Source organism: Ipomoea nil, unplaced genomic scaffold (assembly GCF_001879475.1).
Source record: "Ipomoea nil cultivar Tokyo-kokei standard unplaced genomic scaffold, Asagao_1.1 scaffold1043, whole genome shotgun sequence".
Classification (NCBI taxonomy): Eukaryota; Viridiplantae; Streptophyta; class Magnoliopsida; order Solanales; family Convolvulaceae; genus Ipomoea; species Ipomoea nil.
In genome coordinates this window covers 13,568,073-13,672,279 of record NW_017617471.1, presented here as the reverse complement: position 1 = coordinate 13,672,279, position 104,207 = coordinate 13,568,073, and the positions used below count along the sequence as shown (strand labels likewise).

The window sequence follows — 104,207 nt, the reverse complement described above, 5'->3', positions numbered from 1 at the left end:
AATAAGGTGTCACATTGTGTATTTTTCTTGGATATTCGAACATACAATCGGCTTATAAATGCCTCGATTTTGTATCAAATCGGGTCTATTTGTCGAGGCATGTTCACTTTGTCCCTAATGTGTTTCCTTCTAGAGAGTTGCAGGTTAAGTTTAATGTGTTAACGGAGTTCCAGCCTTTCTGCCTACCACAACTTCTATTCAAGTCACCTTTGTCTTCCACAGGGTCGGCGCCTAGAGATGCATCCTGCTCGTCTGCGTTGTCCACTCATGTTGTGTCTTCATCCGCGTCTCGACTGCCGGATCGTACTACACCGCAGTCTGCCTCATCTGCGCAGACCAGGAGAAATAGTCCAGCGGCTTCCCGAAGTCCCTCGTTAGCTTCATCACAAACCAACCGTGTTTCGTTGCCTCCTCCATGCCGTTCGTCTCCCACTGTTACTGCCGACGTCCAACCACCCAGTCAGCCCATGCCTTCACAACCTATCACCACCTCCGATACTTTTCAACCACAAGATGCGTTGCGTCGCTCCACTAGACTACGTCGTCCTAACCCCAGGTACTCTGATTATGTTATCAATCTAACCACAGCCCATCCCTTGCCTCTCACTTTAGAACCTTCTACCGTCGCTCAGGCTTTGAAAGATGCTCTGTGGAAGAAAGCCATAGACGAGGAGTTTGACGCTCTGCACCATAACAAAACATGGCGTCTTGTTCCTCGCGGAGTCGGGGTCCCGATTAGCTGTAAATGGGTTTACTGTATCAAGCGTAAACCTGATGGCTCAATTGTTCGGTACAAGGCACGCCTTATTGCAAAAGGCTTCCTACATGCTACTGGCCGGGATTACTTTGAGACCTATAGTTTGGTTATGAAATCAGTCACTATCAGATTGGTTCTGAGTATCGCATTGAGTAACCACTGGGGTTTGCACCAATTGGACATCAATAACGCGTTTCTGCATGACACGTTACATGAGGAGGTCTATATGAAACAGCCTCCAGGTTATGTTGATCCTCTGTATCTAAACCATGTTTGCAGGTTAACAAAGGCTCTATACGGCCTTAAACAGACCCCGAGAGCCTAGTACCAGGAGCTCTCGTTGTTCTTGCAACGTTGTGGGTTCATTAAGTCACAGGCTGATGCTTCACTTTTTGTTTATTCATCCTATGGTATAATTGTCTATTTTTTAGTATACGTAGATGATATTTTGTTGAAAGGAAATAATACTGCCTAGCTTGATCGTTTTGTGCGAACCTTGTCAGCACAGTTTGCTCTTAAGGACCTTGGTACCTTACACCATTTTCTGGGTGTGGAGATCATCCCTACCGGTGATGGTGTTTTCTTGTCACAGAGACAGTATATTACTGGTATACTGACGCAGTTCAAGATAGATGGTGCAAAGAATGTTTCAACACCGTTGGCTGCTTCAAAGAAGCTAGTGTCGCTGCAATCATCTGATACTACGACTGATGCTACTCTATTCCGCCGCTTACTCGGTCTCATGCGGTATTTGGTGATCACACAACCGGATGTGGCATTTGTGGTCAATAAGCTCTCGCAGTTCATGCATGCACCCTCGGATTTGCATTGGCAAGCTGCTAAATGTTTGCTGCGTTATCTCAAAGGAACAGTTTGCCATGGGGTGTTCCTGCGCGTAGGTCAGCCTCTTTCGTTGCGGGTGTATACGGATTCAGATTGGGGAGGTTGTACCACCGCAGGCTGTTCTACTACTGCGTATCTGGTGTATTTGGGCAATAATCTAATTTCCTGGAAGTCTACGCGCCAGAAGTCTGTCTCACGGTCGTCTACGGAAGCTGAATATCGGGCTTTGGCGAATGCAGCAGCTGAGATTCTCTAGGTTAAAAATATGTTGCAAGAATTAAAATTGGGGCTAGTTGAGCCTCCGGTACTGTTTTGTGACAACCTAAGCGCCACATATGTTTGTAAGAATCCCGTGTTTCATTCCCGAATGAGACATCTAGCCTTGGACTAATTTTTTGTTCGTGATTTGATTACTAGTACACTGATTGTGCAACATATTCCTTCCTTTACTCAGCTAGCTAATCGTCTCACCAAGCCACTTGGATGTCACTTGTTTCTTCACTTTCGGTCCAAGATTGGTGTCTCCAACGGATCCTCAATCTTGCGGGGGGCGTGTTAAGCATATGAGTGGTTGAGGTTATTTTGTATTGTTTAAGTCATTCTAAATACATTCATGTTGACTAGTTATTAGTTGTAACTTCCTTTACTTCTTCTCTGTTGTATAGTATTTGTACTCTGATTAATTCTCTTAATAAACACAGTTCATACCCTCACAGTTTGGTCCTTACTTGAAATATTCATGATGAAAGTCACAGTTATCCAAGAGAGCACGGATCTGAACACATACAAACTGAGTGATCTGATAGGAAATCTCCCAACATATGAGCTAGAGATGTTTGGGAAACCTAGTATCAAAGGAGTAACCTTCAAAACAAGACAATAACCATATTCAGATATTGAGATCAAAGACATAGATGAATTAATAGCCCATGCCAAAATCCTCAATATAATTGATGAAAAATTCAACAAGTTCAAGAACAAGAATGAAAGTTTTTCAAATAACAAAGGAAACCACTCAAATGGACAAAATTAATCCATAGAGGTCAAAAGAAATGGAAACACAAGCCTAGAAGGTGCAGTGCTATGAATGCAAAGGATATTGATATATTCAGGTTGAATGTCCAACGTATTTAAAGAGGAAGAATAAAACCTATGTGACAACCTTAAGTGATTACTCAAATAGTGAAAAAGAAAATACCAACACAAACTTTGTAGCATCAATATGTGATATATAACAAAGAGTTGTTCAACAAACTGTTATCTATTGTATTTGCTAATTCGATAACTTAATTGAGTGCTAATTCTTAACACTTTGTGTGACAAACCAAACATCAATATACCATATATGAAATCATGATCAATCCTTCCTTTCCCTTGGTGGTACTTCACTTCCCACCTATCTTAGGAGTGATTATCACAATTCAGAACACAATAAGATGAGAGCTTCAAGCTAAGCCCTAATTTGGCTTTTGCCTTAATATGTGCCCTATTTTAATTTGTTGGACACTAATCTGTAGATGAAAAAGCTGGTTACTCGATCCATCTCGATCAGCACTCTCCAGCTTCTGTTTTCTCTGCATTATTCTCCTTCAATTTGTTGTTATCTTCTACATTAATCACCTGCAACTCATTCTTCTTTACCCACAGCACAGTGTAGAGTCCCACCACAATCAGGATTGATCCCACCACTCTGCAATCCAATACAAAACTTAAAGCATCTTTTTCTTTCTTGAGGTCATACAAATTAAAAGAAGAGATTTATATGGATCGGATCATCTTTCCAAAAGTTAATGGAATCTTCAACATGAGTGCAATCCAAAAACATGAATTTTCTGGGCAATTAAGTTGGTTAGATAGGTAACTTAGTAATTACAAAGTTATAAATTTGACTTTGAGCGCGTGCAGCTTATTTGCATTCTTGGTTTGAGCAGGTCAGCTATGGACAAATTAGACTATTTACCTTCTTGTGGTCATTTTTCAGCTAGAGTCATAAGATGGAGTTTAGCTAGTGCACACTCTTAAGCAATGTTGCAAAAATCGCGCCTAGGCGCCGCCGCGAGGAACGGCCTCCTCCGCGGCCGGCCGGCCGGCTAGGCGGTCTAGGCGGCCGCCTAACCGGCCGGTTCGGCGTTTTTTTTTTTTTTTTTTTTTTTTTTTTTTTTTTTTTGAAAATGTCGGAAAAGTTTCGGAAGGCATAACTTTTGACTCGGTTGTTCGATTTGGACAATTTTTTTTTTCAAATCGCGTATTTTTTCGAGATCTATGCCGAAGGCGGTTTGGTCCACTAATTTCTCAAAAAAAATGCTTCTTTAGCTCTTAATTTTAGTTTTTTTATGTATTTAGATGGTTTAAACAATCTTTTGAACACTTTTACAACCACTTCCGTAAATAATTTTTAAGAAATAACTATAGAAACCTTATGTTTTATTACTAAATTTTAAATTTTAAATTTTATTTTTAATTAAAAAAAAAATAAAAATAAAATAAAAAATCGGCGCCTAGGGGACGCCTAGCGTGTTTTGCAACATTGCTCTTAAGTAGTGGTTAGGGGTTTCCATCATCACCAAAAAAAAAAAAAAAAAAAAAAAAGGAGGAATTTCTAAGTTAAATTAAAGTTGTTATAATATTATTTCGTATGTATAGTATGTTTGCATCGCAATTTAGTTGGTTCTTGGGTGATAGATTGTGAGATATATAAGATTAAACTTTGATAGTTGCAGTGTGGGTGGATTCCTTGCGAGGGAAGAAATTTTACTTTTTTGGGACAAAAAATTCTGAAAAGCTAATATGATTGATAATTTTACATGTACTTACGTGCCGGTATATATTTTTTCGCGAAGAAAAGCCCAGCTTAAAATGGCAGTAAGGACAAACAACAAAGGGGTGAACACAGCAACATATAAAGGGCCTTTCCTCTCTATACACCAAGAAATGAGGCAGATTCGAAGGGCAGAATTCACAAGTCCCTAACAATCAGACAACAAATATTCAGCCAATAAGGAATAAAGTAAGGTGCATTTACTAACTTCAAAAAATGTTCATCTATTTGAAGAAATGGAAAACAGAGAATATGAAAAATGAATTTAAAAAAAAATATTGAGTTAATACTTAATTTAGTCATTTACTATAGTAATTTTTTTTTTTCCAGTTTAGTTCTAACGACTTTTTGTGCTTATTAATTAAGTTCTCGACTTTAATAGTTTTACCCAATCGAGTTCTCGACTATTAGAATCAAAGACTAAATTGAAAAAAAAAAAAAAAAAAAACACTATAGTTGAGGAATAAATTAAATAAAATTACTCTAGTTGAAGACTAACTTAGTTAAAATCACTATATATAGTCGATGACTGAATTGAGTAGAGATAAAATTATCAAGTTATTTTAATAAATGACTCAATTAGTAAAAATCATCAAAGTCTGAGATTTAAATATTTAATTAAACACAAAACATCATTTAAAACTAAATTAGATAGGGAGTATGAAGTAGTTAATCTTACATTGTAAGTGGTGGAGACAGCTCTGATGGGAGTCAAAGTCCAATCAGAAACGCTATGATCAACGCACAACGCAATTATCATACACTCAAATACTGCCAGGAAACATGCTAAAGCTGTGCTAGAGTATGGAGCTCCATAATGCTTACTCAACCTTGCCTAATGTAAAAAATAAATAAATTAAAAACACCAAAAGGATTAATAGAAGTAAAAGCATAAAGGAAATGTAATTGAGTTAGTCTTTTTTCGTTAACTATTTTTTTGGGGTTTCAAATGTTTTTTTTTTTTTTTTTTGAAAACGGGTTTCAAATGTTTAATTAACCTAGAATCCCAAGATTTCGCAATCTTAATGTAAATTATTATTGGGGCTCATTATTTGTTTTGGGTGTATCTAGTATTTCCACTCTTCTGACACATTGATTAATCCCTTCGCTGTATTGTAGGGCACCTCTTTTGAGTGCCTAAAGCCAATAATCAAACATTGACCTTTAATTAAGGATGGATAAGTCTCCTCTACTCAACCGCACCCCAGGTTATTAGGGCTCATGATATATATTAAAATATATCTTTCATCTCAACAAAAATTAGAGTAATTTCAATTTTAGTTCCTAATTAGTGTGACATTTTCACATTTAATTTTATCATTTTTTACCACATTGCATTTTTATTTTATTTTTTAAGGGATAAATAGTACTTTTTCCCCTGAGTTATATACTTATAGCACTTAAATATTTAAAATAAATATTTCATTTATTTTTCTTTTCTAACAAATTATGACCACAATTTGGTTCAAACCAAACAGAAACTATAGCAACCAAATCGAAATATTCCAATTACAATTTAGAATCGAAACCCGATATTTAGAGTTTATTAAAATCGCGAACCAGAACGGCCGGTTCATGTTTCGAACTGAAAAATAAAATACATTTATTGTTAAATTTAGACTATTTTAAAATAAAAAAAATTAAAATAAAGACGGTTCAAAATTGCAAACCGGATTCGGAACCGTTGGTTCACGGTTCAGGATCCAATTTTTTTATTCATAATTTTAATAAACTGAAATGCAAATATTGGGTTCTAGATCTAAATCATAACCGAAAACTTTTAATTCGATTGGTATAGTGTCCGGTTCAGTTCGAACCGAACCGTGGTCATCCCTACGTATACGCAATAATTTGTTGGAGAAGAAAAATAAATATAATGTTTACTTTAAGAGTAGAAATATCAATTTAATATATCGGAAGGGAATTGTCGATTTTAAAATAATTAAGTGGCTAATATATTTGCATTCAAAAAAAAAAAAGTGGCTAATATATTTACTTGAATAATTTAAAAAGAAAAAATATTATACGTATATAACTCAAGGAAAAATGTCCTTTTTAAATTGTTATGCGATTTAGTTATGCCATTTATTTTTACTTTTGCCAAATTCAAACTTCGAGTAAGACTGAATTTGGCAAAAAAGTTGAATTCGAGGATCCAACGTGGTCAAATTAAAAATGATAAAAAGATTTCAATAGTCGTTGGAAACTAAAATTGAAATTAATGCATTCAAAATATAAACTATTTTTTTTGGGGGAGAGTGGGGCCAGCTATCCTAGTGACTACTAAGCAATAGCAGCTAAGCTTTTCACAATCATTGAAATTAATGCCCTCAAAATATAAACTATTGATAAGAGTTAATTCCAACAATGATCCTCTGACTATATTAATTTTTCAAAATTAGTTCTCGACTTTAATCTGGACATTTTACGTCCCTTGACTTTTAATTTTCTTCCAATTGAGGTCCTTTCATATGATTACGGTAAATTAAACTTTAAATGAAATGGTAAAGTAGTCATTTCATCTGCCTAATGTATAACTCTTCGTATTTCTTCCTTGTATACGCGACTTCAGACATCAAATTCACTTAATTGCTTAATCTGTAAGAGCATCTCCAACGGACGCCAAATCTCAACTCTAAAACACCATCGCAGCAAATTTCTGTCTCCAATGTGGGTTTGCATCGCGCTATAATGCCAAAGAAAATGGCGTTGATGAACAGTGCAGCGCTATATTTGGCGCAGCACTGTTCATCTGCGCCAAATGAAAATGGAGGATGAAAATAACATTTTTGCCCTTGCTTCTTTTTATAATTCTAAATGTATCCTTTATTTGTTTTATATGTAATTTGTTTTTATTTCGTTAAATACTTATATTTAAACTTTGTATTATTAAATAAAAATTATACCATTTTAAAGATCTCATTGAGACGATCGAAACAAGACTAATATTGAATATATATTAATTAAAATTTCAAATACGTTAAATATAACTAGAACATAATATTGTAGAATTAATTAAATTTTCAAAAATATTGTTAAATTCAATTTTTTAAAATAATTAATGTTATAAAAAAATTAATATTAATAAAAATTATTATTTACATTACAAATTATATTTTATATTAAACTAATTAAGTTTGAACTAAATTATATTAAACTAACTAAATTCGAACTAATAATTGAAAAATAAAATTATTTTAGTGTAAAAGTTTGATGTTTTGGTGTTTTGATGTAAATGGGTTGAAGATGAATAAAATTTGGTGTGAGAATATGCTGATAATATTCTTTCTGATGTGACATTTGCTGAAAAAATTTGGTGTTTTGGAGTTGAATAGGTTGGAGATGCTCTAATGGAATTTTGTTATTCGAGTGGATTTAGGGATTAAGTAATTAAGTGAATCTGATGTCCGAAGTCGCGCATACAAGGAAAAAATACGAAGAATTATACATTAGGCAGATCAAATGACTACTTTACCCTTTTATTTAAAGTCCACTTTACCGTAATCTGACGAAAGGACATCAATTGGAAATAAATTGAAAGTCAAAGGACGTAAAATGTTCAGATTAAAGTCGAGGACTAATTTTGAAAAATTAATATAGTCAGAGAACCATTACTGGAATTAACTCCTATTGATAACTAATGAGGGTGTACATAATATTGTTTTATAAGTTTATTAATATATTTTTTAGAACTTTTTATCTGTGACACTATATAAATTGAACGTTTTGTCTAAGTTAAAATTTAAATTGTTGGTGAGAATATACACACTTTTATTTGTGAAAACTACGTAAAAGTTTAAGGACTAATGTGGAAAAAAAAAAAAAAAAAAAAAAAAAAAAAAAAAAAAAAGAACAAAAAGAAAAAAAGCAGTACCTGAAGTGTTTAACAAATTAAAGGGAAATAATAGGTTGAACTTACTTGGGTAATTAGGAAGGCAGTATATGCACAACAGCTGAGAATGACCATAATAGGTCCCAAAATCACATTGCCATGGCTGCTAGAACTATTCTTGTTCACTGTATTTTTTGCATATTTCCAGTGAATGGTTGACTGGCCGATGACCACGGGTCCCCGATACAACGTTAGCAACATCGCCCCACCAATGCATGGGGAAAAGACAAAAATATGCGGTCAACAAGGAAAAATTCCCAAAATGTGTCGTATTTTTTTTTGGGACAAAAATATGCAAAACTCCATTCGTAGTTGCGTTTTTGATGTATTTCGTATTTTTCTTGTATTCGTAGAAAACGCAAGAGGCAGTTGCGTTTACGTATTTGTATATGTAAAACGCAAGAGGCAGTTGCGTTTACGTATTTGTATATGTAAAACGCAATAGGCTCTTGCGTTTTTGCGGCAATACCGTATCCCACAATACGCAACTATGTTTTGCGTTTTACGTATTATACGTAAAACGCAAAACCAAGTTGCGTTTTTGTGAAGTATTTGTACTCCTCGTCGCGTACGGCGGTAAAAAGAGAACCACGCTACAACTGGATTCATTCCCGTTTCGGAAATGTGGATCAGAGAAATAGACAACGAAAAGCATACCTTTGAAAAATAATACTCTGTAATAATAATGATAAGAATGCAGCAGATAACAGCGATGAAGAAAAAGTGAGGACAACTCACAGAAGACTTGGAGATAATATTCTATCGCGAATTGAAGTTTTCTTCCTTCACCTGCGGAATTCTTTTCCTTTCCTTTTTCTTTGGTTCTGACTTCTGCGAGTCAAGCGAAGAACGCATACGAAATTTGGGTCTTGCGTTTTACGGCGGTAAAAAAAACGCATTTGGGTCTTGCGTTTTACGTATTCACAGGTACAATACGTAAAACGCAAGACCCAAATGCGTTTTAGCGTATTCCCTACGTATTTTGAAAACGCAACTGGTGGTTGCGTTTTCTGTATTTAACAAAAAAAAAAAAAAAAAAACGGATGAAATACGTTCAAAAACGCAACTCTCAATAGAGTTTTGCATATTTCTGTCAAAAAAAAAGTCATTACATATTTTGGCTAATTCCCAAGCTTTTCTACACATTCTAGTCTTTTTCCCACCAATGCATATTAGGGTCCCCAAAACCTTTGCTTGTCCGACCTTCGTTCTTAGACCCATGCATATTTTGGCTAATTTTTTTTTAATATTTTTATATAATAATAATTTACAAATAATACTAAGCAGCTAAGCTAATTAACACCCACATATATGATATATTGATATGTATACACAAATAACATACATACATATTATATATATATATATATATATATATATATATATATATATGATACACATATATAATTAACGTACATTCATATAAATATTTAATTAAAATATAATTTATAATTAAATTAATTGTTATATGATAATTTTAATAAAATGATAATTAAAAATAGGAAAAAGATATGATAGATGTAGGTGTATGGTAAGATTGGTGGATATATTAAATACTAACGGTGTTATAACGGTGTAAGGGTGATTTTGTCCAATACAAATGAAATGTACAACAATTAAAACAAAATGTATATATTTATTAGCATATAAAAAAGGGACAAAAATCAAGGACATAACTTGTATTGACACATATTAGCATATATATATTGTATAAATTTTCTACGATTACGTACTGATGGAACTAAATGACCCATGCTCTAAACGGATCTAGCATGAAATGTAGGGGTAAAATGGTAAAGAGGGATAATCGTAATAATATTAAGTGGATAAATGTAAGAGCATTATATTACAAGAAGATTGTAAGGGTAGAACATGATTACTTTGTAATGATTTAGGACATGATGTTTGTAGGAAAATGAGCTGAGACATGATTTGTAATAACTAAACAATGTCAATATACAAGGAAATCTTAAGTGATTTAGCTAATTTCATGGTTCATGGTGAACCAGAGTATGAGGTAATGGCCCGTATGGCTGGCGGGCCACAAGGTCGGCCTGAATCCAACTGCCCCTGCCCCGGTGATGGGCTCCGAGGATAAAACGGTGATCGCCTGGGGTTGGGCGCACGGATTTAGGACTTGGGTTTTAGGTCCCTACATTCGGGTCAAATCACCCGACTCGATTAGTCTCATTCGGGACTCTCGGTCCGAGTCGTCCAGTCAGAATCCTTCACCTCGAGCCGTCAAGTTTTCTATTTTGAGTTCGAGCATTCTTGGTCCCATTCCTATTTTTAAAAAGAATAAGGTTTAAATTGGCCACTGAACGTAATTTGAAAATGTAATTAGGTCACTGAACGAAAAAAAAAGTGCAATTAGGCCACTGAACACTCCAAAAATGTGCAATTTCACCTGATAGCAGGTTACCCTCAATTTTAGCAGGTTATCTGCTTACGTGGCAGCTGAGTTGGCATTTTTAATAAATTTTAATAAATTTTTAATAAATTTTAATAATAACTTTTTATTAAAAAAAAATTTAAAAAATAAAAACGACTTTATTTTATTTTTTATTTAATTTTTTCCAATTTTTTATAAAATTTATTATTAAAATTAATTATTAAAAATTATTTAAAAATTATTAAAAATGCCAACTAATCTGTCACGTAAGCAGGTAACCTGCTAAAATTGATGGTAACCTGCTATCCGGTAAAATTGCATACGTTTGGAGAGTTCAATGGCCTAATTGCACATTTTTTGAGTGTTCAATTGCCTAATTGCACTTTTTTTTCATTCAGTGACCTAATTACATTTTCAGGTTACGTTCAGTGACCAATTTGAACCTTATTCCTTTAAAAATTTAAACCACTTATCCCTATATCCTCATTCTTAAATTATTTTCAATAATATCTCCATCACATACTATATTCCTTAAAGTTACCTGAAGACGAGGGCAGCAATAAATGTGATTGCGGGTATTAAGTTTCCCAAAGCAGATGCAACAGTGGGAGTGGAATTGTTTAGGCCTACAAAGAAAGAGATTTGTTCCCCTGTAAGCCTGGCAACAAAATATGGGTAAATTATTATATGAACCAAAACTACATTTTTAATATATTAAAAGTATATTATTAACGTATTGAATGTACATTATATAAAATAGTGTAGTTTTAGTACTCAAATAATGTACTTTTTCTTAATACAATGTATATTTTTAATATACTAAAAGTATATTATTTATATACTCAATGTACATTATTTGACTGTATAATTCACACAGCTGTGTAGATGGTTCACACAATAATGATTACAAATTACGTGTCATACGACGTTGGAATCGCCAAAACAATGAAGCGCAAAGTATATTTAAGTTAACTAGGTATACTCTCAAATTATATTTTCACACTTTTCCTTTCTAATATGGCAAATAAAGATATATTATTTGCGAAACATGAGTTCGCGCAAAAGTGTTCACATAAAAATTTGAGAGTAAGAGTAAGAGTAGAAGTAGATAGTTGAAAATGAGAGTCTACATAATATTTTTCATTATATTTGCTACTTGTCTTTCAAAAATTTGACATTGTATTATTTGGTTGAATACTTTAATCTTTTTATTACACGTTGATAAGATCTCTAACATCATGTTTAGTTTACAGAATGGATTTTGAAGTAATAGGAATGCTATTCCATTAGGAATGAAATAGGCAATGAATAGAATATGAATTGTATTCTATTGTTTGGTTAACTAAACGAATAGACTCTAGGAATTATATTACCGTGTTTGGTTTGTTTAAGGAATAGAAATGAAATATGTTTTAAAAGACATAAATACCATTTTAATAATAATAATAATAATAATAATAATATTCATATTCATATTATAATCTAATTACATAGAGTTTATATCCACAACGTATAGACTATTTATTAAAATCTAGTCTCATATATATAAATAAATAATAAATAAATAGAAAAAATCATATAAAAAAATTAAACACCATATACATCCACCATAGAAATAAATATCTTGTGAGCTTCTGCAATTATTAGAAGAAGATAAGTTTGGGGTCTCTGTGTGGCGCCAAGTAGAAGGATAGTTTTTGTTTTTATGGGTGTTCCCATTCCTTTTGATTAAAAAAAATCTTGTTGGGATAAAGAAGTGTTGTGAAGGGAAAAAATAAGTCTAATGAAATTTTAGATTTAATGGGGTAAAATAAGAAATAACAACTTTAGGTTATTCTTGAGAATTTAGGAATAGCCTAATATGACGGGGCTCCCCAGCTGAAATCTCTATTCCCCTTACAAGGGGAATTTTCCTTTACAAGGGGGATAGCTCATTCCCGGAAATAATATTCCTAAGAACTAAAAGAGCATTACCAAATAACAGAATATGCCTGTTCCTAAAAATATTATTACATTTCATGATTATTCTGGGAACCAAATGTGCTGTTAATGATTATGAGTCATATTAGAAGGCAATTTTACAGGGATAAAAAAGTACTCCGTATTTTTTTGTCTAAATATATTATGTTGATGCTAATTTTTTATTAAAAAAAAAACGATTTAAACATACCCAAAAAACGAGGCCAAAAGTATCTGGAAAAATATCTTGGGTGTCATTTTAGGCCTTGATTTCCTGCAATATAATAAGTGTTGATTATTCATCTGGCAAAAGAACTTACCATAAAGTATTATTAATAAAAGAGGTCACTGATCATTATTGAGTATATATTCTTAAAATATAATGGAAGTGCTCAAGTGCTATATCATTGATTATATTAATATTACTTCTTTAATCAACAATAATTTCAGAAAAAAAAATGTTATTTATTATCCCTATATTGTCACTCACAAACTTGTACAAGTTTTAGGGAAAATGGCACTTTTTCCCCCTTAGTTATATACATATAGCACTTTTCCCCCCTGAATTTTTCAAGTGGTTCTTTTTCCCCCTGAAATGTTAGATGGACATATTTACCCTTAAAATAAATATTTCATTTATTTTTCTTCTCCAACAAATTATGACCACGATTCGGTTCAAACTGAACAGACACTATAACAACTAAACTGAAATATTCCAATTACAATTTAGAATCAAAACTTGATATTTAGAGTTTATTAAAATCGCGAACCGGAATGGCCGGTTCATGTTCCGAACTGAAAAAAATAAATTACATTTATTGTTGAATTTAGAGTATTTTAAAATAAAAATAAAATGTTAAAATAAAGACGATTCAAAATCGCCAACCGGATCCGGAACCGCCGGTTCACGGTTCAGAATCCAATTTTTTTTATTCGTAATTTTAATAAATTGAAATCTAAATATTGGATTCTGGATCTGAATCATAACCGGAAATTTTCAATTCGATTGTTATAGGGTCCGGTTCAGTTCGAATCGAACCGTGGTCATCCCTACGTATAAGCAATAATTTGTTAAAGAATAAAAATAAATAAAATGTTTACTTTAAGGGTAGGAATGTCAATTTAATATATTAGGGGGGAAAATTACCACTTTTAGAATAATTGAGGGGGTTAATGTGCTTACATAAACAACTCAGGGGAAAAAAGTGCTATAAATATATAACTCAGGGGGAAAAAGTGCCATTTTCCCCAAGTTTTAATAGGTTTATTTTTTTTTATTTTTTTTTATTTTAAATTTTAATCAATTAAAACTTGCCACATCAAGTGATAAGTTTGTAGGTGGCCTGGTAATGTATGGGTATCTAGCCTGATTTTTTCAAAAAATTACTTTTGGTTAAAGCAAGAACGTACATAAGTTTAGGCAAACATAATATTCTGTTTTAGGTACACAGCATATATATTAATAATTTTAGACTTAATTTCATTTTTTGTTTTAGATTTATAGGTGACAGTTAATTTTAGTCTTTTTTTTTTATTAGAACATCTTTATTTTTGTTCTAGTATTAGGCGGCATGATCATTTTTAGTCCTCCATTAGCAAAATCGTTGAAATGTCGTTAAATACAAAGACATCTCAATCTTTTTTTTTTTTAATACAAAATAGGTTGAACCGTTATATTTTTTTATATTTATTTTTTGAAAAAAAAAACATAATTAAAGACCGAAATGTCCTTGTATTTAATGATATTTAAACTGTTTTGTTGATAAAAGATAAAAAAAAATGATTATGCTACAATAGTACTATGACCAAAAGTGGATGTTCTGATAAAAAATGACTTAAGGATGGACTGTCACCTATAAATCTAGGACCGAAAATAGAATTAACTCATAATTTTAATACAGAAATCATAACTTATTTTACATAATAGCAATATAACATTAATATAACACAAGAATTAACGGGGCGTTTGGTTGAAGGGAATTTAAATTCCCTTCCCACTTAATTCCAATTGTCACAAAATTCCCTTGTTTGGTTGAAAGGAATTGCAATTCCATGAAATTGCAATTCCTCCATTTTCATGGAATTAAAATCCCATGTCCCCCATGTAATTTTAATTCTTGGGATTTTAGGAAGAAAAAAAGATAGTGATGAGTCAAAATTACCCCTCCCTTTTTAACTTAAAATTAATGCCTAACAAAAACAATGGACATTTTTGGCTTTATACTACTTATTCCCTTTCAATTCCCATGTATACCAAACATTGGAATTAAAATTCCCAGTAATTCTATTCCTGTAAACCAAACACTGGAATTTAAATTTCCATTTTATTCCCAGTAATTCATCCCCCATGGAATTGCAATTCCTTTCCTACGTAATTCTCCCTCTCCAACCAAACGCTGTGAAACCATTTCACTTAACATAAATATATAATATGTAATACTTTGTAACGTAAATAACTAAATATAATACTTTTATAATTTAACAAATATTATATTTAATACTATAAAATTAGAACATTTAGATTAGTAATGTGAGATTAGTTATAGTAATTGTAAGATTTTTCAGACTCAATATATAGGACAGAATAAATAAAAAAAATAAAAACAAAAGAAAAGAATAAAAAAAAGTAAAATTAAGGCATTCCTTGAGCTCACTGACACATCTAAGCGAAAAAAAAAAAAAAAAAAAAAAAAGTTATGATTGAAACATTGTCTAAACAAACACCCCAAAAACCAACTTCCCCAATGATGTTTAAACGTTGTAAACGGGTGCGTGAGTGGTTCATTTATAGTAATTTGTGAGTATAAATGAGTTTCCAAAAACTTTTTACACTATATATTTACAAAATACATATATGCATCTATACTTATTTAAAGTTATATATATTCTAATTAAACTCAAATATCACGATGTTTGAGTCTAGTGGAATTTGAGTTTTTAAAAAAATGAGGTTGGCTAAAACTTTTGAACTTCAAACTTTATTTCGAGTTTTTTTTTTTTTTTTTTTCAGACCATGAGGTGTTTTGAGTAGATCCTAACTGTACGAGGCATCTTTAAGTTCGTACCATATTCAGATTAATCCTTGTTCGCATCGAGACAACCCAATTACTGGGCAAAATACTGACCAGATTAGATAATTTGAGTATGTATAATATCCATACACTCGACTGACTTATTTATAACCATATGTTAATTTTCTTAAATACTTCCTACTAAATCATTAAGCTAAACCTGCAACCATATGCTTATTTCTAGATGGTATATATTAGTGGAGAAAATAGTTTATACAATAAAAATATATATGTAGGATGATATTATACCTCTCCAAGAAATAAGCCAAGGGAGCAAGGGCAATGGTGGCAAACATTTGCTGGTAAGCTATGTGGATGAAGGGATTCATGCCGGCGCCCATCACCGCCGTCGCTACGATGTTCACTCCGGCATATCCTAGCTGAACTATCACCATAACAAACAAAGGCAACAAATCACTGCACCCCATTATATATATTATGAATTGGAAGAATATATAGTATAGCTTTGGTTTTAATTAGGCTTTATATGTTGTAGTATGCAACAGATAGATATATATTTAAGGAAGTGAAGTGATAAGTTGTTTGGAGGGATGGTGTGGTATATATAAATGGCGAATTGGATCAAAAGGTTGTGTATACTGTATAGTGATTGCTGACAAGAAATTGGGAAGATGATGAATCTTTTCTCAATACCTATAATCATACAGAGAAGACGGCAGTAATTTTATGTCTGCCGCAGGGATATTTATGTCATTCTTGAATTTTACGTCACTTAACATGCATATAACATTTCTTTAAAAACTAATATGTATATATGTAATGGACAAAAGTAAGTGCCCAACATCATTACTTAATCTTCTTTTTTTTTTTTTTTTTTTTTTTTTTTTTTTTTTTTTTTTTTTTTTTAAAGCAAACGCAAAAGCATAGATTACTGAATCAAAGAAGAGGGATAGAGTCCTAGCTAGTACATCGAGCCAGCCTGTGCAGCTGAAGCTAGAGTGTGAGCATGTAAATTAGTCGATCTAGGCACTAAACTAATAGAGCAATAATTAAATAAATCCATAAAGGACGATCAATAACCAAACCAACATATAAGTAGATGGAATCTTGACGAGTGGACAAATTATAGTGCGAAGCTCTGAGCAATTGGTGAAGAGACTAACAGATAATGAACCCCGGTCCTTTAGCCACGATAGGACCTCCTTGCAAGCCATGGACTCGGCCATAAGAGGCGAAAGACAGCCTGGTAGACGTCCACTGCATGCCGCCGCCCTGAGCCAACAAGACAGCGCCATACGTCGCCTCCCCGGTAGCTGGACGATATCCTGCATCGAAGAAGCAACTCGGTTGGGCAGTAACGTGATGAGCGCAAGAGCTGCAACAGATGAAGCCTGCTGGACGTGGACCTGCCTCCATGCGAGTAAAGCTAAGCATGCCATCGACCACGTCTTTTTCGGCAGCGGTAAACAAGCATCCCATATAGCTACATTTCTTGCTTTCCAAACGAAATATAGAACTGCTACAATCATACCAATATGATCCTCCGACATAGTGCTCATAAAAGATGTAAACCACGAGGAGAAATCTAGACCATCAAAAGTGGGGAGTGGGATGGAAGATTATATTCATGCCATACAAGCTTTGAATAGTCACACAAAAGAAATGCATGCATAATACTTTCATGACTTAGACCATATATAGGATATTTTGGGTCTACATCTACCCTCCTTATAATCAGATTGTTGATAGTGGGAAGGATATCACATAAAGCTCTCCAAAGAAAGGTCTTCCATTTGGGGGGAAGGGGGAGACTTTAGTTTTCCAGAAGGAAACCCATCTATCAAAGTGTCCAGGAGTATTCTCATATTCTCCAACAATGTGTCGGTAGCCACTCTTTAATAGAGTAACATCCCTTAGGGTCCTTATGCCAAAACCATGAATCTTCATAATCCGGGCTTATGGGAATTCTGGAGATCCTAGCCACATCCTCAGGGATAAAAATATCTGCTAAATTATCGGGGTCTTAGCCGTTGGTGTCCTGATCAATTATACCTGAAACCACTGCACCATTTAATTCATTAGGCATAAGGGTCTGAACCAATGGATTAGGCTCATTAGGCAACCAAGGGTCACCCCAAATTAAAGTTGTCCTGCCATTACCGATTCTTCTTCTAACCCCACTACAAATTAGATCATGGGCGGCCATAACACTACACCAACAATAACTCGGGCAACTCCCCATAGTAGCATTAATGAAAGAAGCTCTTGGGAAATAACGAGTCTTATAAACTCTGGCTGCCAGAGAGTTAGGATTAGTTAGAAAATGTCATGCCTGCTTCCCTAACATGGCTAAATTGAAAGCACGAAGATCCTTAAAACCCAAACCACCATACCTCTTAGGGACACACAAACGATCCTAAGATTTTCAATGGATTTCCCTTTTAGTGCTGGACCCCCACCAATATCAATTCACAACTCTCTCAATTCACATACAAACTCACTCAGGAAGCAAAAAAAACGCTTATAGAAAAAGTAGGCATAGATTGAGCCGCACTTTTCAAGAGAACTTCTTTACCTGTCAAAGACAATAACTTTTTATTCCATGAGTCAATCCGCTGCTTAATCTTATCCTCTATAAACGAAAAAATAGCCATCTTATTCATTCTCACAAAGGATGGCAAACCCAAATACTTCCCAAAATTGGGAGCACAGGACACGCCAAGCACCCCTCCAACCGCCTCCCTATCCACTTATTTTTACTTAAAAAAACACTAGATTTGTTAAAATTAACCGCCTGAACTGACAACTCCTCATAAGTAGCAGTAAGACACTACTTGATAACACTTGCTTCCAGGGCATTAGCTTTAAAGAACAGGAGGCTATCATCTGTAAAAAATAAATGTGAAATCGGTGGGGCTCATCGAGCCACCCTACATCCATGTATAGATCCTTCCAACTGGTCTTTCTGCAACAACAAAGAGAGTCCCTCAGCACAAATGATAAACAAACACGGGGAAAGAGGGTCACCCCGCCCGAGCCCACGCGTAGGGGTAACGTGGCCACCTGCTGCACCATTAACCTGAATATTATATTAAACTGTAGTGACACAAAGAATTTTTTGTTCCACCCGTTTATCTGCAAATCCCAAGGCTAGCAACATTCTCCGTAAAAACGGCCACTCCATTAAATCGTAAGCCTTAACCATATCCAACTTTAGGGCTCCCCAACCAACTACACCGCACTGCTTCCTGTTTAGGTAATGACCCACCTCAGCTGCTACAAGAATAATATCAGTGATAAGCCTACTCAGGATGAACACACTTTGGGACTCAGAAATTAGTTCCCCACGGAGTGGCTTCATTCTATTTGCTATCATCTTTGTCATTACCTTATAAACAACATTGCACAAAGCTATGGGTTGTAGATCTGCCACAGTCTCAGGGTTACTCTTCTTAGGGATGAGGACTACATTAGTATCATTAAGACCCACAAGGAAGGAACCAAAATCCAAACAATTTATCACAAAATCAGAAACATCCCCCTGACTACATCCTAAAAATACTGGTAAAACCCCTGATTCATTCCATCCAGTCTAGGCGCTTTATCATGTAACATTCAAAAAACAGTAGATTTAACCTCATCATACTCAAACGGACGAAGGAGAGCATTATTTTGGTTAGAGGTGACTGTAGGGGTTACAGAATTAAAGAAGGGATCTACACACAGATTATTGGAACAGAAAATACCATTAAAATAATTCAAGATAACAGACTTCATAACATCCCCTTCTACCCAATCACCAGCATCATTCTTTAATCTAGAAAATGACATTTTTCTTTTTACGAGCAGAGGCATACCTGTGAAAGAACTTTGTATTCGCATCAGCTCCCCTGAGCCAATGTTGCTTAGCGCGTTGCCTCCAAAAAGCATTATCCAAGCCCCTCCAACTAACACAATTGGGCCTCCAGACGTTGGTACTCAGCTAGAGAGACCGGGTCCCTACAATCCCTAAGAGCAAGCTGATTATTGTGAATATTCTTTATCCGCTCCCCAAATTTATGAAAATGGTCCCCTCCCCACCGCATCAGACGATTTCCACAATAATGCAGACAACTCAACAGACCACCTTCCCTTCTTTCTTGCCATGCCTCCTCCACCACACCCCTACATCACTCATCTAACAGCCAAGCCATCTTAAAACGGAATCGGCTTGGTCCCCTAGGACCACTCGTACTCACATTATCCACATCAAGGAAAAGGGCCATATGATCAAAAGACCGAGTCAATAAGTTCTCCACAGTAGCACCTCCCCGATTAGTACACCAATCCACACTCGCGAGCACCTTATCCAACCTCTCCTCCAACCAATCCACTATACCCCTTCCCCTCTCCCAGGTAAACGGTACCTTTCATTGCCAGCTCGACCAACCCACAAGCCTCAACAGTCTCCCCAAAACCGCGAAGGAGACCATCTGGATGAGAATTTCCACCCCTCTTCTCATGTTGAAAAAGGAGATCGTTGAAATCTCCCAAGACAACCCAAGGGAGCGTTGATCTATTAGCTAGAGTCTTGAGCAAGTCCCAAGATTCCCTCCTCCTACTCCTCTCAGGGAACCCGTAAAAGCAAGTCATACGCCACTCAGTAGTACCCTTACTTACCACAACATCCACATGATTCTTAGAAAAATTTAGAAGCCTAGCCGTGTTATTCTTTCTCCAAAACAAAGCCAAACCACCACTCAACCCAACATTATCAACAAAGAAAAGACCTTCGAAACCAAGCTTGACACAGATGCGCTCCGTGTGTATCCGTCCCACCTTGGTTTCCATAAAAAAAATGAACTCGGGTTTCTTACGGGACACCAAGTCCACTATTTCTCAAACTGTGGGTGGATTGCCCAAGCCAAGATAGTTCCAACTTAACGTACTCATGAGGACGAGCGGGCCTGTGCACCAGAACCCGCCGAGTACAAGTTTTTTGAAGCGTCTGTCATCATAATTTCACTGCTGCTCAAACCCCCTCTCCTACCTCCGCCTCCCGAACCCTCCCGGCGGCGTTTTGAAACTGCCACAATAGCACCCTCGCCAACCATATTGCTGCTCGACACCAGAAGGTCCAACGCCAGCTGCTGACTCACCCGAACCTCCCCCAACGTCCCCTCATCGACTTGTAGTTGCCCTTCCTTCGGAATCAACTAGTGATCCCTCACCGCCCTAGGTCCACGACTCATGCCAGCCCAGAGATCATCCCCATACGGATACTGTTCAACCGGTAAAGACGAGTCACATGCCTTCAGACAAAACTTGTACGAGTGCCCCAACAAGCCGCATAAAAAACATAAAGTGTGTAATCTTTCATACTTGAAAGACACCCAACAACTCGTCTTGTCCCATTTTACCAATTTCATGCGACGTTTTAACGGCTTAGCAACCGGAATTGAGACCCTGATACGGAAAAAAGTTTTTCTGGGTGCCCCTACAAACCTATCATCACTCCAGACAAACGTCCCCATAAAATTTCCAACCTTCTCCAGGATCGGCCCCGATGTGTAACCCAACGACAAGCCATGAAGTTGCACCCACATGTCTACCGAATCCAACACCACCTCCTTGGGGCGGAACCCTACCTCCACTTGCCTACAAACCAGAGTATTATTTTCAAAAGCCCAAGGACCCTGCTCCAAGACTCGTTGCATGTCTGACTTGTGGTAGAAGACAAACAAGAACAGTTTTGGTTGGATCTCAGATATCTGGACGCCCTTGATCGGTTTCCATACGAACTCCATAACCTGGCTTATAAGTTCCACCTTCACAAGCTTCGGAGTCAAGAAACGACCTACCACCATCCAAGTCTCCTCCCCGTTGCCGTCGACCACCCCAACACCGTCCCTCACCGGCTCAAAACCCACCTCTTCCTCTTCCGAAACTAGGTCGGCCCATCTTGCCGTCAGCCCCGCCACTTCCTCCGTAGACGCTGTGTTCGCCATGCAGAGAGGACTGGATGAACAGAACTCACACAACTGCAAAACAGCGTAGAAAACCGGCCAGAAACACCGAGAAAAGACAATGGAACGCTGGGAATTGCCTAGGAAACCCTAGGAGAGAAGTTAAATCCTAGACTTGCTAGAGAGAGATTTTTTTTATTTTTTTTTTTTTGATGATGATTTTGCAATATGTTAATTGACGGTGATTTTGTTTACATCATTACTTAATCTTAAAATTATAATTATATTAAAATAATTCAAAAATTAGTAAATAAATATATAATACAAACCACTAATTTATATTATATTAAAATAATCAATTCTTAACTCAATTTTTAAGTTTATATATATATATATATATATATATATATATATATATATATATATATATATCACTATTACAAATAACACTTTTAACGTCGGTTTTTTTGACATATTTAACGTCGGTTTTCTTCCGACACCGATTTGTAGACATAATAAACAATACAAAATATGTATGTATGCATGTATGTATGTATGTATGTATAATAAAGACTAGTTTTTTCTATGCGTCATGAGCAAAAATAGATGCCCAATAATAATACTCAATATTAAAATTTTAGTTATATAGATTTTTTTTTAGATAATAGTGTATAACTTTTTAAATAATACTATAGAGATGGACTGTCTAAACGAAAACCTCGACTCTTGATCTCTCTTACGCTGGCTGTGTCATTGATAATTGTCATAGGTTGGCTAGACACTTTGAAGCAGTGTCCTACCACTTTATACGTATAGTAGATCAACGAATGTGCTAGCCTACACTTTGGCTCTGGCGACAGATTCACAACCTGATCCCCTTTCTTTGCATTTTACCATTACTGCCTATATTCAACACTTGTTTAATTTCTTACTATTTAATATAGCATTTCCGGTTATTAAATAAATAATATATTAAAAAAAAACACACACACACACAAAGGTGTTAAGTTGAGAAAGGGATCTACACTACATAGGAACACTTCTTTATTGTTTCTCAAAAAAAAAAAAAAAAAAAAAAAAAAAAAAAAAAAAGCACTTCTTTATTCAGGAACAAGACATAAGAATCAAAGGAAGATAACTCCCAAGGTGGATTATCTAGGCAGGGCACACCAAACAAGAAGCAAAGCTTTAAGGCTATCACCATCTCACATAGTCCAATTCTATTTCAAATGTATCTTTGGCTAATGTGATTGCCAATTATTGTACCCTATTATTGTTGTTATTACACCAGCATTATCATATTACTATATATTAATTTGCGTGATTATACATTTGTCACTTTTCATTATTGGTGGTATTATTTATCGCTAACAAACAGGCGAAAGAAAGAAAGTAACTTAGCAGGGCCCATTTTCTTTTTTTTTTCTTTGAAAAATATTTGGTGTATTCTTATTTTACACTCTTAATTTTATTTATTTTTTTGAATACTCTCAACTTAATAATCAATTTTTGTTTGTCATCTTAGGGAGTAGAATTTAGGGATATGCATATTAGAACCTTAAGAGTTAATACTATTTCCACAGACGCTCGAATCAATGACCTTTCATATGGGAAAGTCACTTCGTGTCACTAGATCACAAGGTCATTGGCATCTAACATAAATTATTTATATATACATATTCTTAGAAAAAGCAATTTTAAGCATTAAAAAAAGTACTAGACTCAATTTGTTTTTCATCATGAGATAAGATCATAAAATACCCTTGCTGGGTAATGTTACATGCATGCATGTTCTAATAATGTATTTTTAGGAGTATCCATCAGGCATGTTCAAACAAGTCAAATTTATAGAGTCTTAACTTAATCAACTTTTGGATTAATAAATAATAAATAAAAACTAACCCACAAAAAATATATGACCAAATTCATCGATTTTACACAACTTCGGATTCAGTCGAATTGATAGGATTCGGATATAACCATATTCGATAAAGTATATTATTTCGGGTAAGGTTGAATGTGACCAGGAAGCCAATTGAAGGTGGAATGATATGATTGAAAAGTTAATTGAAAGTGAATGATGTGACCAGGAAGCTAACTAAAGGTTTGACCACACAAGGTCGGAAAGCTCCGGTTTAAGTGGTATATGTAGAGGAGGAAAAAGTCTCCTCCTCATCTTTTAAAGCAGTTTATATAGATGGAGATGGGGAACAAGTTCCAAGCTCTTTTGCATGTTCTCGACATGGCACAAGCATCTTGGGTGAACAAGCGGTGGTCTTGCACTTTACGTTTGGCCAAATAAATCTGACCGGTCACGTGAATAAAGTGTGATTGGCCTTCACATGATTAGGTTAAGCTTATTTAAAGGCTAAGAGCATCCACAATGGTTGAGGAGAATTGGGGGATAATGTAAGAGTGATTAGGAGAGAGAATGTGGGAAGGGGAGGAAAAAAAAAACAAAAAAATCAAAATCAAAAATTAAAAAAAAAAATAAAAAAACAAAAGGGTCAGGCGCGCCGACCCTCGGGCACGGGCGCGGGCTGCTGTGCGCGTCCTTTTTCTTTTCTTTCTTTTTCTGCCATTATCTCCAATTTTGCAGAGGTATTCTTCCCCAAATAAATCTTCCCTACATTAGCTTTGAACTTGAACAAGAAGATTTTATCTGACATGCTCCCCACATTATCCACTTAGTGTGGATGCTCTAATGATCGGTTAAGGCCACTATTCCCTATTAGTTAAGCTCGGGAAAGATTTGTCGATGGGAGATTAAGCCATATGGCTAATTTAGAAGCTTTCCTGACAACATTTGTAGTTGGGAACTTACGAGTTTCTCCTTAATTGCGATTGGAAAATAATACACAAATGATTATATTGGTGCATTCACCGAGCGGAATATTAGTATAACAAGGTTATATTATATTATTTTTTCTAATAATAATGAGACTAGAATGTCTACATATACCGAGACTAGGAGGTCTACTAATAATTCGACTGGGTCTATTGATAATTCGACCGTTAAGTAGACATACACTCTCAAGGTTGGAAAATATACTTGCGAGATCGAGAGACTAGGAAGTGCACTTACAAGGTCGGGAAGTACACTTACGAGATCGAAAAAAATAGTAGCGAGGTTGGAAAATGCACTTATGAGCTCCATATGACAAGTTGGTTATACCCTATAACCCTATCATAAGCCCCCTTCCTACTCCCCATGGTGTGAGGATCGTCAGCTCAAGGGAGTATATTAGACAACATGATACCTTCCCGAGCCCCTTCACTTTTGTTTGCGATCGGGAAGTAGCATGATCAGATCAAATTTTATCGATAAAGAGATCAAATTGTACCAATCAAGAGACAAGATTTTATCATGATCAAGAGATCGAATTTTTACCACAATCAAGAGATCAAATTAACTGTGATCCAAAGATCAAATTTTACCGATCAAGATATTTGATTTTTACCACGAACGAGAGATCGAATTAACTATGATGTAGAGATCAAATTTTACCGATCAAGAGATCGGACTTTTACCACAATCAATAGATCGAATTAACTATGATCTAGAGATCAAATTTTATCGATCAAGAGATCGAACTTTTACTGTTGGTCCCAGTGGGAGGGGTTATACGTCTAGAGGGAAGGGGGATGAATAGACTTGTATACATTTTTAAAATTTCTTTACTATTCGAGTGATTATAATGAAGAGTGAACTTATTTTAATGAACCTTTTGTAAAAGAGTTTTGCAGCGGAAAAATATTAACCCCTTTTTATTTATTTTGCACGTTAGTTTGGTCTTGTTGAAATGTTAGTTTTGGTTATGTGTTGGAATGTAAGTGCGCAATTGTAGAGAGACAGAGGGAGAGAGAGAGTGTGAGTGTGTGTATGAGTGATTTTTATAGTGGTTAGGCTATCAACCAACCTACTCCACTTTACCTAAAACTCATTATATTGCACTAAACCCCTTAGTATAATAGAGGCCACTTAAGCCTTGAACACAGAGTTGGCCTTAAGCGTCTAGGTTTTTTCACAAGTCACCACTTGTTACTCGGTCTCTTTCTACTTCTACTGAGTAGAGATACACAATTTATCAACAAAAGAATGTTGATGCTCCAACACATAGACTTGGATCTTGAATGATGTCTTCTCGTTACCAAAGTCTTGAGCTTGATCTACAAATTTTTAACTCTAATCTCTCTATCACTGGTCACTTGATTTCTAGCACTTGTAAGCTTTTTTGCACTTGTATATTTTTACTTGAAAGACCAACACTTTCTTCAAACTTGATTGAAGGTATTTATAAGACAATTTGAAATATATCCATTGGAGGGAGATGAATTTCAAACGTCCTTTAACCAATGTGTATTGACTAGTGGATACCTCGAAAGGTCACTTTATATTGGATTTTCCAACCTTTTAATGTGCCTTTGCCTGCTCTACACCTTTTGTCTAGGCTTATTAAAGAAAATCTACCCTTGTAATGTGTACTTAGGACTATTTTTGCCTTCATTTTACATAAAGTTTTTGACTTCTTAAGGTTTCGAACTGTTTGCTCAGAGGATGTCTCGAACAGTTTCTTCAAATGGTCAACTCTGACCTTTCAAGTTACCACTTCAAGCCTTAAACTTTTCTTGACCTTTCGTTCGAATAGTTGTCCTTACTATTTGACATTTTACTACTTGGTAAGGTTGACCCTTCCATTCTTCGCCCATTACTATTTGATGGATATCCAATCAGCACCATCAGTTTATAAATACCATCTTATGGCCCATGATTTTACTATTTAAAATTTATCTGAGACTAATCGGTCAATCATTATTGTGTGGACCATATTTTGTCTACTGTAAAATAATGTATATTCAGTATAAAAATAATGTACATTCAGTACAAAAATAATGTACATTGTATTCATGGGATGTACATTATTTTTGTTCCGAGTGTACATTATATTGTATAATGTATATTCAGTACAAAAATAATGTACATTTAGTATATTAAAATGTACTTTTTATTATGATCCACATAACATTGTGTGAACCACGGCCCACACAATAATTTGCCCAATCGTTATGCTATGGACCCTTGTCCAGCATGCATGCTGGACACGGGTTATCTTCTTCTTCTTCTTTTTTTTTTTTTTTTTTTTTTTTTTTTTTTTTGTTGTAATTTCAGACCGCTTCGTTATAGGAGTATATGTTCATAATTTTATTACTATATGTTCATAATTGTAAGTTCATAATGTCAGAGCTCTATGTTCATAATTCCATAACTGTACATTTATACTTCCATAACTGTACATTCATAATTCCGTAACTGTACATTCATAATTCAATAACTGTAACTTCATAATTTTCGAAGCTCTATGTTCATAATTTTATCACTATATGTTCATATTGTAAGTTCATAATGTCAGAGCTCTGTGTTCATAATTTCATAACTGTACATTCATAATTGCATAACTGTACATTCATAATTCCGTAACTGTACATTCATAATGCAATAACTGTAAAATCATAATTTTCAAAGCTCGATGTTCACAATTTTAGAGCTCTATGTTCATAATTTTATCACTATATGTTCATAATTGTAAGTTCATAATGTCAGAGCTCTGTGTTCATAATTTTATAACTTACATTCATAATTCCAAAACTGTACATTCATAATTCAATATATAATTGTACATTCATAATCCGATAACTGTACATTCATAATGACACAAACGAATAACGCCGTTAACGGCATTAACGACGATACAAAATAAAAAAAAAAAAAAAAATTCTAACTGAAATGACGCATTTTCCCTGAAAACGACGTCATTTTGGACTCGTGTCCACTGCATAATTTGCGATAATTTGCCCTAATCGGGTATCATCATTTTATAAATACCAAATTTTCTATGCCCAATTGATTAATACCAAATTTCCTAAGCCCAATTGATGTAAACTCCCCTAAGTTCAATAATATTTTTTGAGCCTAAAATTATTTTTAGCTCATTTTTTAGCATAATACTTAAAATTAGAATTTTACCCTAGTCACAAACCCTAAGTATATATATATATATATATATATATATATATATATATATATATATATATATATATATATTGTACAAGGTTTAGTATAAGTAAAAGAAAACAACTATAATGTTAACAAAATATAAGTTAACCTAGATGGCAAAGAATGTGTCTTTACTTAAAAGAAGGTCAAGGGTTTGATTCTTTCTTATCACTTGAATGTATATTTTATGGCCACTATTTGAATAACAATGGCGTCAAAACAGTTAACATTTCAAAATATATGTATATATTTTTATATCAATAATAAGATGAATTTTATGTGTTTTCTATTAATAATAAGATGTGTTTTCTATTAGAATTATTTTATCAAATTAATTATGTTTTATATTTTGTTATAAATATATTTTTTTTTATTTTGAGTTCATATCTAACAATATTTATGGCTAACTTCAGATATGTATTTTCTATTCGTAATAAGATGTGTAATTTATAATGTGTTTTCTATTAGAATTATTATGTTTCATAATTTGTTATAAATATTTTTTTATTATTTTGCGTTCATATCTAACAATATTTATGACTAACTTCTTAATTGTTTCATCTTTTTAAGGCTATTCTTTTTGTTTTAAATGTTTCACCCCCACTGAACAAAATTTCTCGATCCGCCACTATATATAAGTTAAGTAAATGTTGATTTATATGATTAGTTTCACAATAAATGTTTAGTTTGTCCAATCTGATTTTACAAATATTGTTGGATGAGTTCTTTTATATATATATATATATATATATATATATATATATATATATATAATGTAACATTTCAAAGTTACATTTCCAATGCAGCATACTCTTCATAATAGATTTTTTAACACACTAATTTTAATAACATGAGTCATTGCTACGGAGTATTATTTTCAATTATGTCTCTTTACGCGATTTTTTGATATTTACAACAGATCGCATAATTGTACATAATTGCATCCCAGACGCAAGGTTGCAAACTAACTCAAATTCATAAAGCAATAAATCCAGCTGGGGATCCCAAAATTCAGCTCCAATAATATATTCATGTAACAGTTCAGCAGCTTTGGGCTCTATTTGGCAGAGCTTATTTGGAAACTTATAGCTTATTTTAAGCTACTAATAAGCTATAAGCTCTATTTGGTAATGTTTTCAAAATAAGCTCCTAACTTTCTAACTTTTTTTCTATCTTTTTCTTATTATTTTTAAAAAATGACATAATTTACCCTTTCCAATTAAAACCCTTTTATCTTCTCCTTTATCTACAACTTTCACCGCAAATATTATTATTATTATTATTATTATTATTATTATTATTATTATTATTATTATTATTATTATTATTATTATTATTATTATTATTATTATTATTATTATTATTATTATTATTAGATTTTCAACAATATTGCTACTTCATTATGAGATGCTAGATTATGATTATGCTAATAGTTTTATTTCAAAATGTTAATTTTTTTTTAAAGACAAAATGTTAAATTTTAATATGCAAACAAACTAATTTAAATTTTATGGAGATGTCCTTTTTAGTCTTTTTACATTTATTAGCTTATCAAAAAAATTATTTTTACCAAATACTTTCAATCATAGCAACTAGCTTAATAACTCTTCAGTTATCAACTTCGAACTTATAGCTTTTCAGCTTTCAGCTCCTAACGGATAGGTTTGCTAAACAGAGCCTTGATTCAAGAAACCTTCTTTGAATTAATCCCAAATAAGTCTTAAGAAACCAAATATATATACCTCCGCCATGCAGAGAAGTACACATGCAATGCAATTTCTCCTTACTCTAAATTTAAAACTGAATTAAATAATAATATATAAAAGCATATCAATTTCCCACAGTTGAATAAATGAGACACCAACCTATCAGGCACGATCAACCACGGGAAAACCACGGCCAGGCCATCATAGTGCGGTGGCAGAAATCATGGCCATCTTCAACACTCAACGTCATCGAGATGGGGAAGATCACCGTCCAAAGCCAACTTCGCTAATGCTTCAGTAAAGAAAAAAGCTAGTAACACAATCTATGGTCAACCCCAATTAAACCAGTCATCCACCATTATTCCATTAACGACCAGGAAACGTCACAGTAGCATTAGGTAATATTAAAAATAATGAGGATAATTAGGAAATTACTTGAACATTGTACAATAGAAAGAACCCACAGTACAGTCTATTATAACACAATATTATACCAGTTTGTTTTAGTTCACGTTAAAGACCTAACATTATTTGTTCTTATAATCTTATTATATATATATACTAGTTTATTTACGTGCATTGCGCAAATAAGACGATGCCCAATCATTATTTTTAAATAAGTATTTTAAAGTATATCAATGCAATATTATATAGGAGATGTTCATGCATAGGTAATTGAATGTTGAATTTGTTTATTTAAATCGTTATTCAAAGTATATAAATGCAAGATAATATATGAGAGAATTATTATAATTGTCACTAAAATAAATGTTTGCAATTTTGTAATAATGCTAGTCTAAAAGCGATAGTCTAAATAAATACTACTTTTGGTTTAAATTTTTCTAAGTCTTCTTAATTCTCTTTTGGATACCATTGTCATTGTCTTCATCTTCAGTCTTTTTCTTTTATTGGTAGTGTGTCATGTGCAATTGAGTTACTAGTGGTAGCATAGAGAACATCATAATGTAATGAGATTATGGTGTATGAACTATGAAGTTTTAGATTTGCATTGTTGTGTATACTCATGATATCTTAGTTGTACTATGAACTTTTTATCTTACAAGCACTTATTGATATTTGGTAGCGATAAATTTTTCCCTACATGTTTCATGTGTTGTGAGGTAATATAACTATTGAATTATATCTCTTTTTAATTTTTTTATAATGAATAATTTTTTTGAATAAAGGCATTATAGACATCTAATTCTAAATTAATTAAATGCATATGTATTATTTTTTGTTGTAACTACCAATTTATTATTTAATTTAATAAGAGTAATATTGTAGGAACCGTTGGTAGAAAACAAATAATAATCAAATAAAAAATTGACTATTATTTTCTGGAAAGAAGGGAAGAAAATTTGAAGAAAATTGGCTAGTGTTTGGTGTTGGGTTTTTGCAAGAGTCAAGTGTGCACTCTTTCCTTAAAACCTTATTTGCCACCTCCCGTAGATGCTAGGAGCGTTGTGGCCTAGGCTTCCCAAGATAAAACTTGCTATGATCCAATGTTTGAGCATTCAAACAAAGGATCCGGCGAGCAAGACAATGGCTATGAACACAGTATGGCTTAAAGAAAGACATTCGTGCCCCCAGGTGCCGGCGCACACGAGCTCGGGCTTGAATCAAGCCTTTTTCAATCTCTGCTAGTTGGAATTTTCATGTGTTGTGAGGTAATATAACTATTGAATTATATCTCTTTTTAATTTTTTTATAATGAATAATTTTTTTGAATAAAGGCATTATAGACATCTAATTCTAAATTAATTAAATGCATATGTATTATTTTTTGTTGTAACTACCAATTTATTATTTAATTTAATAAGAGTAATATTGTAGGAACCGTTGGTAGAAAACAAATAATAATCAAATAAAAAATTGACTATTATTTTCTGGAAAGAAGGGAAGAAAATTTGAAGAAAATTGGCTAGTGTTTGGTGTTGGGTTTTTGCAAGAGTCAAGTGTGCACTCTTTCCTTAAAACCTTATTTGCCACCTCCCGTAGATGCTAGGAGCGTTGTGGCCTAGGCTTCCCAAGATAAAACTTGCTATGATCCAATGTTTGAGCATTCAAACAAAGGATCCGGCGAGCAAGACAATGGCTATGAACACAGTATGGCTTAAAGAAAGACATTCGTGCCCCCAGGTGCCGGCGCACACGAGCTCGGGCTTGAATCAAGCCTTTTTCAATCTCTGCTAGTTGGAATTTTCATGTGTTGTGAGGTAATATAACTATTGAATTATATCTCTTTTTAATTTTTTTATAATGAATAATTTTTTTGAATAAAGGCATTATAGACATCTAATTCTAAATTAATTAAATGCATATGTATTATTTTTTGTTGTAACTACCAATTTATTATTTAATTTAATAAGAGTAATATTGTAGGAACCGTTGGTAGAAAACAAATAATAATCAAATAAAAAATTGACTATTATTTTCTGGAAAGAAGGGAAGAAAATTTGAAGAAAATTGGCTAGTGTTTGGTGTTGGGTTTTTGCAAGAGTCAAGTGTGCACTCTTTCCTTAAAACCTTATTTGCCACCTCCCGTAGATGCTAGGAGCGTTGTGGCCTAGGCTTCCCAAGATAAAACTTGCTATGATCCAATGTTTGAGCATTCAAACAAAGGATCCGGCGAGCAAGACAATGGCTATGAACACAGTATGGCTTAAAGAAAGACATTCGTGCCCCCAGGTGCCGGCGCACACGAGCTCGGGCTTGAATCAAGCCTTTTTCAATCTCTGCTAGTTGGAATTTTCATGTGTTGTGAGGTAATATAACTATTGAATTATATCTCTTTTTAATTTTTTTATAATGAATAATTTTTTTGAATAAAGGCATTATAGACATCTAATTCTAAATTAATTAAATGCATATGTATTATTTTTTGTTGTAACTACCAATTTATTATTTAATTTAATAAGAGTAATATTGTAGGAACCGTTGGTAGAAAACAAATAATAATCAAATAAAAAATTGACTATTATTTTCTGGAAAGAAGGGAAGAAAATTTGAAGAAAATTGGCTAGTGTTTGGTGTTGGGTTTTTGCAAGAGTCAAGTGTGCACTCTTTCCTTAAAACCTTATTTGCCACCTCCCGTAGATGCTAGGAGCGTTGTGGCCTAGGCTTCCCAAGATAAAACTTGCTATGATCCAATGTTTGAGCATTCAAACAAAGGATCCGGCGAGCAAGACAATGGCTATGAACACAGTATGGCTTAAAGAAAGACATTCGTGCCCCCAGGTGCCGGCGCACACGAGCTCGGGCTTGAATCAAGCCTTTTTCAATCTCTGCTAGTTGGAATTTTCATGTGTTGTGAGGTAATATAACTATTGAATTATATCTCTTTTTAATTTTTTTATAATGAATAATTTTTTTGAATAAAGGCATTATAGACATCTAATTCTAAATTAATTAAATGCATATGTATTATTTTTTGTTGTAACTACCAATTTATTATTTAATTTAATAAGAGTAATATTGTAGGAACCGTTGGTAGAAAACAAATAATAATCAAATAAAAAATTGACTATTATTTTCTGGAAAGAAGGGAAGAAAATTTGAAGAAAATTGGCTAGTGTTTGGTGTTGGGTTTTTGCAAGAGTCAAGTGTGCACTCTTTCCTTAAAACCTTATTTGCCACCTCCCGTAGATGCTAGGAGCGTTGTGGCCTAGGCTTCCCAAGATAAAACCTCCCGTAGATGCTAGGAGCGTTGTGGCCTAGGCTTCCCAAGATAAAACTTGCTATGATCCAATGTTTGAGCATTCAAACAAAGGATCCGGCGAGCAAGACAATGGCTATGAACACAGTATGGCTTAAAGAAAGACATTCGTGCCCCCAGGTGCCGGCGCACACGAGCTCGGGCTTGAATCAAGCCTTTTTCAATCTCTGAAAGTTGGAATTTGATTTGCACCCCCCCCCCCCCCCCGCGCGAGAGAGCCTCTATGCTATACAATTCTACAAGCTTCAAAAGAGCTCTTGTATATAAGGGGGGAAAATCTTCATTCCAAAGCAATGTGGGACAAAAGCTCACTTTTTCCCTTCATTTTCCAACTCAAATGGGTCTACTTTGAGAATCAGTATCTCATTCACCCATTATCCGTTTTGAGCGTACAATATATCGATCTCTTCGTCTCACTACGAAGAATCCGAATCCACTTTGACCCGACCCAAATCGGAAGTGGACCCCACTGATAATTGTACCACAAAATAGCCACTTAACATGCCATTTTATGCCATTTTAAGCTATTTTTTCCAACAATAAAGCGGTGTACATACTTTTCATCCCCAACATTGAAGTCATTGATTTTTTAATTTTCATTCGTTGTTGAGACAAATTATTTTGGGAGTTTGTCAATGACAATTGCTAGAATTGCTGTCAATAGAGAATGATAATAAATAATTCGAAATTTATGATTACAATATATATTGTTATAATAATATAGTCAAAATTGACTTACAAATTTTTTTTTTTTGAAGTTTTCATACATTGATAAAATTTAGAGAATGATGTGTAAACTTGTTCAATTTGAGCCAAAGGGATGTAATATTGTCAATTCTATGGAAAATGGTCCTATCGTTTTAGAGTACATGTGTAATTGTATTTATGATCAACAACTTTGTAATTAGGTCGCGCAGGTCTGACAATGATGTAAGAACAAGTTTGTTTGATAAAAAAATAATAATATAATATTTGTAAAGTAATGTATAATTGTACCATTATAAAAATACATACAAAAAATATTAATAACAATCATTATAATAATGCAAAAGCATAATTGAAATATTGAGTTTTGTTCTAAATAATCAAAAGAAGATTAATTAAACGAAAAAAAATCTTAACCTAAATTTGTTTTTTTTTTTTTTTTTAAGAAAATGCAAGAAAATGATTTTCAAAGTTCATGATTTATAATCTTTGAATGCTTTGTATTTACTCGGACTAATTATTTGACAAAAGTTTATGTTAAATTTTATATTGTATTTATTTTTTTAATACTCCATATATTTTAACATATTCCTAATATATGTTTAACAATTATGCCAACTCTGATTGGGATGTGGTTCGAGCCTAAGACCTTTTTTTATAGAAACTAATGAGTAAGTTAAGAATAATAAATAGTTAACGGAATATTCCGTTAGTAAAGTTTATATTAACAGAATCCATAATTATTTAAGAGAAGGAAATAATATAATATAGGGTAAATAAAAAAATGATTAAAAGAAATACTAAAACTAAAATAATATGAACCATTCATTTTAAGAAATAATTACACCAACATTTTTTTTTTCCAATTAAAGTCTAACATTATTGACTCTTATTGCCCGCCAATGCACTTTTAGGATTGATTCTCTTCTTGAATTCTAATCATAATCATGGAGGCAAAGTTCTTTCCTTAAATTTTAGGAGTAGCCACAAAATTTGTGGCTACTCCTAAAATTTGAGGAAAGAACTTTCCCTCCATGACTATGATTAGAATTGAAAAAGATAATGAATCCTATAAGTGCTGCGCAGCATTGCAGTACTTTCCAGGAATACTCTCTCGTTACGGTATATTTCTGAGTTGTATGTATATCAGTATCACGGTATCACCCAGCGTTATTAACCCAGAAAACGCGAAAAATCATCCGCTCCCATATATATTCAGGAATTCCTAGCCATGGAAACTGAGGGTATAATCAACCTATCTACTTCTAGTGTTTCTGAAATTGATCCAAGTGCACCACTATCTGGTGTCAAAAGACGAAGAACAACTCTGGGAAAGCCTTTCGCTGTGTCTTTTTGGATGGATGATGATCTACCAAGGAAGAAAAAGAATAAGGGCTCCACCCCATTTGATCCAAACACTGTCCCTCTTTATGACCGTGGTGGATTCTCATTTACTTTGAGTTCAACAGATAATTTGGAAGTAGTTAATAATGCTTCTCGTTGCTTCAATTGTGGTTCCTATAGCCACTCGCTCAAGGATTGCCCCAAGCCCCGTGACAATGTTGCTGTCAATATTGCAAGGAAGAAACAGCACAAATCGAAACGACATAAAAGTAATGCAGCTAATCCTAGCCGGTATTATCAAAAGGGAAAGTATGATGGTTTAAAGCCCGGTGTTCTTGATCCCGAAACCCGAAAACTTTTGAACCTTGGGGAGCTTGATCCACCTCCATGGCTTCACAGAATGCGGAAAATAGGATACCCACCACGCTATCTAGATGAGGAGGATCTGCCCTCAGGAATCACGATATATGGTGATGATGAAATTAAGGAAGAAATTGAGGAAGGGGAAATTGTTGAGGCAATGAGCATTGAATTTCCAGATATGGCAGAAGGGCCCTCAAGTATTACAGCTTCAACAGCTCATTCTTTAGTGTCAAATAATGATGAAATTGAGGAAGGGGAAATTGTTGAGGCAATGAGCATTGTTGAATTTCCAGATATTACAGCTTCAACAACTCATTCTTACAGCACCAGAAATAAGTCAAATAACCATACTGTATATAGAGGCCATTATCTTGAAGGCAAATGCCCTCCACGCTCGCAATTTGGCCCTGCGATCATCCCATTGACTTATAGATACAGGGATTATGACTCCATTAACGCTCCAATGGAGGGTTTGGGAAGATCATTGCTGGACAGATTTAGAAGAAGCCCAGTAGTAGACAACCGTGCTTTCTACCAAACTTGCTTTAATAACATTAAGTTGAATAACTTTCTTCTTTTGCTACCATAAATTGCTTCGATTAAACATATTTATGATTTCGAGTGTAGAGTTTTGTCCTTCAAGTGCATATTTTTATGCCTTCAAATGCATATTTTTGTACCTTTAAGTGCGCAATTATGGACAAGTGTTTATTATATGTTTTGTCTTCTTTTCAATAATCTGTAACTAAATTTTTAATGGAATTTGTGAGATTTAAAAACAATTTGCATGGGTAATTGCTTCAATAATACTTAAGTTGAGTAACTTCCATTTTGATACTATAAATTGCTTCGATTGCACATCTTTGTGCTATCGAGTGCAGAATTTTGGCCTTCAAGTGCACATTTTCCTGCCTTCAAGTGCTGTTTTTTGTGTTTTCAAGTGCACAATTTTTGTCCATTCCAAGTTTTTTTAAGAAGAGTAAATCTTGATGAATTTAATGGCTGAGATTTGTGCGCATTTATCACTTGGGGAGTCTTTCGCAACTAACCCCTATATATATATATATATATATATATATATATATATATATATATATATATATATATATATATATATATATATATATATATATATAAGGGTTCAGGTGCGGGTATAGGCTTTCGCGCTTGTGCAATTGACGCACCTTAAGTACACAAACCACACACCTAATGCACACAAACAAAGCACTTTAAGAACACAAATCACGCACTTTAAGCACACAACAATGCACATTAAAAATACAAACCACGCACCTAAAGTTTTAAAATAGCTCACCTTAAGTTTCACACAATTGACGCACCTTTAACATACAAATCACGCACCTTGAGAAAGAAAACAACGTACTTAAAAAGAAAATCACGCACCTTAAATTTCAACAACTACACATTAAACACAAAACTCACACACCTTAAGAACAAAAATCATGCACCTTAAGCATAAAAACCACGCACCTTAAATTTCAACAAATACTCACATTAAGCACACAATCCACGCACCTTAAGCACAAAAAACACACATCTTAATCACAAAACATATGCACCTTAAGCACAAAAACCATGCACCTTAAATTTGATCTAGATGCAAAAATTATCAAATTACAACCACGTTTTTTTTGTTTTTGTTTTTATTTTTTTTTTTTGATAATTCTGAACGTTGACTTAAGTAAGATCAATGACTCAGATAAGCTCAATGAACGCTCACATATTAGACCTTTTTTTTTTTTAAAATACTATTGACTTTCTTACAAGGTAGTATATATTCTATATTTTTTCTAATTATTACAGCCCAAAGCACCACAGTAATTTGATCTTATAATTTTCTCTCAAAAAAAGCCAAGGTACCAATTGCTTGACATATTCGACCAAGGATCGGTAATCCCTATTCAACTTTTCCTGTCGCATTTAAATTAATTTGAATGACAAAAAAAATTTGAAATCAATTCATGAATTAATATCTTGTTATCAACAAATCATAACCTCATTATTCTTATCCATTAGAATTACAATTCTTTATTTTTCTATTTGAGCTTATTTCATTTTTATCTAAGATTTATAAGTGACAGTCTACTTTAAACTAATTTTTATCAGAACATTCACTTTTGATTTTAGTAATATAGTAACATGATCATTTTTATCATTTATCAACAAAATAGTTTAAATATCATTAAATACAATGACATTTCAATCTTTAGTTATAAATTTTATTTAAAAAAAAACATTAAAAATATAACAGTTTAATCTATTTTGTATAAAAAGTATTGTAATATATTTGTATTTAACAATATTTTCAACTATAAATCTGGGACACGAAATGAAATTAAGTTTTCTAATTCCATCCTTACCGCGAGACCAAATAACCGCGAGTCATCAAGTACAGGGCAGATTGTCTTCAGCTAGATCTGCCTCTCTCTCCCCTTCTCGCTTTTCACCCTGTCGCTCCGTAAGGTATTTTTCTCTCTTTTTCTTCATTTTCTGCATTTTGTTTCTGACGCATACACCTATATATTTTTCGTATAGACGATCTGCGTACAAACAGATAATTTAGCTTTAAATATTGATCTCTGATTTTTGCCAATTTGCGAATCGAGGTGTAGGTTTACATCTATAGAGATGCGTGAACTCTCATGTATATATATGTCTATGATGTGCAAGATAAATACAATTCCTGCTTATATATCTCGGGAATCTGTCTGTATATATGTATAGTTGATCCTGTCGTTCGTATGATTTTTCTAATGTCTAATTTCTGGATCTGCATTTTGTTTTAAGGATTAATGTCTGATTAAAATGCAATATTGTAGCTACTTTGTGCAATACCTAAAATTAGGGATTGTCATTGATCTGCACATTGTACTGGTCATGCATCTCCTTTTGTTGAGTTTTTGGGGAACAGAATTTTGCAGTATAACATAAATTGATTGGGAAATTCCAGGAAATTGAAAGAAATATCAGTGTAATAGAAATGTGGAAGTAATTATGCATGATTCCGAATAAATCACTTGCATCCATCATCCATGCAACCTTACTCTTCATTATTGATCTGCAAGCCTAACTACTTTTTATGCAGCAGCGTTTAAAATATGGGGTTGTCCTTTACAAAGCTTTTCAGCCGGCTCTTTGCCAAGAAGGAGATGCGTATCCTTATGGTGGGTCTAGATGCAGCTGGTAAGACCACTATATTGTATAAACTTAAGCTGGGAGAGATTGTTACTACCATTCCTACTATTGGTAAGTTTCATTAAGTTTTCATATTTGTTGGTCTTTGCCCTTTCATCCAATTTAGGTGGTCAATGGTACCACTGGTTTTAGTTCTGATTTCATGGTAATGATGTTTATTGCCTTTTCTTTATCAGGATTTAATGTGGAGACCGTTGAGTACAAAAACATAAGCTTTACCGTGTGGGATGTTGGTGGCCAGGACAAGGTAATTGATACTACATTAGTATATTACTAATTTGATGTGATGACTTTTACTTCTCTTTTATAGTTCTCTGCCAACAAGATGCTAAAATTTTTAAGCTCCTTATATTAGAATGATTTAGTTATGCCCTTGGTAAAATTCTTGAATTTCTGCCTGCTATTCGTATCTTGACCTCTAGGCTCCAGCAAGTTTATTTCTGTTTGGGTTTGTAGTAGACAGCTGCCATGGCTTATATAATATGGTATGACTTATTAGAAAGGGCCTATATTATGGTATTTTTGGCCTCTAAGTGATCTGACTTTCTGGGGTTTGACGGTTTGACCTGTGGTGTCTCACAACCTAATAAAGCAGAATTGTCCTTTAAGAAAATGCTATTGCTTATCAATATTTTGTGAATCCAGATTCGTCCACTATGGAGACACTATTTCCAGAATACGCAAGGGCTTATCTTTGTTGTTGACAGTAATGATCGAGATCGTGTTGTTGAGGCTAGGGATGAGCTTCACCGTATGCTGAATGAGGTATTCCTGTACATGTGCAATGTGATATTGATAAACCTCTCTTTTGGAATTTCATCCAAAGGAACCTAGAACTGATAGAATCGTTGATGCCACCGCACCATATTTTGATTTCAATACTGAATTGAGCAATGTTTGTACAGGATGAATTGAGGGATGCTGTGTTGCTTGTGTTTGCAAACAAGCAAGATCTTCCTAATGCTATGAATGCTGCTGAGATTACTGACAAGCTTGGTCTTCACTCACTCCGTCAACGTCACTGGTATATTCTGTGGCCTTGTACTCTGGCTTGCTTGATTATCTATCTGTTTGGATGCACTTAGGCATCATCACAAGTTATAGAAATTCTACATTTTCATTTGGAATACAGTACCTAAATTGTTTTGCAGTATCGACATTTTAGTTTTGGTACTAAATGTGCTCTTCAATTTGGTTCATCTTTAAATTATAGCATAATTCTAAAATATAATATGAGAAAGAACTTTATACTACATAGCCTAGTAGTATATAGTACCAAATTAAAGAGCATATAGTATCTAAACTTAAATGAGTTATTACCCAAAATTGTCCTCGATTATAGTGGTTTTTTTCAATTTTGTCCTAAACGACTTTGGTGTCATAAAATAGTCCCAGACATTTGTGTTATCGCTCAATATTGTCCTCCATTTGTTAATCCGTCAAAAGGGTGTTAAGTATAGGGATAATATAGTCATTTCATATTTAGGTTTCTCTTGGTCTCCTTCCTTTACTCCACCGGTCTCTGGGTTGGTTAATTAAGTTCTTAGTATCGTGGAGATAAAATAAACATCAATTATTTGAGAAGATTCTGGAGTTGAGTTATGCAATGGCTGAGGAAGGTTTTTGGACGGAGAGGGACTTGGAGTTGACTGCTGCTTGGCTTCAAGATTTGCATGCTATTGGTTACCTATAGCCACGTCTAATGTCTCTTGAATTGGATCGGCCAAGGGCAAGTATTGGCCTTGGTGATAGGAAAGAATTTGTTCCTCAAAAGTTGCCATCTGTGCATCTTGGAGTTGAGGAAATTGGGACGGTGAATTATGTAATTGGAAACTTGATTAAGTGGATGAAGAATTTTGGCAATATTGTGCTAATCATGTTCTGCAGTGGACCAGTTGAACGTACTGCTTTGGAATGGAGATTGTTATATGGCAGGGTATTTAAGACAGTAATTATACTGTCTGAGCAGAAGAATTCAGATCTTGCTGTTGAAAAGGGTCAGCTGGATTACCGGTGGAGTAAAGGAAGGAGACCAAGAGAAACCTAAATATGAAATGACTATATTATCCCTGTACTTAACACCCTTTTGACGGATTAACAAACGGAGGACAATATTGAGCGATAACACAAGTCTGGGACTACTTTATGACACCAAAGTTGTTTTGGACAAAATTTAGAAAAACCACTATAGTCGAGGACAATTTTGGGTATTAACTCAAACTTAAATGTTATAGTAACAAAATTTAAGGTATTCTATATTCATACCTCATATGTATGGTAGAATTCCCTAAAAATTATATTATGTCACTATATTGTAACTAAAAAGTCTTACCAATTGTTTTATGTATTTCTTATAGGTATATCCAGAGTACTTGTGCCACATCTGGAGAAGGGCTGTATGAGGGATTGGACTGGCTCTCAAACAACATTGCAAACAAGGTAAATTTCCTCTATCCTAACAAGTGTATGCATTCTCACAGAGAGAGAGAGAGAGAGGCCAGGGAACAAAATCCTGCCTATATTCAGTAATCGCTATCATATCATATGATTGGTTATGGACTTGTGGCCTTACTAATTGTCCCCTTTTTAATTTTATTTCTGTGGCAGGCATAGAAGGTAAAGTGAGTGCCATCATCTTTTTGAACATTTATCTATATATATTGGTTTTACTGGCCAGATTAGGTTGGCTCTAAGTTTGCATTTTATTCTCCCCTAAATTGTTGTGAACAAACTTGCCGGTATGCACTTTTAGGTTATTTCATGTAATTTCTGCTACACTCCATGGAATCTTCTTTAAAATAGGCACTTACCGTGCCTGAATTAGTTACTTTTTCTCAATGCCTTGGGTTCTTCAAATGAAATTTATAATTTGAGGACATTTCAGTGTGTCATATTTTACTGTAGGGACTAGGGAGTTCTGTTATGCATACCATAGGGGCAGGCAGTGGGGTACTAGGAAACCATTTGGCTAGGAAACCACCACTTTCTTGAGGTCTCCAGTCAAATGAAAGAAACCATTTGGCTAAAACCACACAGCACTTTTGTAGTCTCCAAGTCAAGAATGACACCGTTTGGCAAAACCAATAGCACTTTTCATAGTCTCACGGCCAAGAAAATAAAGGTTTTGCCTATTAGCATGTCATAAATAAGAAAATCTGATGTTTTTTATATGGCAAAAACTTGTGTGTGACTGTCTCATGGGTTTTAATCCGTGAGACGGATTGGATCTTTGATTAATGAGGTCAAAGATCCTACTCATTAACAAAAAATTTGACACATTAATCAAATATCTGACCCTTCTCACGGATTGAGACTTGTGAGATGGTCTTACACAAGTGTTACCATTTTTATATATGTAGTAATTACATAATGGTCACACAAAGTATCATTAAAACTTAGAAAAGTGTTAAATAAGCATCCTAAATTGACTACATAGTGCAATTAAGCCTTTAACCAAAAAAAAAAAAAAAAAAAAAAAAAAAAACCTTCGTTGATGCTCCTTAAATTAGAAAAAAGTGAAATTAAGCTCTCAACTAAACTTTTTAGCATATTTTATTGTTTTGATTGTTTTGATTAGGCAATCACTTGATATTTAATGTGACGATGATTTGGTGTAAATTAAATAATTTTATATAAATTTTTTAACAAATTAAAAATTAAAATAAATAAATAAAAATTTTGAATTTTTTTTAAAAAATATCAGACGGAGATAGCCGGGTAGTCTTCGTTAATGTTTTTTTTTTTTTTTTTTTTTTAAATTTTTAAATTCAAACTTTTTATTTATTTATATTTTAAAATTTAATTTGTTAAAAAAATTGTACATAATTATTTACTTGGTATATATAGTAATTTATTAAATTGTTATAGTGTTACATCTATCTTATTTTACCAATCATATTTACTATTCACTAGTCAGTGTAACTCTTCTTTCTTTGGTTATTTTTTAACATTTTCTTATAATTTTTAAATTTGATTTTTTTTGGTATTTAATAGTAGTTTTGGTGTAGTTTCTAAGTATATAATTATTATGTATTAATACTAAATTAAATATTACAAAAATTTGAATTGCAAATAATTTCAATTAAACTTTATTAGCCAAACCAAACACATAAAATGCAACATGGAGTAACATTTAAATTACTATTAGTATATAAAATTTATATCTTAAGTATTGTTAAACACAAAATGTTGAATTTAAAAATTATTATTATTATTATTATTATTATTATTATTATTTAGAAAAAAAAAAAAGAGAATTGATTTTAATGGTGATAGTAAATATAACAGAGAAAATAATATTTAAGTGAATCACAAGCATTGATGTTTTTTTTTTTTTTTTTTTTTTTTTTTTTTTTTTTTTTTTTGACAAGCATTGATGTTTTGACTTTCTATATACAATAATCATATGCTTTTTTTCATTCGATTTTCCTTCTGAGACATTTTGGAATTATTTTCGAATTATATGACTTGTACCTTTTGGGCTAGTGATTCACACAACAGCAAACGGTCAATAAGATTTGAAAATTTTAAAAGTACTATTTTGTACAAACAAACTTTTTGCGTATGAAAATCTATCATTTTCATCCCTTCATAATTAGTTAGCGTTTAGATATGAATTTCAGTGGAACATTAATTTGCGAATAAAATTGTTTTTTTTTTTTTTTTCTTTTATGTACTCAGAGTTTTCACCGTCGAACACAGTGACTAATCCTCTCGCTGGATGATGGATATCTCTTTTGGATGAGACAGTTGACCTGGAGATTTAAGGTTGCTCCATACATAAAGCCAATGATCAAATCCTTGAAAATAAAATTGATTTGATTGGTCTTTATTTTGGCTGGAAGTCTGAAAGAAATTTGATTTTTATTATAACTTTTTAAATTAGAAAAGCAATGCATTTGTAAAAAAAAAAAAAAAAAAAAAAAAAAAAAGCCAAAACTTTACTCAAGTTCTTTTTTTTTTTTTTTTGAAAGGTACTCAGTACTTATTAATATGTTGGAAAATGACACTTTTTTTCCCGAGTTATATATTTATAGCATTTTTTTCTCCTGAATTATTTATGTAAGCACATTAACCCCCTCAATTATTTTAAAAGTGTTCGTTTTTCCCCCTGATATATTAAATTGACATTTCTACCTTAAAATAAATATTTTATTTTTTTTTCTCCAACAAATTATTGCGTATACGTAGGGATGACCACGATTCGATTCGAATTGAACCGGACACTATAGCAATCGAATTAAAAGTTTTCGGTTATGATTCAGATCCAGAACCCAATATTTGGATTTCAGTTTATTAAAATTATGAATCGAAAAAATTAGATCTTGAACCGTAAACCGGCGGTTTCGTATTCGGTTCGCGATTTTGAACCGTCTTTATTTTAAAAATTTATTTTTTATTTTAAAATAGTCTTAATTCAATAATAAATGTATTTTATTTTTTCCAGTTCGGAACATAAATCGACCATCTCGGTTCGCGATTTTAATGAACTCTAAATATCGGGTTTTGATTCTAAATTGTAATTAACTCTAAATATCGGGTTTCGATTCTAAATTGTAATTAGAATATTCCGGTTTGATTGCTATAGTGTCTATTTGGTTTGAACCAAATTGTTGTCATAATTTGTTGAAGAAGAAAAATAAATGAAATATTTATTTTAAGGGTAAATATGTCCATTTAACATTTTAAGGAAAAAAATCACTTAAATAATTCAGAGAAAAAAAATGCTATAAATATATAACTCAAAGAGAAAAAGTGTTATTTTCCCTTAATATATTGTTCCATTCCCCGTGTGAAGGCTGGGATGGGGTCATGGGGATACCCCTGATGACCCTGTACCAACTCCCATCACATCATGGGGATATATATATATATATATATATATATATATATATATATATATATATATATATATATATTAATTTTTTCACGCACATTGCACGATTGAGATAATGTCTAATGTTTATTTTTAAATAAGTACTTTAAAATATATCAAGATAAGATTATATTGGAGTTTTCTTTCAATAAAAAAAAAGGATTATATTGGAGTTGAATTGTTCATGCATAGATAATTGAATGTTGAATTTGCGTATTTAAATAGGTAATTATAAGTTTACAAATCCAAGAAAATATAGGCAAGATTGATTATAATTGTTTATAAAATAATTGTATGACTATGGTTGAAACCAAATACGAGATATAAGAAAAGAAAATAAAGATTAAAGCATAAGATATTAAATATATACTAATATAGTTTGAGGGGATTCTAGCAGAAGATTGAGTTTGAGGAGGTGCCGGCAATCCAGCATATTGCACCGTCATTAGTTTATACAAATAATATTATAGAAACATGATAGGAGATGTACAAACATACACCCCGTTGATGTTGTGTTACATAATAATTTAGGTTTGTACAATTGTACTCCTAACCCATGGGCAATGGCTTAATATATAGATTAATTGTGTAGTTATAATTCTATAAGGATTTGTGGGTTAGAGTTCTATTAAGACTTTAATATTATAATTAGACTAATGGTGTAGTTATAATTCTATATTAGACTTTAATATTAGAGTAAGACTAATGGTGTAATTATAATTCTATAAGGATTTGTGAGTTAGAGTTCTGTTAACACTTTAATATTAGAATTCTATAAGGATTTCTAGGCAATGTTAACGGTGAATTAACGAAGAAGATAATATTTAACGAAAAAGTTAACTTCCATTTGGAAGATAATGGTATCCGGGTTGGACTTCCATTTGGAAGATTATGAGTTCGAGCCTCAGTGGAGGCATTATTGGTTCTTTGTGCTTCAGTAGATTGAGAAAGTATATGAACAGATAATACAATGTAATAGAACTAGTAGCATTCAAAAAAAAAAAAAAAAAAAACGAAAAAGTTAACGGATAATCATATAATTAAGGATAAATCAGAAAATCTCAAGGAAAAATTAAAATTTGAACAATATGAACCATTCATTTAATTTAATAATTTGACGACCATTTTTCTACCCATTATAGGCCTAACTTTTTTTGCCCCTCTTATTAGTGTGTGTGGATACATACAATATATATATATATATATATATATATATATATATATATATATATATATATGAAAATCATTTTTCCTCTAAGAATTATGGACAAATCTTAATAATGTGGCCAGTTTCATAAATATTACAAACTTCAAGGCTTGTAATCTGTATTAAACTACTACTCCGGTCATATATTACCTTATTTTCAACTGTTAAATCTACTAGATGGAAAGTCCAAATTTGTGCAAATTTCTCACAATGAGAGTAGTTCTTACATGAAGAAATAAGAATATATAATATGATGATGTTTTCATAATTTTACTTTGCAACTTGTAACACCATGCTATACACTTTGTAATATTTTTTACATGTAGTATTTGTGTATATACTGAGGCTTGAACCCATGACCTCCCACTTAGAAAAGTCACTTCATGCCGCTTAACTACAAGGTCTTTGGTACACTTTGTAATACCTAACTATGCACTTTGTAAAAACTAAATGTGCATTATTGGATAACTTTTAAAAAGCCAATGAAAAACAAAATTTTAAACATAAATCATAAATGCTAAACCCTAAGCAATAAAAAATGAATTCCTAAATCAAATTAAAAAAAAAAAAAAAAAAAAAAACTCAGGCATAAACTCTCAAATCCAAACTCTAAGTGTACTAAACTTTTGCATTTGCAAAGTGCAATTTGTAATACTAAAAGTGCACTTTGTATCAACTAAATGTGCACTTTGTAACAACTAAATATGCATTCATGTAATACATATTGTGTTAAAATACCACAACATTTTTTTAAAAAAATTTGATCTAATTCGTTCAATTTTTTCTAATGTAAGGCTGAGATTGATTCTCAATTTTCTCACACACACACACACACACACACACACACACACACACACACACACACACACACACACACACACACACACACACACACACACACACACACACACACACATATATATATATATATATATATATATGCAAGAATAAATGAGAACATGGTGCTCCTATAAAAAGTGAGGGACTGATCTCAGTCGTCTGTTATGGTTCATCAGTGGTTGAATGTTTTAATAAAAAAAAAAAATACAAGGTCAATTTTATTATTATTGAAATTTTTAAAAGTGGGGTTCATTTTATAATTATTATAAATTTGAAATTTTAGTAGTTGTAAGATTTTAGCATTTGATTTCTCAAGATGGAGGTGTGGATATGTCTACACTTTTTACATTGGAGGTATATAGGAGCAGTTGGGCATGATCAAATGAGAAAAAAGTCTTCTTGCAAAAAGTGAAGATTGATATCAATCGCCCATCGGTGTTCATTAATGGTTGAGAGCTTTAGTCAATTTCATAATTATTCAAAACTTTTAAGAGCATGTTCAGTTTAAAGAAGGACTTCAAGTTGGCCAAAAGCACTCATGCCAAGCTTAAAGAAGAGAATGCTCAACTTTTGGCTGAACTTGTGAAGGTTTCGAATAAGGCTAACGCACCACAATCGAGTAGCCAACCGAAAGGAAAAGCTATTCAGCGAGTTGTGGAACCCTCGGAAGGAGATCCTTCTAAAGGTAACCCGATGAGTGTCAAACACACAAATCAGAATAGACCAATTGGTAGAGGATCGATTGGTCAATCCACGAATGGTCAACCGAGGAGGGGTAACCAACCAAGGAGTAAAACCGATGATGTGAGTCCAATTCTGCACATTTTTAGTATTAGTTTGATTATATTTGTTAGGCTTAAGTTCATGATTTAGGTAGTTTAATTGCATAATCTCTTGTTTTATCATTTAGTTGTGGTTCACACTTTTTTTGAATGTTTTACGGTGTTTGTTAGTGTTTTTGAACCATTGTAGGTCATGAGCAAAGACAAGGGAAGATCGAGGACAAATTTGGAGTTAAAGTGGACCAAAGGGGCGCATACACAGCAAGTTCGACGCGTCCAAATTTTCCAGCAAGCAATTTGGCCGAGACCATCAGGTCTCGACGCGTCAAGCCCGAGCTCGACATGTCGAGCGATCACCAGCGTGAGGGCGAGAAATCGACGCCTCGGTTCGACGCGTCGAAGTTGGGCAGTAGCTTTTCCGAGAAGTTGAAGATGCGGTCTTGACGCGTCGAGCGGGATGCGGCCCAAGTGCGGTTTGGCCCGTTTTCACGCAGAAAAATTCATATTTCTACCGGGATTGGTTCCAATTCTAGCTATAAAATCCCACCTTCCTCAGCCCTAATATTCATTCAGAGATCTTGGAGACAAGAATGAGAAAAATTAAGAGCCACAAGTTGTCTTGGGAAGTAAGAAGAAAGTTAGGGAGATTTGGGAAAATTGCATGGTTCAATCTTGTACTCTTTTTGATAACTTGTATTTTCTTTATTATCTTTAGCTATGTATAATTTAGCCATGTGTGGCTAAATTCCATTAGAGATTCTTAGGTAAAAAGTGTTTATGAACCTATATGCCTCTGCTCTCAGATTCTTTAATTTATTATTATTTGGGTTTTAAACTTGTGTTTATTATTGTCGTTGCGCGTAATTCAGGGCCCAGATTACTTATTTCATTGCTTTGTTTATGTCATAACGGGAGTTAAGCATAATTGAGAGTTCACACAATTGCACTTAACTTTTGCACCTTGGGAAATGACATATTTGTTAGGGAATTTAATTCTTGATTATTGCACATCGAGAGATGGTAGTGGTTAGGGATTATTTATGAATGATTGTTCTTGTTCTTATTGGGTGTTTATACCACGGGAGTGGATATTCACTAGTGTTAGTGACTACGGGAGTAGCTCTATACCACCTTGCATGCTCACACTCGTTTAAACCCAGATTTAATATTACATTAGGTGAGGCACAAGGGGATTAAACACTTGAATCCCAGGAATCTCAATCTCTCTCTATTGTTTCCAAACCCTGAATCATTGCTTTATTTTATTTATTTATTGCAACCATCCAAGTCAATCATTAAGATTGGCTTCATAGAATAAATTAGTAGCTAGTGCTTAATACAATCACTTCCCTGTGGATCGATAACCTGATACTCCAGGTATTTATTTTGTTCAAAATATACTACAGTCACCCAATAATAACTAGAGGTTGAACCATTCATAGAGGAGAACCAATGGCCATCCGAAGGGTAAACCGAGACATTACCCGGATGGTTAAAACAACAGGTGTGCGAAGCCTCCGAGATTCACTATAAAATCAATGAGAGGCGTTTGAAAACTATTCCCTTCTGATGAGGACTGGCTTATGGTCCATTAACCGATGTCAGAAAGTGAAATTCGAACGGTTTCATAGACATATGCAAATGTTCTACTCTAGGGTGCATAGCAGCATGCCAAGACCCTGATTTCAAAAACTGTTAAACAATGAACTATCTTGTATATTTCTATATGTTCTATTCAGATGTACAAGGAAGTGTAGAGCTATTTATACAAGATAAGAACTAATCCTAGCCATAGATTTCAAACACCTAAACCTAAGGCTAAGAGAGATCCTCTCAGCTAACACCCTATTCCTCTAACACTCCCCCTCAAGTTGGAGCATCCAACTTGTTACATATGTATCACATGAACCATAGGACTCCACACCTAGACTCCTAACTTCCAAGGCTAACGCCCAAGTCTTGAACCACTCGAACAACCTTCTAACCACGCTGTGCCAAACCAGTCCACAACGCACCTTGTCGCACCAACAACGCTTCTATGGAGCCAACAAAAGCTAGACCAATCACCACAGAGCCGCACCTGCCTCTCACACCCCAAACCCTTATCACCACTGCCTAACACCACAGCCTACCTGCCTCTCACTCCACAAACCATTAGTGCTACTAGACCATAGTGCACATGTCCCTCTCACCATGCACCCTTATCAACCCTACCTAACACCACATCGTTTCCCTGGAGCATGCACGTAAACCGATTCACTCTAAATCATTCTTCAGCCGTCGGCCTCCCCCGCGGCATTTGTCAGGTCCGCCCCACTCTTGGCACATGTGCTGCCCACTCCTGCAGCACCCTTGTTTACGCACACTGAACAAGCTGCACTTGACACAACTCAGACCCTAGAATTGCTCCCATACCAAATTAACTTAAAGCGATAAACTATGATAAACAAAACACAAAGCACAAGACTTATTATTACGATAAACAAAATAACCTACTGCCTAATTATTCCTCGTTAGCAGCACAAACCTAATCGCACATTATGCTTCCAATTAATTTCCAGAAGCATTCATCAACTAGACCTCCACGCCATTTTATTTTGAAGCCATGAGACCACCCAGCTTCGTGGACCTCAGCCCACCCAGCTTCATGGACCTCCCCTACCATCTCACTCTTGGCTGTCTCTCTCTCGATGGTTTCCCTTCATCTCTCTCGACCAGCAGCAATCCCCCCGACGCACAGCTCCCTCCAGCAACCTCTGTTCCTTCCTGGCAAGCACAACAGATCTTGGAAGCTTCTCTCCGGCGAACTCTGCTGCCTGTGTTGCTTGACGAAATGGGCTCACTAACACGTTTTGCTGGAAAAGTCAGCGGGAATGACCTCACGCGCCTCCACCACCACCCAGATCTCTTGGGCTCATAGATACGAGTCCGCCGGTACCAGCCTCGACCGGAGAATATGCCGAAACAGTGCGCACGCGCCGGCGCGTGGCGTCGGAACCCTAAGACTGCGCTGACGCATGGCGGCGCGTGAGAACTCCGGTGGCTGCTCCGCTCCTCCCGACGGTGCCACCTCCTCTTTCCGACCAAAACCCACTACCCAGTCACCTCAATCTCGCTTTGATACCATGTTAAACAATGAACTATCTTGTATATTTCTATATGTTCTGTTCAGATGTACAAGGAAATGTAGAGCTATTTATACAAGACAAGAGCTAATCTTAGCCATAGATTTCAAACACCTAAACCTAAGGCTAAGAGAGATCCTCTCAACTAACACCCTATTCCTCTAACAAAAACATTATGCACCTTAAAATCCTATAAAATTTCAAAATAGCACTTACGATTATCAAGTTTTTAACGATTATAGTGGATCGAGAATGGGCTTGACGAGCTCTAGGTTCAAATGGATGCTCAAGCTTACTAACCATTAAGGACCCAAGAAGGTATGGGTACCTAAAGTTAAATAATCTTTGATTTCAGGTTAACATGACCATATGGTACGTAGATAGCAGTTGCTCGAAGCACATGACTGGTGATAAATCAAATCTAAGCAACTACCGAGAAGTAAATGGCCCTAAAGTGGTTGTTGGTGGTGAGTCGAGTGGACAGACCAAGGGAGTAGGTGATGTCCAAAGGAACGGACTGACAATCAGAGATGTTTCATATGTATAAGTGTTGAAGTTCAACCTTCTCAGCACGAGTCAGTTTTGTGACAAGGGCTACAAAGTCAAATTCTACAAGGACAGATGCAATGTGATCAGTGAGGAGAATGGAGATACAGTTCTTTCAGCGAGGAGAAGAAATAACATGTATGTAGTAGTTTGGGAATCGGCGAAGCCGAGTGTATGCCTAGTAGCTAAAAGTAACAATGACTTGCGTTGGGAATGACACAATAGGTTCAACCATCTCAACGTTAAGGCCATTAATAAGCTATCCAGAGGAGCTTTGGTAAAAGGGGCTATTGATAGGTGCCAAAAACACTCATTTAATAGGGTGTTAATAGGGTTGTGTGATGCTTAATTGTAAATCATTTGTGGTTGCTTTATGGTTAAATGCATATGAATGTGCTAATGTGTTGCAAAGCTCTACCATGTCTAGAACTTTAGTGTTTGTGAAGGGATTGGAGCTTAGAAGGAAGCATATGGGCATTGACCGGAGCAACCAAGGAAGAGAGCAAGGAATAACGATCCACGATCGTGGACCTCTCGTGGATTCAAAATAGAAGGCTCCACGAGAGGGATCTACGACTCGTGGATCTGGCACTGGGTCGCATAAGTGTGCGATCCATGAGCGTGGAGCGCTCATGGATCTAGCCAGGCACGAGAATTCATGTGCATTTGAAGGGAAAAGTTATTTAAAGGCTAGATTTAGATATTTAGAGGAGAGCAAGTTAGAAGTTAGATCATATCTTACATTTGAGTTCATACACTTGGAGATTAGGTTTTTTTTTTTTGTTTTTTTGTTTTTTTTTTTTTTTTGTTTTTTGTTTTTAATCTCTCTAGCATCTCAAAGACATTGGATTGGAAGATTTTCTAGAGTGATGGAATCTTGACACAATTCCTTGATCCTAGGAGGAACTTGTACATTGAATCTTCTATTGCAATCAAGTTTGGTAATTCTATTGCTTTCTTATTTCAATTGCTTTATTTGTTGATCCTTGATTCAATAATGATTCATAAAGCTACAATGAGGGGCTAGATTTCTTTTAGGAATTGAATACAATTGTGATTCTGTTGCATGATGCTAGTGTGAAATGCAATTCCTAATTAGATTGATCATTGCAATTGTGATTGACTTCTTGTTACAATTGGTGAATTGATTGCATCTTGTGAGTTAAGGCCAAACTCCCTTGATTGTTCTAGGCAATTGAACTAGGCAAAAGATTGCTAGATCAATTGAAGCCCCAAGCCAATTTGTATTTCCCTTATTAAAGAATCGAAAGGACTAAGATTGGAACTAGGTGAAGACAAGGTGTTTGATGAAATGTTTCTTAGGAGCATAGTCACTTAAAGGTGTTTCTACACCAAGAAAAGACTTAGTAAACCGAGAGGTGAACGACATTGGTAAAGCCTTGCTTGAATCACACATATTGCAATGTATCAACCTTTCCTTAAGACACTATAAGCATCATGTGATAGATGAACAATTTCATTCCTAGCTTTCTTCATTTGAATTCATTCACTTGTTTGTTCTCTTGCACTCTTTCAAACATATGCAAACCAAGCTTTCGTGTACCATGTATATGACAAGCATGAACTTTATTCTCTATCTTAATGCTATTTTGTACTTCCAATTTGTCATCATTGAGATCGACACTCAGAGATTCCATATCCCCGTTTTATACACTTTCCACATACCACTCCCACTAATAAAACAAGCATCAAAATGGCGCCGTTGCCGGTGATGGCATACGATTGTTGTTAAATTGTTTTGAGATAGTGAATATTTGTGCTTTGATACTTGATTCACTTTTTCTTTTACTTTTGTTTGTACATTTACTTTGCTACTAACCTCCCTTGCAACTACTTCAAGTTGGGGAGGAAACCATTTCTCTTTTCATACTTTTGTAGGTTGGATGCAAACAAGGGAAAAAGGGAATCAAGGACTACTTCCCTTTAACCCGGAAATAACCAAGACAAGAAGAAGAAGAAGAAGCAAGAACAATCCTAATCCACATCACATAGAAGAGATGACATCAACAAGTGCAACAAACCAATGAGGATCCCATGGAGGGGAAATCCTCCAAACACAACAACCCCCATCCATGTTCATCCAATTAGAGCTTTTGGAGGACCACAAGTCCCCCAAGAGCCAAGACAAGAAGAAGACCAAACCATTGATGTTGAAGGGCAACCGAACCCAATATGGGGAGAGGAGTTCTATGATACCCCAAATGACCATAGGGGGAGGACCATTGCCGAATACATGACACTCAATTTCTCCATGCACAACTCCATATACGTGCCACCATTGGAGAACATCAACTTTCACATTCACCCGGCGGTCCTCGACCTTGTGCAAAATAGTCCATTTGACAGTCTACCATCGGAGGATCCACATACCCATATCACAAGATTCATGAGGGCATGTAGCATGTTCCGGCAAGAAGGAGTGCCAGACGAGATTATAAGGCTCAAGCTGTTCCCATTCTTTGTTATTGGAGAAACTTCTAGATGGTTGGATTTACAAAATGACAACCACTTTCGCTTTTGGACACAACTCCACATGGAATTTATGAACAAGTTCTTCCCGCTCACTAAGATCATGAAAGTGAGAAAACAAGTGCAAGAATTTAAATAAGGGTCTTTGGAGAGCCTATAGGAAGCTTGGAGAAGGTTCAAAACCTTGAAGCATCAATGCCCACCAGATCTTCTACATCCATGGGACGTAATAAGCTCATTCTATGGAGGGCTCACGAATGAAGGAAAAATGTTGCTTGATTCATCCTCCCGTGGGGCCTTTGTTTCCTCATCACCGGTGGATACCGAGGAGCTCATTGAAAGAATATCTTCAAACACCTCATTTTGGTACAATAAGAGGGACTCAAGAGCCGAGATATATGAGGTAAAGGAGAATGTAGCCAATGATGTGAAAGTGGATGCTATGAACCATGAGATAAAAAGGTTGCAAAACATTGTGGAAAAGCTTGAAGCAAAGTCTAAGCTATGCATGGCCTTAGCCTTATATTGCAATGTGTGTGGTGGTCCCCATGATACAATGGATTGTTCCTCCTCTAGCTCTTACGAGCAAGTGGAAGCAGTTGGCTATCAACAACAACCCCGTGGCAATGGATACAACTTTGGGGCTGGTGAAAATCAAAATTGGAAGCAAAGAAGTGGATGACATCAATTGGGATACCAAGGGAGATCCCAAGGCAATAGAAGTGGCAAACTCACTTATGGACCGGGTAGAGAAAGAGGCCAAATTGCATACGGCGCGCATAAAAATCAAGGAAGTACTTCAAATGCTCTCTACTGGCCACCAAATGTCTCTCTTGGTGATCAACTTGTCCCAAGGATTGAAATTAGAGAGGTTGACGAAAGACTCTAAAACCATCCAAGAGCTTTAGAATGATCGGGTGTTGCTCTAGCAAGAAATAACTCAAGATATAAGGCAAGAAATGGCCGCAATGCGGCAAGAATCTAAAGCCACAATGAAAAATATTGAAACACAAGTGGCTCAAGTGGTGCGCTTGATATCGGAGCGTCCATGGGGTGTTTGCCAAGCACCACCGAGAACAATCCAAATGAGAGAGTCAATGCCATCTTGGTGTCAGTCTTATGTGATGAGGATGAAAAGAAAGATGCCTTGGACAAGATTTGTGAGAAGACCACCTCTGGTGGTCAAGAAGCCAATATTGATGAGACTACCTCTTGTGGTCAAACAAGTAAAGAAAGAGGTGAGGTCACCTCTTGTGATCTCAATGATCAAAGAAAGGAACAAATGGCCAAACCGGTACCTCCAAAGTACCGGCCACCCATACCATCTTCATCGAAAAAGAGCAATACAGCCACTTGGGAGAAAAAGGGTAAGGTTAATGCTTTCTTTCAAAAATTTCATTGTGATTGTCACTTGAGGGAAGTTATGGAAAATAATGAGGAAAATGTTGAAAAGCATGCTTATTTAGGCGAAGAGTTATCGGTCGTACTTCACAAGGGGAACCCAACCAAAAAGGGAGAACCCGACGCATTTGTTGTCCAATGTATTATGAAAAATCTTGAGTTTAACAATGCGTTGGCCGATCTCGGATCCTCCATCAATTTAATGCCCCATTTGTCTTTGACCAGTTGAATTTTCCTTATTTAATCCCAACCCAACTCACCATCCGCCTTGCTGATGGGTCCATAAGGTACCCAAAGGGAATTGCGGAAGATGTGTTGGTAAAGGTGGGGGATTATGTTGTACCAGTAGACTTTGTGGTAGTAGACGTTGGGAAAAGGGATCTTAATGTCCCGTTGATTCTCGTGAGACCATTCTTTGCAACTTGCCGTGCCCTCATTGATGTTGGCACGGGTGAGTTGATATTGAGATTCAATGGGAAAAAGGCCAAATTTGAAATGACCAACATTCAAAAGGATTGTGCAAGTGCTACAAATAAAAAGGTCAAGGCCAAAGCCAAGACCAAACCATTGTGAGAAGTTGAGAAATTGTCTTGGAGGAATAATTGGGCACCTAAGTGCCTTCAACAAAAACTTTTGAATGGAAGTTGAAAAGAGAAGAGGTTATGTCTAGCCAATGACGTAAAACGTGGCACTTCTTGGGAAGAAACCCAAGGTTTCTTGTGTAAATACTTTGTTTTTTCTTTTATGTTTTTGTTTTGGTACCTTTGGAACTAACATTGCAGGGCTATCTTGTGGGAAAACCATGAAAAATTTGAGCAAAAAGGTTGGAAAGTTGGAGAAAATAGCACCAAGGAAAAAGGAAAACTTTCAGGAAAAAGATTGTTCTCAGTCCACGAACGTGGATGGTTCGTGGATTCAAAATAGTAGTTTCCACGATCAGCTCAACGATCGTGGATGGTTCGTGGATTCAAAAAGAAAGTTCCACGAACCAATCCACGATCGTGGAGGGTTCATGGATTCAAAACAATAGGTTCCACGCTTGAGACAACGAATCATGGAGGTCTCGTGGATTCGGAACAAAAAGTTCCATGACCGGATCCACGATCGTGGAGGGTTCGTGGATTCAAACAGAAAGTTCCACGACCCAATCCACGATCGTGGAGGGTTTGTGGATTCCGCCCAGAACACATCGCAGGTTTCACCACTTTTTAAACCCCTATCCTTCATTCTAACACCCCATCCACGAAAAATCTCCAAATCCATGAGGGTAAAAGCTTTCGTTGCTACTTTTCTTCCATCTTTTTAAGCTTCAAAGGGATAAACCTTGAAAGAATCATCACCAAAGAGGTAAAAGCTTCAATCTCCATCCTCCATTAACATATTCATGAAGCTTTCCCTCTCTAGGAACTTGATTACTAGTCTATATCAGGGCCGGATTTTGGGCTGTGCAAGCTGTGCAACAGCACAGGGCTCCCAAATTTTAGAGGGCCCAATATTTAATTTTTACCTAGCTAGTTAAGACATTAAAACAAAATAAAATTGCAATTAAGATTTAACCTTAAAAGACTTCATGGAGGAGTGACATAAATGTGTATATATAGTGTTTCATTTGGGAGGTCATAAGTTTGAATCCTATTTGTTGCTCCAGCTTTGCGCAAATCTTCCATTTTTTTCTTTAACCCTTTTGCTTTGCGCACACCTCCCCCCATTGCGCACAACAACATTTACCACCTTATTATTATTATTATTATTATTATTATTATTATTATTATTATTATTATTATTATTATTATTATTATTATTATTATTATTATTATTATTATTATTATTATTATTATTATTATTGTTATTATTATTAGAAAAAAATTACGCTATTAGTTTTAAAGATTGCGCTTTTGATAGGGCCTCATTTATTTACAAGAACGGGGCCACAAAAATCTAAAAATCGGTCTTGGTCCATATTGTTCAATACATCTTGATGCTTGAAACTTGAAGCTATTTACTAGTTTTGCATGGTAGAACACTTGATTGTTGGAAATTTGTGAATAATTGTGCTAATTTGTGAGATGAGTTAATTCCAGCAATGGTCCCCTGAGTATGGTGATTTTCCACAATTGATCCTCGACTTTTAATTTGGACAATTTAACCACCCGACTATCAAAATTTTTCCAATTGTGGTCCTTCCGTCAAATTCTAGTTAAGTGGATGTTAACTTGAAGGGTAAAAGCGTCATTTCTCATCACTATATTTTATCTTCATTTTCCGTCTGAATTATTATGTCCACGTCGACGCCGGAAACAATGCATTTGGGATCGGCGACGAGCTCAGACCACTCCTGCCGGCCGAAACACATACCATTGTAATTTGTGGAGTTTCTTTTGTGGTGATTGTAGATAAGACCCCACGCACATCAAGACTTTTGCATGAAAGCTTGTTAAAACATTATGGCAACTAAGATCAGTTCATTTATTTATCTGAAAAAGCCCAAATTGATCTGCGGAAACCAGAAACAACAACCCCCTCTCCGTCATGCCAGTTCCTCAAAATCATCATTCTCGTCTGCATCTTCCGGTGTGGCATTCTCAACGGCCATGTTCAATCAACAATCCCCCAATTCGCCTTCTTCAAGGCCACATCTTTCGCCGGCAACCCTCACCTCTGTGGATCTTTTCTGAACAACCCATGCGACCTCGCCCCAATTTCCAGTCCGCCGGGGAATTCCCACGGCGATTTCAAGCTGATTTTCGCGCTGGGCCTCCTAATTTGCTCCCTGATTTTCGCGGCTGCCGCCATCATCAAGGCCAAGTCTTTCAAGAAAATGGGTCGGTTCGTGGAAAATGACGTCATTCCAGAAGCTGGATTTCACGGTCTCCGACGTCCTGGAATGCCTGTGAGACGGCAATGTGATCGGCCGGGGTAGTCTACCACAGCAAAACCCTCTACGGCGTCGAAATCGATGTGAAAAAACTCCTGCGATTCAACAACACCACCCACGACCACGGCTTCCGGGCCGAGATCCGGACCCTAGGCAACATCCGACACCGAAACATCGTCCGATTGCTGGCGTTCTGCTCCAATAAGGACACCAACCTTCTGGTCTATGAGTACATGAGAAACGGGAGCTTAGGCGAGGCTTTGCACGCCAAAAAAGGCGAGGTTATTGGTGGAGGGTTTCTCAGGTCTTTGGCCATTGACTCTTCAAAATTTGGCTCTCCGTCTCCACATCTTTGGCCATTGACGAGTAAGATGATGTTCTTGGTGGAGGGTTTCTCAGGTCTGAAAATGGGAGGCCATCTTCATAACCAATTGTATTTGTACAGTATTCAAAATGCTTGTGAGAGTAATGGAGATTCTGCTGAAAATGAGGCTGCAGAGGTTTCTTTCTAAACCCAGACAACCTTCGACCAAACATTTCTGAGGCAATATGAGAAATGACGCTTTTACCCTTCAAGTTAACGTCCACTTAACTAGAATTTGACGGAAGGATCACAATTGGAAAAATTTTGATAGTCGGGTGATTAAATTGTCCAAATTAAAAGTCGAGGACCAATTGTGGAAAATCATCATACTCAGGGGACCATTGCTGGAATTAACACTTTGTGAGATTGCAATACTTGGATGAACATTAGTTATTGAATTGGGAATTTTTCAAATTGGGTTGATGACAAGTTGTTGCATGTGTAAAATTGATCTTGGAACTGCATTGATTCATGTTCTTTATGATTGTTTATGATGAAATTTTTTCATATGCTACACTAGTTCTATTGAATTTGACACATTCACATGTCTCGGAGAAGAAAGAGTTGACTTGTTGACCATGAATATACTTTGCATTGAAATTTCTTGTTTTAATATGATGATTGGTCTATCTTGTGAACTTGAAGCATGATTTTGAGAAACATTTGAAAAAAAAAAAAGAGAGGAAAGAATGAGAAAATTTCAAAGAGCAAAAATCTAAAAATTCGAATGAAAAAGACGGAAAAAGAGAAATTGTAGAGTGTTGTTGAGTGTATCTTTGTGAGTGTGGTGAGATTGTTGTGCAATATTGTTCACTTGTAAATCATAGAGAATGCAATTTTGTTTTGAGAATTTGTAGGAACCATGCCAAGATCCAAAGAGCTTGCAAAGAGGAGGAAACACGATCACGCTAGTTCTAGCCGTGATCCACAAAGTGATGACCACATGGAGGTACCACAAGAAGAGGAGCAAGATCCTATAGCCGGAAACCGGAAATTGAGGTTGAATGTCGCACAATTGGCAAAGGACGAGAAGTTGAAAACATTGCCGATTTTGGGAGGAAAATACTTGGATATGCCAGCATTGGAATCTTTTGGATGCCGAGATGAGATGGAATACTTGATTGAGCACCAACAATGGGGGCAAGTCTTTGCTTGGAGAGGGCATACCTATGCCTCGGCCGTCTATGAGTTCGTGGCCACACTAACTGTCAATACAGAGAAGTACCATAATAAGCCGTCTATCTCGTTCACCCTTTTCATCAAGGAGTACAATCTCTCGGTGAACGATTTGGGACTTTACTTGGGGCTTCACACAAGGGAACAAATATTATCTCCGGCATACTTGGGGTATCGTACTAGTTTCTACACGGATGATGAAGTGGTTGACTATTAGAGGAAAATATCTGATGGGACGTTGTCCTTTGTCTCATGCAACACAAGCACCAAAATCATTGTAAAGAATGAGATGAAGACCATAAGACATACTTTGGCGGTTACATTCACAGGGAGGATTTCCAACATGCATAAGGTATACCGCTCAAGCCTATTCTATCTTTGGAGCATAGAGAATGATATGACAATCAATATGGGGGTGCAATGCAAGAAATGATTGGCTTCTCAAAGTCATGATAACACCACCCACATCTTCATCGGTCCGTTGTTTGCAAGGTTATGCCAAAGCCTTGGATTGGATGCTAAGTTGATCGAGAAGGGACAAAAGAATCGCCCACATGACACCATTGACCATAGCCGACCTCACTCAAAACAAAGCTAGTCCGAGTTGAAGGAGGTATTCAAGAAGAAGAGGAAGTCCTACCACCACTACCCGTTTCACCATCACACATGCCCGAGTGCAACATTCAATCCCATGTGCCGCAAGTCCATGATTAGGAGAGTATGCGAGCTCTCTAATACCACTTCCACCAAGAGCAAATGGCCATCTTGATGGCCCAAAATGAGCAACTTGATACGCAAGATCAGGCCCTTGATCGGCAATGTCGGACTATTGATGATCTTCAAGCTCAATTCGCTCAATACTTTCATCCTCCATCCTTTGGTGGTGACATGCTATGATCCCACAAGAGAAGGAAAAAAAAACATTGGTTACTTGTTTTTTTATGAACAATAGGTGCATCGTAATGGGGTGCCGCCTTTACTTTTCAATTTTTACTTTCTTGCATTTACTTTTCATGCATTTACTTTCTTGCAATTTAAATTTCGTACTTTTCCATGTTCTTAGACTTGACAATATTGAAGAGAGGCTAGGTTGATGTTTTTAGTTTAGCTTATGATTGATGTCTTGTAGTTGTTGTGTTGTTTTTACCTTTACATTCACGTCGGGCTAAAAATGTTAAACGTGACGCTCTTGGGAAGCAGCCCAAGGATTATTGGGAAAAAAAAACCCAAAAATATGGTAGATAGTTAGGGGTAGCTTGACTACTCCAATGCACTTCTTATCTTTGTTTTGCACATATGCTACTAACATTGTTGATTGTGAAGCATTGATTGATGGGGCAAAGTGTTGGAAGCTACATTGCTAGAAAGGGGATATGCTCTTCAATGGGTTACCATTTCTATCCCTAATTATTTTTATGCCCCGGTTTTCAATTCTAAAGAGTGGAAAAGAGTCTTTGCACACATTCTTCCATTTTCCATCTTTCATTCACAAAGGATTTTCATTTTTCAAACCCCAAGTCCCAGAAACACTTCTAAAGTGTGAAAAGTGACATGCATTTGTGTAGACCTATGCTTCTTTTTCCACCGAGTCCTCAAAGTAACATCGAGGACGATGTTTGATTTAAAGTGTGGAAGGGACACACTTTGTGCTTAAATGTTTGATTTCTTAAATTTGTCAAATGGTGCTTGATTGATGAGTGTGTTTGATGATGGAGAGTTCGTCATTATTTATATCATCTTGGAAGTGTGTTAGTGGTGTGTCTAAAATGTTTTTACTTGGGGAATATCAATTGGAAATTACCTCTTTACACCAAGTGAGAAATACATAAAAACTAAATAGGTTTACATCTTTTGTATGCTTGCATGTCATTCACCTCTTATTTTGTTTGGACCTTAGTCAAGGATCTCTCGGAGTGGGAGCGTGTACCCCTCAATTTTGGAAAGATAATTGGAAAGCGAAGGCCGGAATTGAATAAATCTTGGGAAGTCATGGGGCAAAAGGTGAGCCTTTGGTGCGCTTGAGTGTGAACCCCTAATCCCTAGAAAAAAGCCATGAGGGGTTGATAAGAAGAAAGAATGAAAACGTTTACAATAAAGATTGATGGAATGGTCAAACATTCCTTATAGTCATACATAGAAACAACTTCCCTAGCAATGCTACAGAAAACTTGATTCACAGACTGTTTCACAAATTTGAAACTGAATTCTTTGGAGGAACTTAAAAAATTCTTTAATGATTTGGTCAAACGTACCCAAGACTGACACTGGTTGAATAGTCTTGCACACCACTTGAGTATCTATTTCCATTCTTCTATCAATTGACAATATCTCCATCAGATTGAAATGCATATCATAATTCAGAGGAGTCGCTTTTTCGTTGTCATATTTGTCACCCAGGATGATATTCACCTACGTCGCGACCAATTTTATCGTTTCACGCTTTATGAAAAAGAACTCGCCAAGTAAACGAGAGGAAGAAACTCGTCAAAACAACGGGAGGAAAAACACATAAACCGCAAACAAAATTAAACCAGTAAAATAAAGCAAAGGGAAACACTAGTCCGGAAATAAGAGAGTAACGACCAATAGCGGTGGAGATGGAGGGGTGGGGCAAGGCGTAACCGATTGCGAAGGCGGAGAATAGAAGAGAAGACGGTGAAGGCAGAGAAGACAATGAAGGCGGGCATTGTCTGTGGTGGAATATAACTGTTATTATTATTATAACACAATTTATATAATTGTAATTAATTAATTATTTTTTAAAACATTAATGCTTATTTACAAAGTAGTGTCACCCATTTGAAATGATTATAGAGGTGTCATCATATTACATAGTACTTGACATTTTTAATTATTACTATTACAATTTTCATGTAAACTGAACACTATAATAAAAATTCTTAGTAATTTCATTTACACTGACCAATCAAAAAATTTTAAATTTCCAACTTATTCTCAATAATTTTTCCCCATTCAAATTACAGTTCTTTTCTTTCTTAGTTCTTCCTTTGCAGCCAAGCCCTAAAAAAGTGGACGAATTTTTAATTTTTAATTTTTTAATTAATAATTAATCGCCAGACCACATAACCGCGAGTCATCAAGACAGGGCAGATTGTCTTCTGCTAGATCTGCTTCTCTCTCCCCTCCTCGCTTTTCACCCTGTCACTTCCTAAGGTATTTTTCTATCTTTCTTCATTTTCGTATAGACGATCTTCGTACAAACAGATAATTTAGCTGTAAAGATTGATTTGTGATTTTTAACAATTTGCGAATCGAGGTGTAGGTTTAGATCTAAAGAGATGCCTGAATTCTCATGTATATATATGTCTGTGATGTGTAAGATAAATACAATTCCTGCTTATGTATCTCGGATGTCTATCTGTATATGTGTAGTTGATCCTGTCGTTGGTATGATTTTTTTTAATGTCTAATTTCTGGATCTGCATTTTGTTTTGGGGATTATTGTCTGAATAAAATGCAATATTTTTGCTACTTTGTGCAATATCTGAAATGGGTAATATTTTGTATACTTCATTTATTTGTTTAATATTCGGTGTTTGTCATTGATCTGTGCATTGTACTGGTAATGCTTCTCCTTTTGTTGAGATTTCAGGGAAGAGAATTTTGCATTACAATATAGATTGAATGGAAAATTCCAGGAATTCGAAAGTGTAATAGAAATGTGGAAGTAATTTTGCATGATTCAGAATAAATCACTTGCATCCATGCAACCTTACTCTTCATTATTGATCTGCAAGCCTAACTACTTTTTATGCAGCAGACATTTAAAATATGGGGTTGTCCTTTACAAAGCTTTTCAGCCGGCTGTTTGCCAAGAAGGAGATGCGTATCCTTATGGTGGGTCTAGATGCAGCTGGTAAGACCACTATATTGTATAAACTTAAGCTGGGAGAGATTGTTACTACCATTCCTACTATTGGTAAGTTTCATTAAGTTTTCATATTTGTTGGTCTTTTTGTCCTTTGATCCAATTTAGGTGGTCAATGGTACCCCTGGTTTTAGTTTTGATTATATGGTAATGATGTTTATATCCTTTTCTTTATCAGGGTTTAATGTGGAGACTGTGGAGTACAAAAACATAAGCTTTACAGTGTGGGATGTTGGTGGCCAGGACAAGGTAATTGACACTGTATTAGTATATTACTAATTACTAATTTGGATGTGATGACTTTTACTTCTTTTTATAGTTCTCTACCAACTAGATGCTAAAATTTCCGAGTTCCTTAATATTAGATTGAGTTTATTATGCCCTTGGTAAAATGCTTGAATTTCTGCCTGCCATTCATATCTTGACCTCTAGGCTCGAGCAAGTTGATTTCTGCTTGGGTTTGTAGTAGACAGCTGTCATGGCTTATATAATATGGTATGATTATTTATTAGAAAGGGCCTATATTATGGCATTTTTGCTCTCTAAGTGATCTGTCTTTCTGGGGTTTGACCTGTGGTGTCTCACAACCTAATACAACAGAATTTTCCTTTAAGAAAATGCTATTGCTTATCAATATTTTGTGAATCCAGATTCGTCCACTATGGAGACACTATTTCCAGAATACACAGGGGCTTATCTTTGTTGTTGACAGTAATGATCGAGATCGTGTTGTTGAGGCTAGGGATGAGCTTCACCGTATGCTGAATGAGGTATTCCTTTACATGTGTAATGTGATATTGATTTTGATTTCAATACTGAATTTGAGCATTGTTTGTACAGGATGAATTGAGGGATGCTGTGTTGCTTGTGTTTGCAAACAAGCAAGATCTTCCTAATGCTATGAATGCTGCTGAGATTACTGATAAGCTTGGTCTTCATTCACTCCGTCAACGTCACTGGTATATTCTGTGGCCTTGTACTCTGGCTTGCTTGATTATCTATCTGTTTGGATGCACTTAGGCATCATCTCGTGTTAGAGAAATTTTATGTGTGTGTTTGGTTCATGGGTTTATACTCCAAGTAAGGGGATCAAAATCATAGTTATTGTTTGGTTGACAACTTTTTAAAACACAACTATGAGATTTGATTACCCCTCCAATTAAAAACCCATTCCCTAATTAAAAAACAGTTATCATTCCATCTTATCCCTCCTCATCTGTCACTTCCCGATCCGTTGCCTCCTCACTACATCCCCACATATTTTTGTTTTGATTTTTTGTTCATATTGGTGATTTGGATGTCATTATATTAGGATCAATTGCCTTGATTTTTTATTTTTGTAATTTTAAAACCTTTATTCCCTTTATAGGGCCATACATAACCAAACATCAATATGATAATCATTCCAATTCCATCCTACTACCAAACATGCAAAATACTTTCACCAAAACTCATTAATCAAGTATTTGATTCCCATTTCGATTCCGATTCCCATGTGCGAACCAAACACACCCTATGTTTTATTCGGAATACAGTACCTAAATTGTTATGTAGTAATGGCATTTTAGTTTTGGTACTAAATGTGTTCTTGAATTTGGTTCATCTTAAAACTTTAGCATAATTCTAAAAGATAATATGAGAAAGAACTTTATAGTACTTAGCCTAGTAGTATATACTACCAAATTAAAGAGCATATGGTATCTAAACTTAAATGTTATAGTAACAAAAAATTAAGGCATTATTCATTTATACCTCATTTGTATGGTAAAATTCCCTACACATTATTTTATGCCACTATATTCTAACTAAAATTTGGTCCAATTGTTTTATGCATTTCCTATAGGTATATCCAGAGTACTTGTGCCACATCTGGAGAAGGGCTTTATGAGGGACTGGACTGGCTCTCAAACAACATTGCAAACAAGGTAAATTTCCTCTATCCTAACCAGTGTATGCATTCTCACAGAGAGAGCCTGGGGAACAAAATCCTCCATATATTCAGTAATTGTTATCATATCATATGATTGGTTATGGTTTTCTAATTGTCTCCCTTTTTTTATTTATTTTATTTCTGTGGCAGGCATAGAAGGTAAAGTGAGTGGCATCATCTTTTTGAACATTTATGTATATCTTGGTTTTACTGGCCAGATCAGGTTGGCTCTAAGTTTGCATTTTATTCTCCTCTATATTGTTGTGAACAAACTTGCCGCTATGCACTTTTTGGTTATTTCATGTAATTTCTGCTACTCTCCATGGAATTAGTTACTTTTTCTCAATGCCCTGGGACCTTCAAATGAGATTTATCATTTGAGCACATTTCGATTTGTCATATTTTACTTTAAGCCAATTTTCAGTGACTTCCAATTGGCATGTTTACTGTCTGTATATCCATCCATATTCCTTACCACAATCACAAGTCTGTTTATATTGCAATTGTTATTATAGTCAACAACGTTGAACTTCAGGATGAAACTGAGAATTGGGAAGGTCCTTCCAGGCTTAACTATTTGGCTAGGAAACCAGCACTTTCTTGAGGTCTCTAGTCAAATAAAAGGAACCATTTGGCTATAACCACACAGCAGTTTTGTAGTCTTCAAGTCAAGAAAGACACTGTTTGACAAAATCAATAGCACTTTTCATAGTCTCACGGCCAAGAAAATAAAGGTTTTGCCTATTAGCATGTCATAAACAAGAAAATCTGATGTGTGTTCATATGTAGTAATTACAAAGAAGTTTCATATATGATCACACAATGTATAATTAAAAATTAGGATAATGTCAAATAAGCTCTCTTAACTATATAGATTTGTGCATTTACAATCAAAAATTCCAATTAGAACCTCAAATTTACAAAAAAAAAAAAAAAAAAGAGTGTAATTACACTATTTTGTAGGTTACCTTCAGGTAACCGGTAAATAATTGATGATTAGATTTTTTTTTCAAGTTGATTTGGTGGGTTGATGTGGCATTTACATATTTTTTAAAATGACAATTATATTAAAATTGACTTTTAATTGGTAATAGCAATAATAGATTTTAAAAATCTTCAATTATATTTGTTGGTTTTTCGTCATCAACTGCTGCCTCACTGTCATTATTGTCGCTTACTATCATTGTTGACAATCAGCCATTCGCCGTCATTGCACATGTTTCATTGCCTTCTTCCTATAGGATGGCATCGCAGCCTCCTTCTGAGAAGAAAGCGTCGTGACCTTCTTCTAGATTTGGAAGAAGGTCGATGTTGCCTTCTTCTAGATTTGGAAGAAGGTTGTTGTTGCCTTCTTCTAGATCTGGAATAAGGTCGTTGCTGCCTTCTACTAGATCTGGAAGAAGGCTGGCGTGACCTTTTTCTACGTTTGGAAGAAGGATGGTGTTGCCTTTTCCCAAATTTGAAAAAAGGCAATGATGGCCTTCTTCCATGTCTAGAAGAAGGCCATCACAACCATCTTCCTAGAAGGTGTCATGAAATTCTTCTAAATCTGGAAGAACTGGCATTTTCTCAAATTTGGAAAAAGGCAATGATGACCTTCTTTCATGGTCACACATAGAAGTAGGCAGTAAAAAGACCGACATAGTGAAAATAAGCATTGCTTGTGCAATGCTCTTAAGCAATATTTCCTTCCCAGCTCGGGATAAAAAAAATTTGTTCCAAGTCTGAATGTGATCCCTTACCCTATGTTCAATGTAGCGAAAAACTGCTGTTTTATTCTTGCCAAGAAAGGATGGTAGACCTAGGTACTTATCGAAATCATCAGTCGATCGTACCCCCAGGATGGCCGTTATGTTAGCCTTATCGGCTGGTGATGTATTAGAACTGTATGTCACATTTGATTTGTCAAAATTCACTTGTTGACCAGACATATCTTCATAAAGTGGCAAACAATGTTTAATCACCCAAACCTCAGAATCATTTGCTTGGAAAAAAAGGAGGTTGTCGTCCGCAAATAATAAATGCGAAACCGCCGGTGCCCCCTTGCCAACCTAATCCCATGTATATTCCCCATAGCCTCCTGGCGTTGTAACATCAAAGATAAACCCTAGGCGCAAATTATAAATAAATAAGGGGATAACGGGTCTCCTTGACGAATGCCTCTGGTTGGTGTAACAGTACCTGCATTCTCACCATTGACAAGAATATTATAATTAACCGTTGTAACACATAACATCACTCGGTTAACCCAATCAATATCAAAGCCCAGTGCTAAAAACATATCCCTAAGGTAATGCCATTCCATTATCAATAGTTATGCTGTGCAACCGAATGTACCATGCTCATGGTGCATACGGTTCAAAACGACGTCGTTTTGATTAAAAACGCGCGTCCCACTTTAAAAAAAAAAATCAGGTTTGACTCTCAGCAATAGCATTATTGTGGATATATAGTTATGAAATTGTGGATATATAGTTATGAAATTGTGGTTATATAGTTATGAATTTATGGATATTTAGTTCATTCATTGTGGATATTTAGTTCAATCATATATTGTGGATATTTAGTTCAATCATATATTGTGGATATTTAGTTCATTCATTGTGGATTTTTACTTCATTCATTCATTCATTGTGGATTTTTACTTCATTCATTCACTGTGAATATATAGTTATGAAATTGTGGATATATAGTTATGAAATTGTGGTTATATAGTTATGAAATTGTGGTTATATAGTTATGAATTTATGGATATTTAGTTCATTCATTGTGGATATTTAGTTCAATCATGTATTGTGGATATTTAGTTCATTCATTGTGGATTTTTACTTCATTCATTCATTCATTGTGGATTTTTACTTCATTCATTCATTCATTGTGGATTTTTACTTCATTCATTCACTGTGGATATATAGTTATGAAATTGTGGATATATAGTTATGAAATTGTGGTTATATAGTTATAAATTTCTGGATATATAAAAATGTTATTGCCGGGAATCGAACCTGATTTCTTCTTTAAGTGGGACGCGCGTTTTTTTAACCAAAACGGCGCCGTTTTGCAACCGTATGCACCTTGCAAGGTGCATTCGGTTGCACAGCATAATTTGCGTTCCATTATGTCGTAGGCTTTGGCCATATCAATTTTTAAAGCAGCCCAACCCTTATTGCCAGTCCTTTTAGTCTTCAAATAGTGTCCAGCTTCTGCGGCAATAATGATATTATCGGTTATCAACCGATCGGGCACAAATGCACTCTGTGTAGGAGATATAATATCATCTAGCACCACCTTTAAACGATTTGCTGAGACCTTTGCATAAATTTTGTAAACCACACTACACAGTGCTTGTAACAACCCAAAATTTCATTTTATAAATCCAGTATTAAGAAATTCCAAAATAGCTTTTTCACTCCATTAAAAATTTTTGCGATCAATCGGTGTTTGAATAAAATAATTTCGTCGCATTTTAAAATTAATTCGACACCGAAGAAATGGATTCTATTCGAAAATTTCTAAGTTTTCGGGTACTTCGCGTACCAAGATTTAAATCGAGAATTTTATCTGAGTGAGACCGGGAGAATTCAAAAAGGATTTTTGAACAAGTGTTCATCCAAATAGCTTTTTGGAAAATTCACTTTCAACCCCAAAGTAATAAAAGATAGCATTTTTAGCCTATGGTTCATGTTGCATGGTGGACCACAAGACATCCAAAATCCCTTCTTGAATCTTCTTTTAGCTTGTAGAATTATCCCTTTGCCCTCAACCAATCATTGTGAATCATCCTAGGGTTTTGAATCCTATATAAACCGCCTTATTCCATCTTGATTCCCTGATCTCATTCTTTGCCTCTTCCTCACCATTTGTCTGCCAAGAACAAGAAGAGAAACAACAACATAGTAAGCTTGTTCATCCTTCATTTCTAGTCTCTTTTCTCTTCTAGTTTCCTTAGTCTTTGAGGTTCTAGGCTAAGGATAGAAGGTGTGTTTGGGAAGTGTAGGTGGTGAAGGAGGCTCAAGCTAGGTAAAGAGGAAGAAGAGATCCAAGAAAGAATATTAGACTACAAGAGGTATAACCCCATGGATTCCTCTTTAAATTTGGCTTTGTGAAGCCTTAGTTTTGAGTAGGAATGAGTAGAAACTATGAGTTTTTGATGTGTTCATGCTTAGAAGTGATTTAGTATGTGTTTGTGAGTTGTTGAGATTGTTTTGGACTTGTTTGGATGAGATTTTGCAGGAGAAATAACATCTGGTGCACAACACAGTGTGCACCAGATCAGAGGGGCGGCCCTAGCCGCGGCCCATCAGAAGGGCCGCCGGCTAGAGCCGTGGTGGCACGGGACTAGGGCACGGCCCTATAGGAGGGCCGTTGCCTAGCCCCGGCGCTTCAACGGGGCTCTAGGGGCGGACCATGAAGAGTCCCGCCCCAGGTCCCTGAGTTTGTTCTGTGAAAGATTTTGTGCAGTGGCCGGGCCCTTGTGGCTCAGCTACGTGTCGTTTCAGACCGAGTGTTACGGGCCCTTGTGGCTCGGCTCTTCGGGATCTTCTCGACGCACGTTTTGGCTTTAATTTCGTTGAATTTGGATTAAAAACGAGTATGTTATGAAGGAAATTGTGAAGAATTGCTACACAGTGCATATTTGCTAGTTTACTGTGTATGAAGAATTATTTGATTATTGTGATCTGATGATATTTTATTAAGTAAAGAAGCATGATCATTTTAGAATATGATTTATTATGAAAGCATGACTAAATTGTGATATTTGATCAATGAGAAACGAAGCATATTTTGTTGAGTGATTTATATAGAAATTGCTATGTTGCAAACCAAGCATGATATTATATTCTTGAGTACTCCATGTTATTTTTATGCATGATTTAGAAGCATATTATAGAGCATTTTGACATTTCACATGAGTCATATTTCAAAAATGCATAAGGGGCCAACGTGAGCCCAAGAATACTTTCAAAAACCATAAGCATGTGGTATAGCATTCTTTGATGCATTGAGAAGTAGTAGAATTGTTGCATGCATGAGATTGATGCATGAGAGATATATTTATGTATTATCTATATCGGTGAGGTTTTGGAGGATACCGTTTGGACTATGTTCCTCTCGGGAGATATTTATGGACATTGCGGTCCCAGTATATGTAACAGGGCGTATTCCCACGTTACGAGGTTGGAAACTTCCCGCCAGGCTTGGAATCCTGGTTAGGGGGTGTGCACACTAATAGTTCGATACCTGATTCCACAGAGTTTGAACCACGAGATTGGTTCCGTAGACGGTAGGAGATATTGGGTCGGAATTATGCCGTTCCCGATGGGGTAATTCACACTTCTGTGAAACCCTAAGCCGTCTACGAGTATAAGAGAAAGGAAGAGAGTCAACAGAGACTCAAGAAAGAGAGTCAATAAAGACTCGAGAGAGAGAAAGAAAGAGAGTCAAGAGAGACTCGAGAAAGTAACAAAGAGACCTCCACATAAAGTACTCTAATTTATAAAAGAGTGTATGAGTATATTGTTGCACTAGATTGCATACGAGTGTGAGTATATTGTTGCACTAGATTGCATAAGAGTATGATTATATTGTTGCACTAGATTGCATATGAGTATGAATATATTGTTGCACTAGATTGCATAAGAGTATGATTATATTGTTGCACTAGATTGCATATGAGTATGAATATATTGTTGCACTAGATTGCATAAGAGTATGAGTATATTGTTGCACTAGATTGCATAAGAGTATGAGTATATTGTTGCACTAGATTGCATATGAGTATGAATATATTATTGCATTAGATTGCATAAGAAGTATGATCATAATGTTATACATGATTGTATGTGAATAGAGCATCGTAAGAGATTGTTTAATGAGAAGTTTAACTTAAGATATTCCTTTGAGCATGATTATCGTGTTGTAGTAGAAGCTCTACTTATCAAGTTATGAGATAAGAATGTGAAAGCATGTAACTTACCTGTCATTTGGTCTTTTGACATGATCCAATCCGTAATCATGAATTGCTTGTTAAGTTATTTGAGAAGTTTATAAGCTGTTGAGTCTATGTGAACAGTCTTGTACATACATGAGCATGCTAGCTAATATTATAGGGTGCAAGCATCTAGAAAGAATATGATAATCTAAAGATGATTTGAGATTAACTTATTGGTATAAAGATATCAAATGTTTTCAAAGTATATGCTAGAATGCTTTACAGGGTTGAGTGTGGTTATACTTAGCTTCGTGTTAATGGGTGTTTTTCCTATTTGTCTATGTGTTGCTTGCAAAACCCCTTTCAGGTGGGCCCAGCAGTGTGAAGAAGTCGAGTTAGATTAGTCTCGTAGATAGAGATGTCTAAACTCTAGTTTTATTGATACTATGTATGGATTGTAGTCTTATCGACTTTATGTTTGAGGATTGTTGTAGACTATTTGGGGTGACGTTTTTCCCCCTTACGTTTCCAGTATTTATTTTAGTACCCAGACTTAATCTTATTTCTAGTTTTCCCCCTTTTAGCCTGTGCAATCACCAAGGAGTGGTGGTTGTGGCGGTGACACTCCCACTATATATCTTTTAGTTTTTCTGCTGCTTAGTTATGTTAATGACTGTTTAGAGTTGTAATTAAGAGTTAGAAAAGTGGGGTGTTACAGTGCTATCGGACAAAGGTCCGTAACACGATCAAGGTTTCTCTTTTTCGGAATTAAAACCACATTTGTCTCATTCAGCCCAATTGGAAGATGACAACTAGGAAAACAATTAATAATGAACTGACAAGATCATAACCAATGATAAACCAGAAAGATTGGTAGAAAGAGGGCGACATACCATCTGGCCCGGGGGCTTTATCTGGAGCCATAGAAAAGAGGGCACTTTTAATTTCTTCATGAGTAGGTCAAAGTAAGTTTAAGTTCATCACCTGTGATATACGAGGTGTAATCCCCTCCACAAGACCACTCCCACTAGTCGAACTCTGAAAAATATCAGTATAATAGTCCATAACCACATTGTGCATAAGCCTACCTTCCAACCAGTTCCCCGATCCATCCATCAATCTATGCAAGTAATTGGATTTCTTTCTCTGGATAGTAAATCTGTGAAAAAATTTGGTATTAGAATCACCTTCTTTTAGCCACAATTGTTTGGAACGCGGCCTCCAGTATATCTCCTCTTGGGCAAGCAAATGACGAAGCTCACACGAAGCATCAGAATAGGCTGCAACGTCAATTGGACGACGACTGAGCAGTTCAAGGTCTGCCAACCTTTCGGAAGTAATCTCCCCCCACCGCAACAGATTTTGACCACATTGAGTGAGTCTTTGTTGAAAATCAAGGCCACAAGATCGTTGCCATGAAGATTCGACAACTTGCGTACACTCCGCGTCGAGTAACCAAGCAGACTCGAATTTAAATTTTCTACTCACCTATCGAATAGGGCGATGATGTAAGTCTAAAAATAAAGCATTGTGATATGAAGAAATAGCGTGTAAGTTCCAAACCATTGCATCCGGGAAGGATCCAAACCAATCAGATGAAACCACAGCGCGATCCAGGCGTTCTTCAATCCAAGAGTCCGAACCCCTACCTTTCTCCCATGTGAAGGGGTGACCATGCATACCAATGTCAAATAACTCACAATCATTCAGCGCTTCATTAAATCCACGGATAAGAGAATCCGGTGAATGAGCAGCGATATCATTAAAATCACCTATTACGACCCATGGTAAAGATGAACGAGACCGAAGGGTACGTAAAAGGTCCCAAGATTGTTGTCGTCGTGAACTCTCCGGGAAACCATAAAAGCACGTTAAGCGTCAGGTAATATGGCCAGCAATGGTGACTTCAACGTCAATATGGTTGTTAGAGAATCCAATTAACTTCGCCATCTCAGAGTCTTGCTAGAAAAGTGCCAAACCCCCGCCTAAACCAACTCGATCAACGGTAAACATACCTTCAAATCCCAGTTTTGCATGACATGCCTTCGTTTCCATTAAACAAACGAAGTTGGGCCATTTAGTGGACACGAAGCCCAACAATTCTCGAACTGTCCTGGGGCTATCCAATCTCCGGCAGTTCTAACAAAGAGTACTCATTGGCTTGGGCGAACCTGGCCATCCAGACCCGCCATACACGAGTTTTTTTGAAGGTCTTGCATGTCGGCATCACAGTCCTCAGTATCCTTGCCCTCCCGACGTCGTTTCAAGTCTGCCTGTAGCGTGATAGAATTTTCAATATGTAAAGGAGTAGAAGTAGGAACTACTGGAGTGGTCGGAACACACACAAGGCGCTCTGGCAGATCTGGCAGTAACCAATTTGCGCCAACAGGTTTGGCCTGTCGACGAGAACCAGCACGTAGCCACGAACCATAGGGATAGTCTTTGGGATCGATGCCCTCCTCATAAATCTTTCTACAGAACATTTCAGAGTGACCAATAAGACCACAACAAAAGAAAAACGTCGTTAGTCGCTCGTATTTGAAAGTAACCTACTCATAACTGCCATCCCGAAGCCTTAGTTTCATCTTTCGCTTAAGAGGTTCCTTTAGTTTCAAAGAGACACGGATGCGGAAGAAAGAACTCTTCCAGGATTGACCAAAACTATTGGGATCGGATTTCACAAAGTGGCCAATGTAGTTCCCCACTTTCTCGATGAAGTCCGGTTTGGCATACATCGAAGATAAGTCATAAATCTGGACCCAGAAGTCCAGAGAATCAAGGATAACAGTGCCAGGGCGAGTCTCAGGATGGATCTGCTTGCATACAAGATACTGATTATCAAAAGACCAGGGGCCTTGATCGAGAACACGCTGCATGTTGCGAGCACGAGGGAATTGGAATATGAACAGATTATCCTCGATTTGCACAATCTTCACACCCATAACAGGCCGTCAAACAGAGGCCAACACCTGTTGCATCTGGTCGAATTTAAAGTTGCGATCAGTAAGTAGTCGGCCAACCAACTCCGAATATATAACACTACCACTCGCATGGGCAACGTCGGGTGCGTCCAAGCCACCCGCATCCTCTTCAGACCAAGTCATTGTGGCACAATCGGATTGTAGTTGGTGTATATCCACAGTAACGTAGAAAATCAAATCAAAGAGATCAAGAGAACGAACAGAATGAAGAACCGACAAAAAACCTAGAAAACAGGGAGAAAAACTCTCTAGAGAGAACCGCTTTTTCTTAAATTTGACTCCCAATAATCTTTCTGGTTTTTACCCATTATTTTAGATAAAAATGTGCATAGCTTATTATGTTGGAAGTATTAGTAAAATTGACATTTTGAGTTGCTATTTTTAGTACAAATATATGTGGGATTCATTTTATAGTTGGGTTGGATCAATATGTTGATTTCTCCTAAGTGAGACGATATTGTACACTCGAAATGGAAAATGGGTGAATATAAAATTGATTATCGTACCTATTTGAGTTTCGAAAAAATAGAGATGGAAAGACTTGTAAGAAGTAATTGTCTCACATTGAAAAAGATATGTAGATTTACACTAGTATATATATTATTCTCTTTTTGAAAGAGTTTGAATTGTATAGAATATTTTTTTGAATGCGAATTGTATAGAATATATGTTCTCACTTTTGCATTGCACGCATGGTGCAAACCAAATCTCAAAATTACAATTCGATTTTGTAACAATTTCACATAAACTTCCACTTATTTAGAAAAATGTTTTTGTTTTTGTTTTTAGGTATAAACCCACGTGCATAACTGCACATCATCAAAAAAGGGACGGACGATAGCAATGCACACGTTCACATGTTAAGTTCACACATGAACAGGACCCATATAGAAAGTGAGATTTTTCCCAACAAAATTATATACATTAATTTTTATTGAAATAATGAAACTGCTAATGGTGTCTGCTATGTACTGGTGGAGTGGTGGTTTCAAGTATCAAGCCGTCGGTTTAACCGCATAAAAACTTTAGACGACTCCGAGCACAGCTTGTGGGTATGTTCCTCAACAAAAACTGACACAACAAACTCCCCCGAGCTTTTTTTATTTTATTTTATTTTTATTTTTACCTAAAGCCGATTCTGGCTCGGCAATTAACTCTATTAGAAAGCCGACGACGGCGTTACCGCTTATCTCCAGCACCAACACCCCGTTCATGGCCACAGATTATCCTACCACCACCTTTGACTCCTTGCCGGCTGCACACCAAATACTGCAAGTAGATTACACCCTCGCGCTCTCGCTTCACGGTACTCTGGCGAACATCAAACCTGTTGATTCGAGCATAGTTAAAGTAGCATTGGATGCCTTCGTTTAATGTTTTAAATACACGCCCCGCTGCCGGCATTACTGAAACATCCACGACGGGGTCCATTGTTGTTGGTCGGCCGGTGTTAGCCCCTCCGTGGCATCGGGCAGCCGTGCTCTGAGGTTATTCCGCAGGACACATGTTGTTCCACCGACAACGGATTCGCTCGTGGTCCGGCCACACTAGTTCTGGGGATGAGACGTCAGAACTGTAAACAACGCTACAAAGTCGCGGTATATGCACTCTAAAACTCTATTCAAGCGCAATACAAGAGTAGGAGTAGTTACGTAAGAAAGACTTGTATCCCATGTTGCATGGTGCAGAATGGCCTTCTGCGCAACCAAATTTGGGCCCTCCGATCCAATACACCAACGCACTATATTAATCCACTAGTTCACACGTTAGTAATGGTTTGCACCAGAAAAATAACCGAGTCTCCTATCTTTTTCAATTGCAATTCACACATCTGTAGTATAGCCTCCACAACTGAACCTCCACATCAGTAAAATTACATATATAAATCTAACCCTATTTAGAAAAGGTTTGTTGACAAAAGATTAAAAATGATCATATCATAATAATATTAGGACCAACAAGAAATTTTATGAAAAAATATATATTAAGAAAATTAAAAGTAAAATGTTACATATAAATTAAGAAAAAAAAAAAGGAATTAACTTGATACGTTGTGTATCAGTTTGCACACTACTTCGAGCGAGTGCGACTCCAAGAATGAAGAAAATGAGAAAGTGCAGGAAGAAAGATGAGAAGAGAAATAGCAGAAGGTGATAGAAGAGATAATTCTTATTCTGCTCATTGCTTTAGCCTGTAATGGCTTTTATACAAATATTCTACCAAAGACTACTGCATAAAATAAGAAAAAGATCTGCATAAATAAGGTAAACCAATATTCTGTAATTTTAGGAATGATTCTAATGCCTTTCTTATTTGTAAACAAAGTTATTGTCCTTCCATTCATGACTCCATTTCTTGATCCGGGTGGAACGTCGTAACCCATTTGTCATTAACTCATCCCGTGGCATATCTGTTGGTGTATCACTTCCCACTCCTTGAGAAGGCACCTTGTCCGCAAGGTGAATGGTTAGAAACTGTTGACGAATGATGTTTAAATCTTCCCAAGTGGCATCTTCCAACAACCCATCACTCCAATGAATCAAGCCTTGTTCTACTCTCTTGCCATTTACTAGCACCTGCCGAGTTTCGAGAAGTGCTATAGGAATGGACACTGGGTGGTTGTCAATGGCATCCGCAGGCAACGAACTAGGCGTATCACTCTCATTTCCCCAAAATGGCTTCAAGGTTGAAACGTGAAAGACTGGGTGAATACGAGAGCTTGGGGGCAAATCAAGGAGATATGCTACTGCACCAATGCGCTCTAGAACTGTAAAAGGACCAAAATATTTTTTGGCAAGCTTGTTAGAGGATCTGTTTGCCAGTGTGGACTGCCGATAAGGTTGTAATTTAACCAACACCTGATCACCCACTGCTAGCTCTAGTTCGCGGCGCTTTCGATTGGCTTTTTGCTCGATGTGGTGCTGCGTTCTCTGTAAGTTTTCCTTCAAATTGCGAAGGAGTTCATCCCGACGTAAGAAGATGGAATCCACAGAGTCAACTGTTGTTGAGTGCTTTGTAAGTATTTTCCCTAAATACAATATATTATAATATATTGTATTATTGGGTGGTTGTGGTGCAAGTAGGAGATTGAGTCAATTAGTGACTTAATCTGTTATGCAACTCAGGATATTCAGTTAAGCTTTAACTGAATATCTGCCTATGTTGATGGCATGTAGGCTTCTAAGCAAAATAGTCCTCACACAGCTCCCGAGTTCAGGACACGCACCATCACGTATTCGGGAGAGAAGTGGTAGACAAAATACTAGCCTTTATTCTGCAGGTTTACCATCTCGTGGCAATATACCATCTCGTGGCAATACCAATGACTATGGCTGGGGATATTCGGGCGATCCTAAAGCTTCCGCTGTAACGAGGCAGGTTACTCGTTTACTCTAGTTTATGTTAGCCTTAATATTATTATCTAACATTTGGTATCAGAGCCCATTAATCCCTGTCTAGTTCTTCATTTGCCTTAATCGACGTATGGTTTTTGTATATGTTTTTATGGCTTGTTGAAGAAATTTTTTTCGGCATTCATAATAATTAATTTCCATTGAAATTGTTATTTTTGGAAACTAACCATTGCCGGAATCTCTTTTTTCCCCCTTTTTTGGTGTCTGTTTCCGTCGCACAATTATGGCCCCAAATGATCGCCGGTGTTCCGGATTTTCCGGCGATCTCCATTGACGGCGTAGCATGAGTCAGCGCCATAGGGTGCTGTTGGTGAGAGACCGATCAACAATCGAGTCAGAAAGGTGGGCGGCAACACAGATTTAAGAAAGAGGGTGGCACTGGTTGCCATGGAGAACGTCGGCGGCGACTACGTAGCGTACGTGGACGGCTGCAGAGGGTGGTGTTCAGTGCTGCAGGCTGTCGCCGGTTGTCTTCCCCCTCCCCGTAAGTTCGTCGGCCTGGCAATTTTGCGGCGTCGCGACGGAGGCGCTGGCGAACCTAGAGCTGCGACGAGGAGATCCTGCGAAGGCGGGTTGGATTCTCCGGCGACCTCGCTACATTTCTCCACCTTCTCTATGTTACTGTCGCTGCCGCTAGATTCTCTGGAGGAGTGACGGGCTCTCGCTACTCCATCTCTGCGTTGCAGCGGCGTGGGCTCCGATCGCTGCTCCTCCTTCAGACGGCGTCTTCCGTGGCGGAGAAAGTTGCGATCTTCGCTGCTTCTTCGCTGATATCCCGGCGATAAATTGAAGATGATGGATGCGTGTCTGCGTCTTCCGGTACGCCTTTATTTAAGATGCAATCTATTTTTATTTACCATATATTTATTTGCCTTATTTAGTTTTATACATATTAATTTTGGCATGGTAATATATTAGGATTAATATTATCATATTAATTTGACCTTAATTAATATTGTATATTATTTTGGCAAATGGTAAATATTTAGTAATTGCTTGTTTTTTTTGAAATAATAATTCCCTTTAGTTTTTATTTTCTTAAATGTTGGCATTAAAAATTTCAAATTGAGATTAATTATGGCATTATTTGTGATTAAATTATTGCCATCGTTAATACCATTATAGTAATTCTTGTCACAATTAAATTATTATTCATTTTGAGCAAAATATTAAGTTTTAATTTGCTATTTGAATTTTAATTTAATATTGAGAGTTGTATTAATGCCTTTTAAGTTTTCTCTCATTTTTAGCATTATATTAACAATTAAATTATTATTCAATTTTGAGCAAATATTAAGTATTAAATTTGCTACTTGAATCTTAATTTAATATTGATGTGCATATTAAATTGCTTGAATTATTGCAATTTATTTAGTATTTATGAGTTAATAATATATTAATTTGCAAAATCCAAACATGCTTTGTATATTTTTTAAATTATTTTATTATAATTGTACATTTAGAAAAGCATTTATTAATGTTGGATATAGCATATTATTAACTCATAGATTTTATATTAAATATCATTCAATTTTGGATCCTTAGGCTAATTTTGGACATTATAGCCTATTAAGGCGGTTTGTTTGGTTTTCTCATTTAATTTTGAGCATATTCTAGTCCTATTTTTCACTTGGGACTTTAAAACCTATTTTGAACAAGCTATTTAGGACCTATCTTGGTCAGTACGGATCCTACTATTATATGATTGCTATTTTAATAATAATTGTAGCACTTTCTTTTTATTTTGATTATAACATGTTTATTAAGTTTCAATTATTACTAACTGCCGAATTTTGTTAACGGTATTTATTGTTGGTGATAATATAATGTTTGGATCTATTTCCATATTAGAGCATTTGTCATTCATGTTATAATTAACTTGGGACATTAAGGTTTATGGGCCTGACTTAAGCAATTTTGTGCTATAATTATTATCATTGCATGATTTTGAGTCATTAAGGGTTTAAGGATTACATTTACCATTTGAAGTCATTAAGAATTATAATTATTGTTTTGGCCATTAAGAATTATAACTATTATTTAAGTTGATTATGTTTTAATCTATTAATAGTTTTCAGGGTCTTAACGATAATCTTAAGTATTTTTCATGGCAAGCAATGTACATAGTTGATATATTGCCTTTCGAATGGTAATTTGGTTATACCTTAATTTCAGTTTCCTTATGGACTCATTACAGCCTTGATTAATTATTATGTGGTAAATTGAGATTAGTATTTAGCATCCCGTAATTACAGTTTTACATTTAATTGCAATTATCATTAATTTGCATTATTAATTACTATTATTAAGTTTAGGGGCTAATCTCATGTATTACCTTTCATAATAATTATGCATTCATGTTAATCTACTATATTTGGTACATTGGTAAGATTACCCATGTTACTTCATTTTTCATTATTATTAATAATGGTAATTAAGTGTTACCAATAAACTGTTACGTACCATTGGGCGATTCAACTAAACTCTCCGTGAAGATGGGAGATTTTGGAGGCTTTCTTCGCTATCGCTGTTAGTGCTATCGATAGATGCAGTTTGCATCATTAAGGTACGCAAATCATTACTTACAGTTTATTATTATTCGTAACTACTGTTATAGCTGTTAACCATTTTGAACTAGTCACATTTTATCCTTAAGAATATGGAAACATTAAGATATGTATTACCATGTTTGTCATTATTAAAATGTTCATAGTGATTATAATGCTCCTTATTACTATTAATATTTTAATTAATGATAAACATTATTTTTTATGTTATTAAGACATGAATTGTTTCCAAATTGATTTATGTGGCATTTTTTCGGACTTAAGTTTTATTAAATTTTGAAGTGATATCCGAAAATGTTTTAAAGGTTAACAAGTTTTAACTATTTTTTTTTCATATTTAGTCTCCAAATTAACATAATACTATTATTATGGCTATTTATTGCCTTTTTGGTTTATTTGAAATTTTATGCCATTAATATAATAATACTATTAATTGAGTTTTGGAGTGTGCTTTTGAATCAATTCAGATTTTGGAAAAACATGTTTTCTAGGCAATCTATCACATAATTTATTTAGTATTTGAATTATGATATTAGATGTCATTGCCCGCATTTAGTTAAGTATGAATAATTGAATACACATTTGGTGTTTTTCATACTCTTTAGATGGTTTTATGCTTTTAATCACATTAAGTGCATAATATTAAGTTAATTATGTAATTAAAATTTGTGAGATTTTTTATTTATGAATAAAACATATACTATGATGGCTTGATATTTGTGAATTTAGCATGTTTCTCACAAAGTTGATTTTATGAAATTAAAACTTTTTCACGTGGGCTTATAGTTTTTAACCTTTCAAGTATATATCTATTACATTATTATTCAAATTTTGGATTTCTTTTGGTTAGAATTCATACTAGTTTTGAATATTAATTGTATACTTTGAGGTTATTGCTCATATTTAAAATTGTTTTGGTTTATGCAATTTATTTAGAATATATGAGTTTAATGTTTAATTTTATGCATACTTGTCCACCGCATAATATTTTGGTTTTTAAATTATGCAATTTTATTATGCATTTAGAAATGCATACTTTAGGATGGAATTATTTTAGTTCCTTATTAAGTTGGACCTATGCATAAAACTTTAGTTGCGGTAGTGCCTGAATTTACACATGTTTAGTCTGTCAATTTAGTTCATCAATTTAAAGCCTTATCCATAGGTGAATCTACAATCTTATAGATCTCCCAAACGATTTTACTTCAAACATGAGAATGCATGACTTAGGGAAGTTTCTTGGGGAGGAATACTAGTTCTATGGCCCTGGCTTAAAAGCCTTGTTGCTACTAGTCCCCTTGCAATGCTACTATGTCTAAGGAGTTGGTATTTAAGCGAGCTTCGTCTCGACCAACTTTCCTGGGAGTATACCTAATAATTGTCTTTCATGTGTTGGTTTAATTTGTTTGTTAGGCTTTAAATTCTCCTTTTGCCAAGTGATAACAATTTTAGATTAATTAAAGAGTAGCCACAGCATCTTTAATTTACTAAAAATTGTCTAAAGTTCAAATCACATAAAGATGGCAATGATAAATGTCTAGTGATCTTATAATTTTAATTAGTTGGGGAGTAGCCACAACATCTTTAATCAGTTAAAATTATATATTGAGTTGTTACGGTCACATAAAGTTTTAGACATATCAATTGTGATTAATTGTATGTAATATGATGGAATTTAGCCCACAGGCAATTTCGTTATATTTGTATGATTACTTATGATGAAATACTGAACTATGATCATAATTTAGTCCACAGGCAATTATGTATCGGAATGTAATTTAGTAGTTTTATCAGTGATGATAGGAATAAAGAATTTTATTTACTTTATGAATAATTCTCATCTCTATCATGGAGCTTAATTTTATGATGTAAACTTTAGGTATATATCTTAATTTGCCCACAGGGATTAAGATAAGGAACATGATCTCTTAAGTTTTTTTCTCATAATGGTTGTAATGAATCTAATTGAATTAAAACTTTAGCCCACAGGCAAGTTTTTATGTCACTTGATTCTTCAACTCATTTGATAATTGTTTCATCATAAAATTTCAGTTGGATCTTATTGAGTGAAACTTTAGCCCACAGGCAAGTTTTATGTCACTAGATTCTTCTGGCCATTTAGTAATTGAGATTAAAATATTATCATATGGATTTCATAATTGAATTTAATAGAATTAAAGCATTAGCCCGCATGCAAGTTTTATGTCAATAAATTCATCAACCCATTAGATAATAACTTTATCTCAATTTCTTAGAATTTATAAATTTAGTTCAATTATAATTCTAAGTTTCGTGGTTTGCATTGGCAAAACATGTATTTAGTCACTTTCCAAAATTTAGATACACCCTTTAATTATTTTTCACGAAGCTTACTTGGTTATTTGGACTAACTATAGTAAGTTGCGTGGTATGATATACCTCTTATGGATTCCAATAATAAAATATATCTTCTGAGCCGAATTCCAACTTGGTTTTGGAAGGCGTATTTTATTATTTTAGTATGTCCAACTATGGTGGAGAATCATGTCCTCATTAATTATTCATTTAGTTGGACTATAATTGGAATCAAATATTGATTATTTAGTATGCCCAACGAATGGTGGAGAATTATATCTTCATTATTTAGTTGGTCAAATCAATTATGAGTGTTATATCATTAATTTGGCTAAAGAATATCTTAATTAGTGGGAGTGATCATTTAGGAAAGATCATTAAGATACTCCACTAAAGCTGATGGATTTAGTTGTTTTCATACATTCCAAATTGGATTGTGCGTCTAGCAATAAGTCCAAAAGTTTCCACAAGTATTAATTTAGTCTTTCGTTCTTATAATTCATAAGTTCATTTCATTGAACGTTTGGTTGTACAACACATTTATGAAAATGTTGTAACAATATTAATGAATTTATTAGAACGAAAACATTTAACTTGTGGTGCACTGCCAATTAATAAATTCTTTAGCAATTAACAGAGTCTTTAGTTTCTTCAAAATTGATCCTGGGTCATTTTTGGTTTGTAAGGCTCAAAACAATTTTGTAAGATATAATAAGACTCGTAATGTTCAATTAATTTCGAGGTGGACCTTGAGATTATTTGGGAAGTTGGTGTATGTTTAAGATTCCAAATTATGGACTTAGATTTTTTGGGTTTGTTGTCTAAGTTATTGGAACGTTTTTATGACTTGACTATCCTTTGGCTATCTTAATGAGTGGGAGTGACAGACGTGTCAACTCCAAGCTCTTAGCCGTTAGAGGTAGTGTTTATGTTAACTTATAAACAAGTCATAGAATATAGTTAGCATTATGCTAACATTAAGAGATCTCTACTTAAAGCATGTTTCTAAGATTTTGGAGATCATACAGTGAATTTGGATGGTTTCTTCTTTCAGTTGTGCACATAATATATTTTGAGAAACATTCCTTAAGGGACTAAGAATAAACGTAGGGTTTATTCATAAAGAACCTAAGTTAGGGAATTTAAAATGCATGTGATCATAGAAGATATTACTCACTTGATTAGTAGATGACGTATTACTATAGTTCATGTATTTTGTTCTTTAATGAAGGTTGTGCCAGTACTTGCACCAAGTGGGAGAATGTAAGTATTTTCCCTAAATACACTATATTATAATATATTGTATTATTGGGTGGTTGTGGTGCAAGTAGGAGATTGAATCAATTAGTGACTTAATCTGTTATGCAACTCAGGATATTCAGTTAAGCTTTAACTGAATATCTACCTATGTTGATGGCATGTAGGTTTCTAAGCAAAATAGTCCTCCCACAGCTCCCGAGTTCAGGACACGCACCATCACGTATTTGGGAGAGAAGTGGTAGACAAAATACTAGCCTTTATTCTGCAGGTTTACCATCTCGTGGCAATATACCATCACGTGGCAATACCAACGACTATGGCTGGGGATATTCGGGCGATCCTAAAGCTTCCACTGTAACGAGGCAGGTTGTAGTAGTAGTAGTAATAATCAAAACAAAACGATATACAAAAAAAATTAAAAAAATTTTAAAAAAGAATGATGTGAGATCATTTTAGTCTCACATTGAAAATATTTGGATAGAGAAGCTCTTGAAAATGTTTACAAACATAATTGCTTACCCGTCAATGTGGGCAAGTAGTGAGAAGTCCAAAGTTTTTTTTTTTTTTCTTTTTGTTTAGAAGTAAAGGAAAATTTAAAATGGAAAGGAAATATTTCAATAATAATATTTTACATCATCAAGTAGTAAAGACATATTTTTAAAAATAGTAAATGTAAATTAAAAATGGAACGAAAATATTTCATTAATAATATTCTACATCATCAAATTAAAATGTAACAAAAATTAGGTAAAAATATCATTACATCTATATTCTAATTGACTAATTGACTGAAAATAAAAATAATAATTGACTGAAAATCAATATAATATTACTAATTGAATGAAAATATAAAAGGAAATGAATATTTAATAATTGACTGCAAATAAAAAATGATCCATAACTGACTAAAAAATGGTCAGATCATTGCATTTTAATTAAAAATGGAATGAAAATTAAAAATTGGAGGAAAATATTTCAATAATAATATTATACATTATCAATAGTAAATGCATATTTTAAACAATAGTAAAGGTAAATTAAAAATGAAACAGAAATATTTTAATAATAATATCTACATCATCAATTAAAAATGGAACAAAAATTAGGTAAAAGTATCACTGCATTTGATATTCTAATTGACTAATTGACTGAAAATAAAAAAAGAATAATTGGCTGAAAATGAATCTGATATCACTAATTGACTGAAAATATAAAAGGATAACTAATTGAGTAATATTCTACCATTATATACTTTAATCCAAGTAATCCGTCCTGATGGATTGAAGGTGTAGCTCTAGACGAAAATGAACAAGATTATGTTGTCACTACCAATGTCATCTACAAAGAGGTTTCAATAATGTGTGAATATAATCGGTGATATTAATTTTTTTTTAAATGAAAAAATTGTTATATATCTAGACAAAAATATATATCTTCCATACAAATGAATAAGGATACAAATTCATTTCTATAAATGAGTTGTTAGGGAACGAGCACATTTGCCTAATTTATGAAAATTATAAATAATGATAAATAAAATCTTTAAAGTTATAGCACCGTATGCGTACAACAAATTCATTCCGTGCACGCACGGGTGCAAATACTAGTATATATAAAAACAAAATCCTCCTATAGCTTTTTCCCGCCCAAACTTATTGGTCAAAATAATAATAAATCTTATTTGGTAAGTAAATGTTTAATGAAAATTAAGTAAAATTTATTAATTGGTGATATTGCATAATTATGGTATGGTATCTCCATATTTTTTATCAAATTAGAACACAATTCATAGCAGAAGATGGCATAATTAACTTACCGTAATATTGCATTAGTACGGTAGAATAAGAAAAACAATTTGTATTAGAAGATTGCATAATTAACTTATGGTAATATTGTATTATTATGGTATAATAATATTATATTAGAGTGTTCCATGTCATTTATGAATATAACTAGTGTCTTACGCGTATTGCGCAATTGGGATAATGCCCAATGTTTTTTTTTTTTTTTAAATAAGTACTTTAAAGTATATCAAGGTAAGATTATATTGGAATTGTTCATGCATAGATAAATTTCAATTTTGGTCATAGGACTATAGGGGTTTTGTTAATTTCAGCACCTGACTTTCAAAAGTGTTAATTTAGTACCGTGACTATGCAATTTTTATCAATTTTTGTCACTCCGGTCAAATTGCAGGCCAAATTTTGCAGGAAAATTTTAACAGTTAAAATAATGAGGGTATTTTAGTCATTTCACATCTCTTCCTTCTCTAGCGAATTCATTTTTTCCAGCGAATCCGTCGCAGCAGCACACCTTCCAAAGCATGCTTAAACTCATTCATCCAAGTCGTCGTCGGCGATTTATTAGGGTTCAGATGGCCAAAATACCGGTTGAAAACATCTGGTCGTTTATGTAAGGGGAGCTTGAGATATCGGCAAACCTAGAAATCTCAAAATTGCACTTCTCTTTGTGCTCGTCTAGCGCACCTCCTGCCAAAATTCCGGTTGAAAGCTTTTCCGGCCAAAAACAGGCTTGCTCGAAGAAGAAAGCGAAATGGTAAAACTGATGCTGGTGCCTATTTATTCTAAAACTTCTCTATATCAACATTACGCTAAAAATTAATGTTGAATAAATACTTCTCTTTTTGGATAATGTTGAAAGCATCGCAGCGCACCTCATCCTCGGATTCGCCGGAAAATATGAATTAGCCGAAGAAGAAAGGAAGATATGTGAAATGACTAAAATACCCTTATTATTTAACTGTTAAAATTTTCTAGCGAAATTTGGCCGAAAATTTGACCGGAGTGACCAAAATTGATAAAAATTGCATAGTCAAGGTACTAAATTGACACTTTTAAAAGTCAGGTGCTGAAATTAACAAAGCCCCTATAGTCATATGACCAAAATTAAAATTTTCTCTATATTAAATTTACGTATTTAAATAGTCAATTCTAAATTTACAAATGCAAGATAATATATTCAAGATTGATTATAATTGTCAATAAAATAATTGTATAGGTATGGTTGAAACCAAATACGGGATATAAGGGAGAGCAATAAATATATACTAATATTGAAGAGCTAACTATTAATTGTCAAACAAGGACATTATTTCAAGTTGTTGTGTGATTTGAATATTCTTTTTGTCAATAAATCCCTAAGTAGTTAATATGATTGGTTTAATTTTTTTTATTTTTTTATTTTTTTAAAACAACTATTATTGTTTTATATATATATATATATATATATATATATATATATATATATATATATATATATATATATATATATATATATATATATATATATATATATATATATATATATATATATATTTTACATGTTAATCTAAACAGCTAATTTTTTCAAATATCTTTTTACCAACTGTTGATATAATTCGCTAGTCAAATTCGCTAATATAATCCAATAACACTAACCATTAACTGCTGATTGTCAAACAATGACATTGCGAGATAGTTCTCACTTTAATTTGTTGTGTGATTTGAATACTCTCTTTGTCAACAAATCTCTCAAGTAGTTAATATGATTGACTTTATTAATTATATATTTTTTTTTTAATTTTTTCATGGTATTAATAAAATACTTGGTAAATAAATATATAGCATTATTTTATATTATAGCTTTGATATTTAATTAAAAAATAGTGCACAAAAAAGATAATAGACAATATAGTGAATATAATCAATTAATGAATTTGAATGTAAAGAATTTTTACATTGGATAAATATAAAGACAATATAACTAATAAAATTATTTCTCTTAATTAATTTATTGATAATGAGTATTTTTTTTTTAATAAAGACATTGTAGGGACAATGTAGCGAATATAATCAATTGATGAATTTGAATGTAAAGAATTTTTATATTGGAGAAAAATAAATACAATATAACTAATGAAATTATTTCTCTTATTTAATTTATTGATAATGAATAATTTTTTTTGAATAAAGACATTGTAGACCCATAATTCTAAATTAAAGAAATGCATATGTATTATTTTTTGTTGTAGCTACTAAATTATTATTTAATTTAATAGGAGTAAAATAGAGTACTAATTATGCCAACTTTGATTGGGATGAGGTTCGAACCTAAGACCTTTCTTACTGAAATCAATGAGTAAGTTAACGATGAACTAACAGAAATTAATGGAAAAGATAATATTTAACGGAAAAGTTAACGGATAATCATATTCATTAAGGATAAATTAGGAAATCTTAAGGAAAAATTAAAATCTGATCAATCTGAGCCATTCATTTGATTAAAAATTTGACAGCCATTTTTTCTACCCATTATAGGCCTAACTCTCTTGGGCTCTTATTAGTATAGTAGATTGCTATTCGATGTAAGCCCATTAATTAGGATCCCAACGCCAGTACTATAAAATGATAGCCGAACTTGGGCTTGTCTTACCCTGCGCACTACTCGAGAGATTCAAGAACCATATTCTCTCTTTAAGGTTTTTTCAAGAATGACGGATCGCAGTTCTCAATCTCCAAGAGAGCGTCTCGGTGGTCGTTAACATTTCCTTTGGTCTCTATTCTCTCCCAGTTTTCTTTCTAATTTTTGAGTTTCCCACCTGCACGTGTATGCTTATCAGTGCGTCTTTCCTGTGCAGAAATTTGAAAACCGAATAGAAACTGCACCAGAAGGTTGGACAAAGCTTATGTATCCAACTTGGGTGATGAAGTTTCGAACAAAGATATCTTTGAAGATTCTCTCACATGTATTTTTTTTTTCAATTCTTATTTCAAATTTATTCATAAAGATAATCTGGTTTTGTGCATGCTTTTCATAGATTGGTTCTTTGAATTCATCCACGCTCAAGTATGACAGGATTGTCAAACCAATGATATTATATATATATATATATATATATATATATATATATATATATATATATAGTTTCAAACTAACTTGTTCGTTCAATCAGTTGTGTACTTGTGATTGTTGCAGGAAATTGCATGCAAAAGTGGTTTTTTATAGCCACTCAGATGATATGAAAGCACTAAGAAAGTATCAGAATCTCCCTTAATGAATTACCTTCTCTACTGTGTACAGGACACATAATTTAATCATAATTTACCCCGTGCGATTTTTATAATTTATTGAACCAAAACATAAGATACTTATGAATCATTTTATATTTTGTGTTTGTTAGGTGTTTTTTTATATTTATTTTTAATTCACAGCATGCACACAGTTCACTTAGCATGAACTAATGTTTGTATTCTTCTTTTTTTTTTTTTTTTTTTTTTTTGGTGTAAACTGATATTTGTATTCTGATTGTAACACTTACTATATTTTTTTAATGCACACGGTTCACCTAGTTTTCCACTCTTAATTTTTCTACATTGTATTTTTCTACATTGTATTAAAACAACTTAATATACTTACAAACAATGAATATAATCTAACTGACAATCAAACTTCAAATGTCAACACATAAAGGAGTTGAGGTGTTTTATCACATACCTGTAATGCTCTTTAGTACGAAATAATGTGTAATGAAGCTTCAATAATAATGATATAATACTAAAATCTGTTATAAATCCTTATTTATGGACATTATTATGATATTGATTACTTGATTTGTAACTGTTGTAACAGTCAATTTGTATAGATTATATATATGATGTATAAGGATATAATGAGATAGATGGATAAGAGATTCTCCTTTTTCTCTCTTTTCTCTCCCTTCTGTTTTTATTTTAACACGTTATCGGCACTTTGCTCTACATCAAGCTAAACGAAAGGATCGAATCGGAGTTAGATCGGGATCGCGGTGCATTTGATAAGATGAAAATCCAGCCAGGGGCGGAGGAGATTTCCGTTTCAGCGGTGGAATCCGGAAGTGGATCGAGGCAGATCGAAGTTCCGGGGCACAACGGAAGATCGCCATCACCCTTGGAAGCTGTAATCTGAAGGTAGTGGCTCCGGTCATGGATGAATTCGAGTTCCACCACCTTCTCAAGCACTTCGCGGCCGTTCGTACTCGCGATTACCACCATGAATCTGAGATGAAGCTATCAGCGTCGCTGTCATCGCGAAACTTGGAGGCGTCGAAATCAGCGAAGAATTTGTCGTCGTCTAAGTCCTCGCGAAATTTTGAGGCATCAACGCTGATGGGTGGTTGTCCGCCGGATCCTCCGGCGATCGATGATCAGGTGGTTCGACAGTATGTTGGGGCTCTACGTCGCGTAGGCTGCATCTTATCGCCGGAGACAAGACACCGCCTTTATCCGAGTGCGGCGAAGCTCGCAGATTCTGCCTGCTACTCTCAATAAGATGAGTATTTTTATATATCATAATATTGTTAAGGAAGCTTTATAATTTGGTGTCTAATCGCCTCCTTCGTTGGTTTATGTGATCACCTATGTTTTAGTGTTTCTTCTTGATATGATAGTCTGATCATAGCTCGCTTCTATTCTCTTTCATTATTTGCACCAAGCATTTGATCTAATTTCTCATAGATCACAAGTTCTCTAGTAAAACTTGCTTCTGGGTTATCTTCTGCTTTGACAAAAGGGGTTGGAATTGGCAGATTCAGAAGATGTTGGGAGAATTCATAACCAGTAGAAAATGGACTGGAGGTTACTGCTGCATCATGAAATCCCTCTAGTCTGCTACTATCGTTTTCAAGAATATTGACCCTTTTGCCACAATACAAAAGGAGTTGGCACATAGGCTATACTATTACACTAAACACAGATCAGACATGCAGTATGGCAACAGCCAACAGATAGTAGCATAAGCATGCAGTTATGGTGGCAAAATACAAAAGTGGATAGGCAAGCAGGATATTGGTCCTGATAAAGTCACTTTAATTTGAGACAAGATCCCTCTTCACGTCGTCTTTGGCTCTTGACTATACTCAAAGCTAAGTATTTTCATTCCTAAAGAAAATATTTATATATGCATATATTTATGTGATAGATGATTATCATGTGTGTGTCATCATATATGCTTGAAGATTGTTTTTATAGCATGATTAAACTTTGATGAGGGATCATGTATGTTGGCTAAGAGGGTTATATGTCATATGCATTTGCATCCTGTTGATGCCTAAAATTTTGAGAGCATGATTGAAACATAAAATATTGCGATAAGCATGACATTTTATAAATTATCATTTCATGTATTACATGGTAATTGTTATGAAGGTTATGTGACAATTATTTTGTGTCACAATTTGCTCTCTTATGCAATATGGTCATGTGAATCACGAAAGAAAATTTGACATAATAATTATTTGATATAGGCCATATTTGATGATAAGATTTTTCTTAAATCTTAATGGGAACTTGCATAAATGCATGTAATATTTGCCTAGAAATGAAGCACTTATTATATGACCGTCCCTGAAGGATCGTCTTGATCAACAAGTGATTATAGCGAAATTTCTAAACATAGCATTGCCCAGAAGGCAACAAGTCATAGCACAAATTAAAAATAACAGCACTAGGGCAGTTTCCCCAATGTAAAATTGGCTTTGTATTGTTTTAAAAGTTAATTGATGGTGCTAATTTGCTATAGAAATTATTTCACATGAGTCTTGGGCATTAGAATAAATCTTAAATCGGAGTATTTAAAATGATAGTGTCTAATTTTTTTTTAATATAGTTTTACCCAGAAGGTAAATCAAGAGCACTAATTTTATCAGTCACCCGTTATCTTTATCTTGCCTCAACGCCTCGATTATAGATATTTGATCTAAAAGGATCTATAGACCCTAAGTGAATCCCTGGAGGATATTTGGTGTATGCGGGTCTCATTGTCAATGGTCGTATTGTACTCCAGTAGTAGTACATGACAAAATTATGCTAAGTGTTTGGTCATTGGGTTTTTTTTTAATAAGGTCTGGAAGACCTGAATGTGGATTGATCTTTAAAGTGACTAATGACTTATGAATGAAGTTTGCAACTTCTATTTCTAATGCTATGATACTCTCCAAAAGTCAAAATTGACTCACATCATGTTGTTTTGCCTGAAGCAAACAAGTTGTGATTTTTTTTTACACATAGTAATCACTGCCTGAAAATTCTGACTGGCGCAGTTTGAAAATTAAATTCGTGAAAAATACTTCTTGAACTCCTTTTGGCATGAAATTTTTTCTGGAGAACCTAGACTCGTGGTATTTGATGTCTATAAAAATATTTTGTTAAAAATATGCTTTGGTTATTCCAGAAAAAATTGTAAAGTTTTGGCAGTGTGCTACCAATTATTTTTCTGCCTGGAGCAATGTTGGGAAAAAATTTAGAAAAAAATGCTTCTAGACCTTGGATTGGCATGAAAATTTTAGTGTACGTTCTAGACTTGCTGAAATACATATCTGCAAAATTTTGTGTCAAAATGTGTTACCGTTTTTTCCCAGAAAATTCAGCAATCCCGGTCAAAATTCTGAAAATTTCTGCCATTTTCAGCTTGTATATCTTGTTGCTTTGTGATATTTTCATACTTGTATGAAACTATGAAATAAAATGAGAGCTTGCTTGGAAAAGTGTTGTTTTTGACTCCCCGAAATAGGAATGAATGGGCCCGGCAGCGAACATGTGCTCATTATTCTTCGGCGAACGGTACTTCTCTCATTTTTCTAATTTATGAATTAATAAACAATATCTCTTGTCATGTCATGCCTTGTGTGTACCAAACATGATATTCTTTATTTAATGGATGTGCATGACTCAATTGAGAGTTTGGTGTCCAAGACATAAGGGACAATTATATCACATGCTATTGCATGCTTCTCTTTAATTGACAACTTTTAGCATATAATCTCTTGATTAGGCTCATATAAGAGCTTTTGTTATTCCTTGTTGGCAATTAATTATTTGCTATAGGCCATAGCTATTGAGATTCATCACCCAACTTATAAGTGTGGCAATAGCATGAATTCTCAATATGGTTAGGTTGCACCTGTCGTTGCTAAACCTTAGCTTGCATGTGATAATAGTTAAAGGCTATGACATGTTTACAGTGTTAGTTTCTGCTATAAAAACTCTTTGACATGAGATTTGGGCATATGATATTTAAGTTTATAGCCCTCATTGTTTTCTATATTTATTTGCCCAGAAGGTAGATTAAGGACTTTAATTCTATGAGTCACCCTTTAGGATGAACCTTGACGATAAATTTTTGACCAAAAATGGTCTACCTATCCCATCAATCCCTAAAGGATTGCTATGACGTTGCTATGAGTCAAGTTCTTTTTACCCAAGTCTAACTCAATGCATATCACAAATCAATCCCTCAAGGATTGCTATACCCCCTTTTTCACCTAGTACGTGGTTTCAGAAGTAACATTTCCCTATCTGCGTTATTTTTTTTGTGCAGTCTATTTTATATCACCACCACAACGTACCTCTAAAAGGGCTATCAAAGAAACCTCCGTCTATTGATTAAAAGCCCATGATAGGGGACCAATACATATAATTGGGTACGTTGACTGCATTCCTAATGAAGATTGTTTCTTGGCATTAGGGGGAGATAATATACTACTCCGTAGCTTTTTGGAGCGCCAAGAAATTTCATAAGAATAAGAACATCTTCATTATTTAAATCCATGTACTAGTTAGATTGAACTGGAAGTTCAAAAGATAATCTATTTGCAATTTTAGCAAATAATCTGTCAAATACATCTATTGATCATAATGATCATAAAAGAAGTGACTAGGTCATATATCCTTGGACCAAACATATCTATCGATACTCCTTGACACTAGAAGTGTAGGAGATCTATCAGTGAAAGAGATATGGATCATAATACTAGATCTAGTAAAGAAATATTGTCACTCTTGAAAATAATTTGAACAATTATGTCCTGCAGACATTCGTCCAGATGACGAAAAACCCTAGTAAAATTTATTGGTGCACCAAACAAACACAATACTAGGGATGCGGAACGACCAGATCAAAATATCTTTGGGAAATGTCTAGAATCTGGTTGTCTTAGAAATTGCCATTACTTTTACAAATATGGGAGACATTTATAAAAAGATTATAGTTGTCGACAACACAATTGCCATTACAAACTGCTCGGTATATGATAATCTGGATCCAGAGTTAGGCACCAGAAGTGCCATGACTATTTAATATATAAAGGAATAATTAAGGCATAGCTCGACTCGCTAAAATGAATAAATTCTCTTTATAACAATACACCATTTGCGCGTTAACCCTGAAGGTTACAAATGGGTGTGTGCATGAAAGAGAAATAAGAATAATGAGGTGTTGAAGCGAGTTTGTAGCCTATGGGTTCATGCAGAGACCCATAATTGATTTTCATCAAATATACTCTCCCACGGTAAATGGCATTAAGTTCCGCTACATAATACAATTGGCAGAATAATAAATTTAGATATGCAGTTAAATTTATTTCGAGAAATCCTGGATGGATTCATAATTCTCAAAATGAGGATTTATTTAAGTATTATTATGTGTCATTATTTACTCTTTAAAGGGTTGCGAATGGAGTTAATATCCTCATTGAAGGAATAATATGTACCATTGTGTGCTCGATAAAGGGTTGATAATGAACTTATTTATTATTTATTATCTCAGTCAAGATTGATGGTGTAAACATCAATGAAATATATAAAGAGCTTGATAATGTCAGTTCATGTTTAAAGACTGAGACTTTTGAAATAAAAAGCTTGTGAAAGCTATAAGTATTATCTCGACTTGAAGATCGAGTTTTTCTTTGCAGTTTTTTTATATATACACCAGTCAACCTACATCTAAAAATGCTTTTTCACATATCTATATGCATATAAGTGTCATGTTTTTATCAAACTAAGGGTTGCCTAATGATCTCTTGAAGCAGATAAGGAACCTTTTCGGACTCCAAGTCCCTTACTTCATTATCGTTGGAGCACCATTATAGAACCAGAAGTTCCATAATCACAACATATTTGCGATGAAATTGCTAGCAAAATCTAGTGCTCTCCCTACAAATGAAGTACTTGAATAATGATTAACATATCCTCCGGTATCTTCGACATACAAAGACATGACATTTATGTAAGAAACCATGATACGGTTTTAATAGGCTACTTGGGTACTGGCTGTTTTGTTTGATCCCCGCAATGCCAAGTCCAAACTGGTTATACAATGAATTTCCCTAAATGTTCAAAATGAGGACAATAAAACGTGTGTTGCACAAATGTTATATGAGCTCTAAAAGAGCCATAAGATTATTGTACACTACTCTAGTGACAATCCAGAAGATTTGTCCAATCCATCTCTTCAAATTTTGAAATATATGTAGAACTTGAAGATTGTTATCTTCAGGGGGAGACAGGAAGTACATTTACTCGAATCAATCCGGAAGATTGAACGTAAAATCCTGAAGATTAAGTCATAAAAGACTAACAGTTGCACACTATTTGCAACACAACGGGAAGTACATTTACTTGAATCAATCCGAAAGATTGAGCGTAAAGTTCTGAAGATTAAGTCATAAAAGACTAACAGTTGCGCACTATTTGCAACACAACGGGAAGTACATTTACTTGAATCAATCCGGAAGATTGAACGTAAAATTCTGAAGATTAAGTCATAAAAGACTAACAGTTGCGCACTATTTGCAACACATAAATACATAAATATCATGTACTCTTTTCCTCACTAGTTTTCTCCCATTGGGTTTTCTAGTGTGGTTTTTAACGAGGCATGAGTATGATATAGTAATGATAATGGGGAAAAGTTGCAAAATAATTGCTTAAATGGACAAACCCCAAAATCCTGAAGATTATGCAGTTTGCGCCCTGAAGGCTTATGGTTGTACTCTTTTTCCCTTAACTAAGTTTTTCCCACCGGGTTTTCTTAAGTTAAGGTTTTTAATGAGGCGACCAATACAATATATGTTTTTACATATATCATGTACTCTTTTCTTCAACTAGGTTTTTTCCCACGTAGTTTTCCTAGTGAAGTTTTTAATGAGGCATGAATGTATGCTATCCATATACCTTGTACACTTTTCTTGTTTAGGTTTTTCCCACAGGGTTTTCCTAGCAAGTTTTTAATGAGGCAAGATTTGGTGTTATAATGTCCAAGGGGGAGTGTTATAAATCCTTATTTATGGACATTATTATGATATTGATTACTTGATTTGTAACTGTTGTAACAGTCAATTTGTATAGATTATATATATGATGTATAAGGATATAATGAGATAGATGGATAAGAGATTCTCCTTTTTCTCTCTTTTCTCTCCCTTCTGTTTTTATTTTAACAAAATCCACCTATATACAGTAATTAAAAACAGTTTAGTCTCACAGTATGATTATTGTGAACTTATCCACTATCCTTATTATAAAATCCTTAGCTTCTATATAATAAAGTTATAGAGTCATGGCCAATACTACGTCGTTTAGCACATATGGTGGTTAATTTTTTTTAATTTTTTTGGATTTTAATTCCTTTGTGTATTACCGAGAAGTTATTTCGTATATTAAGATCAAATTTGTACATAATGTGAAGCTATTAGTATAAATAAATTAAAAAAACACAAAAATAATGATTTTTTAAAAAGAAGAAATAAATAACAAGTACAATTTCAGATTTTGTGTTACTCCATTCACATATTAGTATAAATAAATAAAAAGTAATAAAATAAAATACAAAGGAAATAAAAATTTTAACCAAAAATTACTTTTAATCACAAAGTAATTGAACCCCTAAAATGCACTTGCTCCACCCGAATGTCATGCAGTTTCATAGCAGTCCCCTTCTCCTTGGGAGCCATTTCAGGTTGTGTAAATAAATGATGTGTGTGGGAGCCATTGAAACTATATTTAATTAGAGAAACCTCCCAAAAAATTCACGTTGTACTGAACGCAAATAAAAAAAATGCTGGCAATGGCACAATCATAAGGATCAAAGGGAACAATGGAAGACCCAGAAATCCAGTCATCATTGATGTATCGAACGTTGATGAGAGACTCATAAATAGGAATATCATTATGAATGAAAATGGAGATTTTCTTGACAACCGAATTTAGTTTAAGAAGAAGTTTACTCTTGAGTACAAATGTCTCCTCAATGGATTGTGTATGGTCATATAGAGTGTATTTATACACCATGGATGAGTTCAAAATGGCACAATATTGAAATTATAAAATGGTAAGAGATCTCAAGAAAGGTAAAACTTTCCAATTTTCAATTAAAACAAAAAATGTTATAATCCCCGAAAATATATCTTTAAATTTAGACAAAAATTAAAAATGAAATCAAAAACAATTTTAATAATTGACTATTTCATTTGTATGTTTCTAGAAAAAGAATGGGCATGACCAGGTTGACTCATCGTGAAATATAGTAATTAATTAGTCAATTATCATTAAAATTAGTATAGTAATTAAAGAATTACCATTTGTATGTTGACATTTTTCCCCGTATATTACCATTTCCCCTTGTATATTACCATTCAAATTACAACATGTCATTCAAATGTTTGATACCAAAAAATATACTATATAAACACGAAATATGCATATATGTTCAATATGCAATTATATATATATATATATATATATATATATATATATATATATATATATATATATATATATATATATATATATATATATATATATATATATGATTGTAGCAAAAATAAGATGTGAGCTCGGGTGTGTTATGTCGTCCTCAGGGGATTGGGGGATATGGCACGCAATATGCAATCGCAAGAAACTAGGCACTAGCATAAGGAAATCAACAAAAAGCTAAGCAAACTATAACAAGGATGAGACAACGGTAACTAAACAAAATACCAAAAACACATACGAATAAGAGATAAATACGAAATAAAGAAATAGGACTCAAGCTAGGGAGCATAATCATCTAGATGCTTTAACAACCTATGAGATTAGGGAGAACAAGTAACCAAGGAGTCAATCGGGAATGCACAAAGGTATCCTAGTCTACGAACCATTCTCATGATTAATAAACAAGGATTAGGACAAGGAATTGCCCCACTTTCGTGGTGAATCAATTCCAAGTCCATCAAGCACACAAAGCATCTGAAGCCCCCAATTTCCCCTATTTTCGTAGGAAGAAATCGGGTCTATGCAAGGGGTGGCTTGGATTCATCACCCAACTCTCGTTGAGGCAAGGAATCCTCCAAAAACAAGCTAATGAATGTGTACATCAAACATTAACAAGATATAAACACAACACCTTCATAAACACATGAACCCTAGGTAGTGTTCTTCCCCTTTTTTGCAATAATCACAAATCAAGCATCAAGATAGATAATACAACCCTAACTCAAGTCCAAAAACTAATTAATCATGATTAAATAACATAAAGAACACAAAAACATAAGCATGAAACATAAATCTTACAAAATAAAGAGATAAAAGGAAGAAGAACTTATGTATTGAAAATGGAAGAACAATCTTCAAATGTTGGAATCCAAGCTTCAAATCTAAGATTACAAGCTTCAAAAGTGTTAAGAAACATAAATCTAAGCCTAATATAACCTAAAAATATGAAGGAAATGAGTAGAGAATGTCTAGGGTTCTAACAAGAGTCAAAACCAAGTAAAAATGACAAAAAACGGAGTTTATAAAAAGTTGCAGCAGAGGTGACACGGCCAGAGACATGGCCATGTCCCTGGCCGTGTCCAAAACAGCAGTAGCTACTGAAATGCACAGAAAATACACGGCCACTGACACGGCCGTGCATTTGGCCGTGTCTTTTGGCCTTCAAAACGTCAGATTTTGGAATTATGGTCTCATGAAAGTTGTAGCCCTTCGAGTGTTCTTTCAAATGGCGCAAGAATCACTTCATTTAGACATTTCTAGGCCGAGATATGGTCCAAAAACCAAACAGTGGTCAGTTTTGGATTCTAAGTTTGGAACTTCAACTTCAAGGACAATTTTGAACCCTGTGGCTTCCTTTTTAGGCTTTGATGTCTGAATATGAGTTGTAGTTCTTTGAGTCTTCTTTCCAATGGAATAAGAATAACATAATTTGGATATTTCTAGACCGAGATATTCCCCGAAAACAGAACAGTGTCCAATTCACGCGAGAATTTCAGCTTGTTGACACTTGTTCCACTTTTGCCTTGGCTTAATTTGTCCATATGATCAACACCATTGGAAACGTCACTCTTTGGCTCCTTTGGAAGTGTTGCATCCATCTCCTTAGCTTCACATTGGCTCCCCTTGACTCCAAATGCATCCAACATGATCTAAAATTCTTCATTTCTACTCAAAGATAATGAATTGTGCATAATGGATCAAATGAGTAAAATAAAGATCATTTTGAACAACATTGTGACACTTCATAAGCAAAACAAGGTTAAATATGGGGTAGACATGGGGTATAAATATGAACAATTATGCACTTATCAATATATATATATATATATATATATATATATATATGTATATATATATATATATATATATATATATATATATATATATATATATATATATATATATATATATATATATATATATATATATATATGTATATATATATATATATATATATATATATATATATATATATATATATATATATATATATATATACATATATATATATATATATATATATATATATATATATATATATATGGATGATATTACATAAATGCCCTTAAATTTTGGGAGGAAAACTTGGCTAGGAGGATTTTACTTTTAATTATATATAGATATAGATTATTCTCATAATTTTTCTTTCCTTCTTTTGTGTTATTATTGTGATAATTTTATGGTAATGTATTTAAATATTAGAAGAGAACAAATGTTATAATTAATGAAATTATTATGGTAATTGCCACAATATTTGGTAATTATAATTAATATAATTAATGAAATTGAGAAATATATGATTTCTTTCATAGAAATATTTGTGACAATTTCATTAAATTATAATTAATAAAATATGATATATAATTAAAGAAATGAAATTATAAAATTAACAAAACATAAATATTTATAATTTTTTTAATTATACATACATACACTTTTTAAATTTCTAAATATAAATTTTTTAAGTATAAATCTATCAATATAAATTATAATTAATGAAATTATATATAATTATGAATTTTCCTATATACATATTAATAAATATTATGTGTATATACAATGTATTATACAATCATATAAGGATATGCGTCTGATTAGAGTTTTTATTTATTCATACAAAATTTAGAATTTACATTTTTTATTGATTTCTAAGTACAATTCTCTTAGTTATTATTATTCATATTTTTAGAATTATAATATATATGAAATACAATTTGGAATAAATCAACTTAATTATATGAATTTTTTCTATAAATTTATCTAAATATGTACATGATTAGAGATTATATTAACCATACAAAATTTTAATTTTAATTTTGTATGTTATGAAAATAGATACTTGACCAAATATATAAAAGTCTAACTATATTATTATATTGTACATTTTAACATCTTTTTATTTTTTCTATTTTTATTTTAAATTCATAATAACAACAAAAATTTCGTGCAATGCACAGGTAAAACACTATATTCTAAAAAATACAATTTGATAAATATCATAAATTAATTAGTACAATATCATTTATGTTTATAATAATTAAATAATAAAAATAAATATATAATTCAAATATGTGAACCTCAATGATTTCAAAATGAAATTAATATACAGTTACCAAGTGGTTACCAAATAGAGGAACGGGTCTATTAATGATATGACTTTTCTTTATGAGCTTTTTTATGGGAGGCTAAGGGAGTGTTTGGGTTGCTAGAATTATTATTTTCAAATACTTACTAATAAAAAATAATTTTAAAATTATTTTTTTTTCAAAAAAATAATTTTAAAATATTTGTTAACCCTCATAACATGTGTAAATTTTATATTTTTAAATAATACAATTTGATAAATATCATAAATTAATTAGTACAATACCATTTCTGTTTGTAAATTATAATAATTAAAAATAATAATTAAATATGTGAACCAATGATTTCAAAATGAAATTAATATACAGTTACAAATAAATATCGCATGATTAGATTTACTTTAATTAGTTTTAATTTCCTTAATGAAAAGACTTTTTTTTATCAGTTTTTGTATGGGAGGCTAAGGGAGTGTTTGGATTGCTGAAAAATGTTTTAAAATAAAAATACATACTAATAAAAAATAATTTTAAAATATTTTTTAACCCATCATAACATATGTAAGTATTATATTTTGTTAAAAATGCAACTTGATAAATATCATAATTTCTGTTTATAATAGTTAAAGAAAAAAAATAAATAATTCAAAGATGTGAACCAATGATTTCAAAATGAAATTAATATACAGTTACAAATAAATATAGCATGATTAGATTTATTTTAATTATTTTTAATTTTCTCAATGAAATTTGTTTTATTTTTCAATTTTTTTTAGAGACGAAGGGAGTGTTTGGTTGCTGGAAAATATTTTAAAAATAAAAATACTTACTAATAAAAAATATTTTTAAAATATTTTTAATTCCTAAACATGAGGAAGCTTTATATTTTAAAAAATACAATTTGATAAATATCTTAAATTAATTATTGCAATATCATTTATGTTTACAACGAGAATAATTAAAGAAAAAATAAATAATTCAAATATGTGAACCAATGATTTCAAAATGAAATTAATATATACAAAGAAATATATCATGATTAGATTTACTTTAATTAGTTTTAATTTCCTTAATAAATGACTTTAATAAAAGTAAAATCCTCATTTACAACATTCCAGCTCAAATTAATATGAATATTAATCAATTAGTAAAAAATTAATAAAGCTTAATTAATAACAAAATTTTATATGAAAATTAACTAATATCTAATGAATTGTTACCAAAGATTAAAGTCAATATGTACATAAAAATGAAAAATGGTTACCAAATTCTGAGAATAATTAAATTATTATAATTGTGAAAATAATGGATACAAATTCTGCGTAACAAATGAGAAAATTCGTTTGAAATTCTGCGTAATTTTATAAAGAAATAATAATTTATTAATTATTATTTACATCAACTTATACTATTAATAAAAGTAAAATCCTCATCTTCAACATTCCCGCCCAAATTAATATGAATATTAATTAATTTGTAAAAAAAAATCAATAAAGCTTAATTGGTAACAAAATTTTATATGAAAATTAACTAATATCTAATGAATTTTTATCACAAATTAAAGTTAATGTGTACTTAAAAATAGAAAATGGTTATCAAATTCTGAGAATAATTAAACCATTATAATTATGAGAATAACATAAACAAATTCTGCGTAATTAATGAGAAAATCCATTTGAAATTCTATGTAATTTTATAAGGAAATAATAATTTATTAATTATTATTTACACCAATCTATATCTATAGTATTAATAAAAATAAAATCTTCAATTAAAATGTCTTTCACCCTTCTGATACGAGATTGCCCTTCAAGTTCTAACGAAAACAATTCACGTTGATGTTCGCATATGCCATAACTATCAACAAAAGTCAGGGTCAAACACTAACTCACGTTGAGTTATTACTGAAAAAACCAGTCTTTAATCACGGTTAATTGTATGTGACTTTTTCCCGAGTCACTCATCCTGATGGTCTGATTGTTTTAACTCTAGACGAGAATGGATAAAATTTCGTTACTACTATCAGTGTTGTCTACAAAGAGATTTTCAATAATGTATAATTCAAGCCATTGATATTATTTTTTTTTTATACAAAGATGACAAAATTTCTATATATCTACATAGAAAATATAACTTCCGTATAAATAATTTCTATAACCGAGTTTCTAGACAACGAGCTAATTAGCCCAATTAATAAAAATTCTAAACATTGATATATAAAATCTCTAGAGTGGCAACAACGAATGCGTATATCTACACAACATCAGAAAACATAATCGGTACAACTCAATTCTTCAATTATATTATATAATATTCGATGTTATAATTTTTTATACAATTGTATATCAATCTAAATATTTTTAAAATATTTTAACAAATTCATACCGTGCAATGTACGAGCGCAAATACTAGTTAATCTAATAGAACCAAACGTCCCCATATTGTTATGTTTTAGATTCCCTTTTTGATTATGTTTCTTTCTCCCCAAGATAGACATGACCTTATTTATAATGGTAATGGAATCTAGCCCTGAAGTGAAAAAGATAATTGAGTTTAAGGCATGGCAGGTTTTCTTCGATACGTGAGTGTTCAGAGATACGTGATCGCCGACTACGGCGGTGCTCCTCCTCCTTCGTATTCCCAATTTTTTCGCTCAAACTTCCCGGGGTATCCGAATGGTTATACCAGCGGCGTTCCTCTAAGCCGTCCCCAATTTTATCCGAATGGTTATGGTTATACCGGCGGCGTTCCTGTCCGTCCCCAAGTCTGGGAGGAGGAGGATAGCAGCGAAGAAGTAGAATTAGCGGCGCAAGATGCGAAGAAGGGAGATTCTGAAAATAACGCCAACGCCCTTCAGAAATGCTGCAAATTCCTTACGGACGGGTTTCATCAATTCTATGACTACTTTAAACAATTCCTTTACTACTTGGAACGGAATTTGGAAAGATTTGACGAGTACCTGGAGCATTGCCTCGAGTAATTAAATCTCCCTCCGATCCCTTAATTAGCATTTTTTTTTTTTTTTTTGTGTGTCAAAAACAATACTTCAATTCTATCTTTTCCACGTACTCTAATTAATTACGTTATTAGACTTACTTTTCAATTATATATATTGTTGTGTACGTGTGTCCAGGACTATGAAAGAGTGGGAGGAGCAGCAGAAGCAGGAAAAGATTATGAGGGAAGAGCAGGAGAAGCAGGAAAGGATTAGGAGGGAGGAGGAAAGGATTAGGAGGGAAGAGCAGGAGAAGCAGGAAAGGATTAGGAGGGAAGAACGGAATAAGCAGGCAAATCTTATGAATAATGGCACACAGGCGGCAGGAGATTCTTATCATCATTATCATTATTATAATTATAATTATAATAATAGCGGATGTTGTCCGTGCATTGGATTTCGAAGAGGCGGCGCTCCGTCACCCTCAAATAGTGGCAATCACCGGCGGGAAGAAGTGGTGGCTAATGAGGTGAATAATGGAACACGGGAGGGAGGAGATTCTTATCATTATTATAATTATAATAATTATATTTATAATAATAGCGGATGTTGTCCGTGCATTGGCGGCGGCGCTCCCTCACCCTCAAATGGTGGCAATCACCGGCCGGGAGAAGTGGTGCAGAAATTGTGTAACCCCCCAAGAGGCCAAGAGGAGCTGAGGCAAATTGAATTGAAGCAGTAATAATCAGACAGACAATATAATGGTGCCATGCATGCATTTCACTGCTCAGCTTCAACTAACTGTTAAGTTATGAGTTAGTCGTTATTAGATATTATTTCTTCTTCTTTCTTATCTTAGTACAAATAAATACGAAATAGTTCGAGATTGTACGTG

At 34.3% G+C, this 104,207-nt stretch overlaps 5 protein-coding genes across 10 annotated transcripts; 4 read left to right on the top strand and 1 right to left on the bottom strand.

Annotated features, from left to right (window-relative positions):
• The first annotated feature begins 467 nt into the window (after positions 1-467).
• On the top strand, positions 468-1,856 carry LOC109181303 (uncharacterized mitochondrial protein AtMg00810-like). The gene is made up of 2 exons (XM_019331054.1): positions 468-999; positions 1,261-1,856. Exons 1-2 carry the CDS (start codon positions 468-470, stop codon positions 1,854-1,856), a joined length of 1,128 nt encoding a protein of 375 aa, XP_019186599.1.
• Positions 1,857-2,991: 1,135 nt separating this feature from the next.
• LOC109181302 (WAT1-related protein At1g09380-like) lies at positions 2,992-16,268 on the bottom strand. The gene is made up of 7 exons (XM_019331053.1): positions 15,982-16,268; positions 12,873-12,935; positions 11,244-11,360; positions 8,338-8,524; positions 5,098-5,253; positions 4,415-4,566; positions 2,992-3,290 (listed from the first exon to the last, which is right to left on the bottom strand). Exons 1-7 carry the CDS (start codon positions 16,158-16,160, stop codon positions 3,149-3,151), a joined length of 996 nt encoding a protein of 331 aa, XP_019186598.1. The 5' UTR covers positions 16,161-16,268; the 3' UTR covers positions 2,992-3,148.
• Positions 16,269-35,053: 18,785 nt separating this feature from the next.
• On the top strand, positions 35,054-36,118 carry LOC109181301. The gene has a single exon (XM_019331052.1). It carries the CDS (start codon positions 35,054-35,056, stop codon positions 36,116-36,118), a length of 1,065 nt encoding a protein of 354 aa, XP_019186597.1.
• A 1,801-nt stretch (positions 36,119-37,919) lies between these two features.
• Positions 37,920-43,464, top strand: LOC109181828 (ADP-ribosylation factor). Of its 4 annotated transcripts, none has more exons than XM_019331748.1 (7): positions 37,920-38,013; positions 38,639-38,796; positions 38,922-38,992; positions 39,391-39,510; positions 39,651-39,769; positions 41,103-41,184; positions 43,426-43,464. In XM_019331748.1, exons 2-7 carry the CDS (start codon positions 38,649-38,651, stop codon positions 43,447-43,449), a joined length of 564 nt encoding a protein of 187 aa, XP_019187293.1. In that variant the 5' UTR covers positions 37,920-38,013; positions 38,639-38,648; the 3' UTR covers positions 43,450-43,464. The 4 variants fall into 4 exon arrangements, with proteins under 4 accessions (XP_019187293.1, XP_019187296.1, XP_019187295.1 ...); XM_019331751.1 differs by lacking the exon at positions 43,426-43,464 and adding an exon at positions 41,353-41,619; XM_019331750.1 differs by having other exon boundaries at positions 37,924-38,013; positions 38,636-38,796.
• Positions 37,948-65,631, top strand: LOC109181829 (ADP-ribosylation factor). 3 transcript variants are annotated; one of them, XM_019331755.1, is made up of 7 exons: positions 37,948-38,008; positions 63,208-63,366; positions 63,494-63,564; positions 63,966-64,085; positions 64,156-64,274; positions 65,159-65,240; positions 65,396-65,631. In XM_019331755.1, exons 2-7 carry the CDS (start codon positions 63,219-63,221, stop codon positions 65,399-65,401), a joined length of 546 nt encoding a protein of 181 aa, XP_019187300.1. In that variant the 5' UTR covers positions 37,948-38,008; positions 63,208-63,218; the 3' UTR covers positions 65,402-65,631. The 3 variants fall into 3 exon arrangements, with proteins under 3 accessions (XP_019187300.1, XP_019187298.1, XP_019187299.1); XM_019331753.1 differs by lacking the exon at positions 37,948-38,008 and adding an exon at positions 62,498-62,600; XM_019331754.1 differs by lacking the exon at positions 37,948-38,008 and adding an exon at positions 62,505-62,600 and having other exon boundaries at positions 63,205-63,366.
• Positions 65,632-104,207: the final 38,576 nt, after the last annotated feature.

Excerpts from the sequence above, each read along its gene's own strand:
- LOC109181303 (XM_019331054.1), top strand. The coding sequence starts at position 468 with ATGCCTTCACAACCTATCACCACCTCCGATACTTTTCAACCACAAGAT. Across the intron at positions 1,000-1,260 it reads CTATATGAAACAGCCTCCAG|CACAGTTTGCTCTTAAGGAC; the intron begins GTTATGTTGATC and ends GAACCTTGTCAG.
- LOC109181302 (XM_019331053.1), bottom strand. The coding sequence starts at position 16,160 with ATGGGGTGCAGTGATTTGTTGCCTTTGTTTGTTATGGTGATAGTTCAG. Across the intron at positions 12,936-15,981 it reads TTGGCTTATTTCTTGGAGAG|GAAATCAAGGCCTAAAATGA; the intron begins GTATAATATCAT and ends ATTATATTGCAG. Across the intron at positions 11,361-12,872 it reads CTTTTGGCCTCGTTTTTTGG|GCTTACAGGGGAACAAATCT; the intron begins GTATGTTTAAAT and ends TTTTGTTGCCAG.
- LOC109181301 (XM_019331052.1), top strand. The coding sequence starts at position 35,054 with ATGGAAACTGAGGGTATAATCAACCTATCTACTTCTAGTGTTTCTGAA.
- LOC109181828 (XM_019331748.1), top strand. The coding sequence starts at position 38,649 with ATGGGGTTGTCCTTTACAAAGCTTTTCAGCCGGCTCTTTGCCAAGAAG. Across the intron at positions 38,993-39,390 it reads ATGTTGGTGGCCAGGACAAG|ATTCGTCCACTATGGAGACA; the intron begins GTAATTGATACT and ends TTGTGAATCCAG. Across the intron at positions 41,185-43,425 it reads CAAACAACATTGCAAACAAG|AGTTTTCACCGTCGAACACA; the intron begins GTAAATTTCCTC and ends TTATGTACTCAG.
- LOC109181829 (XM_019331755.1), top strand. The coding sequence starts at position 63,219 with ATGGGGTTGTCCTTTACAAAGCTTTTCAGCCGGCTGTTTGCCAAGAAG. Across the intron at positions 63,367-63,493 it reads TACTACCATTCCTACTATTG|GGTTTAATGTGGAGACTGTG; the intron begins GTAAGTTTCATT and ends TTTCTTTATCAG. Across the intron at positions 63,565-63,965 it reads ATGTTGGTGGCCAGGACAAG|ATTCGTCCACTATGGAGACA; the intron begins GTAATTGACACT and ends TTGTGAATCCAG.